This window comes from Marmota flaviventris, chromosome 10, assembly GCF_047511675.1.
Source record: "Marmota flaviventris isolate mMarFla1 chromosome 10, mMarFla1.hap1, whole genome shotgun sequence".
Taxonomy (NCBI): Eukaryota; Metazoa; Chordata; class Mammalia; order Rodentia; family Sciuridae; genus Marmota; species Marmota flaviventris.
In genome coordinates this window covers 85,208,439-85,352,617 of record NC_092507.1, presented here as the reverse complement: position 1 = coordinate 85,352,617, position 144,179 = coordinate 85,208,439, and the positions used below count along the sequence as shown (strand labels likewise).

General features: G+C 37.2%; 2 protein-coding genes and 1 non-coding gene across 3 annotated transcripts; 2 read left to right on the top strand and 1 right to left on the bottom strand.

The window, feature by feature from the left end:
• Window positions 1–2,919: 2,919 nt before the first annotated feature.
• Window positions 2,920–3,056, top strand: LOC114092699 (small nucleolar RNA SNORA70). Its single transcript, XR_003582779.1, has one exon. It is a non-coding gene; the product is annotated as a small nucleolar RNA SNORA70 (small nucleolar RNA).
• A 43,120-nt stretch (window positions 3,057–46,176) lies between these two features.
• On the top strand, window positions 46,177–79,788 carry Frrs1 (ferric chelate reductase 1). Its single transcript, XM_027935225.3, has 15 exons — window positions 46,177–46,372; window positions 47,384–47,520; window positions 48,534–48,628; window positions 51,232–51,379; window positions 53,691–53,873; window positions 60,369–60,467; window positions 61,447–61,594; window positions 66,433–66,546; window positions 67,649–67,764; window positions 69,311–69,397; window positions 72,871–72,968; window positions 73,224–73,282; window positions 74,095–74,238; window positions 75,430–75,491; window positions 75,569–79,788. The coding sequence occupies exons 1-15, from the start codon at window positions 46,177–46,179 to the stop codon at window positions 75,659–75,661; spliced, it is 1,779 nt and encodes a 592-aa protein (XP_027791026.1). The 3' UTR covers window positions 75,662–79,788.
• Window positions 79,789–89,149: 9,361 nt separating this feature from the next.
• Window positions 89,150–135,307, bottom strand: Palmd (palmdelphin). Its single transcript, XM_027935224.3, has 8 exons — window positions 134,459–135,307; window positions 120,040–120,120; window positions 114,191–114,315; window positions 96,627–96,741; window positions 96,453–96,486; window positions 96,214–96,327; window positions 93,598–94,692; window positions 89,150–89,513 (listed from the first exon to the last, which is right to left on the bottom strand). Exons 1-8 carry the CDS (start codon window positions 134,501–134,503, stop codon window positions 89,470–89,472), a joined length of 1,653 nt encoding a protein of 550 aa, XP_027791025.3. The 5' UTR covers window positions 134,504–135,307; the 3' UTR covers window positions 89,150–89,469.
• Between the last annotated feature and the right edge of the window lie 8,872 nt (window positions 135,308–144,179).

Below are 144,179 nucleotides of genomic sequence, written 5' to 3'. Positions count from 1 at the left end.
TCGAGTTTGTTCTATCAATCAGTGAAGGGGTCAGTTTTAGTGCTTAGGAATTTGGGGTCTGTTTTACGCAGTGAAATGGGAGGGAGTATAGGGTCAGTGATCAGTTTCTGGGATTTATCTTATTGGACCTGATGGAGGGCCTGGGGTCAGTGGTTGGTATCTGGAAAGGATTTGTTTACAGAAGGATTAATGCTTTGGCCTCTTCCCAGAGACTACCTTTCCAGGTTTGATGGACACCTCTTCCCCAGGGTTTGTTTTATCATCGGGAAAGAATATATTGGGAAAGGATCAATGCTCTCAATGTATGGCTTTCCTTCTCACTCCCCCTTTCCCCAGGACTCACTACTTTTGGGGTTTGTCATTTTCCATATCTAATAAGTCCCATTTCCAAAACACAGCCTTAACTGCATCTCTATCCACTGTTCTATTTTCCTTCTTTTACCATAGAGGTATAACTATTTCTCTTAAGGCCAAATATTCCTCTTTTATTTTTCCTGCTTCCGCCTTCTCAGCAATCTTAAATTATAGATGGTCTTTTCTCTAATCTGAATGCTCAAACTCTTTTTCAATTAGAGCTTTTAAAAACAGGCTCAAATTTTCCCCAATTAAGACAAAGAACTGGAAAGAGAAAGAAAATTCTCATTTGAGTCCCTCATTCCTTTCTAGCTACTGTCCTACTTCTTCCTCTTTTCAGAGAAAAAAAAATTCAAAGGTGTGTCTGTATATCTACTGTTTCTATTTCTCCCCCTAGTCATTTCTTTTTTTAAAAAAATGATTTAAAATTTTTATTTTTATTTTTTTTTCCTTTTTAACTCTTCCCCCCACATCTTTTTTTGGTGTATTATAGTTATACATAATGGAGGGATTTGTCCCCCTACGAGTTTCTGAACCTCTCTAATCTAACCTCTGCCTTCATGGCTCTGTCTCTACCTTTGATTTTTTTACCTGCTGCACTATTGGCATTTTAGGTTAGCTAAATAAATTAGTTAACTTAAAATGCCAACAGTGCAATGTAAGCACTATGTAAGTAGCTAGTATAATACACACACACGTGTGTGTGTGTGTGTATTTTTTTTCTTTTTGAGTGAGGACTATATTGTGCTTTAGGATACTTAGATGCCAGTAGAAGTCTACTGCTCCAGTAGCCTATCCCTGCCCTTCTGACATTGCCAAATGATCATTGTGGGGCAAAATCTCCCCCCAATTGAAAACCACTGCTCTGTCTCCACAGCTTCTGCTGAGGTCACTGGTGATTTCCACAGCGTTAAATCCCATTTTCCATCTTACTTTGTGTCTCCTGTCATCTGACATTGCTAACCTCTCCCTTCTTGTCTCCAATTGACTTATTGTTCTCTTAAGTTTCCTCTTCTTGGATAGTTTTCTTTCTCTCTTAAAAATCTCCTTTGCAGGTTCATCCTCTGCCAATTGACATTGAAATGTTGGAATTCTCTTCTAATTATTCTTTTTCTGATAAGGCTTTAGCTTTCATCTTGATACTTCTGCTTCCAAACATGATGAACTGGCTCCAAAATGGTGAACAGACAAACTCTTCCCAACAATAGCAACAAAGAAAAATAAAAACAATAGTTTATACATATCTTGTGAGCCTTTATATCCATTTCATAACCTTACTCTTCTCTCTCTCTCTCTCTCTCTCTGTAGTGATGGTGGTGCTGGGGATGAAACCCAGGGCCTCATTCATGCTAGGCAAGTACTCTACTATTGAACTACTAAGCTATAACACCAACTCAACCTTCTCTTTTAGAAAGAGAGAGAGAAAAAATGTGTGGCTAATCTACATTTTAAAGTGGAAAATTAATTATTAATCAGAAAAATACAGATTAAAACAATATTTCTTAAACTGTCTTTAGAAGGGAGGACCTGAATGATCTTCCTCAGCCCTCCTCTGTCTACCCTCCACAGGCTCACTCATCAACTCTACCATCCTCCTGCTCCTGGCAGCTAGCATTGGTCCAAGCTTTAGTCCACCATGCTCCACCACAAACCTTCTCTACCTATTGGCCCCTCCTAAGAATGCTCCTCTCACCCTTGCCTACCTAACTCATCCTTCAGCTACCCATTCAGGGAGGATTTCTTTGACCTTTTCCTATTGTGGAGGTGTAAAGGCTTGGTACAGCTCCTTAATGCTATGTGGCACAGTAGTGGTTTTATTTGTGTGAATCATGAGGTGGTGAAGCAGAGTGGATTGATTAAGTTCAGGGATTTGGAGCCAAGGTTGCTTGGCTTAGACTCCTGGCTCTTAACTTCTTGATGCTTCAATTTCCTCATCTTTAAAATGGGGCTTGTATTTTCTCTGATATAAGATGACTGACTCATAGTGGGGTAGGGAGGGGGAGCATGGGAGGAACAGAGGAACTCTAGATAGGGCAGATGGGTGGGAGGGGAAGGGAGGGGGTTAGCAATGATGGTGGAATGTGATGGACATCATTATCCAAAGTACATGTATGCAAACATAAATTGGTGTGAACATACTTTATATACAGAGATATGAAAAATTGTGATTTATATGTGTAAAAAGAATTGTAGTGCATTCTGCTATCACGTATCTAAAAATAAAATCAATTTAAAAAATAAAATGGGGGTTGTAGTAGGACAGTCTACCTTAAAGGGCTGTTTGTTGGGTTTGTTGCAAGTCTTACATGATTGAGTATATACGCAATGCTTAGAACAGTGCCTGGAGCATGGTAAGCACTGTGTAAGTGCCAGATATATTTTAAGAGCAAGCACAGTAAGCACTATGTGAGTAACTCACTCAGGTGGGCGAGAAAGTGGGGCAGAAAGAACCTGCCAGAACTAGCTGAGGTGTTACGGTAGAAGTCTTGCCAATCAAAGGGCTGGAGGTGCCAAGCGCTTACCCCAGCAAGAGTCATTTCCTAAGTGCTAAGAAACTGGGAAAATCTGTAGTTAATTAAGCTGACTGACTGGATTCCTTTACTAATGGTAACCCACTGTGTAAGGCTGCAAACAGCACTATCTTTAGTATATATGTGGCCTGTTGCTTGAATGGGTTGCCCTAAGGGACCTTGGAGACAGTGCTTTCCAGTGGGATGTTTGTGTCTCTGGTCTCATGCTGTCCCCAATCTAGGCTCCATACAGGTGTGTGGGGTGCCTTTGGGGAATCCCAGGGCATGGTGGCCAGGGTTCACATTAGCTAAGTCATCATGTACATCCACACCAAGTTGCAGAACAAGGAACATATATACGAGACCCTATGGGGCCAAGTTCAAGTTCCACAGCCACCAGAAGATCCACATTCTCAAATAAGTGGGACTTTACCAAATTTAATGCTGATGAATTTGAAGGCATGTTGGCTGAGAAGCGGCTTATTCCTGATGGCTGTGGGGTCAAATATAAACCCATTTGTGGTCCCATCGACAAGTGGTAGACCCTGCAGTCATGAGGGCTTCCATAGTATTTTCCCCTCCTTAACCACACTCACCAATAAATCCTGTATTATATCCAAACACACACACACACACAGAAGAAATGACAGACTTACCCAGTAATTACCAATAATAATGAAAAAACAGAAAGCTTTTCTAAATGAGCAATAGTAAAAAGAAAATGTATCATCCATGCTGAAGAAAAATTCCTATTTTCTTAAAATTTTTCTAGTAGAGAATTATGTAAAAAGACATTGTCATTTGAAGAGATGATTTAAAATACTAAGACAAAAACTGTAGAAAAAGTATTATAGAAATTTTTATACTATTGCTTCATCATATTTTTTTGAGTTATATGATGTTTGAGGAAATTATTATCCTTTTAAAATTGAAGTTGTTGAGATTTTTGTGCTCATATTAAATATTTACTTTCATGTCTATAATTTTTTATTCATAATGTTGTATTCATTTAAAAAAAGTTTTATCTCAAGTTACACATGCTTCAGGTTGAACAAAACTTGAATAAATCCCTGGGCTTAGTATTTTCTCCTTCTTTCTCTTTGTTTTTCTGCTTTTATCATAATTTCTTTTCATGGGCTGGTGTTGTAGCTCAGAAGCAAATCGCTTGCCTTGCACATGTAAGGTACTGGGTTTGATCCTCAGCACCACATAAAAATAAATAAACAAAATAAAGATAGTGTGTCCATCTATAACTAAGAAATTTTTTTTAAAATAATTTTTTTCATGATCTTAAAAATGGGACATACATTAATATGCCTGGGACATAAAGCAAAATATTGAACAAATATATGATTCAGTGTCTTAAACTTTAGAAAACAGCCTTATTAGGATTAATCCCTCCCTCCAGAAGTTATTATGCTGTTTTAGTTAGTAGATGCAACATATATTATCATTTTAAATCATAGTAAGAAAATTGGAGTCTGTCCATATAATTCTCAGTTGCTGGTACTATTCATATTGCCCATGATTCTTTTTAAAAACACTTCATTATGACCTAAAATTAGAATTTCTCCAAAACATGCAGTCCATTTTTGGTCAAGAGGAAAAATACAAAAATCTACAATTTCTAATTCAGTAGATTATTTTTGTACTAATTTCACCTATTTTATGCTACCATGAGATTTTTCTAAAAGAGAAACAATCAAGTCAATAGACATTTGGTTAGTATAAATAAAACCTTTCTAGTATATTTCACAGAAACTCTGAAAATGAGAGGTTTGAGTGATGGAGTAATAAACACTTGTAAGTCAAGTGGTTTCTAATTCATTGCTTTTATTGAAATTTAAGTTGGAGCTAAGTAGTTTATCATCCAAGTGGATCATTAAAAATAATTTTTTAATTGATTAATATGTGATCATTGACATTTAATTTAGGGGGTTGAAAGAAATCTATGATATTCTGACAAAAATTCTCTTCTGTGTATATACATACAAGCAAGAACAAAGTGTTTTAGTATTAAAAATGTAAATGGGAAAGTAGGAATAGCTAAATCCTGATTCATTCTAAAAATAAAGTAATATTAACCCATGGACAAACTTTTCTACCATCTGAAGCTATTTTAAAAATTAAAAGGCCGGCTTTGAAAGTTTATAAAGGATACAAGCAAGAATATTTGGAGACAACTAATCTAGACAAGTAACTGTGGAAGGCTTCATAAATCAATTATGTAAACCCTTAGAGGAGAGTGGCCATCTATTTTTAACTGTCCTGTTGGCCGACTTAGGGAGACAGCTGTGTCAGAGGGATGGACGCTGCCTGTGGGGTGTGGAAGAACACTGTGTTGGCTCAGTTATTTTTAGTGGTGAAATTTTTTTTTTCAATCCCTAATATTTACAAAAACATACCTGGGGTGAAGCCTGGGGTTTAATCCCCAGCACCAAAAATAGAATAAAATAAAATTAAAAGTTTATGGCTTGGGGTAGAAGTAGCTCCCATGAATGCTCCAGAATACAGAACATATATATTGACAGCAAGTCTAGTCTGTTTCCCTCAAAGCTGTCTTTTTGTTTGTTCAGGAATCTTTGTGCATTTATTGTCAGTAATTTGGAGCCACGGAGAGTGACAGTGTTGGATTCAGATTGCCTTGATACTGCGTTATGGAAAAGTCACCCTGCCAAGGGTGCGGGCCCACCAGCAGGAACTGAACTTGAGGATGGATAGCCAATCTCACCTCCCAGGTAGCTTCTGGTGAAAAGATGTCTGTACAAGCTCCAGCCTCATTGTTTCATTTCCAGTCCCCAATCACTTTCCCAGGGTTTGAATCTACTGGATCTCTCCAGAGGAGCAGGTTCAGTTTAGATTTTGGAGTCCAGTACTTTCTATTGCAGGAGTTCTGGATCCCTAAAGAGTACTCTTCAGTAACGAAATCTCTGAATTAATATGCAGCAACTTCTCCAGAATGGGTGTTTGCCCCCCAGGTGGGCTGGAATGGGGTGGATCCCATCAAACACTGCCTTTTAGATACAAAAAATATCAGTTTTCTTCCTCTCTGCCCAGTTTTGGGGCTCAGTGCTGGACTTATGATTTTGAGATGACTTTATTTCAGCAAGTTCATTGACTTTCATTGTGACTCCTTAAATTCATACAATCTAAGTTTTCTAACTCCAAATCTCGGAACATTTCCTTCACAGTTCTCAAGTTTCCTTAAGCAAAATTTCCCTTCCTAAGAGGCTGACTTTGTTAAGATAATGATGAATTTTCAACTGTTCTTCAAAGTCAAGGCTGTGTTAATCTTATCAAAGCATAACTAAGAAGTGCTTTTCTATTGAATTTGCACAGACAAAAATTAAGACTATATTTTATTTTCTTTTACTTGGAGAACACAGGAAAACCAAAATAATGCTTATAGGAATAAAATTAAACTGTGTCAGGGCACTGCTTTATCCAAGTAAAACTAGAGCCACTGTGAGATGGGACTAAGGGACCTGAGTTCTGTCTGTGTATTTCACATTCCCCGTTTTTTATCTCCCCTTCCCCACACCATCATGTCCAACTTATGGCAAAGTTCCTTTTGAAATATCTGTAGAGTCATTTAAAAATATATCATATTTCCCAGCCCTCTTCCTGAAACAATCTTCATTGTATTCAGCAAACAACCTTGTGTGTGTGTGTGTGTGTGTGTGTGTGTGTGTGTGTGTGTTACTGGTGATTGACCTCAGGGTGTCACATACTAGGCCAGACCTTCTTGCAAATCTTATTTTGAGACCATGTCTTGCTATGTTTCTCAGGCTGACCTCAAACTTGTGCCCTCCTGCCTCAACCTCCTAAGTCACATGCACCACTGTACCTGGCTCAAACTTATCCGTAAGTAATTATAGCGTCTTTCCTGTCACCAGTTTGTTCCCAGAGACCGCTCTTCTAGAACCCTCTTTTTGCTGCTATACCGAGAACTGATTACTCTCTAGGCTGCTCCAGGGTTGGCATGGGGAATTTCAACCTGGTTGGTTCCCCTGGGATAAATTCATGGAGCCCAGTTTGCAGATGTAATAGGATGGTAAATGAGATTTTCCTTCTAGCTCCAGAATTAGGAGATAAAGTACACGTGTGAGGTTCAGGGACACTTGGTTCTCCGTATTCTAAAGACAGCCACTAATTAGGCCTCATATCTATTTCCAGCAGTTGGGGGAGATTAGAAGTGTGGGATTTTTTTTTTTCCAGAGACAAAATTAATGAGGAGTGTAAACTGCCTTGGGAAGAGTGCAGAACTGTCTTAAGCATGTTCACGTGTGTGTGGTTATACATACACTCACACCTATAAAGATGTCCTTGCTCCAAGAGAGCTGCTATAAGGGACCCTCAAGCCTGCAAGGAGGAGAGGACATCATATTTCTCAGATGGAGGCCCATTCTGCAGGTATGGTGATGGAAGTTTGTGAAGATTTATCTTGTGCTAAATATGAGTATAGAAACTAGGGCCTATTTATAGTCCAGAGACTTCTGAGAGAGTCCCTCTGGTTTAGCCCAAGCCTATGGGGCTTATGGAGACCCACATGGCGACGCATTTTTAACATCTACTGAAAGGTACTTTCCCTCATGAAGCCACCTCATGAAGGGAAAAGCTATTCCATCCCACCCTGTCCTTGCTCTTCAAAGTGCTCTACTTCAACTTGTAGTAAATACTTCCAGCTTTGTTTTCTAATTGTTTCCTATTATTTTTGGCCTCTTACTTTAATATCATAGAAGGCAGAAACCATTTCTTTTTGTCATTCTCCCACAAGGATGAGTGACAGGCTTGTCGTAATTGATCACTGAATAGTTATTATACCCAATATACACTTAGAGCTCAGGGTGAATATGGGATACCCATGGTGGTGAGAAGGGGTGGGGGCTGGGGGGTGGGGGGTGGGAGGAGACAGGTAGTCAGCATAGATAGTCAATGTTAGGGTAGGGAAGATGGGAGCTGATTATCAAAGAAAAGGAAATAGATTGCTAACACATCAGATCCCACTTCCAGCACAAGTGATTACCCCCTGGGCTGCTCCTTCCTGCCCTTAAGCATGCAGCGAAGAAAGAGAGGTGGAAAAGGAGAGGAAACCTGGAATCTATAAGAGAGACAAGACCACCCCTCCCGCAGGTACCCAGCTCTGGGTCCTGACTTCTCTCTGGAGAAGCCTGCTACCTCTATTCTCTTTCTTAAATAAAACATGGTTTCTACGTTTGCCTCATCATTTCTCAGGTGTTTAACCTTCAAAACTGGGGGAATGAGGACCTGATCCCAGTTTTCAAGACCAGTATCCGTGGCAGTGATTTTAGTATATTCATTTATAACTACATAACCTGAAGGAAATTATGACTACCACTTGAAAACAAAACAAAACAAACAAAAAACAAAAACAAAACTCCCCCAAGGAATATTTTTTTACTTAGTTAAATAAATTAATACCAGATGCCTTTACTCAATATATTATAATTATTATAGGAAAATACTCTGAATTTTTTATTTTATAAGGCAGAAATTCTAACCTTATTCATATTAGTTATAACCATTTAGAGGAAACTGGATGGTATTAGGATTATCATATAAAAGCCAAACACAGCAAGCTCAAGAAACACTTGACTGAATATTGTTTCTCTCTGCTTCTTCCTTAACAACTCCAATTCAACAAGTCATCAAGTTCTGCTGATTCTATGTCTAAAATGACTTGCAACAGTCTGGGCATCTCACGTTTGACTTGTCTGAAACCAAACCTTGACACGCTCCCTAACATGATCTACTCCCCCCACATCTCCTTTGTCTCAGTCTGATCAGGCTATTAAAACAAAATGCCATAAACTAGGTGGCTTATAAACAACAGAAACTTACTTCTTATAGTTCTGGAAGCTGGGAAGTTGGAGATCAAGGGACCAGAAGATTTAGTGTCTGGTGAAGGCTCATTCCTGGTTCATAGATGGTGGATTTTCTCTGAGTCCTTATGTGGTGAAAAGGGCAAAGCAGTTCTCTGGGGCTTCTTTTGTAGGCACTTATCCTCTTTGGGATAAATGATTCTTTTCCCTCGCGTTTTCCTCAGTGGTGTCAACTCTGAATCGGACTGGTTTTATACCAGACCAAATATGACATTGTTTTAGTTAGCGTAGCTCTGAAATGTTTGTCAGTTAGTACTTGATAGAGGAAGTCTTCCTAAGTACCTATTTCATAAGGCCTTGTTCCCTCCCCTTCCCAGGACCCTTAGTTATATTGTAGGAATATGGGAGGAGTACAGGACTATTGTGGGTAATACTTTAGAGGCAATAGGTAGGTGGAAAGATACTAGATACCTCCCTCTCCTTCCAAGGATCTAAGGAAAACATGGGTTGCCATGTAAGGAAGTAAACTTTCTCTTCGGTATCTTCAGTTGTGCAAAACAATTGAAATTTCCTTGTGTCTGCTGCCACCACGTGGACATTTACAGTTATTGAATTCAAATTTGTTTTTTCCTTATAATGATGGTCCAGAGCCAAAATACAAAGAAGTTAAAGTTTGTTTCTGTGTCCTTCAGCCTCAGATTGTCCCCTAAGTTCCTCTAGGTTTCCTGTGCTCTAAGACTTATAAGATTTCACTATTAAATACTTTACTCTTATGGTGTCACGTCCTAAAGTAGTACCAATGCCACACTGTGGATATCCCAGGAATAGAGTTGTTTTTGTTTTGTTTTTTTTTTAAGAGAGATTAATTTTTTTTTAATAGTTTTCAGCGGACACAACATCTTTGTTTTGTATGTGGTGCTGAGGATGGAACCTGGGCCGCACGCACGCCAGGCGAGCACCCTACCACTAGAGCCACATCCCCAGCCCCAGGAATAGAGTTTTTAATAAGCCAGTTTGAAGCAAAAAAATCCAAAATGGTTCCCAATTATCTTGTCTTCTGGTATTTGTATGTTTCAAAATCCCACCCACACTCAATGCAATAGGCTTCTAACCAACAGAGTATGCCAGAGGTGATCAGTTCCATAATTACGTTGCATAGTATTTGTGACATCAGTATCACTGGTAGACTCTTAATTATCTTCTGAGCTCTCATGCATGAAGCTAGTAATCATGCTGTGGAGCACCAGAGAAAAGAAACTGAGGGGGCTACTGGCTGTCAGCCAGCAGGAAACAGAGAACCTTAGTCTAACAGGACACAGAGACTTGTATCTTGTTAACCACCACATGAACTTGGAAGCAGTTGAATTTTTGACAAGATCCCAACCTGTACTAACACCTTGACTACAGCTTCATGAGAGACGCTTAAGCAGTGCTGTCTGTTAAACCATGCCCAGAATCTGTGAGATATTAAATGTATGATGTTTTCAATAGGTAAAATGTGAGGTAATTTGTTATGCAGCAACAGATAATTAATATACTGTTCTTTGGTTTTATTTATATCATTTCCTTAATCACAGGGCTGCAATGTAAGTCACTGGAGTCTGTTCTTGGAAATAAATATTATTGACAAATATCACTTTGTTTGGAACTGTTTCTCCTCTCCCACCAAAACTCTGGTACTGAATCAGCTTGCTGTGCACAATTATGTTAGGATAAGTTTTGTCAAGAGCAATGCTGTGGAGAACATGAATACATTTGGAACTTGGAATTGCTCAACAAGCATGGTTTGTCAATGGACTGCTCGCTTAGTAGTAATACCCAGCTAACTTTCTAAATTGAGACTTCTGGACCCTCTTCAGACCTCAGATTTCCTAGGGCCCCATAAATCAGCACTTAGACAAGCACAAGGTAATTCTCATGAACCTGAGAGCTGCTTTCTTTGAGTCTTTGTCCATAAGATCATACTGGTCTTCTCTCTAGACTGGAGGATGTTAAATTTCCATTTGCATTAGCATCACCTGGTGGACTCCACAAACATAGATTACTAGATAAGAGTTTCTGACTCAGGAAGACGAGGGTGAGTCTGGAAAATTTCATTTTTAAATTCCCGGAGAGCTGATGCTACTGGTTGGTGGACTACAGTTTGAGAACCACTTTGCCAAACATTTTGAAATTGGCCCCTAAAAGTAGAGTAAAACTGTCTTTGATGAAGAAATAGAGCCTCTCATAAAGAAAAATAAAATTATGTCATTTGCAGGAAATGGATGGAACTAGAGACCATTATGATAACAAGGTCAAAGTTCATATATTTTCTCTCAGATGTGGAAGCTAGAGAAGAAAAAGGAAAAGAAAGGTGGGAGTGGGCAGGGATCTCATGAAAATCAAAGGGAGATCAGTAGAGGAAAGAGATGAATGTGGGAGGTGGGGAAGGAGGAAGGAAGTCCTGGGAGTAATATTGGCCAAATTATATTGTTATATTATGTGCATGTATGGATATGTAAAAACAAGCCCCAACATTATGTCCAACTATAATGCACCAATAAAAATATTGAAAAAAGAAATGCAGCCTCTTCTTTGGCTGAAAAGCTGTAGCCTAATATGCTCCACAGAGAACCATGATCTGTTTCAAAGTTTATTTTTCCCTCTGGATTCATCAACTTTTCTTGTCAGTCAGGGTTGAGAGAAACAGCTTGGGTTGTTGCTTCCTTTGCCCTCCGAGGAGTCAAATTATTGGTAGTTCAGATTGAGAATCTGTCCAGTGCTGTGTTTTCAGTCTTGTGTCAAGATGTTAAAAGCTCAAAGAGGGGCACTTGAGCCACTGGGCTGTTATGCTCGAATTCGGGACCCCCAAAAGACCACCAGAGACCAAGATGGATGTAAGCAGCAAAGAGGTGTTTATTGCGAGCTAGCTCAGTCCTCTGTGTGCACACAGCAACTGGTGACGCTGAGAGGCCCCGAGCCCAGGGTTTGCTGCAGTTTTATACACTCTTTGGTGAAGGCAGGGACTTCACATACATCATGGCATCTCTTAGCAAATCATCACACACCTCGGGAAAAATCATAAAACAACTCTAAAACATGATTAGCATATTCACTGGTGGGACAAGTTGGGTAGGGGTGATTGGTTAGTACAAGAGGGGGGATTCGTTTGAACTGATTGGTTTAAGCCATGAGGGGTGTTCGTGCTGAACTACATGGTTTCCCAACACCATAAACTACTGGGAAGGTCATCAGGCATCCCAGGTATTTCCCTGTCTCATGCTGATTGGTGGCTGCTAGGGGATTGCTATGGGTCCCCACCTAGCCTGACTGAGTCAGGGACACCTGGCACCACAGATCTCTCCTGTTATTTGTAGATAAACAATTTAGCAGGGTGGGAATGTGCCTAGGAGTGCTCTGTGGGTCTTTCCAAGGACAAAGGTCATGCTCCTTCTTTGGACAGGCTTTGCTCTGAGGTAGAGGCTGGTTTTTCAGGGCCAGCAGAAAACAGTCCATCAGCTGTTCACCCTGAGAGATGACAGTCAGGAGTGACTGGCTCTGAAGCAATGATCCCAAGCACCCAGGTAACTGTTGTGGTCCTTCTCAGTTCTACTCTTGGCTGATAGGAGGTAAGAGCCTGGAGAAAGAGTGTCAGATAAGTGATGAAAGAAGGAGAGAAAAGACTGGGCCAAGAACAGAGCATGGGAGGAAAGGACCACAGATTCTGGCATGCAGAAACCAAAGGAGATTTGGCAAATTAGAATGTAGATTTGTCGTGAAATAGGAAAATCAGATCATTAGGAGTCCAAGGCAAAACCAGGCAAAGTAAAACAGCAAGTACAAACTGTGAGGCTCCTAAGGAAACATTCTGCCCTTAAGTTACATGATCATGTGTGCTCATGTGGTTGGGCACTGTGTCATAGTCTTGTGACACTCAGTGATTCTGTTAGGAGTATACCATCCCATCTTCAGGCAGACTGGCAGATCTGATTCCTGTGAAGTCACTCCCTTGTTTCTGCTTCCTCTTTTCCCTCACCCAAGTGCTCTTTATTATGCTTCCAAAGTTGGGGCCTGGATAGGTGGAGGTGGGAAACATGCAGTTCACAGAGGTCAAGTGCAATTTCTCCTTCCCTTTTATTGTGTGTGTGTGTGTGTGTGTGTGTGTGTGTGTGTGTGTGTGGTTTTGGTAAAGAATATCTTTCTGTTTTATCATTCATTCATTCATTCATACATACATGCCTGCAACAGGTATTAAAATGCCTATTATGTCCTGAATGTTGCTGTCAATACAAAAAGTAAATGAAGGCCATATAAAATCATATAAAACCTTCTAACTTTTAGAGAATAATGGGAAAATAGAGCTAAAACAATAAGTGCAGTAAAGAGTCACAGATAATAGAAGAGAGGGTGCACAGAATGTAGTGGGAGACGATAGAAGGTAGGGCAGATTCTACTGGGTGTGTCATGAAAGGCTTCACAGAAGAGCTAACTTTTGAATTGGATCCTGACTCATGGGATCAGTGGCATTTAGTGTAGGCAGGCCATTGCAAGAGCTTCATATGGGGAACTGTAAGCAGTTTAATGTGACTGGTGTTTAGGTTACCCAAGGGTGGAGAGAGAAGTGGACCAAACCACTACAGATCATGGCAAGACACATGCAAGACACAGACCTTGGACTGAAGTTGGGACACTCTTTCTTTTGGAACTAGAAGTAGATTTAAATAACTTTGTAGGTGTGGAGGTAGATGGTTGAAGGGGATGACCCCTGATGACATTAGTTTTATGTAATTTGCTTAGAGGAGGAGATCAGGTGTGAGTCTGTGAATATGGATGTGTGTCGTGGCTGGGTGTGTGTGGTTAGGGTGGATGGAGTAAGGGCCATGGATTCATAAAGACTTCTCTACATTTGCCTCCAGTTTTCCTTCTTTATTTTTTTCTGGTAAGTTTGATCACCTCTGATCTCAGAATCTTTTTGTTTTGGAGCCTCCTAGCGGATGCCATAGGATCTGACAGAGTAAAAGAGAGAACAAGAAAGGAGTTGAGACCTACTGCCAAAAGTGCAAGGGAGATGGAGGAAAAATGAGTAATGAATGGATGAAGAGAAGAGGGAAGTGTGAGCCTGAAAACCTGGCTGAAATGAGTCCCTTTTATGTGGATGGAGCAGAGCAGAATCATAGAGCATCTCAAATCCTGAGGCTGAGAGAAGAGGGAAGCAGATGGGTGCAATGATTCATACACATCTTGGTTGTGCCAGGGAGACTGCTTATAAAACTATGAGTTAAAAACACAAGAATGTAGTTGGCCTTGATGCTAAAGCAATGGGTGAGCACTCAGATGGGTTTTGATGAGACAACAGGTATGTTTATCCATGAATACCTTGCCATGTTGGAAAGTGTTGAAGGCATCACTGTTAAAAAGAAAACAATATTGGTAGTGGCCACTGTTGAGTAGTGCAGAGATGGGTGGAGAGTGCTTTTTCTTTCCTGTATACGGTTCCTATAGACCTCACAGACCCCACCTCAGATGGGCATCTTTGGGTTCTCACTCTCTCTGGTCTCCTCTCCTCATTTTCTTCTGCTTCTCTCTACTTCCTTCCCCAGCCCTAGACCCATGCTTCCCCTCTGGGTGCTGATGACACCCTGGTGATGCTCTGCAGGATGAGCTTGAGAACACTGTTCTTGACATTGGGTCCTTCCAGTTCTCCTAGCCATGGACTGAGGTTTTCCTGATTACTCAAATATTCTTTCATAGAAAAACATCTTTGCTTTACTATGAGGAAAGATTCCCACCAGGGAAAGGGAGTGGGAGGAATAGAAGGAGTGAGAGACCAGAAGCTTTGTACAGTCATATGGATTTCTGGAAAGAACTTAGCAAAGGTAGGTCACTATTTTACAATTCACTTGGGCTCTTTCACTGCCAGAGATGGATGGGCAAAGGTTTGTGAAATCCAGGCAAGGGGGATTTAAGAGTGTTAATGGGGCATGAAGTATTAGGCAGAGGCTGGGAAAAGATGAGGTTGCTGAGGTGGACGAGGCCAGTCCTTGGAGGACTTGGTCATTTTGATAAATTTGAATTTGTGCAGTAAGCCATCAGGAACACTAAAAAAATTAAGCTAAGGAGTAGCATGGTCCTATCTGACTTTCTAAATAGATATGACAGGTGGGTAAAATATGGACTTGAAAAGAAAAAAATCTGGGTCAGAAAAGTTAACTAGGAACATTATTTTTTTTAGGTAAAAGATGATGAAAGCCTAACTAAGAAAAGATTGAAGAAATATTTAGGAGTAAAATAGGTATGTGGACATATTAGTAGCTAATGGGGCTGCTTTAGTGAGTTGGGTTGCTATAACAAAATATCATAACTGGGTGGCTTAAGTAAATGTTTGTTTCCCACAATTCTGGAGACCAAGAATTCTAAAATCAAGATACTGGCAAATTCAGTGTCTGGTAAGGACCTGTTCCCTGGCTGCTTTCTGGTTATGTTATCACCTGGCCAAGAGAAAGAAAGCTCTAGTAGCTTAAAAAGAATCTATTCCCATCATGGGGGCTCTGCCCTCAACAACCGATCCAAACACAAGAAGCCATGATGGTTGGTGTGGAGCGAGGAATCACGGATTGCCTCATGCTTTCTGATCTTGGTGGTCCAGGGTGTTAGGGGATTTGGAGAAATTCTGACCTGAGTTATGGTGCAGAAGTGGGTGTCAGAGTAGGGGCAGGGATGGGGTGTTTGGTCAATGGAAGGACAGAGCAGCCATGGCACGGAAATAGCTGCTTCTGTCTGTGTGCTCCACAAGGACATGGAAGGTTTTCTGGAGCAGCCCCAAACTATTGGAACTGATTTCTCCATTGACCTCGGCCATCCTGCTCAATGTCTGACTTTCCAGACCAGCCTCTTAGCTAGCTGCTAGTGAAATTATTTACCACAAAAGGTTCACTAGTCCCAGACTGGTTAGAGTTGTATTTTTCTCTCCCCTTTCCTTATATGTTCTGTTTTTAATCCCTTGATAGTCTGATGTCTACCTATCTCCTGTAAATAATAAACAACAAGCAACATTACTAAATAAAGATCGCTGAGATGTTTTTGACAACACTATGTCACTACATGATAAAAATTGAGAATATGCAGAGAATGATACTATTCATGTTATAGAACCCAAGCCATATATTTTTGTAAGTACATCAAACTATATAAAAATGTAGAAGGAAACATGATAAAATAATAACATAAATTGCTTTTTGGAAAGAAAGTGGGGTTGGATGGCATTAAGTTGAATTTTAACTCTACGGTTTCGATTTTTTGCAATGGAAACATGTAGATAAAGTACCTGCAATTAAAAATAATTAAGAGGAAACTAGAAGCTGGGTGTGGTGAAGCACACCTGTAATCCCAGAGACTTAGGAGTGTGAGGAAGGAAGATTTGCATTCATGGCCAGCTTGGGCATCTTAGTGAGACCCTGTGTCAAAAAAAAAAGAAAAATGAAAAGTGGCTGGGTTGTAGCTTGATGGTAAAGTGACCCTGGGTTCAATCCCCTATACTGTGCAAAGAAAAAGACAAAAAAGAAAGAAACAAGAGACAAAAGGAAGAGTCAAAAGAAGGAAGGAAGGAAGGAAGGAAGGAAGAAAAAAGGCAACTATTGAACATTTTGAGTCATTAACTAGAGAATCTGAGGGACCTAGGTAACCTCCAGCAGAGGAGACAGGAACATACCTACCCTATCATGCCCCAGAGTTGAAGGCAAAAGAAAAAGCCTTTACCTGAAAGCTTTTGGTTGTGTGAAACCTAACAGCAAACACCAAATGTGATATCCTGACAGGGCAACAATATCAAAACAAGGAAAGCAAATATATGCACATTCATTAATTAAAGCAACTAGCCAGGAAGTGTGTGCAGAAATAAGAGGCCAAATTTAGGAAGCCTGAGAACCTAGAATACAGGAGTGAGGGTGATGGAATGGGGTCAGAAGGGGTGATCCGGGTACCTGAAATGCCATAGAAGCCTTCAGTGACTCTTTGCAATGGTGGCTGACATAAACCAGTCAGGGCTTTCTCATGGATGAGAATGGAATGGATACCACCATGAGAGGAAATGGTAGTGTAGTGGCACCCCCTTTCTCCACAGAAAATCTTAACTGGGTTTCTCCAGAAATCTTCACCATGGCTGATTTTAGGACTGTCAGCAAAAGAGTCTCTACAAAAGAGTTCAATATAGTCAAACTTCCTATTTTCGTGTTGCCCTATTTGACTTGGCCACTAGCCTGAAAGAAATTAGCACTCCAGGTGCTGGACACCCCCTTACTAGTTTTTCACGAACATTTATCCAGTATAGTAGTTTGTAGAAATGTGTAAACAAGGCCTCTGGCCTTGAGCTGGGCTTCACAGAGATGTCTACATTTCTAAGAGAAGTTACCAATCGGGCTCCATGGTAACAGCTGGCAGGGGGAGGAAAGAAAGGGGAGAAGAAGCTCTCCCCTTCTCAGGTGTTGTCCTTGAAGGGTTAACTTGCCAAGAACAGTGAAAGAAAAAGCTGATTTTATGCGAACTTCTGCAGACTGTGAACTTCTGAGCCCCTCCCCTTACATGCTGGGTATAAAACTCTAAAACTACCTGAACTTGGGGTTCAGGGGATTGATTGATTACAGCAAAAGCTGTGCCTGCAGAACCCAGCTGCAGCCAAATAAAATTATTTCCTGCTATCTTCGGAGCCTTGCCTCATCTGTCCCTAAAACAGTAGAAGTCTTTGATCATGACCACCAAGACTTTTGCCTCTATTTTTATCTCTATAGGTCATCAACAAAGATGTTATTGTCTATTTGGTAGAGTTAAATCAACCCTTGAATATTTTCTTTTGATCAGTGGTGGCATCTCTGTGGTATGTAATTACAAAACATGAATATTCTCTTGCACTGAATTAAAAGGTCTCAAAAGAAAATTATGTAATTTAAGAGGATAAAACATGTTTGCCATCCTTTCATTATAGCAATAAATCTTGCCTTAAAAGGAACTGAAATTCAAATCTAACTTGAAGAGGGGTAAAACAAAAAGAGAGGGCTTTATTGGGAGCGATAGCCAGTGTCTCATTGGGGGGTTCTTCTTCTTGCCCAGGAGAATGTAAGTCACCCTCAAACTTAAAGTCTCAAAAATTAGTGAATAACAAAACACAAATATTCAGAAATATATTTCCAAATGCAAAGCCCCTGATAGATCTAGTCCACATGGGCTCTGGAACTAGATAAAAAAAAAAAAAAAAAAAGATGGCTGGTGGTTTATTTATGGGGTATATCAAAGGCAGGGTAAGATTTCCAGGGCAGAGTCTTGCTTCCTAATGTCAGGAGGTTGATTGACATCTTGGCAGGTCACACCCATCTCAGGCGCTGTGTAGGATCTTTGGCAGAGCTTGAGGAGGAAGTTCACCTGTAGCAGGTGATCAATCCCTGTGGGGGTGCCATGGGAGGTTCCCAATGCCAGACTTATCCCCTCAGTAGGCTACTATGTGCAACATAGTCCCCACAGATGGCTCTTGACAGAGCTTTCTGTCTTTGTACTACTTAGTTAAGGCAGAACCATATTTTTTAAATTTTTATTTATTCTTTTTAGTTGTACATGACAGTAGAATGTATTTTGACATATTATACATGCATGGAGTTTAACTTGCCATTTTTGTGGTTGTACATGATGTAGAGGTACACTGGTCATGTATTCATACATGATATAGGGAAGTTATTTTCAATTCATTCTACCGTCTTTCCTGTTCCCATCCCCCTCCCTTCTCCCCATTCCACCCCATAGTCCATTTCAGTGAACCTCCACTTCCCCCACATCTATTGTGAGTCAGCATCTGCATATCAAAGGGAACATTCAGTTATTTTTTTTGTGGGGACTGGCTTATTTCATTTAGCATGAGTGTCTTCACTTCCATCTATTTACTGGCAAATGCCATAATTTCATTCTTCTTTAGGGCTGAATAATATTCCATTGTGTGTATGTACCACATTTTCTTTAACCATTCATCTGTTGAAGGGCATCTATGTCAGTTCTATACATAGCTATTGTGAATTGATCTCCTATGAACATTGATGTGGTTGTGTCACTATTATGGTGATTTTAAGCCCTTTGGGTATATGCTGACAAGTGAGATAACTGGATGGAATGGTGGTTCCAGTTCAAGTTTTCTGAGGAAACTCCATACTTCTTTCCAGAGTGGTTGCACCAATTTGCAATCCAACCAGCAACATATGAATGAACCTTTCTCTCCACATCCTCGCTTCTATATTCCCAGGAGCTGTGTGCCTAAGATCAAGGTCAAGGCTGAAAAGACTAGCACAGAGCCTCATGCAGGGCATTCCTATAGCAGCCAGGCATTCCATGTCTGCACAGAAGTTTTCCTAGCAGCCAGGCATTCTGTGCCTTTGCAAAGAAACTTCCTAGCCACTAAGCATGCCACAGTTATGAAGCCATCCAAGACCCCAAACCAAACACAGAACCCTTATTCTTGCCAACATTTATTTCTACTTGTATTCTTGATAATTGCCATTGTGACTGGAGTGAGATGAAATCTCAGTGTAGTTTTAATTTGCATTTCTCTATTTGCTAGTGATGTTGAACATTTTTTTCATTTTATTTGTTGACTGATCATATTTCTTCTTCTGGGAAATATCTGTTCAGTTCCTTTTTCTATTTATTGTTTGGGTTTTTTTTTTGGTTTTAAATTTTTTGAGTTCTTCCTGAAGATTAATGCTCTAGCTAAGGTGCAGGTGGTAAAATTTTTCTCCCATTCTGTAGGCTCTCTCTTCACGTTCTTGATTGTTTCCTTTGCTGTGAAGAAGCTTTTTGTTTGGATACCATCCCATTTATTGATTCTTGATTTTACTTCTTGTGCTTTAGGGATCTCGTTGAAAAATTCAATTCCTAAGCAACATGATGGAGAATTGGGCCTACATTTTCTTCTAATAGATGCAGGGTCTCTGGTCTAATGCCTAGGTCCTTGATCCACTTTGAGTTGAGTTTTATGCTGGGTGAGAGAAAGGGGTTTAATTTCACTTTGTTTCAAATGGATTTCCAGTTTTCCCAGAATAATTTGTTGAAGAGGCTCTCTTTTCTCTGATGTATATTTATGGCGCCTTTGTCTAGTATGAGATGACCATTCATGTGGATTTGTGTCTGTGAAAGACCTTATATTTAACATCTTTTTTTTTAATTCCTAAGAAGGGAAATCAAAAGAAATGACATAGTTCCTACCTCAGGGGTTGCTGGCAGTAGGTATAAGTTTTGACCCATGGGTATTGACTTCTTGTATAATATACTGAGAAGAGTTCTGGGGCCATGTCTGGGTTTACTTATACAGAGAAGGGCAAGTAATTGATGATGACTGTGTGACAGTTTATATAATGTATATTTTCTCACTCCGTGGGAATGACTTCAGAGTTGATGATCTTTTCACTTGGCCATGATATCATTTATTTTTTGTACTATTGGGGATTGACCCAGGGGTGCTTTCCCCCTGAATGACCTCCTCCCCTTCCCTTTGTTGTTTTTTATGTCAAGACAGGATCTCTCTAAGTTGTCAAGGCTGGCCTTGAACTTGCCAAGCCTGGCCTTAAACTGGATATCCTCCTGCCCAGTGTGCTGAGTAGCTAGGATTTCAGGCATGCACCACTGTGCTTGGCTATGAAATCTTCTTTTAATGAAGGAACTAATATTACTTTCAGTTGCCAGGAAACATTTATGGGCAGATGGGGACTCTTCCTAACCTTAAAGAATGTCCGGTGTTTAATGAATGGAAAGAAAGAAAGTAAGGGAACAGCATGAGCAAATGTAGGAAGACGGGACTCAGTCTTTGAGTAATGGATTGTTTAGTCAACAGTACTAGTTGGGAGAGCAATGTGAACACCACAGTGTAGCTTGGTGTCCGGGTGCCTTAAGTCCCAGGAAGAACAAGGATTTAACTCTATAAGAACCAGTAAATCAGAGCAAATTATTGGTACATACAATATTGTAAGAAGATTAAGCTGATGTTCAGCAATTGTGCACAACTGGATTGACGGGGAATGAGGGATGAAGTCAGAGTAGTCAGGCTACTGCTACAGTCCAAAGATTTGGAACACAGCGATTTATGACAAAGACCGTCTCATGGGCACCTTTTACATTCAGGCATTGAACTATGCATTTGACATCAGTAATCCGTTAATCCTAAAAACAATATGATGAAGATAGTATTACCATCCTCCTTTTTATGATGAAGAAACAGGTCATGAAGTTAGTGATGGTGTTGATCTTCAAGGCATAGGTGATCTGACACCAAAGTGCCACTTTCTCTTGCTTAAAAAAAGTAAGTGGGCGGAAAAAATCTGTGAGTATTGAGAAGGGGGGACTGGTAATTGATTTGGTAAGATATTGAAAGCAGTTTGTTTTAAGATTTTGAACAGCTTTCCATAGTCTGTTTCACTAACTATTCACACAAGCAATTTGAATAAACTAGTGAAACTGTTTACTTTTACCATAGATATTGTACTCTTCATGGTTTCTTTTTCATTCATTGAAATTTTTTGATAGTGACTCATTCAATTCTTATTTATTGTTTATTATTATTATTATTTGCAGCGCTGGGCATCCAACCCAGTCATCACACATACTAGACAAGTACTCTACCACTAAGCTACATCTCTAGCTTAGGTTTTTGTTTTTTTTAAATTAAGGTAAAATACACATGACATAAAGTTCATTTTCTTAACCATTTTTGAGTGTACAATTCAGTGGTATCAAACATATTCGTAAAGTTGTGCAACTATCACCACCATCCATCTCTACAACTCTTTCTGTTTTGTAAAACCCAATCTGTAGTCATTAAATAAATCCCTGTTTCCTCATCCTCTCAGCCCCTGGCAATCACCATTTTACGTTCTCTTGCTATGGTTTTGACCACTCTGCTTGATGTAAATAGAATCATACAGTATCTGTCTTTTTACAACTGGCTTATTTCACTTTTTAATCCATGATATAGCATGTACCAGAATTTTCTTCCTTTTTAAAGCTGAATAATATTCCATTATCTGCATAAACCACATCTTGTTTATCCACTTATCTTTTAGTGGACTTTGGATTGCTTCCTTCCTTTAGCTATTGTGAAGAATGCTCTTAGGAACATGGGTGTATACACATTTCTTTTAGACTCTGCTTTCAATTGTTTTGTGGAGGTCTACTGCAGATTTTATGATCCATTCATATAAATGGGTTGTGACACCAACCTTAAAAACTCTGAGCTACAAGATATGAACAAGACAAAAAGTAAACATCGTCTCTGATTTTTGGCTGGAGGATGAGTACCACTGATGCTTAGAGAAGAAGACCTTAGAAGGGGCTACCCTAACAAATTACTACAAACACCATGGTTAAGACAACAATAATTAAATTCTCACAGTTTTGGAGACCAGAAGTTCAGAGTCAGTATTACTGGGTGAATGTCAAGGTGTCAGCAGTGCCACATTTCCCCTAGGGACTCATGGCAGAATCTGTTTCTCACTTCTTCCACTTTCTGTTGGCTGCTGGAATTCCCTGGTTTGTGGCCAGTCTCTGCATTCATAGTCACTCACGTTTACCTTCTTCTCTTGTGTGTAATCTCCCTCTTTTAAGGACACTTGTGACCTTACTTAGAGGTTTTTTGGATAATCCAGAATTTCCCCATCTCAAGACCCTTAATTGAAGAACATCTGCAAAGATTTTTTTTTTTTTTTGGTTACTTAACATAGGTTCTAGGAATTAGGATTTGGATCTCTCTCCCTCTTTTTTTTTTCCCCCTGGGGTGAGGGGGTGTCATTATTCTACCTACTAGTGTTGGCAGAGGATGGAATTGAGTGAATTCAGATCTTGAACTGTCAGATATTCAGTTATCTTGAAAGCAATTAGGAAAACAGTGCTTGGATTTATTAATATATAAAAGATAAATGTTGTAATTATATATTGTGTTTCATTAACATCAAGGTAACAGTTGTAGTTGTGAGCAGATACATGCTCATGCAAGCACCGACTGGACTCATCTTCATAAAATGTCCAGGGCTGGGTATTGGGCAAAGAGTACGCTCATGTCAGACTTTTTTGGAGAGCAATAAGGATCACATTTCTATAAGCATACAGGTGTATCAGATAACATGCATCTCTCTATCTACCGTGAGCCACCTAAGGAATCACAGTATATTAGTGCAGGTGTAGACCCACTTTGTTCAAGCATGATTAAATACCTCGCACAGGATCTGCCATATATAGGTGCTTAACAAAATATTTGTTAAATGATTATATAATTTTATATTTAAAAGTGATCTCTCATTATAAAAATCTGGTATTTTTCTGCCTTATTATCTCTTTTCTTGTCTACCAGAAACCTGCATTCAGAAATCAACATTTAAAGAAAAGAAAAAAAAATTAAAATAAATGGAGGGGTGGGGCTATGGAGATGGCAAGGATGGTAGAATGAGACAGACATTATTTCCCTATATACATGAATGATTGCACTACTGGAGTGACTCTGCACCATGTACAGCCAGAGAAATGCCATGCATAGGACAGTCATTTGAAAAAAATTAATAGAAGGCAATGTCCACTATCTTCTATGACACTGGAGTGGACTTGTCTGACTTCAGATCCTCTCCAAGTGGTTTTACAATGAAAAAAAAAATAGTGAAAATAAAGTATTTTGAAGAGATTAATTTTTTTCTAAATAATTAAAGCTGGGTTTCAATAAATAATGTTAATTACCTTTCCAAAGATATAGCTTTAGCCAGGATAGGGGGACACAGTTGTAGATATTTTTTAGGTTCTGTTACTACGGGTAAGTCACATTATGCTGAATAAGGATTAGTCTGTGTTCAGAAGCACAAAAAGTGAAGTGACCTTGAACTGATAGGTAAGAAAAATATGAGGAAGAATGTTGCAAGACATTTCCTCCTACCCCAGGAGAGAGAGAGAGAGAGAGAGAGAGAGAGAGAGAGAGAGAGAGAGAGAGAGAGAGAGACAGAGAGAGAGAGAGACAGAGAGAGAGATAGAGATCCAAAATCCTAATTCCTAGAACCTATGTTAAGTAACCCCCCCCAAAAAATATTGCAAGACTGTAGAATGAATCCGATATAACTTTTCTATGTTCACACATGAATACACAACCAGAGTAAGTCCACATCATGTACAACCACAAGAATGGTAAAATATAGTCCCTGTATGTATGACAAGTCAAAATTCTACTGTCATATATAACTAAAAAGAACAAATAAAAAAAGAAGAATGTTGCTATCAGTGATCTAATGCTGAAAATGACTTCATGTCATCAGAGAACATGTAAAATACAGATTTAATGAGCAAAATGTGACCAAAAATTCATGGATAATTTTGGAACAATTTTTTATTTTATAGTACTGGGAAGCACTTATAAAATCACCCACAAAACTTAAAAAAAATTACAATTTACTTTTTACTACAAAACTTACCAATCACTGTGTTTTATAGAGATTATTTCATTTGATCATCTGCTTATGGAATTTGGACATTTATTCATTTGTTAATAAGTCATAGGTAAGTAGAGATTTTTTGAATAGTAGAATATATGTATGAGTTATGCTTTAAAAGAGTATGAGGGTCTGTTAATAGGTTAATGAGGAAATGGAGGCACTTAGTAGATAAAGAAAATTGAAAAACAGAATAATGGCATTCGAAATGGAAATGAGAGGATGAATTTGGCTATTTTAATGAAATGGACATGATTAAAGGTCAAGTGAGAATTAGTTCATTTTAGATGGTGGAGTTTGAATTTGTTGAATTGTGGCAGGGTCTAATCAGTTGGAAACATTCTAATTGAACATGATCTTTTATGGAATGCTGAGCATAACATGAAAGGAAGTTTGTAAGTTTGGTCCATTCGTCCTCACTTAAACTTGGCATTGGGGCCCAATAGAGTTAGATCATAAGAATCCTGATTGCCACTTTTCTCTGTCTAATCTTGGGCAATTTACTTAGCTACACAGATCCTTAGCATTCTTGGCTTACTATACAATGTCCATAATAACACCTTTAACGTGGAATCATTGTGCATCTTATATAGGGTAAATTGTGTGCCTTGGTAAAAATGAGTGCTCAATATATGGTAATTATTGATCTTGCCATACTTTATTTGCTTTATTCAACCTCATTCTCTCAAGAACGTACACTGGAATTTTCCAGTGGCTATCTGATGATATGATATCACAACAGATTGAATGAAGAATCAGGCATGAGAATCCTGCCTTCTGTTAAGTCAGGAATTAAAGAGATTTGCAAAAATTTAAACAATAATACTGTTAGATTAAAAACTACAAGGGCTGTTATTTTGGGATAGATTCCTCCACAGACCAGGCTAAAAATCAAAATGGAGTCATTCATGCTAAAGTTCCATGTCACCAAACTGTAACTAAACTGTTTATCTGATCTTCAGAGAAATCAGTATTAGAGAGATAGTAGCCAAATTTCTCAACAGGTCAGTTTCAATTGGCATGATGAGGAAATTCCCTCTGTTTTAATACTTACACATAAAGGTAACCTGAAGTAACATGATGTTAACCTATCAGGTCTGTCTTCCTGCCCCAGGATCATAAGGAAAATAACTGAAATGAACTATCCTTTTTTTCAACTTTGTCTGTCTATAAAAAAAAAATCATCATGCTTTTCTGGGATCATTGGAACACTTATTCTATTTTATAGAATGAAGTGTTGCCCAATTCTAGGAACAAGAATAAAGTCAATTAAGATCTCTAAGTGAATTAGCCAATCCCAAAAAAACAAATTCCCAGTGATTTCTCTGATTTAAGAATGCTGATTCATAATATGCTGGGGTGGATGGGAGGATTAAATGAACTATCTAGAGATAGGGCAAAGGGGAAAGGGGAGGAGTAGGAAGAGGAATAGGGGTAGGAAAGACAGTGGAATGTAATGATCATCATTACCCTAAGTATATGTATGAAGAAACAAATGGTGTGACTCTACTTTGTATACAACTAGAGACATGAAAATTGTGCTTTATATGTGTAATATGAATTGTAATTCATTCTGTTGTCATATATAACAAATTAAAATTTAAAAAATATAAAAAAGAATAAAATACTACGTAAATGATTCTGCATCTTTTCCAAGGTTATATCATAAAAAGTGATGCAATGTCTGCCTGTCTCTTCCTTGAAACCCATACACAGTGCTGCGAGAAAGATAAGCAGTCACTTGGAAAAGTCCATGTGTGCATGTTCTGCCCATCACTCAGCCAACATGTAGACCATTATGAACTGCATAAGAGACTAGATCATCAGATAATTCCAATTCCCCTGCTTCTCAGCTGCCCCATCCAGTACTGACTGGAGTAGAGACAAGTTTCCCACACCTCTTTTCAGATTATAACTGCATGAAAAAAATAAATGTCAATATTTTATACCAAAAAAAAAAAAATCTCTAAATTGTCATTTTGTTCTTTAACCATGCTCTTTTCACTAAATTTTTATTTTTAAAAAAGTCATAAAAGTAATAGTAAATGTATTACATTAACATGTAATAAATTTATTATTGTCAGTTAAACATAAATATCTAAATATTTGCATTGACAGATATCCACAGAAACAAAAATTTCTTTGGGGCCTACAAATTCCGAGTTGTGAAGGGGTTCTGACAGCTGATTGAGAGTTGTGGCAAGTGGGATCCAGTAGGGCAGCTTCCACAGTCTAGAGCATATCTCTGAACGTTTTAATAGATTTGGTTTCCTTTGTGACAACTGAGAAGTAGCTGATGAGGAAAGCCTGGGAGAGGTGAACTTCTGGTAGAGAGTGATAAGAGGAAATGACAGCTGAGGACTCAGAGGGAAATGATAGGCCTGGAAGGGTGGTTTTCAAGAGAGCTAGTCTCTCCATTTAGTTCACTCCCCAAGGGTGCTTTAGGATGTGAGATGATGACCATGCATTCTAAGAATTATTTGTTTTATTGATTTATAACATACTTTTGGCATGTAAAATGTACAGTGGGGACTATTTCTGGAAAGGGTCTAATTATTACTTCAGAAAGCCATGTCAGCACCTGAGGCTTTGAATTGAAGGACCGAAGATCCCTTGACAGGTTAAAACCACTCATATCCCAAGCAGTTTGTGAATAGAAAACCATCTCTGGGTCATCCTTACTTAAAACCACTTTTTTAAAAATCTATATAGAGGGGCTTTGTTAATTGTGATTAGTTTTATAAAGAAAGACTGAACCCATGATAAATGTTCTTTCAACTCTTTCCTCTCTTTAAAGAATGAGTTAAGTGATTTTACTAGATTAATAACAAGTGATCACAGGTCATGGTGTGTGTCATAATCTATTTTTCCAGTCTGCACATGTTAGTCATAGTCTGAGGTGGAGTGTTTCATGTTTTCAGATACCTTGTCTTTTCCTAGTCCCGAAAGTTCTCTTTTGCAAAAGAATACTGTGAAACATAAAAAAGGAAAAGCAAGTAAAACTCCTAGATTTCAAGGTATGCCTTGCAAAATAAAATAACTCTTTTGCATAATATCATTCATGCAACCTGATCCTTGTAAGCCTTTTGTAGTTAGCTGAATTAGTTTGTGGAGTAGTATTGGTGGATAAAATAAACACAAGACTATTCCTGTAAAATTTCCAGGGTAAATTTAAGATTTAGATAAACAATCAATTTTATCTGTTTTTTTTTTTTTTTTTTTTGTAGTGTAAGTATGTCTCAAATATCGTGTAGGATAATATTTAGACTGCAAAATTATATTTCAGTTTTACTGGGTACCCTATTAATTTACCTCACCTAGCTGAATGCCTGTGATATGTCTTTACTTAAACAATTTAGGCCATTGCATATAAAATGTAGGGATTTTTTAAAATACTTTTTAATACGAATACAAAAATATAATTTTGCCAGTTGAAACAATTACACAATTACTAGTTAGCAATATATATATTTGCATTGACAGATATCTATCTATCTATATCTATATATATATGTATATATATAGATCTATATATCTATATATATATGTATATATATAGATCTATATATCTATATCTATATCTATATATCTATATATATATATATCTATATCTATATATATATATATATATATCTATATATATATATATATATATATATATATATATATATATATTTGGTGTGTGTGTGTGTGTGTGTGTGTGTGTGTGTAAAACAAAAGTCTTGATTTTCAGAAATGGAATCCTAAAACTAGTACCGTGCTGATCTTGCAAATCAAGTTCTGCAGCTTCCCTTGGCAGACATTCCCTCTAGTTAAGGGTAAACTGGCTCCACCCAGCTGCTGAAACGTGATACAAGTTGTAACAAAACCGGAAGTTGGTTAGGCTGCCTTCTCTGCTCAAGGTAAGTGTCTCCTGTTTTCTCTGTCAAAGCTCTTTGCAAAGTGCTTAAAAATTGAAGCTAGCTGGGCGAGAGAAGTGAGAGCAGGCATCGTTGCTGGTGCGGGCTGTAGGGTGGCAGGAGGGATGCTTTACTTGCAAACTTGGTTCTGGAGTTTGTATTGGGTGTTCGCGACGGAGTTAGGTTAATAATATGCCCCGTGACTTTGCCTAAGGAGTTTTAATCCCAAGAAAAAGATAGTTATTTGTTAAGATGTGTCTGGGATTCTGAAAAGTATCACTTTATTCCTGCACCAGTTTTTTTTTTTTTTAATTCGAACCGTGGGAACTCCCTTTAATATTTAAATCGAATAACATAATTACCCATGCAAAGGTTACTTAGAGCCTTGCAGTCCCTGCTCCTCAACCCCCATTATGCTGTCTAAGGTCAAAGGGGAATTATCAACTAGTAAATGTGTTATCTGGAGTGTTTCTTAACAAAACTAAACTTTCCAGTTCAGCTATTTTCTTTTTCCTCTGAATAACAAACAAACAAACAAAACCTGGAAACATTCTAGCCTTGTACTTGGATAGTGCAGGGGGGTGGAATGCTTAAGAGAAGATAATGCTAAGTGAAGTTAGCCAGTCCCAAAAATCCAAATGCCAATTTTTTTCTTTGATATAAGGAGGCTGATTCATAGTCCGATGGGGAGGGGGAGCATGGGAGGAATAGAGGAACTCTAGATAGGGCAGAAGGGTGGGAGGGGAAAGGAGGGGGCATGGGGATAGAAATGATGGTGGAATGTGGTGGACATTATTATCCAAAGTACCAGTATGAGGACACGAATTGGTGTGAATATACTGTGTATACAACCAGAAATATGAAAAATTGTGCTGCATATGTGTAATAAGATTTGTAATGGATTCTGCTGTCATACGATTTGGTTCCTGTTGGTGTATTGATACAAAGCTGGGATTTTTAAAGAAAGGAGTTCTAATTAGTCATTTAAGCTAATGTGTTGATTTGTTTGGATGACTGCACCTTCTTTTCTGCATCTTTCTATTTATTTAATGCCAGTTTCTTTTTAAATTCAATTTATACAAGCATTGTAGGAGTAGTTTTCAAAGTTATTTGCTAGTGAGAATCAAAGGAGATTTATGAGTAGGACATCTTTGCTGCCACTCAGAAGTGTACCATAAGACAAATCACCAATTGTGGTAGGAAAAAAAGTGATAAATTTTTTATGAGCTGTTACCAAAGCTTATGGAGTTTCCAAGAAAAGAGCAGATATATCAGGTTGGCAGAATTAGGCAAGATTCCAAGGAAGGAAAATGATTTTATTGGAAAAACTTATTACAGTGCACATTGTCCTAATGTTTCATATGTTATTTTATATAACCCTCACAAAAGCCCTTGTTATTGGTGACATTGTCCCTAACAAGTGGGAAGACTCACTGAGTTTAAATAATTTGCTCAGGGTCATTACAGTGGTGACAGCTGGATGACATTCAGTAAATGAACCAATTCAAACCTGAGTCTATGAGAGTTCGAAGTCCATAGTGTCACTGTGTCATAGGGTATAGTAGTTGTTGTCATTGTAAATGAAGGTTCAAGGGAGCAGGGTAGAGGTTTCCTTTATTAAAACAAAAGCAAAAAAAAAAAAAATAGTAAAAGTAACATAGGATGCTTGAAATGGAAAAAAAGAAATAAAAATCTAACTAAAATCGGTTTAGTATATTTTCATACATTCTTTATGTAATGTATAATTTTAGTGTTTTTTGAATTCTAGAATACTACATGCTTTAAAGTATATTTTATATATTATATAAAGGGGTATTAAAGAGAGGAAGTTCTTTCACTTCCCATTTTGAAATTTCCTAAGGGGTAACCACTGTGGAGAACAGTCAGAAGCATGTTCAAAAGTTTTTTTTGTTTTTTTTTTGCTTTTCTTCTTCTAAGTAATATACATTTTGTGTGCTTCATATCATTTTGCAATATGTTGGCTTTCATTTCTTGGTGTGGCATGAACTTGCTTCCACGTAAATACATGCAGAATCATGTTTTATGGTTTTTGTGAAATGAATTAATACTTGCCAAACACTTAAAAAATATGTTTAGCTCCTAGAAATAAGCTAATAATTATTAGCTGTTATTTTTGTCATTATCTACTCTATTTCATTCTTTTTAATAGTAAAAGGATTCTATAGTTTGGATACAGAACAGTACTATTATTTTTATAATTTAAATTATGTTAATTTTTTGGTATTATAAATAATCTTGGATATTTTTGTGGGGTTTTCTGTAAGATAAATTTCTAGAATTGAAGTTCCTTGATCTGAAGTTAAACATATTTTTAGTTTAATAGGATACTGTCAATTTTCCTCCAAAAATATTGTGGTAATTTACCATCATCATTGTATACAGGAGTGCTCAATACTTCGTTTTTTTGCTTATGTTGAATTTTATCCTTCTTGCCTTTTACATGAAATGATGGGCAGTGTACATTTTATTTATTTATTTATTTATTTATTTATTTATTTATTTTTAAGGAGACAGAGAGAGAGAGAGAGGGAGAGAATTTTAATATTTATTTTTTTAGTTTTCGGCAGACACAACATCTTTGTTTGTATGTGGTGCTGAGGATCGAACCCAGGCCGCACAAACGCCAGGCGAGCGCGCTACTGCTTGAGCCACATCCCCAGCCCAGCAGTGTACATTTTAAAACATAGTTTAAGTATTGTGTACAGAGATTTTTGTCTTATTTTTTCCACTGAAACTATTATGCAAGGATTATTTGTAAAAGAAAAAAAAATTTAAGATAATTTCAGTGATCACAAAAATAAAATATTCCATATCCAAACTATAGAATGCTGTGTATTAATTAAAAGAATAAAATAGTGTCAAAGATGACAGCTAATAATTATTAACTACTTTCTAGTAACTAGGAATATTTTTCCTTGCAAAAATATATTTATTTATTTTTTTAGTTTTTCGGTAGACACAACATCTTTGTCTGTATGTGGTGCTGAGGATTGAACCAGGGCTGCACGCATGCCAGGCGAGTGCACTACCGCTTGAGCCACATCCCCAGCCCCTGCAAAAATATATGTACATACATTTTTACACGAGTAGGAGTTTGACAGATGGAAAATGGAGGTCTCTGAAGGCAGAACATGAGTAGAAAAAAGCAGTTTAAAGTGGACATGTTGGTGCATGCTCATAATCCCAGTGACCCTGGAGGTTGAGGCAGGAGGATTGAAAGTTTGAATCCAGCCTCAGCAATTTAGGCCATAAATAATTTAGCGATATCCTGTCTCAAAATAAAAAATAAAAAGGGCTGAGGATGTGGACCAGTGCTAAGTTTAGCACTTGGGTTTCAATCCCTGGTATTAAAAAAAAAAACAAAAAACTCCAAACAACCCACCCCCACTTACCATTCTAGAATAGCACATGGAGTATTGCTGTTATAGCAGCATAACAAAATTCTCAAAATTTGAGTTAGACTGAAGGGTACAAAATATTAAATATCTAATACTTTGTTCCTGAATTTGATAATTCCTGGAAAGCTGATGGATGATTTTTGGGGAGATGAGATTGATGGGAACTGTGCTTTAGGAAAATGATTTGGTTGTGTTAAGTAAGATTAGAATGGAGATACAGACATAGGGTGCCCTAGAGTGTTTCATTAATCTGCGTGACAGGTGAGGAGGACTTTGTGCTGGGAGGTGCTGACAGAATGGACAACAGTGGCCCTATGTAATGGAGGAAGGAAATGCAAAAGAGAAGAAAGGTGGAAGGAGTAGGTAGGGGCACAGAAGGGTGGAGGTGGAATCTGTAGAGCTTGTGTGGAATCCTGGATCCAAAAGAATCTTTGGAATCAAATTTTGAGATTGTAGGATTTTGAATGTTGCTGATTAGAAATAATATTGACAGGCCGCTGTCACATTGGATGCTCAGACACAAGAACTAGACTAGAGGAAAAGAGATGAATTTCATTTCAGAAAAATTGAACACAGTTTCCAAATAGAAACACACGCCTGCACACACACAAACACACAGAAATTTATACATAGTTGGACGCTTGAGTCACAGCCTTGTGGATATGGGGCAGGGACAACTGGGAGATTTTTGAAAGGTTATCCTAGAGGAAGTAATGAAGGCCATGGAAATGAGGAGCCTGCAGGGATGGGAAGTGGCAAGATGAGGACAAGGGAAAAGTCTTGGGGATGGATAGCTTCATGTAAAAGGGCAGAAAGAAAACCACACTTAATTTTTTTTTCCAGTGGATGTTTTTCTCTTTCTTTAATTTTTTTTTAGTTGTAGATGGACACAATATCTTTATTTATTTCTATGTGGTGCTGAGGATAGAACCCAGAATCTCACATGTGTGAGGCAAGTGCTCTACCACTGAGCCCCAGCTCCAGCCCCTCCAGTAGCTGTTTCTAACATTTGACCTTGTTTCTAGTTAGATTGTCCTTCACTCTCCCTAAAAATGCATTTTCACTTTTTTCTTTTTGCCTCTGGTTCTCTTGTGCCATTCAAGTCCTGCTCATTCTGAATCCTCTTTCCTCCATATGCTTTATTTACTGTCCATGTCCACATTAATGGTCTGATCTGAAGCTGGAGGTAGATTTAGTGGTTAAAACTCAGAAACTAGGGCTGGGGATGTGGCTCAAGCGGTAGCGCGCTCGCCTGGCATGCGGGCGGTCCGGGTTTGATCCTCAGCACCACATACAAACAAAGATGTTGTGTCCACCGAAAACTAAAAAATAAACATTAAAAAAAATCTCTCTAAAAAAAAATTAAAAAAAAAAAAAAAAACTCAGAAACTAGACAGAGACCATACTTTTCACCTCATATTTGCTGTGACTTTGGCAAGTGGTTAAATCAGTGCCTTATTTTCATATTGGGAACAATAAGACCTCTCCAGCCTCCTTGGTTATTGGGAGGAATGCATACTTAGTCCTTGACATAGTGTCTAATTATTATTATTATTTTGTGCAGTACTAAGGATTGACACCAGCGCCTCAAAAAAACTAGACAAGTATTCTACTACTGAGCTACAAACCCAGTCCGTAGCCTTTAGTAATTGTTAGCATAGCTACTATTTTTCCTATACATCTAAATTAATACAATAAAATGCATTTTTTTCCAATTCTGTTTCTTTGTAATTTTATGCAGTTTTTAAAAATGACCTCTGTGAGCTTCTATATCCATGTCAATAATAATAATAATAATGAAAGCTTTGTATGTTTCTTCCAATGATTAGAATTCTTACATGTAAAGCACTAACCATGATGACTGGAATAGAACTGGCATTCAATAAATAGTTATATCATTACATTACAGATTAATAGTGTTTATTTTGTTTCATCTCTTAGTTTTGTGTCTTTAGAGAAGGGGCCTTTTCACTTGGCACCTAATTTTGCTTTGAGGACAAGATTATTATGAGGATCATGAAATGATCCAGACAAAACTTTCTATTGCATATTAATAAGATATTTGCTTCCAATAATTTTTCCACATACAATGAATAAAGAAAATTCCTTGTTGATGATGCTGTGGTTAGGGAAACCAGATTGGGTTCTAGAGTTTCAAGTTGCTTTTTTTCCATTTTTTTTTCCTACTTCCCCCTTACTTTATCTTGCTTTCACTCAAACTCTGAAATCTTTTTCAGAAATCCTTCCAATCATCTTAAATTATTAGATCTGACAGATCTCAAAGAGGTATGCAATGTGGCATTTTTATGCTCTTTGTTTTTTTTATGCTTTTTGTTTTCTCTGAAAATGTCATAACTCTAATTGTTAATCTAAAAAATTTTATCTGTGCTTTCTGCTGTGAAAATGGAGTCTAAAACATTTTTATCTGGGCAAGTGAAAATACTTGACCTATTTTTCAATTTCCCTATAACTTGAGATTCAGCTATCAAAGTCAATTTAATTCTTGATGTGGAAGTTTTCTATAAAGGTGAGGTTACCAGAAAGAAGTAAATTTTCTAAAATATTTTAGAAGACTTGAACAAATTAAATGCAGATCCAAGAAATATGTGAAATCTTAGTTGTCTGTTCTCAGTAGTGTTCAGAAGTTAGCACATACTGGTGATATGGTGGATATTGTGTTTTTTGTTTTTGTTTTTTGTTTTGGTACCAGGGATTGATCTCAGGGGCACTCAACCACTGGGCCACATCCCTAGCCCTATTTTATATTTTATTTAGAGACAGGGTCTTACTGAGTTGTTTAGTGTCTCCACTGTTGCTGAGGCTGGTTTTGAACTCCTGATCCTCCTGTGTCAGCCTTCTGAGCTGCTGGGATTACAGGCATGCACCACCATGCCTGGCTACATACTGGTGATATGGAATGTTAATAGTGATAACAAATAATGGCAGTTACCATTTGTTAGCATTCTTCTTATTATTATTGTTTTTTTACACATTGAATTAATCATTTTTATATCCATTCTTTCTGAAGCTTTAGTTCTGTGAAAGAAATCTCTACATTACTACTCAGATTATAAAGTAGACTCAACATTCTGAATTAGGTAGGACGATTTAGATTTCATCATTTATATTACAATATGCCCACTATTCACATTGTTCATTGTGAAATTTGGGTTCCTGATTACTTTCCTTCTTCTCTCTCCAAGTAGGGAACAATGATACAGACATTAAACAAGGATATTAGTTTGTTATTTTCCAATTCTAAAAGTTGGGTGACTTGAGGTGTAGTTTCCTCATCTTTATTATGAAGATAAGATCTGCTTGTTGTAAAGATTGCATCAGGTTTAACTGCCAGATTCTCACCAGAATTTGTTTCTTTTCCTCTTTCTGTATGTACTCTTCCCTTTTTTCAAAGGTAAAACTATAATCCAATTTTAAAAATTTGTTCTTTTTAGATAAACATAACAGTTGAGTGTATTTTGACATTTTATACATACGTGAACTGTAAACTTATTCTAATTAGGATTTCATCCTTGAGGTTGTACTGAGAAACTGATGTGACTCCATTTTTGAGAAACCAGCCTCTACCTGTCCAAGGGCGGGGGTCGGGTGGATGGCCCTTGTCCTTGGACAGCCTGTCCAAGGGTGGGGGTGGGATGGGGGCGTGGCCTTGGAAAAACCCACAGAGTGCTCCTAGGCACATAACCACTCTGCTGAGTTGTTTGTCTGTGAATAATAGGAGAGATTTGCAGGGCCAGGTGTCCCTGACTTCAGTTATGCTAGTTCCTGAAAAGGCCAAAGAATGTTTGTGGCCTAAAGACTGACTCTGAAGATCCATAGCAACCCCCTAGCAACCACCAATCAGCATGAGACAGGGAAAATACCTGGAATACCAGGTGACCCTCCCAGTAGTGATTGATAACATGTTAGGAAACCTTGTAGTTTAGCACATACACCCCTCACAGCTTAAATCATTCAGTTCAAATGTATCCACCTCTTGAACTCACCAACTTGTTCCCACCAGCGAAAGTGCTAATCAATGTTAAGAGTTGTTTAATTTTCCTACAGTATGAAATGATTTACTGTGTGATGTTATATCCCCCAAAACCTATAAAATCTCACTGAACAAAGGACTGGGACTTACTCCTCATTACCGCTGCGTCAGAAATGGTTGTGAGTCCAGGCTTGAGCTTGCAATACAGACTCTTGTGTGATTGCATTGGATTCGGCTCCTGGAGGAGTACAGGACTGGCATAACAGTACATGATGTGGAGTTTCACTGATTGTGTATTCATATATGAACATAGGAAATTTATGTCCAATTCATTCTACTGTCTTTCCTGTTGAAGCCATATTTAAAGTTAGGTAGTCAGTGTAGTTAGGTAAATCGGGTCTAATATCTAGTAAGATCCAAAATGGAGGCTATGTTGAGAATGAATTCCAGGAAAAGCAGAACAACTCTTGGAATGTTGATGAAGTCTGGGAAAAGCCCAAGGCCCAGAGCCCATCCCAAAGAAGTGTTAATGAAACAGCTCCCAGCAAACTTGAAGATGCTGACTCAGAAGTCCTTCCTGCCCAGATTACTTCTTTGGCCCATCTGTGCCCCACCCTTCGGGCCTTCCCACCTACATTCCATCACTGAAAGATAACCGGACAGGAATGGAGGGGGGACCAGATGTAGGCCTTAACTAAAAAAAAAAAAAATATATGGTATATATACACAGTGGCTGGGTAATAGTCCACTGTGTATATATACCATATTTTTTTTTTTATCCATTCATCTGTTGAAGGGCACCTAGGTTTGTTTCCACAGCTTAGCTATTGCGAATTGAGCTGCTATAAACATTGATGTGGCTGCATCTCTATAGTATACTGATATTAAGTTTTTTGTATATACTGAGGAGTGGGATAATTGGGTACAATGGTGGTTCCATTCCAAGATTTCTGAGGAATCTCCATACTGCTTTCAAGAGTGGTTGCACCAATTTGCAGTCCCACCAGCAATTATAAGTGTACCTTTTCCCCCACATCCTCCCCAACGTTTATTGTTACTTTTATTCTTAGTAATTGCCATTCTGACTGGAGTGAGATGAAATCTCAGTGTAGGTTTAATTTGCATTTCTCTAATGGCTAGAGAAATTGAAATTGAACATTTTTTCATATATTTGTTGACTATTCATATTTCATCTTCTGTGAAGTGCCTGTTCAATTCCTTTGCCCATTTATTGATCAGTTTTTTTTTTTTTAATGTTAAGTTTTTTGAGATTTTTTTTTTATATATCCCGGAGTTAATGCTGTATCTGAGGTACAAGTGGCAGAGATTTTCTTCCATCTGTTTGCCCTCTCTTCACATTTTTTATTGTTTTCTTTGCTGTGAAGTAGGTTTTAGGTTTGATGCATCCCATTTATCGATTCTTGATTTTACTTCTTGCATTTTAGGAGTCTGGTTGAGGATCCTATTCATTTTCTGTCTTAAAAAAATTTGATTGCTTTACAAATAATCTTATACTTAGTCTTAGCTTTTCTAATTTCATCTATCTCCTTATCCTTCTACCTGTTTTTCCAAAACTATTTCCACCATTGCCATTCTGACTGGTTTAAGATGGAGTCTCTGTGTAGTTTTAAATTGCATTTCTCTAATTGCTGCTCATCAGGTGAACACATATTCCCATCTCTGTTCTTGTTATGCTCAAATTCGGGACCCTAAAAGACCACCAGAGACCAAGATCAATGTAAGCAGCAAAGAGGTGTTTATTGCGAGCTAGCTCGGTCCTCCATGTGCACATAGCAACTGGTGACAATGAGAGGCCCGAGCCCAGGGTTTGCAGCAGTTTTATATACTCTTTGGGGAAGGCAGGGACTTCACATACATCATAGCATCTCTTAGCAAATCATCACACACCGTGGGAAAATCATAAAACAACTCTAAAACATGATTAGCACATTCACTGGTGGGAACAAGTTGGGTAGGGATGATTGGTTAGTATAAGAGGGGGATTCAATTGAACTGATTGGTTTAAACCTCAAGGTGTGTATGTGCTGAACTATATGGTTTCCCAACACGTTATCAACCACCATAAACTACTGGGAGGGTCATCTGGCATCCCAGGTATTTTCCCTGTCTCATGCTGATTGGTGGTTGCTAGAGGGTTGCTATGGGTCCTCACTAGCCTGACTGAGTCAGGGACACCTGGCACAGCAGATCTCTCCTGTTATTTGTAGATAAACAACTCATCAGGGTGGGTATATGCCTAGTAGTGCTTTGTGGGTCTTTCCAAGAACAAGGGTCACGCCCCCTTCCTTGGACAGGCTTTGCTCTGAGGTAGAGGCTGGTTTCTCATTCTTATCCCTCTAGGGTTTGGTCACAGTTCAAAGCCTACCAGGTTTGCCCCAGATCTTAGATGAAATGCTGATCTTACAAGTGTGTTTGTCCCTAAGTTATTTTCTAATTCAACTTGGAATTTCAATTCCATTTTCTCACGAAAGGGACATTATAAATGGTGGTTCTGTTTTTAGGCCAAAAGCCCAGGAAAAAAAGCATATTCAACTCTTAAATTAATTGTAACACTTTGTACTTATGTAACAAGGACTTAGATTCTTCACTTTTCAGCAAATGTCCAATGGATTAAAGACATCTTTGTCTCTATTTTACATCCATCATCTTTACTCTGAGTCACCTTGGATTCCAGGAGTAGTCTGACAGTAAACATCTTGTGATGAATGGAAACTGCCCTCCGGTGGAGTAGCCCCTTTCTTATCACTCAGGCCCAGCCTGACCAATTCTGAGATAATGTGGAAGGACTGCATCTGACCAAGATCACTTGATATGGCAGTGTGGGAAAAGCCTCTGTCTTTCTCCCTCATTCCCCTTTCTATAAAAACTCAGGGTCATCTTTAGCCCTTCCAAGACGGAGCTAAGGACATGGGTCCCCTGTCTTCCCAGTGTAACTATACTGATTTAAGCTCTTTTCATGTATCTTCCCATTACCTTTTCTGTTTGGGTTTTGGCACCAAGTAACTGGATCTGATTGGTTGGATCCCCAGAGTTAGGCCTCTGGCGTAAGACTCAGGTAACACTTGTACAAAAAATAATAATAATAATAATAATAACAATGTCACTGTAAGTTTTGTAACATGCTAAAATAAAAGCACGTGGACGTGGTAGGAAGTAACTATTTACTTGAACATTGTAGAATGTAAATGGAAATTTTGAAAGGAGCTTTCACATACTTTAAGAACAACTATTTTATTTTTTTTTATATTCAAATGTGTTTTATTAGTTTTGATCATGTTCTGAGATTCAAACTAGTTCAATAGTTTTACTAGTTCAAAAGGTTTGATTTAAGAAATAGAGAAGGCACCCTTAATTAACATGTACTGTTGTGGAATTGATTTCATCTCTGTTATTTGAACACATTCCATTTTCTTTTTTTATTGATTTTTTTAAAAATAAATTACAGCAGAATGCATTTCAATTCTTGTTACACTTAGAGCACATTTTTTCATATCTCTGGTGCAACTTATTTTTAAAATGGACTTGTTTCTTTCTCTTCCTCCCTCCCTACTCCTCCCTAATCTCTCCCGCCTCCCTAATCTCAGGGGAAACAGGATTACCTTTCTTTCTCATGCTGGGCAAGTTACCTGTCCCTGAGCGAGCACACACCCACTTTGGGAATGAAGTAATTCAGACTTTGGGGATGGTACTAGAAGATCTCAGAAATGACTATCTCCCAAATTAACAAGTGAATTACAACTCCAATTGAGAACACTTGGAAAGTAGCCTTAGAATCACCTTGTTAAAAGCCCCCTGTTCCTGTTGATAGGCAGAATCACAGCCTTTGGAATAGGAGTCCCCTGTGTTTCTCCTTTGCTAGCTAAGCAACAGACCTTCTTTTTCCTTTTTCTCAAAACCATGTCCTCATTACTGGATTGGCATCAAGGACAAGGACCGAGCTTTCAGCAACAGAAATACTAATTTATTAGCCATATATATAGTTTTTGTTTAGGTTCATGAATGGAGTCTTTCCTTTTTTACTGAAATTCTTGATACTGAGAAACTGATGTGACTCCATTTTTGAAAAACCAGCTTGTACCTCAGAGCAAGGCCTGTCCAAAGGTAGGGGGTAATGAAGCACATAGCTACCCTGCTGAGTCATTTGTCCATACCAGATGTCCTTGACTCAGCAAGTGTAAGTTCCTGAAAGGACCAAAAGAATGCCTGAGGCCTAATTTTGGACCAAAGCAACAAGCAATCAGAGTGAGACAGGGAAGATACCTGAAATACCAAGTGGCCCTCCCAGTAGTTTTGGTGATTGATAACCTGATTAGGGAACCCTGCAAGTTTAGCATATACACTCTTACAACCCCTTGCGGCCTAAACCAATCAGTTCAAAGGTATCCACCACTTGAACTAACCAATCACCTTTACCTGACTTGTTCTGGCCAATGAATGTGCTAATCAATGTTAAGAGTTATTGTTTGACTTTCACATGGTGTGAAATGATTTGCTGTGTGATGTTGTGATGCATAGAGTATTCCCCCAAAACCTATAAATCCTCACTGAACTAAGGACCGGGACTCACTCCTCGGGACAGCTTCTAAACCGTTGTGAGTCCAGGCTCCAGCTTGCAGTAAAGACTTATGTGATTGCATTGGATTTGGCTCCTGGAGGTCTATTGGTGTCCCACAAATCTGGCATTACAATATTTCTAATTTTAGAATTTGATTCAAAGTTGAAACTTAATGGTTTATGTACCCCACATTGTTTTTTTAAAACTGCAGGTTAATATTCCATTGGTGGGTTATGAAATAAGAATTTAGTAGGATAGAGCCAGTACCAAAAAAAAAAAAAAGGAAGGAATAGAAAAATAATATATGAATTCATAATATGATAAAGGTAAATCTCTTGAAGTGTTTGTTGTGTTATAAGGTTTCTTACTTTGGATGTGGTAAAAAGAACATCTCAGTGCATACTTCAAACAAAACAAAACAAAAAAACCGAAATAAAACAATAAATCTCCAAATTCCTAAACTATTTACATAATTTATAGTGATGCATTTTGCTTATTTTTGCATCTATGAAGCTCATTCTTTATATGTACTCACCCATCAATCACCACCATGCTACACTCATATGAAGAAGAGTGGGTGGTTACTGGGCTGAATTCCCGCAATTTTTTGTCTGAATGTAAACTTTTGAACTCCTTTAATTTCTTAATTTAAAATAATGACTAGTAATAAGAGCTAGAACTGGAATGTAATATAAATGACTTGATTAGTTATTTGCTAACTTAATTGTCTTGCATGGAATTAATTTGATACTGGAGATTGAACCCAGGGGCATTAACCATTGAGCCACGTCACCAGCCCTTTTTACCTTTTTGTGTTTTATTTTGAGACAGGGACTTGCTAAATTGTTTAGGGCCTTGCTGAGTTGCTAAGGCTGGCTTTGAACTTGTGATCCTCCTACCTCAGCTTCCCCAGCCACTGGGATTACAGGTGCATATCATTGTGCCTTGCTGGAATTTTTTAATTTAAAAAAATTTAAAAATTTTGCAATGTTGGGGATTAAAATGAGGGCCTCACACGTTAGACAAGTGCTCTAACCACAGAGTAACGCCCCACAGCCCTGATATGGTTTTAAAAAACATGTTTTCCCCGTTTTATCTTATTCTTCTATATGCTTAGAGTCACATAATAAAAATACACTTCATTAGCAATTAATTAAAAAGAATAGGGCTGTGATTGTGGCTCAGTGGTAGAGCACTTGCTAGCATGGGCGGGACCCAGTTCGATCCTCAGCACCACATAAAAATAAAAGCATTGTGTTGTGTCCATCTACACCTAAAAAAATTAAAAAGAATAATAAAACTTCAGTTAACACATCTTCCTTTAATAACTTTCTTACATGTAGACATTTTCTATTAGATTCTTCTTTTTTATTTTAATTTTACTTTGTTGTAATAAAAATGTTTTCTTGATTAATATCACTTGCCTCTGTGGGCCAAGATCACAATAAGAATTACATTTTCATTTAAGTATAAGAGTTTTGTATTTACATCATTTGTTTTGAGGAATTATCCATATGTGAAATGTTTGTAGAATAAGGTATGAACAGCTATTTCATCCTTTTATTAAGTGCCTTTTAGACAAGAAAGAAAACTGTAAAATCTTATCAGTTTGGGGAATATTTCAGTTAGAGAATCAAAGTAACCTCTCTTTTAATCTTTAAAACTAATAGGTCTATCATTGCCCTCGACTGATAAGAATAATTTATAAGTTTTAATATATGCAGTAGAATGTGAATATTAATAATTTAAAAAAATTTCCACATAACTGTGCTTGAAGGATATTCTCATAATAGTTTATTATCAACATTCCATAATTTTAGCTTAAATGTTTCTGAATGACTCCCATTCCTTTTCCTGTCATAATTATGATATTGTTGATAGAGGTTGTCTAATAAGTTTAAAATTTAAACCATTAAGTGTTGGTATTTCTTAATGAATGGAAAGCCATCATTAGCCATTATTAAGAAAATTGAACTTGATCTGGAACAGTGAGCATTTAACAAAGAACAAAGAAGCTAATGTTGTCCTGTTCTTCCTTTGCATTTCTATGTTGTGTTGGTATTTCTTTTTTTTGGTACAGAGGTATTGAACTCAGTGGTACTCAACTACTGAACCACAACCCTATCTGTATTTTGTATTTTATTTAGAGACAGGGTTTCACTGAGTTGCTTAGCAACTCGCTTTTGCTGAGGCTGGCTTTGAACTCCTGGTCCTCCTGTCTCAGCTTCCCCAGTTGTTGGGATTACAGGCCTGTGCACCTTGTCTGGTAGTGTTGGTATTTCTTAATGAATGCAGTTGGCTTTGTTTTACCTACTTCCCTTATCCTTCTTGTACTTCTTATTTAAATTATTCTCAATATGTTTTTATGATTTGCTTTCAAATTGTAACATTTGTTGAGGGTGGCTTTGAATTCTTTTAGTTGGTTGGCTATATTTTGCAAATGGTGAATGAAATGGAAACTTAGTGACTTGCTTCATGTTATTTATCTGCTTTAGTACATAGAAGAGAATAGACAACAAGTCTGGTTTCCACTTTCATAGAAGGTCAGTGCCAAATAAATATTTCCTAAACTGAGTTAACTTTTCCCATTGTACCATTTTTTAGCTTAAATGGCACATGACGATATTTAATCTCTATAATAACTTGGCCACAACTGTGTGGTTTGGACTGTGACTATGATCTTCTGTGCATATTGCTAGGTCCTAAAATCAGGTCCACCTCTAACAACAGATCATTCCCTGTCAAAAGGACATGGAAACCAAGGTTTTCACCCAAAACTCTCCTAATACTCCGCTTTTTAGCAGTAATTTTCTTAAATATTCTGTTTCCTATAGTAATCAACCATTTTATTTTATTTTTTTGGTACCAGAGATTGAACCCAGGGGAGCTTACCCAATGAGCCATACCTCAAGCCCTTTTTATTTATTTATTTATTTATTTTTTAATTTTGAGACAGTGCTTATTTAAGTTGTGTAGGTCTTACTTAGTTGCTGAGGCTGGCCTCCAACTTGTAATGTTCCTGCCTCAGCCTCTGGAGCTGCTGGGATTACAGTCATTGTGCCATCATGCCTGGCTAGTCATCAACCATTTAAAAAGTTATTCTTTTCTTCTAAATCTACGGAGAAATATTGTGCTTTTCTTCTCGTAAAGATTTTTTTTTTTTTCCTGAACCTCTTGATTGGTTCATTTGTTCCTTTGCTTATCTTTAGACAAGTAGAATTCTCTTTAACTTTGATGTTAGATAAAAGAGGTACACAGTACTATCAGACCTTATGCTGTCTATTTGGTAGATCCTGATACAGGGTGCAAAACTGGTTTATGTGTGTAATTCCCTAGCACAGTTTCTGGGGTTTAGCAGGACTTTCTGTATTTTAGTTTTGATCCAACATAGGGTTTATTTACAAAACGATAAATGCAGTCAGTTCAAAAGTTTCACCTCTAGCACTACTTTTGCTGCACCCCACAAATTTTAATAAGTTCTATTTTCATCACTTAATTCAAATTTTTAATTTCTCTTGAGAATTCTTTGACCCTATGTTATTTAGAAGCATTTTGTTTAGTTTCCAGCATTTGGAGATTTTTTCCAGTGGTCTTTTTGTTACTGGTTTCTAGTTTAATTCCATTTATGATCTGAGAGCCAAACATTTTGTCATTTCTGTTCTTTTAAACTTGTTAAGTTGTGTTTTATGGCACAGAAAGTGGTCTATCTTGGTTAATATTTCATGTCAGCTTGGGAGGAATGTGTATTCTTCCATCATTGGGTGAAATATCTATAAACATCTGTTAGCTCCTATTGACTGATGATTTTGTTAAGTTAAGCTAGGTCCTTACTGTTGGATCTGTCAGTTTCTGATGGGGGAGGGGTGATTGTTGAAATTTCCTTCTAAAATAGTGGTTTTTATCTATTTCTGCTTGTGGTTCTACTGGGTTTGCCTTGTATATTTTGATGCTCTTGTTCTTAGGTGCATATATATTCAGGATTGTTGTATCTTTATGAATAATCAACTACTTTATTATTATGTATATTTCTGTTTATCCCTGATAACTTTCCTTGGTTTCCAAGCCTGAAACTGGGCAGTTGCAGGGTAGGGAGGATTACAGTTATATTTCCTGGAGTCTGAAGAGCTGAGAACCAGGAGTACTGATATCCCATGGCAGAAAAAGATGAATATCCCAACTCAAGAAAAGAAAGGGAATTCACCCTTCCTCTTCCTTTTGTATACCATATGATTTGACAATGCCCACCAACATTGGTGAGGAGATCTTCATTATTCAGTCTGAAATATTGATCTCTTCCAGAAATACTCTCACATACCCCAGAATAATATTTTATCAGTTACCATGGCATCTCTAGCCCAATCAAGTTGACATATAAACTAGCTGTCACATATGCCACAAACGCACTTTAAAAAAACTTTATCCCTCTTGGTGTTTTCTAAGATTTCTGGATCTGTTGTTTGGTGTCTGATATTAATATGGGGTAGATTATCAGTCATTATTGTTTCAAGTATTTCTTAGGTTTCTTTTTTTTCCTTTGGAAATGTGTATTAGTCCTTTAGCAGTAGTCCCATGGTACTTATTGCACTATCTTCAAGTCCAGAGATTCTTTCTTCAAATGTGTCCAGTTTACCAATAAACCCATCAAAGACATTTTTAAAAATTTTTGTTACCATGTTTTGGGTTGCAAGCATTTCCCTTGGGTTGTTAGGATGTCCCTCTCAGCTCACCTTGCTTATCTGTTTTTGCATGCTGTTTATTTTATCCACTAGAACCCTTAGCATCTCAACCATAATTGTTTATATTCCCAGCGATAATCCCAACATTCTTGCTATATCCAAGTCTGGTTCTGATATTTGTTCTGTCTTTTCAAATTATGTTTTGCTGTTTAATTTGCCTTGTAATTTTTTTTTAATAGCTGGTTGTGATGCACTGAATAAAAGAAACTGCTGTAAATAGAGCTTTTATAATGTGGAGGTAGAGAGTAGGGGGGAGCTGTGAGTAGGTTCAGAGAGTCTTTCAGTGCCCCTGTGCCCCTTGGCTGTGACTATTAACACCTCCTTCTTAGTCATCCCACCCCTAACCCGTGGGATGGTTCTAGTGGGCTGGAGTTGGGCTTTCCTTTCTCCAAGTCAGTTAAACACTAATAAAACCCCACCAGATGAGGCTCTAATTAACTTGTTTTTCTTTATTTACATAATTATAAAATGGTAATTTGTTCCAGGGACTCTAAAGGTGCTTTGTCTATGATTAGATATATAATCTAGAAAATTCCACTTCTGTGGAGAATGAACTGCTTCTTGAGCCCTTCAGTTTGCGGCCTATCCACAGTCTTAACTCTCTGAACTTGTCCTTGCCCAGCTCCTCCAGGCTTGCTGAATGCTGTGGTTTTCAGGTTCAGAGTGTCTTCCTGAGCTGCAGTGTCTGATCTGGGCTGGAAAAGGGTGGAACTGGCATAAAGCAGCTGGTTTTCTAGGACACAGCTGGTCAGAGGAAGATGGTGTGGGCTGACCATTGTGTTTCTTAATTTAGCAATATCTGGAACCATAGGTCCTAGAAATATTGTCTCTGGAACTTGGTTGTCTGCTTTGTTTAGTTTTCAGTATTGAAAATTAATAATCCATCTTTTCATCATGATTAGTTTAATGGGAAGTTGAGAGAAGTCATACCAGAGATTTTTTTCAAGTGGTGATGTTTAGGTCCAGAAGAGAGAGATCTTTTAGCTTTCTAAGATGAAGTGAAATAAAACCTTTGTTTTTATTGGACCAGTTTATTATCCTCATCATACTAATGAAAGCTATCATTTGCTATCTTGTGAGACTTTAGGCTGTATCTTCATTTTATTTGAACAACTTTGAAAAGAGGGTCTTAGTTTCCTCATTTTTCAGGTAAGGAAGTCGAGGCTTAAATGATCGGCCCAAAGTCTCAGCTGTTATATGGTAGCACTGAGATTCAAATCCAGGTCACATTTCACGAAACACATCCCTTGTAGTACATATTTTGAGAATAGGGATAGTGAACATGGAAGGTTAAGTGGTTATCTAGAATTACTGTCCTGTGTTGTAAAAGCTTTTAGATTTTAATTATATCTGAAAATGATTTGCTTGTAATCTTCTTTTCAAGATGGCAGCTCCTGGATTTACTCCTGGTGCCTTCGTATTTCTATTGTGCATTAATTCTGTGGCTAATTATCCCAGTGGAAAAGTGACACAGTCGTGCCATGGAATGATTCCTGAACATGGTCACAGGCCACAGGCTGACCCTGTTCACCACATCACAGTCAGTCAGGTGACGTTCAGACCAGGAGATCAGGTCGAAGGTACTGTGCTGGGAATGATTATTTACACTTGGGTTTCACTCTGTTTTTACTGTCCTATGCATCTTGATTATTATTGGGTTTGAATTATTCTTTTAAATCTCTTCAGTCACTTGGTTAGAAGATACTCTCGTCTTCCCATTTTTTGTTTATTCCAGATGACCCTATGACTTAGGTGGTATATCTATTCCCTATTCTGAAGAAGTTTTAAATCATTACTTAATGTATTTATTTATTAATAATACTATTAACTCAGTAGAAGAAGAAAACAGAGTTTTTAAAAATAGTTTTAGTTGTCAGTGGACCTTTATTTTATTTATTTATATGTGGTGCTGAGAATCCAACCCAGGGCCTCACATGTGCTAAGCAAGCACCCTACCACTGAGCCACAATCCCAGCCCTAGAGTTTGTTTTTATCTTGTTTAAAATATAATGAACATTTTTCTGTCTTGAAGACAGAAATCTTATGATTCCTCAGTCCCTCGGGCAAAATGTGGGCTAACTGTTGAAGATATATCGATTATAGCATTTTGCAAACTATTTTCTGCAACTATAAACATGCAAAGTTATTAATATGTGCTCTTTAACAACAAGGGTATATGGAGAAAAAATTATTGATTGATTTTTATTTATTTAATATCTGTGTATTAGATATAATATATCTCCCAAGAATCTCCTGTCATAGTAGAATATTAAAGACTCCAAGGGGTTTGTAATAAAGAAAGACATTTTTACTTTTATCTAGCTTTTTCCATACTCACTTAGCCCTATCGACTGCCTTGTGACTGTCACCTGCTTTTCCCACTTGAGGAAAAATGGCTGTTGGTATCTCACAAAGTGAGTGCCCTGCATTGCATAGTTTAGACACTCTTTATCTGCAGGGCCATTTCTACTGTTTTCTCTTCAGGAGCTGTTTTGTACATGTGTACCTGATTCTAACTGGTTGCACTTTCTCTAAACATTCCTTTTTGGGGTCTTACTAAATCTTACTAAATCTTTTAATCTGTTTCTTAGTTACTTTGTCAGGACCACCATTTAAAGGCTTCCTCCTAGAAGCTCGCAATGCTGAGGATTTGAGTGGTGTTCCTGTTGGCTCTTTCACGTTGATTGACAGTCAAGTGTCACAGCTTCTGACTTGTGAAGATATCCAGGTTCATGTTGTTTTCCATCCCTCTCCTTGGGGTCTTTTCATGATGGGGTGGTGGTTGCATGATGACCTTAGCCATGTATTGCAGACATTTATGTAGATTCACAATGATCAGACTTCCCCCCGTTTAACTTGTGATATATACTTACACATCAGCATCCTAGAAAAGATACAGCAACAGCTTGAAGAGCTTACAGTTTGTGATATTTTATATCATATTTTATATTGATGTTTGAAAGCTTTCAGTATTGAAGATAGAATTTTAGGGTAGAATTTAGAATTTTTTTCATTCATTTAATAAACATTTGTTGCACCAGGAACTTGCAAGGGATAAAGTGATGAATAAGAGACTTCTAATTTTTCCTTGAAGAACCCACACCCTTACACATCAGTAGAACCAATGGACACAGGAGATAAGACACAAAAGGAGAGCATGTGGACATAGGACAGATGTCTAAGTAAGATAGTGTGGTAGAGTTTATCCAGGGTGATGGCAGGCATGCCAGAGGGGCCACCTACAGACTGGAGGGAATTTATATGGAGCTTCTTGGAGGAGCTGATCTCTAAGCTAGGCTTTAAAAGTAGGAGTAGGGGTTTGCTAGGTGGAAAAAAAAAAGTAGGAAACAAGATTGTTTAAGAGAAAGAAATTACTAAATTATCATGCTATGTATTTGGAGGCAGGGAGTTTTCTTTTGAGTAATCTGCATTTTATTTATGGAAGGAATGAATTTATAATGTAAATGAAATAATGAGCAAGCTTTATAAAGCATTAACACACCCAATATTTGTGACACCATTCAGTTTTCTTAAATTTCGGATGATTATTTTATTTACAGAGCTAATTTCTAATATAACCAATCCACATTCGTTTATTGTGTACCTTAGTGCTTGTTCTAATTAAAATCATCTTCACCATAATGCCTTGGTCATACAGTGATAGATTACTTTGAAATAGGATAGCATTTCCAGCTATGCTGAGGTATTCATTGAATGATAGTTCTTTCCACTTTATTTCAGGGATCAGCTGTGAGTCACACAAGCTCATCCAAAAAAACAGAAATTAAAGTCTACTGGAATGCTCCAAGCAGTGCTCCGAATCACATACAATTTTTGTGAGTAGAAGAGTTTCCATCTCTTTTAGCCAATATAATTGAGTAATTATATTTTGTGTTATTTTTTATGCTATTGGACCTTCACCTTTATAGGAGAGTTTTGGTATAGTAATGATACCATCTTACTGATGCAATGGTTTGTTTTCTTCTTTGTTGTTTCATTTCACCTGTATATACCTAGCATCTAGTCTAAGACATGGTAGACATTTGTTGAGTGATTGACATATTGCACTACTTTAGTACTCATATGAGCCATCAGTTAATACTTGAGTGTACATGATATAAGGAGTAACACTTTCTAAAATATGTATGCTCCTGCTGGGTACAGTGGCACATGCCTGTAATCCCAGTGGTTTGGGAGGCTGAGGCAGGAGGATCACAAGTTCAAAGCCAGCCTCAGCAATTTAGTAATGCCCTGAGCAACTTAGTAAGACTTTGTCTCAGAATAAAAAATGAAAAGGACTGGGGATATAGTTCAGTGGTTAAGCACCCCAGAGTTCAATCCCTGGTACCAAAAAGCAAAGTACCTTTTTGCAGCAATACCACTTGTAGTTTAGATAGTTAGAAAAGTAAACCCCTGCATTGCTTCTCAGAATTATAAAAATATCTATTTTCTTACTTCTGTGTACAAGTGGAAATGGAATGTCATAGAGTTATGTAAAGAATGGTGTCACACAAAGGCGCCAAAAACATGCATTGGAGAAAAGATAGCCTCTTCAACAAATGGTTCTGGGAAAACTGTAAATCCATATGCAACAAAATGAAATTAAACCAACAAAATGCACAAAACTAAATTAAATGCAACAAAATGCACAAAACTAAACTCAAAGAGGAACAAGGACCTAGGAATTAAACTAGAAATCATGGATCTAATAGAAGAAAAAGTAGACCCTAATTTCCATTATGTCGTATTAGACCCAACTTTCTTAATAAGACTCCTATAGTGCAAGAATTAAAATCAAGAATCAATAAATGGGATGGATTCAAACTAAAAAGCTTCTTCTCAGCAAAAGAAAAAATCAGTGAGGTGAATAGAGGGCCTACAGCTTGGGAACAAATTTTTACCACTCACACATCAGATAGAGCACTAATCTCCAGGGTATATAAAGAACTCAAAAATCTAAACACCAAAAAACCAAATAACCCAATCAACAAATGGGCCAAGGAACTGAACAGACACTTCTCAGAAGAGAATATACAATCAGTCAACAAATACATGAAAAAATATTCAATATCTCTAGCAATTAGAGAAATGCAAATCAAAACTACTCTAAATTTCACTACAAACAGAATGGCAGCTATTAAGAATACAAACAATAAGTGTAGGTGAGGATGTGGGGGAAAAGGCACACTCACATACTGCTGGTGGGGCTGCCAATTGGTGCAGCCAATATGGAAAGCAGTATGGAGATTTCTTGGAAAACTGGGAATGGAACCACCATTTGATCCAGCTATCCCTCTCCTTGGTCTATACCCAAAGGACTTAAAAACAGAATCCTACAGGGACGCAGCCACATCAGTGTTTATAACAGCACAATTCACAATAGCTAAATTGTGGAACCAACCCAGATGCCCTTCAGTAGATGAATGGATTAAAAAAATGCGGTGTATATATACAAATATTACTCAGCAATAAAAGAGAATAAAATTATGGCATTTGAAGGTAAATGGATGAAGTTGGAGAAGATAATGCTAAGTGAAGTTAGCCCATCCCAAAAAAACAAATGCCGAATATTTTCTCTGATATAAGGAAGCTGACTCATAGTGGGGTTAAGAGCGGGAGCATGGGAGGATTAGACAAACTCTAGATAGGGCAGAGGGGTGGGAAAGGAAAGGAGGGGGCATGGGGTTAGAAATGATGGTGGAATGATGGACATCATTATATAAAGTACATGTATGAAGACACGAGTGGTGTGAATATACTTTGTATATAAACAGAGATATAAAGAATTGTGCTTTATAGGTGTAACATGAATTGTAATGCATTCCACTGTCATATATAACAAATTAAAATTAAAAAAATTATTTTAAAAAAACAAAAAACAAACAAGAAGAATGGTGTCGCATATGCATATTTCAAGGGAAAGATTGCTCACCTGACATGTCTCTGTTTTCTGCTCAACTTTGTCCACAGACCCCCCAGCACACAGTAACAAAGCTTTGCACCTGTGTGTTAGGTGAATGTGAGAACAGGAGTGTGACCCTGGTGAGAGTTGGTGGTTGCTTTTGCAGCCTCTGTAGTAGCTGTCTGCCGCTCTTCATGCCCTTTGGAAGCATGTGAGCGATACACTGTGAAATGAGTAGTACTTTGTTCTTTATTTATCAAGGAGCAGAAATCTGTGCAGGTTAGTCCTTGAGTGTGACACTCATGAGTGCTGTTAGCATGTCCACAGAACAGATAAGCAAGAACAGAGAAGAGTGGAGGAAACAGTAATTCAAGTTCATCTAGTGATGGAGTGGAAGAGAGTCAGAAATTTGCCTCCGATGAGTTGTATGTTCCAGTTCACCCCCCCACCACCACCTTTTCTTCCTTTAAAGCTTTGATTTGATTATGATGGACCATAATCAGTGTTTTATCTAATCTCACTGGTACTGCATTTCAGAGTCACGGTTGTTGAGAAGTATAAAATCTACTGGGTGAAGATTCCTAGTCAGATAATTTCACAACCAGATGCGCTTCCTTTTACAACACTTAAAGCCACAGTATCACCTTTGTCAACACCAACTCCAGTTTCCCGTTTAACCAAACTAGTAAGTAACATTTTTGTATCTTCACCAAATGCAATTAAAAATACAATAGAAAAAAAATTTTTCTTGGAAATTGTGGTTCTATTTTTGGCAAAATGCCCAGAGAAATAGCTGGTCTGGGTTGTGGCAGCAAGTTTTTGGAATCTCTGTAGAAATCTGAAGGAAGTTTCGTGGCAACATTATGATTTATAGGTTGGAATAAAGGAAATGCAAGACACCCTGCATGATGAAAGTGTGGTTATAATATTCACAAGTACTCTATACTAACAAGTGAATATATTTTCATTAAAAAAATAAAAAATAAATATTTAAAAAAACAAATAAACACACACAATCAATCAATCAATAAATAAATAAATAAATTTGAGGAAGTTCCTTCCTTCCTTCCTTCCTTCCTTCCTACCTTCTTACCTTCCTTCTTTCTTTCCTTCCTTGTGGTCCAGAGTCAAACACAGAGAGGAATCTTAAACTAAATTTAGACAAGATTTGAGGGAGATTCTTGAAGTGGTAGTATAACTCATATCCTATTTCATAATGAGTACTGAGGACTTCTATATGCCAAACCCCAGAAAGTTTCTTGCAACTCATCAGTTAGAATTTCATCTAGACCCTCTGATTCAAAAGAATTATGATTGAGAAAACATCTTAGAAAGGGTATGTGAAATATTAGGAAGAAGTGTTCTACTGAAGGAAATTCTGATAAATTAGACTGCTTACTTCAGAAGTGGATATAATGAGAGTGATTTGAGGCAGGTTGTTACAGTTGAGAAAATAAGCTTGGGGCCTGAACCCTGACTTTCCTAGTTTTTGTGGATATTTCAAGGGATTACTCAATTTTTTCTCGGTTTCTTCGCTTATAGGATCAGAAACAATAATATCTCTCTTTTAATACACTGCAAGAATTGAACAAAATAGTGAATATAGGTTTCCCAACTGTGCCTGGCACTTAATAGATATTCAGTAAACATTAGTCCCTTTTCTCTTTCTGTCCTTCTTTTGTCTTTATTTCTTTGTTCACGTAGTCACGACTAAGTAAATACTCCTATGTAAGATTAGTCTTATTTTGTTTTTCTTCTCTTCTGCATTTTAAAATATGTGTATGACATTATGTTTGATGATGTTATCATGCAAGTGGCACTTTTTTGATTGTAAACAGTTATGTCTGTTATTTGTAGAGCTCTCACTGTGCTCTTAATGCTTACTTGAAAGCTGCTATAAGGGAATGAAGAGTTTATACTTGAGCTTCTAGTAGGAATTTGCTGACAATATTCTTGTTTTTCCATGGACTCATAAAAGGCATTAGCTCTTGTAGGAGCTTTTACTGTTTCTTTGTGCTAAGCATGTTGTCTCTAATTATAGGGAGGTTCTTTAAGAATTGTTAGAATTCTAGCATTTTTAGTGCTAGAAGAAGCCTCTGGTTCTGTTTCATTTAGATTTTTTAGTTTTCCTCTTGTGCAGTTGAAGGTAAAGGGCATCAATCCTTTGGCTACTGTGATGGAGTGAAGGAGGGAATAGAGATCAAAGTCATGTTTCTTAGTTCCTAGTGGCTTGGTCTCTTCATTTCGTTGTGATCAGTTTTAGCCTACTTATCTAAAGTTAATATTTAGCTTGCTTCTGAAATATACTCACAGCCATTCTATCAGGGTCAACTTATTTGGTCTGTCAAACTATAGAATTGACTTTTTTTTAGACCCTTCCTTTTATATAGCATACCAAGCAGCTCTGGGTTAAATCATTGTAGATCTTTGTTTTTTCCTTTCCCCACTAAATTATTAATATTTGAATGGTGCTACATATCAGGGTAACTTATTTTCTTCTATTACTTTACAGTTTTACAAATTTAGTATCTTATTTGAATCTGAATTTTGAAAGCAGTATTCAAGATCTAACTATAAAAACTTGCCAAGATTTGTCTGCTTTTAAAAATGCTGTTTCTGAGGATATTTGTTAGACAAGATTGCTAACATGGACATATTCCTTAAGAAGTTTCAAATTTTACCAGAAATGTTGCTCTAGAACATACTTATGTGAAATATTTTGTGTATTGAAGAAACTTTAATGTTCTTGTATCATTACAGGCAAACTAGTATAAAGTTTTTCCAATCTTAATTAAAATTAAGTTTAAAAGTTCAAAGTCTAATTACTGTTTCAGTCATTTCAATTTGTGATGTGTCTTCTATTCCCTTGTTTGAATTCTTATTATGAAAATTTTTTCTCATTAAAACCCATACTTTAAGGTAGCATCTGCTCTGTGATTGGTAATGAACTGCTTATTTAATAATTAAGATTTTTTTCCCTCCTGTCATTTTTCTAGTTCAGTGCCTCAGACTGTGGGAACAAGAAGTTCTGTATTAGAAGTCCTTTGAGCTGTGACCCAGAGAAGGAGCAGGCCTGTGTCTTCTTGTCCTTCACAAAACATGACCATTCGGTGATGGTTGAAATGAGTGGTCCCGGAGAAGGCTATTTATCCTTTGCATTTTCTCATGACCGATGGATGGTTAGTTCCTCTCACTTACATAAGTGGTAATGAAAGGAGAATCACTGGAGTGAGCTTTAATCAGCAGTAGATTAGCTCTTTTTTCCAGAGTCAAATGATCATACTTATGGGTGGAGTGGGAAAGGAGAAACTAATTTGGACATTTCCAAGTTAAATGTATCATGATTTTAACATTTGGGCAATTATGCCTTCAAGAACAGGCTGTCTTAAGAATAGTTGGAAAGATCATTTTATTTCCAGTAGATTTGCTGCTTGATGTCTGTCTCTTTGTGATAAAGCAGGAAGATGGTTAAAAACTGTGCCTAAAATGTCATGTTGGTAATGCTTTCCAAACCATAGTGTTACTCAAGTGTCCAGAACTAAAGTGTGTGTTCCTGCTCTCAGTGTTCCTGTTTTAGTAGTCGTCAATGTATTTCACACACACAGAATTAAATCTGTGTATGCAGGCAAAATGGACTGATCACCAGTGGGCTCCTTTGTCAGATATACAGAAAGCAGCATTTGTTCCAGCTGATTCTTGCTCCCCCTGGGTGGTGCTGAATGGATTAAATGATTCTGTAGGTGGCAGCCTTGTGCTTTGGTGTGGAAGAGCAACGTGATGCATAAGCATCCTGATTTCCCATGGAGAAGGAAGAAGAGCCTTCTGCCAGGACAAGTCCTGTTCAAGCAGAGTTGGCAGTGGGGGATCTGGATGACCACCAGTGGAGAAAGCTCCTGATTGCCACATTAGCAAAGGCAAAGAGTCTTTTGAGAGTTTTCTTCCTGTCAGGATATAAAATTAGCACCACTTCTTTGGAGACTCAAATTTAAAAAAAAGAAAGAAAGAAAAGGAACTCTGACATGGCTCTAATAGAAGAACTAATGTTGTCTCTAAAAGTGTACTTTAATCATATTGGTCCTGGTGTACCTGCCTCAATTATCACAAGAAGTCAAGTGTGACATTTCTTAGGTAGTGACATTTCAGTATATGTATATGATTCCAACAGTTTACTGTTTGGCTTTAGAATGAACATGCTACCCTCTTGCATGAACAATAGGCTATATCTTAAATCTGTGTTACACAAAGTATGTCATGTGCTTAAATTTTTTTTAAAGAAATTTTGAATCTTTACCATTTAAAGTTGCTTTTGTGGGAAGCTTTATATATTTTTATGGAAAATAATGCTGCAATTGTTCAAAATAGTTTTTCTTCTTCCATTTGTAATTACTATCAGAACTGTAGCCTGTTCTTTTGGGTGTTCTCAGTGCAGGCAGGAACAATCAAGTTTTGTGCATAAGAGGAATAATAAAATGGGGTTAAAAATCAAATAAGTATAAAGCTAAAACAAAGGGTAATTAATGCTTGTGTAAGTGCGCTATAACTGGCTATGAAGGAAATTCTGAGGATGAGTCAAAAAGGATCCAAAGGCCTTGTTGAATAAATTTATAATTTCATTAGGGTTCATCTCTGAGATATAGTACTCATTTAGATAAATACTCTAGTCACTTTAAAAAACAACTCATTTCAGTCACTTTATAGCTCAAATTGATGTGTTCATATACCAACACATTTCTTTTTACTGGTCACATAAAGCCTGCAAGGAGGAGGGAAGGACATTATCATTGTGTTGAATCTGGTAATAGATAGACAACAGGTAGTCTGGTTATTTCTGTACCAAATTGTAGGCACCAATGGCATAAAAGCTTTATCTCTAATTCAAGATGTGTTTATCTTATTAGAAATCTTATCTCTTTCTAGTGTAGTGCTCATCAAAAATGTTTATAAAAAAGATTTAATTATGCAGGTGCAGTTGATTTACAGAGCAATCCTATTTAATGAGTAAAATCATTTGTACACCTGTTTGCTTAAATTGGCGGAAATGAATCGTCTTCAAAATATATTTTAAAGTGGTTATTTCTATTTTGGGTTGTTATTTTTAAATTTTTTGGTATATTTTTATGACCTGCTATTTTTTGAGTATATAATATACATTTAAATGCTGAAGGTATCTGATGTTATGAATACAGATTAGTAACCTAAATCATACCTTTTTAAAATTTGGTTTGTAAATTAATGATAGCAATTGTTTTAGTATTGAACATCATCACTAATTGATGAACAGTCTAATTTTCCGTATTTTTGCTAATGATGACTTGCTAATCTCTGAATTTTAACTGAACTTCCTAGTATTTAAATCTTCCCCATCTGAGATATTTTGTAAATAACATAAAGTCTATACAAATCTGTGTGTGTGTATATATATATATATATATATATATATATATATATATATATATATACATAGTAAATGATATCTGTATACATTCTGTAAATAATATCAAGTCTATACATTATTAGCTTCTATTTTTCTCCTTCCCTTGCTGAGTAGAAAAAAACCTCAGACTCAGTTTACCCCACTATATATTCACAACATTAATCACTTCTCTGACCCCAAAGATGTGGGGATTTTCCCCCACAAAACAAGTAACCTGTTAGTTATGTAGTGGATATCAGCTGGGTGTCCTCTAATTCAATTCTGTTCTGACACCATATACCGGGAGATAGTGCCAGACTCTACAGCTTGACACAGTCCCCAAGACTACCCATCCTCTTGCTTAAGACGCCAATCACAAGACCTGTTTTTTGTTGTTGTTTATGAAGTGCTGAGGATAGAACCCATGGCCACACATGCTAGACAAGAACTCTATAGAGCTACATCCCAGCCTGACCTGGATTGTTTTACATGTACTTCTGACTCCATGGGCTTCCCTGTGCAACCTCCTTGGGTTGAATTAATCTCTTAGAGCTATTCATGGAACTCAGTGAAGCACTTGTATTTACTGGTTTATTATAAATGACATCGCAAAAAGTATGGATAGAGAAGCATATATGAGGATGTATGGAAGAAGGGGTATGGAGGGCATGTCAGCCTCCAGGAATCTCCATATGTTTAGCTATCCACTAGCTCCCTGTGCTTCTGGGGCTTTATGGAGGCTTCCTAATGTAGGCATAACTGATTAAATTATTAACCATTAGTGATCACCTTAACTTTTAGCCCCTTTCTCCTCCTTAGAGGTTGGAAGATGGGGTTCAAAGCTCCAGCTGTCTAACACTGTAGCTACCTAGGGGCTGTCAGAGTACCAAGAGAAAATCATTTGGAGATTCCAAGGATTTTTATAGTTGTATGCCAGGAGACGGTAAAGAATATCACATATATATTTTTGCAACATTACACTTGTCCTGCATCAACTTGCTGCATACATAATCTCTCAATGGTCAGATTCTAGGATATTTCTAGTTCTGATCTCTCTTGGACTGCAGATTGTGGGTTCCAGTTGCTGTTTGGTCTCATAGAGATGAGTGTTCTTGGATAACATAAGTCAACATCTTTAAAACTGAACTTATTACTATCTCCCGTCTTTAATTCTTTTTATTGCATTGTCACTATCTCTGCCCTTTTCTTATACCTTCATTATCTGCTCTTGCATTGATATAGGACCTCTCACTATCCTTCCTGCCCCCACAATTATCCCTCTGCATTTTTTTTTTTTTTTTGTAGTGGGGATTTGAACCCAGGGATGCTTTACTAATGAGCTACAACCTCAGTCTTTTTTATTTTTTCTTTTGAGACACGGATCTCACTAAATTGCTTAGGACCTTGCTAAATTGGCTGAGCCTGGCCTCAAATTTACAATCTTCCTGCCTCAGCCTCCTGAGTTGCTGAGACTACAGGCATGCACCACCACTCCCAGCAGCATTTCATTCTTCACACAGCTGGAATTCTCTTCCCAAGACAACTGAGATCATGTCAAATATATCCCCCAAACTTTTGATGAATGTTTAGTAATAATAAGAAAATTGTTTTTCTTTAACATGGCTCCCAATACTCTTCAAAGCCTTGGAAAATACCCGTTGGAATTTTTAGTCTTAGAGCTCTCTCCCCTCTTTATATATTTTAGCTAACAAAACTATTTCCTAAAATTTTCAGGTTTTTTTATACCTGTTGTCTTAAAAATTTCTGAGATTGGAAAACCTTGCCTTTAATCTGAGCTCTACTTTGTCCTCATTTAAATATGCGTATTCTCTAAGGTCTGGTTAATTACTGTCTTTTTGGATAAGCTTTTTCCAATTATCTGGCCATTTATAATTTGTCTTTTCAGAGCACTTTTCCTAAATTTCTATTTTGTCATATTTCCTGTACTGTTGTAACTGTCTTCTCCACTGAGGAGACAGCCATATTGGCGCCTCCTCAGCCATATTGGAGCCATTTTTATTTCTCCCTTAGTATCCATCACCGAATTTTCTCAGAGTGTTTTCTCATAGGATTTTAAATGTTTGAATCGAGAGGGTCAAACTTGGGGAAGAGCTTCAGTTCATCCTAGGGATTTGGTGGAACTTTTTGTTGTTGACAAGGTGTCTTGCCATGCTGGTCTTGAACTCCTGGGCTCAAGCATTTCTCCCATCTCAGTCTCCCAGGTAGCTGGAACTACTGGCTTGTGCCACCACACATGAAACTGGTGGGACATATGATGTGTGGTTCCAAGCTGCACACTTGGAATTTCTGGAACTGCATGGAGCTTAAGATTGTGGTAACATCTTTTCTTAACTTTTCATTTGAAGTAATGAGGACTGAGTTACCCATTCTCTGTCTTCCTCTTACCCAATATTTGGGGAGACTCCTTGTAAGTGACTTCTTATCAGTCTGCCTCAAAAGCAACTGTTTTATTGTATTATTAAAAAAAAAAAAAAAGAATTCCTATGTCTCATTCATGGTAGATATTCTAGAAAACACACATTATTTAAGATCAGAGTTCAGCAAGCTTTTTCTTTGAAGGACAATACAATTATTTTAGAGTTTGTTGGCCATGTGTTCTCTGTCACAATTACTCAGTCCCATTGTAGAAATGTAAAAGCAGCCATAAGATATACGTAGTGGATCAGTGTGGCTGTGTTTCCGTAAAACGTTTATGGACACTGAATTTGAATTTAAGATATTCTCATTCAAAAAATAGTCTTTTTTAAATTTATTAAGCCATTTAAGTTTGTAGATACTATTCTTAGCCCATGAGCTGTATTAAACAAGCTTCAGGTTGAATTTGATCTACAGGCTTTAGTTTGTCAATGCTTGGTTTAAATCATTTCTGTTCTAAATTTCTTTAGTAATTCTGATTTAACTCTAAAGTCATGTAACAGAGAATAATTGCTTGGCTAAGATTATGTCCTTGGGAGTCTTTAATTAAAAAGTGGAACATGTTAAAATACATTTGAGTCTGAAAGTAGAGAAATATGTTGGAATTTCACAGTAGAATTTATAGCAAAATCATTTTAATCTGATAGTCTTGGATCTTATTTAAGAAGTTAGTTAGTGATGAGAGCTGGGTGTGGTGGGGCACGGCTGTCTTTCCAGCTACTCAGGAGGATGGCTGGAGTACTGCTTTAGCCCAGGAGTTCAGGGTCAGCTGGGCCTTATAGAGAGACTATCTCTTAAAAAAAGGAGAAGGTAAAGTGGAGGGGGGAACTGACTGAAGCACATGAAGGACCTAATGAGATAACTTATGGTCTACAGATGATAACTTAAAATGAAGATTATTTTTTGTACATTACTTAAAGGTACTTTGAAGTTGCAACCTGCCCTCTAATAGTCACTTACAAGAATAAGATCTAACTTTCTGAGTTAAGGTATATTAGAAACTAAAGGATAGACAAGAGTTATAGTGGCAAAAAAAAAAAAAAATCTTCTTGAGATCAGATATTTTTGTCTCAATTTTATAACGTATAATCTATTCACTGTATGCATTATGTAGCAATATGTCTTCCATCTTAAAAATTACCAAAAATATCCTATATGATGCGGTGTATTCCTAGCTATTAAACTATGTAGTACATAGATATTTATCCACAGGTAAATATCTGGAAGAATGTTCATGGTAAGTTAAGTGAAAAAGAGGTAACAAATCTGATTAAGGAAAAAATAGGTATAAATACAAATAAGTTTGAATATACACAGACACCAATAGTGGCATCAATTAGTGGTGGGTTTATAGACATATAAACATGTTAGATGCTTAATTTTTATTTATTTATTTTTGTGATGTTTGGAGCTAATTCCAGGGCCTTACACATGGTAGGCAAGCACTCTACCACAGAGTAACATTCCCAGCTCCAATACCTCTATTTTTTTTAAATATTTGTTTTTAGTTGTCAATGAACCTTTGTTTTATTTATTTTTATGTGGTACTGAGAATTGAACTCGGTGCCTCACACATGTTAAGCAAGCGCTCTGCCACTGAGCTATAACCCCAGCCCTGCAAAACATTTATTTTGATCTCGTTTCACACTGAAATTTGAGTGCTTCTATATTCTAAGAAATTTTAAGTAATAATTGGACAGTTAGTTCTCTACAATTCATGATTTATGTTTGAGTTGGCAAAGTATGTCTAAAAGCATCAAATAATATTTGATTAGGGATTCTTAAAAATACCTTTAAACTTTTATCACTTGCAATTGTTTTTCAGGGTAATGATGATGCTTATTTGTGTATCAATGAAGGTCAGACTGTTCATGTACAGCCTGCACATTTTTCAGGGCGAAGTCACCCTGTAATGGACTCTAGGGTGAGTGTGAACATTCTGGGAACCTCTGCCTGGCTGTGTACCTTCCTGCTATCTGGCTGTCACTGGCATGGCTGTGCAAACATAGTCTTTGACCCCCACAGTCATCAGCTTAACCCAGCAAGGGCCTGGCAGCAGCTTTTCTCTCTCATAGTGATCTCTGAGAAACTTCTCTGCACTTTAGAAAGCATAAGTTTCTCTTATAGGAAAAGATGAAGTCTTGCTTATGTCACTTAAATGCTTGTTGCATCTTATAAAAAGGTATTTTATGGTTTGTTAACATGGTCAGAGGTTTTGCCCCTTTTCAAAAGTTTGCAGACAGGTATTTTAAAGAAGAGACTTATGTTAGTGACAGCAGTTATTTCTTGACTGGTGAGAAAGAGGAACATGTATGGTAAAGAATGGTGCCTTGGGCAATGTCATTGTGTGCCCATTGTGGCATCTATGCCATTTCTGTTGAGGAGTTTCTCTTTCACAGGGCAATTGACCAACAAATGGCTCTGAAGAGCAGTAGCTATTACTCAGTGACATAGCAAATGGGGTCTGACTAAGAAGTAGCTATCACGTAATGACATCACTGTGCATAGCTTTCCCATGGGCTTAGACTCCCTCAGGTGGCTTGGAACTTCTCCCCACCTACAGGTTGCATGAGGCCACTAGGGTGTTACCTGTTAGCTTCTCAAGTATTTTTGACTGTGTGCTAGTGCCAGATGGAATTAGCACATCTGCAAAAATTTCTAACCTGGGTAGAGGGACTGTGGGTTTCTGGCTCAAAGTAAAAATTATATTTCTGCCAAGTGGGATAAAGACAAACTGGGAGAAAATGCTTCTTGTACTCTTCAAAGAGGAAGTGCAAAAACAATAACATTGCAGATGAAACATGCACCTATGATCTTAAAGAAGGAAATGAACAGGATTTTGAACATATTATATTTGCACATCTTTGGGAAGTGCTGAGAAGACCCATTGTGTGTGTTTGTAGGATCCTCTTGAGGCTGTGGCTTGGAGGTTGGCGGATGGTGTTATGCAGTGTTCTTTCAGAAGAAACATTACCCTTCCTGGGGTTAAGAATAGATTTGATCTAAACACAAGCTACTACATATTTCTAGCAGATGGTACAGCTAATGATGGTAAGTACATGGATAAAAACTATTTTTGCAAGTTCTTTTCTCTTCTTCCCTTTCCTCTTTTTTTTTCCCCCAATGACTTTGTAATTGCTCATTTTTAGGTACACACTTGTGAATAAGGAGTTTTAACCCTTCTCCATTTTGCCTGAAAATCTGACTTTTGGTTAACATAGCTTTGTTTGAGAACTACAGAGTGTCAGCTGGGTACAAGGCAACATGGCTTATGATCAGAATGTTCTCTGGTTGCTAAAATGCATTTGATTTGCATTTCTCTGACTGCTAGAGATGGTGAGCATTTTTTCATGTACTTGTTGATTGACTGTATGTCCTCCTCTGAGAAGTGTCTGTTCAGGTCCTTGGCCCATTTGTTGATTGGGTTGTTTGTTCTCTTATTGTCTAATTTTTTGAGCTCTTTGTATACTCTGGATATTAGGGCTCTATCTGAAGTGTGAGGAGTAAAGATTTGTTCCCAGGATGTAGGCTCTCTATTTACCTCTCTTATTGTATCTTTTGCTGAGAAAAAACTTTTTAGTTTGAGTAAGTCCCATTTGTTGATTCTAGTTATTAACTTTTGTGCTATGGGTGTCCTATTGAGGAATTTGGAGCCCGACCCCACCGACTGTAGATCGTAGCCAACTTTTTCTTCTATCAGACGGCGCGTCTCTGATTTGATATCAAGCTCCTTGATCCATTTTGAATTAACTTTTGTGCATGGCGAGAGAAAGGGATTCAGTTTCATTTTGTTGCATATGGATTTCCAGTTTTCCCAGCACCATTTGTTGAAGATGCTATCCTTCCTCCATTGCATGCTTTTAGACCCTTTATCAAATATAAGATAGTTGTAGTTTTGTGGATTGGTTTCTGTGTCCTCTATTCTGTACCATTGGTCCACCCGCCTGTTTTGGTACCAGTACCATGCTGTTTTTGTTACTATTGCTCTGTAATATAGTTTGAAGTCTGGTATCGCTATACCGCCTGATTCACACTTCCTGCTTAGCATTGTTTTTGCTATTCTGGGTCTTTTATTTTTCCATATGAATTTCATGATTGCTTTCTCTATTTCTACAAGAAATGCCGTTGGGATTTTGATTGGCATTGCATTAAACCTATAGAGAACTTTTGGTAATATCGCCATTTTGATGATGTTAGTTCTGCCTATCCATGAACAGGGTATATTTTTCCATCTTCTAAGATCTTCTTCTATTTCTCTCTTTAGTGATTCTGCAATCTGTATATGGGGTAAAAATGGGAGCTCATAACCCACTTGAATCAAATTGTGAAATATGATATATCAAGAACTATGTAATGTTTTGAACAGCCAACAATAAAAAATAAAAAAAAAAAATAAAATGCATTTGGACCAGAAGAACTTTAAATACCTTGAAAAAACAAAACAAAACATATCTTTAGGTTTTCCTAAGTACAGTGAAATGAGCATGTCTTGGTGGGGATCCTAGAAACAGTGCCTTTGAAATTGTAATAAAGGTTGACTCTTATGGGAAAACCTGCCCAATATCAGTCTCATCTCCTTAGACCTGAATTTTGTCCTGGAGTTGGGGAGGAGGTAAAGAGAAGGCTCCTGGACAGCTGAATGAGCGGTTTGAAGACTTCCCATGGAGAAGGATGCCTGGTACTGCCTTGCTGGTGTGGTGTATTTCCTGCCCTTCATCTTTTCTCGTAACTCTGATGCACCTTTAGATATTTGAATGCTTACTTATCTTTAAAAACTCATATGAATAGAACAGTTAGATTTTGTTTAAGATCTTGGCAAATGATACTTTGAGGACATGCAGGAAATACCAGGGTAGTATTTAGTCACTCATCTTTAGAGAGATACAATTGCTCTCAAGCTTAGAGAATGTAGCCTCTTTGAAAATGATGAAGTGGGCATATAGAATAGAAAGTCAGGGATCAGGTAGAAGAAAAGGAGGAGCAGGAAAGGCAGAGCAGGCAGAATTGTGAAAAGCCTTGAATTTTTATTATGTGGTTTAGATTTTCTACAATTGGTAAAGTGGAGCTTCAAAAAGTTTGAGGCAGGATAAAGTATCTTTTCAGTATTAGAGAAAATTTAGGAACATTTGTAGATTAATTGTGGGTGACATATAGTTATATTAGTTAAATAATGTAATCTTATTTGCACCAGCAGCAACAGTTTTGGTTTGAAAATAATTTCTTTGTTAAATGATAATATGGATAAAATTACTCAGTGTTTATAGAGTGTCAGTCAGTGTCTAAGAATTTTACATAGAGTATTTTCACATTCATAAAAAACAAACTAGATATGTACTATTATTATTATTCCCCTTCTCCTTCTTTCTTCTTCTTCTTTTTTTCTTTTTCTTTTTTAAAGTGATGGGGTTTTGTTATGTTGCCCAGGCTGACCTTGAACTCCTGGACTCGTGATTCTACCTCAGTCTCCCAAGTAACTGATACAACAGATGTGGGACATTATGCCTGGCTGTTAGTCTTTTTTGTCAAAGGTTCTTGCCTCTTTGTTGTTCATCTGTTCTAGATGAACTTTAGAAATGATTTGTCAAATTTAATGAAAAATTTATTGGTTTTGATAGAAATTGAAATGAAATTTTAGATTAATTTGGAGAATAATGACTTCATAATAATAACTTCCTATCTGAACATATTAGGATATCCTTCTTATCTAGATTCTGTAAAGTAGGGATATTTCAGTGAAGTGTTATGGTTTTATTCATGTATTCATATAGGGCTTATGTATTTTTTGTTACTTTTATCCTAAGTAATAGTTTTTTTCTAAAACAAACTATTATGAATGAGATTGTTTTTCATCCATTTTCTAGTTTGTTGGCTTTTAGGAAAGTTACCAATTTTTGAGTATTCATCTTGAATTTAGCCACCTACTCTTTTAGTTTATTTTCTTAGGTTTTCTGGATATATGTGATATATGAAAACTGCAATAGGTTAATAGCCTGTTTTCTTTCTTGTCTTATTGCATTGTCTCATTTTCTCAGAACAAATTATCCCAGAATAATCCTCACATTCCTGGGATAAGTCTTACTTGGTCATGTTTTATTCTTTTAATATATAATTTTAGTTCACTAATATTTAGTTTAAGCTTTTTCCATCTATATTAATAAGTGATTTTGGTCTATGGTTGGTGAATTGTGTGTGCGTTGTGTGCTTATGTGAATTCACACATACTAGTTTGGGTATCAGTGTACTGCAAATTTTATAAAATGAACTCTAAAAGAGTTTAAATTAAAAAAAATTAAAGTTATAAAAATTATTTTAATGGTAAGTGGAACCCATATATGTAACAGTCTGAGTGTGGATGAAAATACTTGGCTTACTATAAAAAAAATTCTACTATTATTCTGCAGAGTTACTACTTCTTTGTTTAATTTTTGTAATTCTCTGTTTTCCCAGAAATTTATCATTTTCATTTAGAGTTGGAATTATTTTTGACTGATTTAAAATTGTGTGTAGTTATATATACTATAAGTATATATTGGTAGCTATATCACCTTGTTAATTTCTAACATTTTGATATTTTCTTTTATCTGATGGTTAGAGTTGCCATAAACTCAATGGATTTTATTGACCTTTATGGATTCATAGGTTACATTTTGTTGTTTTAAATGCATCTCAAATTAAATGATGGCTTTAATACTTTGTCTTTACCTTGATTATATCTATGCGTTTTGATATGACATATTTTCATTGTTATACATCTCTAAGAAGACTTGAGATTTTAGTTTTATTTCCTATTTAACCAGAGAGTTATTAGAAAGAATAGTTTATATACATTTATCTAGGTGAATCATTTTTCCTCTAGACTTTTGTTAAATTTTTTAGTTTTGCATTTTGGTCAGATGATATAACATGTAGCTTATATAATTTTTTGGAAACTATTAAATAGTCTGTGGCCTAATATATATCAGGCCACAAAATATTTATTTTGTTTGTAACAGAGGTTACTGTGTACGTGTTAATCAAATTTCTTAAATTATTTCTGCACTTATATAGTATTCTAAAAATATGTATGTTCCATAATTTATTTACTCATTCTCCTAGTGATGAACATTTTTTTAGTTTGTTTACAATAATCACAGCATAAAAAAGTTGCTGTGAATATTCTTATTAATCTTTGGTTTAAAAAAAAGGTCTTTCTATAGGATAGATTCCTAGAATGAAAACACACACACACACACACACACACACACACTGAATAATTCTATACATTCCCACATTTAATTTTATATATAATAAGTACAAATAAAAACACTAATAATGTGTCCTCAATTTGTTTATGTCACAGTCATTTCGGATTTTGATTTGTGAGTCAAACTCACTCTGAATTGACCGTATGCCAAAATACCTTATCACCAAGTTGCTTTTGCTTTGTCTCTCCACCCTCTTCTCCCAGGTTCAATTTTTGTTAGTTTATTCTAGGATTTTAGATGTAGGTTAATAATTTGTAGATTTTTAAAAAATATGTATTCTCTTTCAAGAATTATATTTGACATTTTCAGGGTTTGTGACCATGATAGTATTGTTTTGACTTTTTGCTTAAGTCATTTCTTGCACAACAGCAGATCTTTTATCATAAATTTTCCATTTCTAGCTCTTGTTTAGATTCATCTCTCTTGGTGGATTGAATTATCTCTAATATTTTTTTCAGAAGGAGAGTGTGCTCTTGCATATATCTTTTATGTTGCTTTCACAGATGAATGACCTCTCTGTAGATATTTAATTATTTTTTTATTACCTTTAGAAAGATTCTTTCTCCTCTATATCCATCCCTCAAGTCCTTCTCTCCTGAGAAACTAATTCTTTATTATCTTAAAAGTTTAAATTTTTTTTTTCAGGTCAAATTTATAAGCACTCTCAGCAACCTTTGATTACATATGAAAAACATAATGTGACAGATTATCCTAAGAACATAGGGGGATCCCGATCTTCACTCCTTTTGAAGGTTCATGGTGAGATTCTTGTGTGGAATTATTAATACTTTATGGAATAAACTTACTGATGACTAAATGGTAGCAGGCATAATTTAGCAAATTTTCAAAAATATTTTATGTTTAATAAACATTTTCAGGTAGATTAATGATCTTAATGCTTGCTGATTTTGATTAAAAAGTAGAAAGTAGGGCTAAAAAAAGTATTCTAGTTGCTTCTAACTGCAGCCAGGGTTGAGTATCACTGAGTTAGTTAAATTAACTTTTATGAGACCATGATTTTTGGCATTTATTTAGGTAAATGCTAATGAAAGAATGGTCTTTGGTTTTGTTTGGTTATGACAGTAGTTTGGCTTCACAAGCGCAGATTTATTGATGAAGAACTGATCAAGGTGTAAGTATATGATGATGATAGGGAAATGGTACAGTGCATAGCCCCCATGCTCTTGATTGAGGAAAAGCACCAGGGAGGAAAGCAACAGCCTGGACACCAGGCTCTCTATCCTCTGGTTCTAGATTGGAACTTGATTCCTTTTGAAAAGTAGCCTGTCTTATTGTTGTAAAGATGGGGTTTTAACATAGGGAAATTGTATAGTGTAAGCATGCTCTTAGAAAACACGAGTGCCTCGGGGAATTTTCCTTCTTTGGTATTCTCCCTTTATATGCTTCAGAGTTATCTACAAATGTCACCACAATTAAGCTTAAGGGGATGAGATGTGAGAAGATTTTGAAATGACTGTATACAGGCATAGTGTAATGCTGAAGAACACAGTTGCTGAAGCCAGTTTGGGTTAGAATCCTGATTTTGTACACTTGAACATGCTATTTAATCTCTCTGTACCTTAGTTTTCCCATTCAGAAAAATAAAACTGGAATAATAATTGCAAAATACCTCAGAGGATTGTTGTGAGGGTCATTTTGATTAATATGTGGAAAACACTTAGCTTTCTGGGATCATAGTAGGGCCAATGAAAGGTTAGCAGTGGTGGTAAGTGCTGGTACATAGGCTCTTTTTAGGTCGTATATGTTTTGCTGGCTGTTTATACTTTCTGAGCATTTGGGTTGGTCATTTAAGAAACAGCTTAGTTTGTGATGTCAACCATTGTATTTTTCTCACCTGTAGGTGCCTTAATGTTTGTGGCATGGATGACTACTGTTAGCATAGGGGTTCTAATTGCCCGGTTCTTCAGATCTGTTTGGTCAAAAGCTTTCTTCCTTGGAGAAGCAGCTTGGTTTCAGGTAGGTGAGGAAAAAAGTATTTAATGTAATTTAAATATTATGTGAACATTACAACATGAAGTGTGTGTGTTTTGTTCTTTTTTTTTTTTTTAATTTTAGCTATTTTGTGGGCTTAGGATCTTATTTTTTCCCTTTGGCTTCCTAACAATTGAGATCAGACAAGATGCTTGATGATTAAAAGACAGCTTTGTGGAAAGGCAGGCTGGATTGTTTGTCCTTTTGTAACATAGCCATTGGGATCCAGGTGACATTATACCTCTGTTTGTGAGGGGAGATGCTAGAGGAGCATTCACCCACTGTCTGAAGAAAGACAAGTCAAGGGAAGCTGGAGAGCGAAGAAAGAAATAGTGATATTTGCTGCATAGCAGAGCAGGGGTCTGCCTTTGGTTTATGGGCAAATGTTGGGCTATTCCTGACTTACCAAATTATCCCTGTGTGGGTGGGAAGAGAAACTGAAGGTGTTCCTTTCATGCTGTCCTTCCCAAAGGATGTGGAGTTAGTCTTCTATTGGGAACATAAGCAGGAGTCAGTTAAGTGCCCTTCACAGCCAAGCAAAACAACCTTGTCTTTCATGGGTCATGGATGACAGATTAGCACATATAGTGGAAGATCAGTGAGTGTGTTTTGAGTTAGAATGAAGATGCTTGCTTGTAGAAAAAAATACTGCTAATGGAATAGTTTTGACTTTATTAGAGGGTAGCCTTCATAGTCATATACATTTGTTGTCTAACCTCATTCCTCCTTACTGGTTGGCAGGGCTGTTTTATCTGTTCTCCCTTGCTGCAACGTGCCTGGCTGCTGCTCTCTGTCTGCCTGTTTTTGTGGTTATGCTCTTTCTCACTTGTATTTACTTGTTCTCCCTCTATTCTCCAATTTGCTCATGTGGATATTCCTAAATGGAAGAGTCTGTGCCTCCTGATTTTCAATTCAAATTAAAGTATGGTGTGTATGTGTGTGTGTGTGTTTTATAATGACATATATAGATACATTGAAGGTGAGTGTACTATCTCCTTTCTCTGGAATAGTTTTGATTCACATCAGTTATCCATAGTTCATTAACAGAGCCTATTTTCACTCTTAATATTCTCTTGAGTTGTACAGTGAATTGTACATTTCATATATTTTTTATGTAGCTACTCACTGATATCCCCAACTCGTCAGGAGACAGTATTTTCTGTTTCTTTACTGCCTCATGGCACCTGGTCTAGCACTGTGCCTCGTGGTGGAGCTTAATAAATGTCTTTGGGAGGAAATGAAGGACTTGGCAAGGAAGTGTGCTCCATGTGTGAAATTTGCATTCCTGCTGCTCTGTGTGTGTGAAGTCTTAGTAAATACTTTTGAATGCCGAGAATGGCAGCTTAGAGTTTTCTTTAAAGTTTAATGGTATATTAAAATTTTATTCTTATTGACCACAAGCTGTGCTTAGATGTCAGTCAGGTGCAAGCCTTCTGTGAATCCTACCCTGTGATCCTATTCCACCATCGCACTGACTCCTTCTCTTACACGTTTAGCTGCCTTTTTCTCACTTTGTCATCTCACCTTGCAGGTGCATAGATTGCTCATGCTTACCACATCTGTGCTCACCTGCATTGCTTTCATCATGCCTTTTATATACAGAGGAGGCTGGAGTTGGGTAAGTACATCTTAAACAGGATTTTTTTACATAAATCCATTTTGATGCCAAAGCAGGTTTCTGTTTCATTGGTGAATTATGGGTAAAAAGACATTCTTTGTGCATCCTTCTTAATTTTCTTTTTGGGTCATCTGATGACTGTCTTCAGTGCTTGAGCGTTGGGTTGGGTGAGGATGTCAGCACAGATTACCTGGTAATGAAATGTATTTTTAGGCTTCATCAGATGTACATCTATAGCTTAAGTGAGTTTTTCATTATAGAGTGGTGAAAATTCAAAGTGTGATGTTTATGGATCATGAACAACGTAAGTGGTTTCCTCGGACTGTGATTACTACCAAGCTGTATGTTACATCAGTGCTATGTGGCCATCTATGCTAAGTGCTTTCCTTGTGTTTTCAAATTTAAATGCCAGATGAAGTAGGTATTATGAAATAATGCCATATTATAAACGTAGAAACTAAGGCTTATTCCAAATGGTTTAACTCCAGCTCAGACCTTTGCCTTGGCTCACAAATCTATTTTAAGTATAGCTCATGTTCTCTACTGGCATGTTTAGGACATCTCAACTGAACATGTCCAGAATGGATTTCTTGGTCTTTTCTCCCCTTCCTGTTCCACCTGCTCCATTCCCATGTTAGCTGTTAGAGTTCCATCTTTAGACCAAATCTTGGAATTAGTAAGTGTGCTCTCCTGCACATCTCATATCTAATCCATCAGAAAACCCTATTAGCTGTATATTTAAAATACATCCATAAAGCAACACTCATAATTACCATCCCTGATTCTACTGTGTGGATTTGAGCCATCACCACCGTTTGCCTGAACTTTGACAGTAGTCACCTGTCTTGTCACTTCAATCCTTGCTCATATACAGTCTGCTTTTCTTAAAGAAGGCAGAGTGAATTTTTTTAAAAGAATATAAATTAGATCATGCCATTCCTTTGCCCTGAACTGGTTTCTCTGATGTTTCTCAGTTGTACTGCATCAAAGCCCATGTCCTTCCATTGACCTCCATAGCTTGGCTCCCAGTTATTCTCCTCCTCCTCTCCATTGGCCTCCTTGTTCAATGGCAGACAGGCCAGGCATGCTTTGTAAAGTCTCGTTTTCTGATCTTTGCAAAGATTCTTCCTTAGCTTTCCTCATACCCTCACCTTCTTGAAGTCTTTGCTCAAATAACAGCTTCTCAGAGAGCCCTGTACTCCATTTTTTTAAATATTATTTCATAAAATTTACTTATCTATCAGGCTTTTTTCCTTATGTGCTGTCCACATGCTAGTATGCAAGCTCTGTGAGAGCTGGAACATTTACTGATCTATCCCTGGTTTATCCCAGGCATCCAGAGTAGATTCTGGTACATAATGGTACTTGGTATATATTTAGAAAATCAATGAGTAGGCTTATTGAGAATAGTGACAAGTCTGAGTTCAGAGCCTGTGCTTCCATTGCACTCTTCCAGTTTTAAGACAGAATTTGATTTCACAATTTAATATTTCAGAGTTTACGTTGGTACTGCAGGGTTAATAAGTGTGGATCCTGGATCATAGATAGTACTAGAAAACCTCCCTTCTGCCTTTTAGGTAGTTTATGGATCAGTCAACCTGGTTTTTTTTTTTTTTTTTAAACCAATAAAGTTTGTCTGATATGAATTGAGACATCAGAACTCTATTTTACCAGGTATTTGCAACAGGGTGTTTTAGGCAGCTTTCTCACCACTATGACCAAAAAGACCTGACAAGAACAACATTGAGGAGGAAAAGTTTATTTGGGGCTCACAATTTCATAGGTCTCAGTCTGTCCCAGTCTGCAGATGGCAGACTCCATTCCTCAGGGCCTGAGTCAAGGCAGAGCTTCAGGACAGAAATGTGTGGTGGAGGAAAACAGCTCAGAACATCACACCAGAAGAGAGAGAGAGAGAGAGAGAGAGAGAGAGAGAGAGAGAGAGAGAGAGAGAGAACACAGATTAATGCACTGCTTGGGTTAAGGCTGTCATAATCCAATCATTTCACCTATAAACATTCTTGAATTGTCTTATATACGAGTTTTTTCTTTGGGGGGGGATACTTCATATCTAAACCATAACAAAGGGTAACACTTGTTTTGTAATAGTCTTTGCATTTTATGAATAAAATAGTATAGTTGTTCTTCAGTATCCAGAAAGGATTAGTTTCAGGACTCCTTGGGGTACCAAAGTCTGCAGATGCTCAAGTCTCTTATGTAAAATACATATTACCTACAGACATCTTCCTGTATGCTTTAAATCATCTGTAGATTACTTATAATACTTAATGCAGTATAAATGCCATGCAAATACTTGTATTGTTTAGGGAATAACAAGAAAAAAGTCTGTACATATTTAGTACAGATGTAATTATTTTCTCAAATATTTTCCATTGGTGGTTGGTTGACTCTACAAATGTGGATCCCACAGATACAGAAGACTGACTGTGTGAAGGTTAAGGGCTCTATTCATTAGCCAAATTTCTTGGGTTCAAATCCTGGCATCATCATGTATCTCCTGGGACACCTTTGGGCAAATTACTTAACTTCTCTATCCTTTTGTTTACTTATCTATGAAATAGCGATGGCATAGTATCCATCCATAGTTTTTCTGTGTGGACTGGGAGTTGATTAACTGAAAACACTTTGGATAATCCCCAGAACATTCTAAATCCACATAAAAAATTTTGTTGTTGTGGCTGTTATTTCTTAAATTAAAGGTTCTTTAACCTCCATCATTGTGGTTGTACTTTTATTTGTGTATAATTGAGTCCAAGATCTGAACATGTTTTTATATTGTTCTTTTATCATCCTTTAGTTCACCTATTTACAAAGATTCCAGCATAGTTTGCACACTACCTAGTTTAGCTGTTCCTCGTCACAACTCTATTGCCCATTGGAGGATGGGAGTCAGTGACCCCAGACCATAGCATCTCTCCAACTAATTATGTTATATGCTGGAGCATCTTCTCAGCCCTTTTCTCAAATGTTTATGTGAAGTCATTGTTCAGAGCAGTCTAATCCAATTACTTGCTATTTGGAGGAGCATACAGCATCACTAAGGAAGGAATATCATAGAAATTGTTGAGATTCAATGTTGATATTTTCCTTAAGTTAAACCATCTGAACAGAGGAGATAAGCTTTTAGTACAGTGACAAACCTGGATGTTCATTTATTCAACAGATGCTTATTGAGTGACTAAGACTCTACTAAGCTCCAGAGTTGTAGTACCTGCAACTTAGGGAAACACAGAGGTTCACACAAATCATTATGACATGTTGAGATGACAGCTCTTGACATATTGATACCATCTAGTTCTACCTTGTTGCCTTTTATTTTTAGCATCATCATCATCATCATTGAATGTTTAGAGCCATGGAAAAACACTAAGGACACATTTGTATTTATTATTTTTAACTTGAGGATTTAAACTGATGAGATATTGAGACTATTAATATGTCGTGACTTTGTTCAGCATGCAGGTTACCACCCATATCTTGGCTGTATAGTGACGGCATTAGCAGTTCTTCAGCCTCTTCTGGCAGCCTTCAGGCCACCTTTGCATGACCCAAGGTACTGATAGCTTTTCTGCGTAAATGCTCTTACTGTGGATATTCTTAGTTGGCAAACAAATTCCTTTTTGAGTGGAAACATTTTTCATCTTACAAAACCTAGTGATAAATTTTATTTACTTTAAAGAGACTCTAAAATGTATTTCAGATATCTAATTCTCAGGCAATAAGCAAAATTACATGCTTTTTATTCTCTTGGGAACTCATTGTCATTCTGTCACTTCTAAGAAAACGGACTGGTTCTTTATTTTGGCAGAAGGCAAATGTTTAACTGGACTCATTGGAGTGTGGGAACAGCTGCTAGAATAATAGCAGGTAAGTAATTGTGATGCCACTTATCCATATATAATTGCTGGCTGTGTATATTGTGAGTTGTAATTTGGCTTAAAAGATTTTTAGATGCATTAGTAATTGGAGTAATTGGTTGTTGAGGAGAAATCAGCCTTAAACATCGAAATCCAGAAAGTAATTTCAAGGGGTAACAATTTAAGTCATTATTTCAGTTTAAAGTTTTAAAAGTGACTTTAAAACTCACCTTTTAACACTTTCTTTTTCTTTTTATTAGTGTTTACCTTTACCAGTAGAATAAGCTATGCTGACAGGCAAACATTTGAGCAGTTCAAGTTGAGGGTCATTTGTGAGTTGGGTTGAGGAGGGGCTGTTGGTCCAAGCCCTCAGTCTCCAGGTCACTTCCATAGGTTGGTACCTCCCAGGGGAAATGGCTTTCAGAAGGCAGGTATGGTTACCCAGTACATATTGATGCCTTATATAGCAGACCTGCATGCAGACACCTCCTCCCTTAACATTTCTGTGGTCTATAGGATTTAGCCTGGAAGAGGGAGTACAATTGGCAGTGGTGTCCATAGTTTTTCCCCTTCTTACACTGGAGACTTAAAACTTTCTGGAAAGTTTGAATGCCTCTTTCTAAAAGGCAGCTCATAATTTCCTATCTTGCCTGTGTAGTCTTACAGTTAAAAAAAAAAAGAATTAATTACTCTTTGGTCTTCAATATTCTTCTTATTCCTCTCACCAATTTTAGTATGTTTTAGTTGATATAATGCTCACACACAATTTTATCTTTTGGTGGGGACCATAATTGAATATAACATTTTTTCTTTTACACTCAGTGGCAGCAATGTTCCTGGGAATGGACTTACCAGGATTGAATCTTCCCCATCCATGGAAAACCTATGCAATGATTGGATTTGTAACTTGGCATATCGGGACTGAGATTGTTCTGGAGATACATGCTTACCGACTCTCTCGAAAAGGTAAAACTGCTCTAAAAGCTGTTCTGTGTAGAATCACTTTTATACAAACTATTGGAATTTCATTAGCTTCTTGGTACTAAATGCTTGACTGTTACTTGGTACCTCTAACACTTTCTGCTCACAATTCAGCCAGTGGTAGCAGTTGTGGAAATTTTATGCCTTGGTGGCTCTATTTTATTTATTTATTTATTTATTTTTGTATATGTTGGTATTAGAATTTGTGAGTAAAAATATAAAGGAGAGATTTCAAGTTTTAAGGAAGAAGTCCTCTTCATAACTACTTTCACTGTGCATGTTGATCTGACCTGAGCCAGTGCCCATGAGAATTTGGAGTGCCTGGAGTTGAGGGAACTCTGAGAGGAAGGAAGAAGAGATCCAGAGTCGACACAGGGCAGAGCTGCAGACGGATTTTATCTATTTGATAAACTTACTAAGTGCTGTGGCTTAGGTTGGCATGTACATAAATATATAGCTGGGAGGACCTACTTTTCTTATGCTTTCAGTGGAAAGCTCTGTTTGGTCTTAGTGACAAGGAGGGTCAAGATGCCTATAGCCACCATAGGCTTAAGTGTCCTCTCACTTTCAGGCAAGTGATCTTCTAAAAACAAAAACTCTTTGTTGTCTAGAGTACATGTTGTGAATCTAGAAGGCTGGGCAGCTTTTAGGAGCCAAATAGTGTATCCCTCCTGCCACTTTTGGCTTTTGTCAGGGTTATGTACATGGGATCGCTGAGGACCACTAAATTATGGCTTACTGTTTAAAATACATACATTCTTAAAACTTGGATTGCTATCATATGTTAATTAGCTTGATTTAGCAATTCCACAATGTATACATATATCGAAACATCATGTGATACTCTATAAATATATATATATATATATATATACAATTTTAATTTGTTAATTAAAAAAGTAAAATTAGAATGATTTAGATTTTTAAGCTTTTGGTGTGTTTATTGAGTAGGAGAGCTTATTTTAGGTCCTTTGACAGATGTGTGCTGTATTCTAGTATGTCTCAATTTGTGAGAGTCATAAATGTTCAGGAAGTTTGTAAGATTTAGTAACTTGAAACTGGAGAACTTACACCCTGGAAATTGGTGCACACAAAGAATTGGGTTTTATTTTATATTTCTGAGAGTTAGTTTGCCTGCTTAACACTGGACTTATAAACATATGTTGTTCTTGACAGTTGAAATATTGGATGATGATAGAATTCAGATCCTTCAGTCACTTACTGTAGCTGAAGCAGAGGTAAGCCCTTCTTTTCATGTTTATTGACATAAACCTTAATGATGGTACATTATTTTATATCTCAATTTTTCTTTCAGGGCCATGCTTTTAAAAAGATGGTGTTGGCAATTTATGTCTGTGGGAATGTGACTTTCCTCATCATATTCTTATCTGCAATCAACCATGTGTGAGCAAGGAAAGACCTCACTTTTTGTGGGCCGGGTAATAATTATCATCAAACCAAAGAAACATGAATCCCGTACTGACTGTGGGAGCATACTCTTGGATTCTTATTTAGAAGAGTAGGATCATGTCTAGAAAGGGATTCTGAAGTTCAATTTCTACAGAGCAAGTTCAGGAAGGTCAAATGGGGTATAAACTGATGTCAGACCCTGATGTGTACTTCTGTGACTTAAAGGCAGCATTATACATGGAGAAATAACTCTCTTATATTCCAAGACTTTTAAGAAACTTAGAATTTAAGAAAACACAAGAACAATTTGGAAAAACAAAATATCATGCCATTAGGATAAAAGGGACATTTTATTAAGGTAAAGATATTTTGGCCTACAAAGCTGCTGTGGTACCTTACAGAAAACATTTTCACTAGATGGTAATCTAGATGGTCTTTGAATTTGTGTTTTGTTTGTTTTGGTACCTGGGATTGAACCCAGGGGCAGTTAACCACTGAGCCACATCCCCAGCCCTTTTTATATTTTATTTAGAGACAGGGTCTTGCTGAATTGCTTAGGGCCATGTTAAGTTGCTGAGGCTGGCCTCAAACTAGTGATCTTCCTGCTTCAGCCTCCCTAGCTGCTGGGATTACAGGTGTGTGCCACTGTGCCCAGTTGGACTTTTTATTAGAAACTGTGTTTTTCAATCTAGTTTTCAGGACATTTTATTTCCTCCCTGTATTTTAATGCTTTTCAGGTCAAAGGTGGAAGTGTGATAGACTCCATTGAGGGTTTCATTAACAATTATATTATTAGACTTATAATTTCTTTGTTAGCAATGAAATGCAAGTATACATATTTTGCCTAAATATATTATTTATTTATCGGCAGAGCTGAAATGATAATTTATATGTTATTTTGAGTATAAGTCCTTACAGCATTTGGAGATTGTATTTCAAAACTACCAAAATTCATCCTTTTGGACATATTTAAAAATTATTTTCTTTACTTGTGAAAATAAAATAATATGGGTGGTTTTGTTTTGTAAGAAGCTCCTGCTGTTGTAATGGATTAGTACAGTCAACCCATTCCAATTATGGCCAGGTGTCATACTTGCTATGAGGACTTGTAACCAGCGGGTGGTGCTCTAGTACAAAATACTCATTTGTTTCTCTTGTGCTGTGATTCATTTTAGTACTTAAAACATTATGGGGTGGCATTTTCCTACATATTATCAGCTCTTCTTAATATTCCTTTGAAAAATTCCTGCATTTTTTGTTGGTTTAGGGCAGTGGTTGTAGAAACTTGAATTAGGGGCTGGTGTTATTATTTTCTAGTTTCATTTCTGTTTTCTAATTGTGGATATTTATAAGAGTTGTTGGATATTTCCTCTAGCAAATGTATACAATCACCATAGTCAAGGGAAACAAGCAAAATGTACGTTTTTAAGATAAAAAAGCATAGGGGTCATCCTTAATTTTTTAGGTATTCTTTATTTCTTTGGGTATTGTGTTATAGTTTCTGCTTGGTCCAAGAGCCTGATTTCTTTCTGTAAATAATGGCTTAGCTGTCTACCACACATCTTTTGCTGGATGAAGTGATATGGAAGTTTTCTTCATGTTGCTTATATAGGTGTTCAGCATAAGTAGCTTAGGGCATAGTGCCATGTTACTTATAATCTAAGCATTCCTTGTGAATGTCTATTAAAAATTAATATAGCAAAGTAAATGTGCACTAAAATATTTCAGTTTTTTTAATAAGGGGATTAAAAGCAAGACATTTCTCTTAATATGTTATATTTTATATCTGGGAAAGAAAAATTCTTTCAGGGAAAGGTGAGCCTTATTATGTTTGAGTTTTAAGTGGGCTTGCTGGGTTTCAACTGCTGAGGCCGATATCACAACTTTTTGTTTTTCACTGATTCATATGTTGGTGCTATTCTGATACTTCTTCAACTGACATATAGAACTGTACAAAGAAATATTTGTCACTTAATCTTAGTAGACCAGATCTTTTCACTAGGACCAAATTATGATTCTTTTACTGATGAATGATTGGTATCCATAAATTACAAACACTTATTCTTTGCTCTTCCCAGGTTTGATTCCTGTTTCTAGGTAGTTAAAAAAAATTCTTTTGATCTGTGTGATTGTTAAGCTTAAATCCTTTATACTTGGTCAGTGTTGCCAAAAACAGTGTGCAAAATCACAATTTTTTTTTTTTTATTTTTTGTTTAAGAAAGTTGCTCTATAAAATAAAGTAAGTTTTTTTTGGAAAAATATGAAACAAGTTCTAGAAAATTGTGGTTAAGGTAGCATTCATGACTGAGGCTACTTTTTATTTTTATTTTTTTATAGTCTGTGGAAATTAATTTTAAGTGTGCATAGGTAGTCTATAGCATGAGCTACTGAATAAGTGAAGCAAATTCACTTTAGTAGTTAGTTGGATTTATCAGGATTTCTGGCTCACTTTAATATGTGTTAAGTGATACCTCATCCCCTCCACATCTGGCCTCAGTCCAGGATGCCATGGGAAAAAGACAAATATAACAGATGCCAACTAGGAAGCTCCAGGGGAACATGTAACTGTTGGCTGAAATTCTGTTTATCTATATACTCTGGAAAAGCAGTGGGAAGAAAAGAACAAAGGTCTTTGTTTAAGAAAATGCTTTATAGGTGGGAATGAAAGAAAAGATTCTTCTAAGTTCTTTTCAAACCAGATTAGGATACTCACTGTTCCTATCCATATCCTGCTGCTTTCTTTCTTGCCTAGTTCCTACCAAGTTCAACTGTACCAGGGTCACTGAGGTTACCCACCTCGAATGGTCTTTCTCTTCCCAGCAAAAGCTAGTTTTTCAAGTTTGGTTCAAGTTCTTACTTCTCTTTGGAGTCTTCTCTGACTCTATCCAACGTGGGTCTCATTTGTCCTGACCAACAGGATGGTGTGGAATGGGAGGAAGCTCACTCTATAAGTTTAAAAAGGAGTGGGAGGGCTGGGGCTATAGCTCAGTAGTAGAGCACTTGCCTAGCATGTGTGAGGCACTTGGTTCAATCCTTAGCACCATGTAAAAATAAATAAATAAAGGCATTCTGTCCATTTACAAGTACAAAAAAAAAAAAGGATGGGAACAGAAGACCTGAGTATCCAGGTTTGCCTGTAGACTAACAAGCTGCATTATCTGCTGTGAGTCCCATTTATTCTGAAAAACCCGTGAACCCGTGTCACTGAACATTTGTGAGAACTGAGTGAAATGTGCCAGCCAGAGGTGCTTGCTATCTCACTGCCATTTATGCCATCTATGCTGTTTGATTACAGTATTAAACTTTAATAGTTTTTTGTCTATAAAATGTGTGCTTTGTGTTATGTAAAATACTTGATGTTTTTCTTGAAGCATTATGTTAAATTAAATGATACAAAAAGACAACCATTAAATGATTCCATTTATATTGGCACTTACAGTGGTCAAAAATTTGTGGAGAGAGAAGGTAGAATGGTGGTTATTGGGGTCAGGGGTGGGCAGTAATAAAGGGAATGGGAGTTTTTTAATGGGTTTTTGTGTTTGGGATGATGAAATGTTCTGGAGATGAATAGTGTTGATGGTTGTACAACGTTGTGAATGTATTTAATGTGCTGAACTCTACACTTCACCATGGTTAAAATGGAAAACAAAAATAAGTTATGAATAAATAATAAAAAAAGGTAGAAAAAAGTGTTTATAGCAGCACTATTCACAATGGCCAAATGATGGAAATGACCTATATGTCCCATCAATGGATGAATGGATTGTAGTGTGTACATACAGTGGAGTATTATTCAAACATAAAATGGAATGAAACACTACTACATACTATAATATGGACCTCACAATATTATACTAAATGAAAAAAATGAGACACAAAGGTCACATATTTATATGTAATATCCAGAATAGGTAAGTCCATAGAGACTGAAAGCAGATTAATAGGAAAACAGAGGATTGATGGCTGGGGTAACTGCAGTCCTTAGGGGTGGGATGGAGAGTTCCTGGAAGAAAACTTTAGAGATATACGTAAAGTCTGAAGAAAGGCATCTGTGGAAAACCTACAGTTTACATCATCATCAATGGTGAATGATGGGACACATTCCCCATTAGCAGGTTCAAGACAAAAGTCTTCTCTCAGGTTTGCATCAAAATTGTCTTGGAGGTGCTAGCAAGGGTAATTAAGAAAAGAAATGAAAGGCATCCAGATTGGAAATAAAGAAACAAAATTTATGACTTTTCATATACAACATAATCTATATGGGAAATCCTAAGGTATCCATCAAGCAACTACTAGAAGTAGTAAATGAGCTCAGCAGAGTTGCAGGATTAAAAAGTCAACATTTCCATCTTCAACATCTCTAGCAATTAAAGAAATGCAAATTAAAACTACACTGAGATTTCATATCACTCTAGTCAGAATGACAATTATTAAGAATACAAGCAACCATAAATGTTGGTGAGGATGTGGGGAAAAAGGTATGCTCATACATTGCTGGTGGAACTGCAAATTGGTGCACCCATTATGGAAAGCAGTATGAAGATTCCTCAGAAAACTTGGGATGGAACCAACATTTGACCTAGCTATCCTACTCGGATTATTCCCAAAGGATTTAAAATCAGCATACTACAGTGACACAGCCACATCAATGTTTATAGCAACTCAACTCACAATAGCTAAACTATGGAACCAACCTAAGTATCCTTCAATAGATGAATAAAGAAAATGTAGTGTATATATATATAAGGGATTACTACCCAGAAACTAGAGAATATCATGCTAAGTGAAATAAACCAATTCCCCAAAACCAAAGGCCAAATGTTTTCTCTAATATGTGGATGCTAATTCACAATAATGTGGAGGAGGGGCTATGGAAGAATAGAGTTACTTTGGATTAGGCGGAAGGGAGAGGAGGGAGTTGGGGGTAGGAAAGGTAGTAGAATGAATCAGATTATTACCCTATTTGCATATATGAATACATGACGGGTGTGATTCTACATCATATACAACCAGAAGAATGAGAAGTTATGCTCCGTTTATGTATGATGTGTCATAATGCATCATGTATAACTAATTAGAACAAATCAACATTTCCAAGTCAAAGAACAGTCTTAAAGTGAAATTAGGAAAATAAAATTCCATTTATAACAGCATGAAAAAAATTAAGTTTAACAAAAGATATGCAAGACTTATACACCAAAAACTACAAAATGTTGAAAGAAAGTAAAGAAAAGCTGATGAAGTGGAAATAAATCTCACATTCAGGGATCAGAAGACATGTTGTTAATATTGCCCTACTTCCCAGCTGATCTACAGATTTAACAAAACCAGAGTACAAACCCAGCTAGCCCTTCTTGAAGAAATTGAAATGCTGACCCTGAACTTTCCACAGAAATGCAAAGGACTTAGAATAGCCAGAACAAAATTAAAAAGGGACATAGCTGAAGAACATTCTTCCCAGCCTCATAACCTACAAAGCAAGGCAGCCTGCAATAAGCCAATCCCAAAAAACCAAAAGCCAAATGTTTTCTCTGATAAGAGGATGCTGATCCATAGTGGGGCTGGGGGATAGGGAAGAATGAAGGGACACTGGTTTATGTACAGGGGAGTCAGGGGAGTGGGGGGGAGCTGTGGGGATGGGAAGGACATTATAATGAGACAGACATTATTACCCTGTATACATGTATGATTACACTAGTGGAGTGACACTGAACCATGTACAGCCAGAGTAATGACAAATTGTGCTCCATTTGTGTACAATGTCAAAATGCATTCTACTGTAAAATAAATAAATAGACCTTAAATGGAAATATAAGACTAAGCTTTTCCTGACTTTGGATTATACATCAGTTTCTTAGAACACCAAAATATGATTTAAACCCCCTTCTGATATATTAAGCCTTATCATAATTAAATGTTTGTTTTTTTTTTTTTCTTCAAATGACACTCTCAAGAATGTGAAGACAACCCACTTACTGGGAGAATATATTTTCAAATCATATAAGAGACTACTTTTTGGAATATATAAGGAATTTTTATAACTTAGTGAGAGGTAGACCCATTATAACTAAAGTAGAACAAATTGTTCGAATAAACATTTTTTTATAAAAATTTACAAGTGGGCAATGAACTCATGAAAATATGCTCAACATTGTGAACACATTAGAGATATGCAAATTAAAACCACAGTGAGACACTAGTATATATCCCACTAGAATGGCTATAATAATAATTTTTAAAAAGGCAGGTAAACAGATGCAGGCAAGGATGTGAAGAATTCAGAACCCTCATTTATTGTGAACTTAAAATGGTGCCACCATTTGGAAAATATTTTAGCAGTTTCTCAAAATGTTGAGCAGAGAGTTTCTACATGACCCAGCGATCTTATTCTTAGTTATGAACACAACAGAATGAGAACATATGCACAAAAAATTGACTATAGGAATATACATAGCAGCATTACTCATAATAAAAAAAAAAAGTAGGAGGAACTAAATGTCTTGTCTGGGATAAAAGTATAAACAAAATGTTTATATTCTCACACTGACATACTGTCTGGCAGTTAAAAGGAATGAAGTACTGATACATGCTGCAATCAGGGTGGGTGAATCTTGAAAAACTTTATGCTGAGAGAAGCCAGCCACAAAAGGTCGCATGTATGATGGATTCTCACTTCTGTAAGTATGCAGAGACTATTGAACTCTATCGTATGTATATTCAATAATGACTTTTTAAAAATTTGAGGGAGGGCTGGGGATATAGCTCAGTTGGTAGAGTACTTACCTTGCATTTACAAGGGCCTGGGTTCAATCCCCAGCAACACACACACACACACACACACACACACACACAGAAAAATAAAATTAAAATGTAAGGGAAGAGTAGACATTTTGCTACAATCATATTTGGCAGATTTCAATATTCTTCTCTATGCAATTGATAGAACTAAAGAAGCATCAACATAGATGTAAAAATTTGATTAGCAGTTATCAGCCACTGTGCCTGACATTTACATAATGACTATAGACTATACATTCTTTCCAAGTGCTTAGCATGGTGTATTCACCAGATAGATTATATATTGTGCCCTTGAAGTCTTGATGTATTTAAAAAGATAAAATTGTAGAATGTGTTTTGTGATAAATATTAAATTGAAAATAAATATCCAGAAGATAACCTTGGAATTTCTCAAATATTTAGAAATTAAATAACATGTAAGAGCAATTAGAAAATAGATTGAGCTGAATTAAAATGGAAATAAAGAATCAAAATGTGTGATTATTAAATTAACTCAGTGTTTGGAACTGTACTGTTAGACATATGTAGTTATATAGATTTAAAGATGAATTTAAGATTCTGTTTCTTAGATTCAAGTGCTCAATAGCCACATGTGGGTAGTAGCACAAAATAATTTCCATTGTCACTGGAAGTCCTCTTGGACTATGCTCGAATAGAAGGAAATATAAAGCCTTGCCAGGTGTTGTGTTGCACGCCTGTAATCCCAGCAACTCCTGAGGCTGAGGCAGGAGGATCTCCAGTTCAAGATCAGCCTCAGCAATTTAGTGAGTCCCTAAGCAATTTAGAAAAGCAAGGGTGGGGGGTTGCTAGGGATGTGGCTCAGTGGTAAATGCCCGTGGGTTCATTTCCTGGTTAAAAAAAAGGAAATGTAATGTCCTAAATGTTTACATTAATAGAAAAGAAAGATTCATAATCCATAATCTTAAGTTTTTTTCAGAGAGAAGAAAGAAGGAATTAAACACAAGGTAAGTAGAAAGAAAAAAGGTAAGTATAAAGATAAAAACAGAAATCATCAAATATAAAATAGATAAGTAACAGAAAAATTACTGAAACAAATCTGATTTGTAATAGAAATTCATGCAATTGGTAAACTTGGCTAGATGATCATGAGAAAAAGAAGATGCAAATTTCAGGAATAAAAGAGGACAATGCTGGGCTGGGGCTGTAGCTCAGTGACACAGCACTTGCTTTGCAGGTGTGAGGCCCTGGGTTTGGTTCTCAGCACCACATAAAAACAAACAAACAAACAAACAAACAAATAAAAAGACGACAATGCATTATTGATCCTGCAAACATTAAAAAGATGATTAGATGGGCACAGCAGCACACATGTGTAATCCCAGCAGCTCAGGAGGTGGAGGCAGGAGCATCTCTAGTTCAAAGCCAGTCTCAGCAAAAGCAAGGTGCTAAGCAACTCAGTGAGATCCTGTTTCTAAATAAAATACAAAATAGGGCTGGGAATGTGGCTCAGTAGTTGAGTGCTCCTGAGTTCAATCCCCAGTACCAGGAAAAAATAAATAAATAAATAAATAAAAATAAATTCCATCCTCCAAAAAAACCACAAAGCACTTTTGTACATCAAAGGAAAATAGTGGGAAAGCAACATATAGAATGGTAAGAAATATTTGCAAGTCATATATGGTGTTATTATCTAGAATATATAAAGAACTCCTATAATTCAACAACAACAGCAAAACCAAATAGCCCAATTAAAAATGCACAGGAGTTGGGGATATAGCAGGCTTAACATGTGTGAGACCCTGGGTTTAAATCCCAGAACCAATGGGAACAAAAAAGGGCAAAAGACTTGAATTGACATTTCTCCGAAGAAGATAAACATATGTCCAACAAGCCTAGGGAAAGACACTCAACATCACTGATAATCAAAGAAATGAAAATCAGAACAAGGTATCATCTCACATTCATTAAGTTAGCCACTAGTTTTTAAGAAAGAAAAATTGTAAGTGTTGGTGAGGACGTGGAGAAATTGGAAATCTTGTGCCATGCTAGTGGGAATGTAAAATGGTGCAGCTGTTAGGAAAACAATCTGGAGGGTCCTCAAGAAAATTAATTACTCCATGAACCAGCAATGCCGACTCTGGGTATCTATCTACCAAAATTGAAAGTAGATTCTCTGATAGATATTTGAACCCCATACCTATTGCAACATTATTCACAACATGCAATAGATGAATGAAGGAATAAATAAAATGTCGTGTATTCATATAATTGTAAATGGGAGAGAACAGACAAATCACCTGTGCAGAAGCTTTCTAAATAATTTGAAAATTCTCTGCCCTTAGGAGAGGGAGCCTAATTCTCTACTCCTGAAAGATGGGCTATACAGTCTTTCAGAGAATACAGTACTTGGCAAACCGTCCCTCAGCCAGGAAAGGGGATCTTTTGTCCATGTTGACAGTGGCAAACATGATGAAAGTATGTGCCCCTGACACAAGGTGATAGAAATGGCATTTCAATGGGGAGATCTTCTTCCCCCAAATGCCCAACCCTCCTCTAACATGAGAAAAACAAAGTATATGACAGAAAGACATCCTGCAGCACACTTGACCAGTAACTTCAAAACTGTCAATGTCATCAAAAATGAGGAAAGCCCGAAAAGCTGTCACAATTAAAAAGAGGCTAAGAAGACATGATGGTTAAAATAATGTAGTTTTCTAGGTGGGATCCTGGAACATAAAAAGGACATTAGGAGAAAACTACAGAAATATGAACAAACTGTGGGACTTGGGTTACTAATGGTGTGTTATAGCTGGTTCATTACCTGTAACAAATGTACTATATCAGTGTAAGAAGTTAATAGAATTGGGTGTGGGGTATGTGGTCACTCTGTACTATCTTCTTGTTTTTTTTTCTTTTAATTTCAAACTAGTTATAAAATATATATATTTTAAAAAAACAAGATACAGTGGATGACTCACTCCAACTTGATTCCCATGCTTATTATAAAGTTCCATTGTTATAGGTAAAATGTGGTATTGATATGCAATATATATACAGAAGAATGAAACCGAATGGAGAATCCATATGTAAGCCCACACTTACAGGCAAACTGACTTTTAGCAAAGGTGCCAAGGTAGCTGAACATGGAAAATAATCTTTCAAGGTGTAGGGCTGGAACAATTTAATAACTCTGGAAAAATTACCTTCATTCTTACTTCACTGACTTTTCCTAAGCTTTCCTTCACTTACTTTTCTTATTCTGTTTAACTCAAAATGGACCATTGACCTAAACATAAGCATGAGACACACAAAACTTCAAGATATGGGATGATAAAGGATGTAATGGTGTCAGCTTTAATGTATGACATCTCAGCCAATTTGATGATGGATAGGGAACCAGGTACCTTCCATTCACTGGTAAGTAGAATTCTCAGATACCTCTTTGAGGCATGCGGCATTTATATCATTTTACAGATGAGGAAACATGCTCAGTTAAGTTTGTTGTCCAGGATTATACAGCTAGTATGGCAGACACAGTTGGTGCCCATGTCCTAGCTCCTTGGTCACTTTCTGCAGTGCCATAGCTGAGTTGGGTTCTGAGTTGGGTCACACTTTTGTGGGCATCATACTCCAGAAGCATTTTGTGTGTGTGTATTTTTTTTTTTCCTTTTTCATTCTGCGCTGTCTCCAGGATTGCAGGAATCTGTGTGATATCCATGTAAGTGCAAACTAGAAGTGTGTGTGTGTGGGCGGATTATTTCCACAGGGGCACCAGAGCTGCTGGATAAGAGCTCCAGTGTCCTATCCTTCAGACATACAATTTTAGGTTCTTCCTGTACACTCTTCTGAGATCATGGTGGAAGAGAGTACCTGTTGCCTCGAGCATTAACCTTGACTGTGGACCATTGATTGATTGCATTGACCATTCTTTCCTTTACCTTTCTTCCTGTCCCTCGGATCATTTCTCAAATAAACCACTTGTACCCACGTTCTAATTTCAGGCTCTGCTCCCTGTTAAAACCAAGAATGGCTCTCAATGGCAGACACTTAGCATGGGACTGTGGAACTGGACCGTCCATTGTTTGGTCAGGTAGCAAATAGGACCATATAAGTAGATAGTGACAACTTTCGACAGGCTGTACTATTAAAATTTCTAAGACACACTTTTTTTTTTTTTTTGCATTGAGATGATGTACAGGTGAAAAGGAAGAGTTGGGTTTTACCATAGCTTTGAACTTGACCGATACAAGGAAAGATATTGTTGTGTACTGACTTGTACCATGAAGTTGGCTGCTTTTTGATAATTGCAGTAGAAGCCTTGAAGAAAACGGTTAGGATTACATCAGCCTACTGTTGACCTAGGGCATGCCAGAAAGCCAGACAGTCTCCATAGCATGTTTAAAGAGAGCCATGTCTCCTGGAGCCAAAGGACGGACTGCTCTTAAAATTAAACCCATGCTGCAGATCTAAGGGTGGCAGAGCTACAGAGGGACATGCAGGTTTGACAGGTTGCTTATGACAAAGCTGGAACTGTGAAAGGGAAGGAGTCTCTTGGACCGAGAATAGGGGTATTTATTGAAAGTGTCTCAGAAACTTAAACCTGCAGATTCCTGGACAGCAGAAGGAATTCTCTTTGGCTACAGAACAGCTGCCCCTTGCCAGACAATTCAACTGAGGCAGGTGTTCACAGGTTAGTGCTTCTTTGTGGGATCTGCTTCTTTTACCTCTCATTGCCTCCAGGATTTAGAGTCTTAGCAGTCCCAGCAGGGAAATTCCATTTCTGACCTGGGAGGAAACAGACTATTTATGGGAAGATTTGGAGAAACTGGATAGTACATACTGGTATGACACAGGGGGATTTGGGAATGGGTTTTGAGGGTGTTGGATGATGGATGGTATAATGAGGGTCAGAGAGGATTTATTGGGATGGGCTTATTCTTCAAATCAGGATTTAACATACTGGCAAGAATATTTAGGAATGGCATGCTATATATATTCATATTAGTTTTAATATCAAAATTCCAACTAGTTCTCAAGAATAAGTCAAATTAAACCCAGATTTGTTCTCTTTGTGAGCATTGGAAATTCTTTATCCAGCACCCTTAGGTTATAATCAGTCATTGCAACATAGAGTTCACATTGACCTGAGTGGAAATAATGATAGTTTAAGAAGAATGAATGTGCCAGTTATCTGTAAATTCATGTGCACTGTCAAGACAATCAAAACTTTCAAAATATGAGGCTAATTCAAAAGACAAGGCTGGGGATATAGTTCAGTTGGAAGAGTGCTTGCCTCTCACGCACAAGGCCATGGTTCAATCCCCAGCACCACACAGACACACAAAAAGATTAAGAATGGAACCAATATATGACCCAGCTAAACCACTCCTTGGCATTCATCCCAAAGTATTCGTGTCAGCATACTATAGCAATACACAATACTATGCTTATAACAGTTAATTCTTAATAGCCAAATTATGGAAGCAGCCTAGGTGTTTATGAACAGATGAGTGGATAAAGAAAATGTGATGCTACAGGGACACAGCCACATTAATGTTTATAGCAGCACAATTCACAATAGCTAAACTGTGGAACCAACCTAGATGTCCTTCAGTAGATAATGGATTAAAAAATGTGGCATATATACACAATAGAATATTACTCAGCAATAAAAGAAAATAAAATCATGGCATTTGCAGGTAAATGGATGAAGTTAAGAGAAGATAATGCTAAGTGAAGTTAGCCAATCCCAAAAAAACCAAGTGCTGAAGTTTTCTCTGATATAAGGTGACTGACTCATAGTGGACTAGGGAGAGGGAGCATGGGAGAAAAAAACTCTAGATAGGGCAGAGGGGTGAGAGGGGAAGGGAGAGGGCAGGGGGTTAGCAAGGATGGTGGAATGTGATGGACATCATTATCCAAAGTACATGTATGAAGACACAAATTGGTGTGAACATCCTTCATATACAACCAGAGATATGAAAAACTGTGCTCTATCTGTGTAATAAGAATTATAATACATTCCGCTTTCATTTATTTAAAAAAATCAATAAAAAAGAAAATGTGATATAAATACATAATTGAGTTTTATTCACTCATAAAGAAGAACAAAATTATGTCATTTGTAGGAAAATGGATGGAACTTAAGAACATTGTGTTAAGCTAAATAAGACAGATTCAGAAAGTCAGGGTCATGTTTTTTCTCAAAAGTGTAAGTTAGAGATAAAAGTGGGGGAAAAAATGGACATAGAAGGGTAAACAGTAGAGCAGTGGAAGAGGCCTGAGAGAAAAGAAGGAGGAGAATTGGGGAATGAAATTGACGAGTTATGGTTATGCATGTATAAATATGTCACCACAAATCCCACTATTTTACCATAATTATGCACCAATACAAAATTGGTGGTGTTATTTCTTTCTATGTTTGGAATAATTATTCAATGAAAAAAATATAAGGATAATTATTGCAGGCATCTTTTGAATGTGTGCAAGGCTCTGAAATCTTATTAATTAATCTTATAAATTAATGCCATAAGACAATTGCATGCTCCTGCTGAGGACCAAACAAATTGAGTTGGTCCTCAGCAGGAGCATGCAATTGTCTTATGGCATTAATGACTTGGGATGACAGGTTTACTTGTCAAAATATAAGATGAATATTTCTGTGATGAGGTGCAAAGGCATCCTATGATTTTTCAATACCTGTATTAGCAAAGTTAGAATACCAGGATACTTTAAATAACTTTATTCTTACATTTAACAAGCTCTTATTAGAAATGCTTTGGTGTCAATACAATAAAAATATGCTGGTTTTAGCCCCCTTCCCACTGAATCATGTCAAATTACTGGAAAAGTTAAGCAGTTGTTCTCCGCAGCTGTTTTGGAATTTTTTCACAGATAATAACTACTACTTATTCACATGGTTTAATATGGATATAATTATATATTTTTTGGGGATTCCAGGAAAATGAAACAAAATATCCTGAAGAGAAATTTGCAGACATTTCTTAATTTCTTCTCCAGAGGTTGCTCACATAGGTGATATAGCCGTCAGATCACTTTTTTCCCCAGCTTTGCCATTCTGATCCTTAAAGCTGTAAATTAAAGAAACAACAAGAGTTCTAAAAAAAAGCCTTAATTTATATTCTAAATGACCATTTCATAGAATGCAGGAAAGTTTAGAACATACCTCAGATGGTTTTATCCAACAATGTGAGCATTGTTTTAGTAGCACAAAAAGATAGTAGAAATGATAAGCTATGGTTAACTTAGGGCAGAAGCAGATTCAGAACTAGAAGGAACCTAATTCTATAAAGATTATAAAAATTAGTAGAGCAAACACAGTACAAGTTGAATAAACATAAGATTAGTGCACATTTTCACAATTTGCCATAGATACATGTTCTTAGAGGTCAATTGTGTATTTCTGAGCTATGTACTACTGAAAAAAATGGTAATTAATGCTTAAAATATATTTCATGGTTGGGTTATATTTTAGCTCATTAAACTTGGTTGTTCAAAGGAGTTCTGGCCTTTGGATATACAATGATAAAACCGAATTTTTTTATGTATATATGAAACAATGTGAACTAGCAGTTGAGTTGGATTGATTATTAATTATCTCTGTTAAGATATAAATATGCCTTCAAATAGCAAATGTATCTTTTTTGAGTGTGTTCTACTATTAATGATATGTGGATGTAGAAAGCATTTTTTAAAATGTAGGTTTAGAATTTAGAACAGTCCTTTGGTATTCTGGTATCATGCCTTAATGTTTAGGACTTCAGAGTGTAGCTGCCTCAGTCATGTTTTAAAGGTTGAGAGCTGTTTCCAAGGCACTAACCTACTGATTATATTAAGGATGTGGTATTACATTTATGTGTAAAATGGATCAAGGACTAGTTACTAAGCTAATTGCACAATTTTGTTTAATGAAAACCAAAAGGGAAGACATGATCTCTCATTTCAGTACCATATATGAAAAGGGATTGGATCTGCTACTGTTAACAAGATCATGGTCATTTTTACTCTCAGTCTAATCTACCTATAGGAATTTTTTTTTGTTTCAATGAAGTTAAAAATATTATTTCCCTTGACATTTGAATAATCATTTATAGTTGCAGGAACAAGAACCTTCCTTTTAGTTTGGGACAGCTGAGAAAATTTTCCCCGCCCTATCTTAGGCAGGTGGTCTCTGGCTAGGCATTGTTGGGTAGTGAGCCCCGAGGAGGGGTCTGTAGTTCTACAATATGAGGTAAGCACAGGCAAAAGGCAAGATGTCATGAAGTTTCTACCTTGGATTTTATGAACCTCTACCTTGCCAATGCTAAAAGAGAGCAGGGGTAAGTGACTTTTTAATGGTCTAAGGCAGGCTGAAATTCTCTTCCCTACAGTTACTCCTCATCTTGAGATTCTGTCAATCAGGCAGGCTCTGTGCACCACGACTTCCACTGCAGTTGGTTAGAGTCTGCTTTCCTCCTTCTCGCTTCAAGCCTATGGTGGGTATAGATGGTAAGAATTACAGATAGTTGTGTGGAGACAGAGCATGCTGGCAATGGAAGTCCCCTAGGTGTAGCAGGTTCAACACCTGGGTGTCAGTTCTCCTTTTTTTCTTCTCTGATTCCTTTTTCCTCTCCTGGTAGCAATTTGGACACAGTTATAGCTGCCTAAACTTGGTGGGAGAGATCTTCTCTCCTTCCTTTCAGTATCCCTTGGCCCCTACTAGCTGCCACAGGTTGGCAAGAGTTCTAAAAAAAAGCCTTATAACACCACCAATAACACCAGCACCAATAACATGTGAATTCCCCAGAGCAGAGGTTCCCCACCTGTCAACCTGAAATACTACTGATATCCGTAAGAGGGCAGAATTGAGCTAAAACTACAAGAATGGGTTTGTGAAACTACCCAGGAAAGCCAGCTGTCTCTTGTGGGAGTGTAAGAGTAAAATCCCAGGAAAAGCTTGCTGGGACCACATATTAAAGGTATAGCATTGAGCTACACCTTAGTACATGACCATGTTATATTACATTAGCAGATGGACATAATATTGCCTAAAATTTCCTATCATATTTATTACCCTGTTTATAATTTTGACAAAAATATTTTGTCTTTAAACTATCTAGGCTCTGGCTTTTCTCATTTCTACCTCTTTCTGTTTTCCAATTAAAAGTTGCTTTTTAGATAAGGCTTTGATAACCATATTTATATCAATAGAAAAAGAGACTAGCCATTCATAACTATTAAATCTACAAGGACTATTTGTATTTAAAGGGGACCTATAGCAGAAATAAAGGAATCGATTTAAGTGGTAGATTTTTAAATACAATCATTTTTGGGGAGCTGTGATGAGAAGCTCAATCTACTTCATGTTCATGAAATTAAAATATGTAGGTGGTTATGTATTCTATACATATGGATGGTCACTGAGAGATATATATGACAATATGATTAACTTATTTTAAAAACTCATTTAAACAAATACAGCTCTTCATCCCCGTGATGAATGGGAAAACAGGGCTGTAAAATAATATCATGATGGAAGGCAAGGAATTTGGAGCATTCTGTTTATAAGATCCAGGATTGATAGTACAGAACTTTGTATTGTTACTTTGTCTAGAATAGCTTTTCCTGTTTTCATTATTGTAGTTCAGGGGCAATGATTAGTGTTGTCTGGAAACATTAGTCACTTCCTGTCATTTTTCTTGGGGTAAATGTGTGGACATGCTTAGGGGAGAAGGAATAGGGTGTTTGGAAGGAGCTGGCTAACATCCAGGTTCAGAAAAGGGAGGTCTTACAGTGGGTAATGTCACTGCTGTTGACCATAAGCAGCACATTCCTTTTTCCAAGTCCTCTGTGTTGTTTTACAAATGCATTTGAAATCTGAAGTTTGATCAGCAAACAAAGTTCATTCTCAAAAGAGAAAAGAATGTAGCCTTTACAGGTTTTCACTGTGGGGGTACCTGACTCAACTCCTATTGAGTACGATATGTACTGGACACTTCTTAAGGGCTTAGAAATTCTTCAGATGATTAAATTTACAATTGGTACCCTAATTTAACTACTTAAAAGAATGGAAAAAGGTCCATTTCATTGTATTATTAGCAGCCCAAGATTGGGTTAAGGTTTGCTGAGGAAGAAATATCCAGAACTGGGCAGGTACCACACTTCTATAGAATTAGGTTCTATTTGCTGAATTGGCTGGTACTTAGTGTCTTTTGCTTTTTAATGATAGTTCTTCATTTAGAGACATAAAATATTAGTATCCCTTTCAAACACCCAGAATGTGTATGTTTGGGTCATTTGACTTATACCTCTAAACAAGGGATATTTTTAGCACAGCTATTCTAATTGAGTCTGTCAGGCAATTTATTATTTCTTTTATAAAAGGTAACTAGAATATGACGTTTAAGTGATAAAAAAGAATTTAAAATTGAGGAGCTATCACTTTGGTAGAAAAAAAGTGTTAAAGTTCTTTTTCATTCAATACTAAAATAATTAGGTGGCTCTAAAGCTATAAAAACTTCATAGAGAATGAGAAAGGCAAATATATACAAATAGAAAAATAAATATGCTAAGTTGGAGAAGACTATGCAAAGTTAAATATCACAGATGATGTTAAGATAAACTGACATTCTATTTTTAAAAATGTAGAAATATTAAGGAAATAAAATTAATAAAACTATAAAAAAGTATAGAGAAACAAGATATAGCAAAATAACAAAATACTGTGAAAATAATATTCGTTTCTTGTATTTTTTTTTCCCTTGCAAAATTAAGGGAATTTGTTAACTTATGTGGAAAGTTGAAATCATAGCCAGGCACAAACAAAAAAAAAAAAAGTAGTTGTCATCAGATTCTGGTGGGAAATTTGTTATCAATGATCCCACATATTAGTGTCCCAAATACATTCACACCATGACAGAAGACAAATATCAAGCTACTAAAGTCAATCAATTTACTATCCAAATAAGGTAACAATTTATTTTCACTTCTTAGCTTTTAAAGTGACTTAATCACTTTACTCTGGTGATAATAATTGGATCAGCCTTAAGAAAAACTCTGAATGTGTATTAGTTTGTGAGATGTCAAAGAAGCCGAAAAAACAAGAGGGTTTGTTAACACAGAGAGAAAGTTGTCACATGACTAAACAGCAGTGGCATGCCTTGTCACTTTTATTACCTGTTAAGGATGGATCCTCAGTCCCATCTCCAGCTGTCGGAACATCAAGTGGAGAATGGCGGCCAGGGTTGCCTAAGCTTTCTTCTTGCTCTTTCAGAGATATAGAATTTTTGTGGGGAGACTTATGGTTTGTGTTTTCCTGAGGACTAACTTCGGATCTCTTTCTAGGAAGTGGTGTTGGTTTGGTTGGCTGGTAAACCTGACTGCAGGGAGCTATAGGATGGTAGGATGGCTTCTCCACTTCTCCTTCCTCCTCCTCCCCCTCATCATCAATTACCACCAGCTCAGCATGGATGATCCCATCATACCCTGTCAGCAGCTTTCTTTCTTCTTCATTATCTTCTGCCTGCTGATACCCCATGAAAATCATTGTTACAGGTTCTGTATTATCCATGTCAGAAGGCAATGAATGAACAATATTGTATCTAACATCCTCCTCCTCCTGGAGAGTGGGTGAAGAACCATGGGGTTCAGACTTCCCAACTGTTGCTTTGCTGGGGCTCAGTCTGGCCTTCGGAGAGGGCACATATTTGTCCTGAATGATATTCGATTCTTCCCAAGGAGGCATTACCCTCTTCTGAGGGGTGTGGAACGTCTCTTCTGCTTGGTGAGTCATTGATCGGGGAGGAGGTGTTGGCCGGATGGGACTGATATGATTGAAGTCATCGCTCCTTTCTTCTAAAATTCCATTGTCCATATTGTACATGGATTCATTTACATCATTGTCCAGTCCATTGGCTTTCATCTTTATCCTTTCTTGAAAGTTTGGTCCAGGGATGACCTTTTCTCTCTGTGGGGTCACTGGCCTGCAAAATGGATTGGCATATACAGGCTCATGATACTCCGTTGGTGATTGAGAGTTTCTCTCAGAGGCTTGTCTTAAAATCTCCTCCACCTCTACTGGGGCCAGGTCATGGGTGCCATTGTGTGCTGCATTAGGATTAGAGCTGACCGCATAGACTGACTTCTGTCCATCCTCATAAACTTTTATCCCTGTACCTTTAAAGTCATCTGATGGGAGAGGTATTGAGGACAGAACTGTACTTTCTCCAGTCTTCAAGTCTTTTTCAACTTTAATTTCCATGGCATACAAAGCTGTTAAGAGACAAATTGGATCTTTGATTTAGTTAACTCTCTCTTTTATAAACTAGCCTGCTTTCATAGGATTTATTTTTGTACACTTTGATGTTCTTTTATGTAAGATGTTGTTTATTTTTTAAGTTTCTAATTTTATTCATTAGTTATATAATGACCAACCTGGTAACAATATGGGTTTTTAGGTATGGGTGTGTGGAATTTTGGAAAAAAAAAACTGAAGGATTAAAGAAGTGAAGCTGATTGGAGAAGAGAAACTGATAGATCCAAATGGTAAGAATTTTCACTGGGGAACCAAAGATGTCCCCTTTCCAGTTAAGAAACCAACAAGGCAGATTTGTGCTTTTTTGTATTGCTCAGTGGGAGGAGTTAATCTCTCCTTTAATGAGGAAGAATATGTTACATTGTGCATTGCAAGAGGAGAAATGCCTAGCACACCACATTTTATTGAGTTACATCCTTGTGCACAGGCCTGATGCCTTGAAATTATAGAGGAGTGTTCTAAAGTTTCCACAGCATGGGGGTTGTTTTGGTAAGGACAAGGGAAGGAGAAGTCTAGATCATAGGCTTCTCTATTTCACACTAATTTTCAAGTAGAAGAAGCTCTAAAGACCCCAATATCAGCTGTTGAAACACTTGAACTGGAGGTAATTGGTTGGGTTGGAGAAAATTGAGATCTGTTTAATGACCCAGATAAGAACCCTGTGGCTGGAAAGTTAACAGGATGGGTAGAGCTAATAGGAATCTGTGAAAAACTGCAATGTGGCAATGTTGACTTTTGTCACATCCTCCCTCTATCCCTTAACTCATCTTGCATTTCATGCCTCCTCTATTGTCTCATGGTTCTGGCTACCCAACCATCCCTTATCCACACCCTCCCTGTCTCACATTTCTACTTTATTCTGCATTTCACTCCCTAATGTGATATGTTTAGTGAATATCTACTATGTGCCTAACTAAGCTTGGTACATATTAGGTATTCACTGAATACTTGTGGAGTGGATAGATATGTCTACCTGCAGAAAGAGAGTAGCTTTTCCTTCCATTATAAAATTCAAAGGTCTCCTCTCTTCCCTAACACAAATATTCCTTTTTTTCCTGAGGCTCTGAAGTATATTATTTTTAGGAAAATTGTTCCCCTCCGAGAGTAAATAATGCTTACTTCCCAATAGACTGCTTTCATTTTCAAAAGCATTTCAGTAACTCAAGAGGGTCTACTGAATGAAATACGTTGGGAGAGAGATTTTTGGTCAGGGAAGCTTAGCTTTTCAGAGTTTCTAGTTTCCTTCAAAAGCCTTTATTTTATCCGTTCATGACTAATTTTGTAGGGAATAAAGTGCATGGAATAAATATTGCAACGTCATTATCCCTATCTGTATAAGTGACTGACATACCTCGTGGAAGTTTGTAAAATGGACCATTTCTTAACCTGGGAGCATAAGATGCCACAGCAAGTTGTAAATTATGATGCTGTAAATCTGAAATTGAAGACATGCCATAGAACACAGATTTTTTACATACCTTTTCTGTTTTGTTCATCATCTTCTATTCCTTCATTTATTTCCTTCCTTAATCTGGAAGGTATATAGGATTTTGGAAGGTCAGGGATATTAGCATAGATATCCTCAATTGATTCTGTAAAATTGGTACAAATTAAAATGTGCTTAGGATATATTTATGATAATGTGAAAAAAAAATCTCACTGGGCTTGTCAAAAAAAATATCTTATATGACATGAAATAGGCTGCTGAACAACATACCTCCCAATGTTTCTTCCTTTTCCACTTTCACAGACTATAAGAAAAAAAGAATTTGCCATGATTAATTCAGTTTAAAAAATAAAATCTAAATGTGGAAACACTTTGAAAAATTACAAGAGTATTTGTTGACTCATTTGGGAGGGAATCATAGTTTTATGATTAGTTGATACGCACTTTTATTATATCTTCTGTTGTCCTCTCAATTGATTTTAGTTTCTTTAAAATTGCTTCTTCATTGGTTGAGATTTGCAGTTCAGCCTTTTCAAGATCTTGGATATCTTTCTCAAGTCTGACAACAAAAATGATATATTTTTTATTGATTAATACAGTATATATGTAGGGTTGCCAAGTATGTCTTCCTCTTGTATGGACTTTCCTGGGAATACTGCACGTAAGTAGCCAGAAACCTTCTAAGAACAGTGTCACACACAACATCACACCAAGTGTCATGCTTGATACTCCGAAGACACTTAACACCTGATTTTGAATGATTTTAGATTAAAAATTTAAAAAGATTTATTTATTCATTTTTGAACATAAGCACTTCTTAGGTAAAATACTGGACCTTTGTCATATGTTCCTCAGTGCAATTACTAAGGTTACTTCCAAATGAAGTAAACCAACTTCTTTTATAAAAAGACGTAAGGTTAGAATTGAACTAAAATGAATGGTACATTTTGTAATTATGTAGTTCAATTTTTTTCTTGCTCAAGACTCCATCTAAATTATTTGAAGAAATAATTATAATTATTAAACTTTATTTAACAATTACAGCTATTTAAGACATAAAAACCCAGTCTATACTAACACTGAAAATGACACTGTTTTATGTTACCTAAGAGTTGTGGTATGTTCTAGTGAGTAAGGCGAACAGATGGGGAAATGGGCACAATCTAGTACAATGTTCTCACTTGCTGTTGTTTATAGAGACTATATTTTTGTGAAAAATGTGCATACATGGTTGGACAAAGTATAAGAAAACTATAAAGCAAAGAGACACATTTGAAGTTGGACTGTTGTAAACATTCTGAGCTGGTATTTTGACCAGCATACAGTAGGCTGTCAGAATCAAATGAACTCCAGGGGGCATCATCATGACCTCTAATCTATAAAAACAGCCAGTGGCAGTCACACAATTACTAAGCCTGGCCCTTGGCAGCCATGAAGCACACATAGTGTCTCGGCCAAATAGTCTAAGCCCCAACGTCAGCTGCCCCAGAGGATAGCTGATTAGAGACAGCAGCTGTCCAGGAGATGACAGCTGTGCATGTTTGTGTTAGTTAACGTAACTGTCATTTTTCTTGGCTTCCTCTTGAAGATGGTCATGGGCCTGGCAGCTCCAAAATCCTGTGCTATTGTTACACCAATAAAAGTCCAAGACATGATCTACTTGGCTCTTCTCCTACTCATTGCTTCAGTTTCAAGGTTCTGACTTTGATGCTGCCTTTGCCATTAGTAGGTGGACATTTATAGCTGAGGGGGTTTTCTTGCATATTACAGAAATTCAAGTGAAATGTAGTAGCCCTGATTTCTTAGCAGTTACTAACGTGTGACCACAATTTTTATTAAAATTTCTTTATGTTTCCAGTAGCATATTGGCCAACAGAAGAGTTGTGGGATACATGTTGGTCCACTTTGGTACAGCAGAAAGCTCTGTAGGCAAAGTGATAGACCTGAATTCTGTTGTCTCTGCCTCTCACTATTTAATGACAGCTAACTCCCTTAATCTCCCTGAAACACAGCTTTAAAATATGTACAGTAAGAATAATACTTGTCTTACTAATAAGCATTGTTGTTTATGAAAACAAATTGGATATGGTTGATATCAGATGTCAGTTTATCATGGAATCATTCTTCAAGGTTTCCTGCAGAGACACCGTGCCTGCATCTCATCTCTTTTCATCCTGTCTCACAGGATCCTTTCCTAATGTGCATATTAGAGGCAGTTTACAATGAGGAAACTTTGGGTGGAAATTAAGGGGGTTATAGTCATTGCTGCAAATAGTTTTTGGACCTTAGGACCCAGATGTGGGATCAGGGGAACTTGGGTTTAAATCCTGGTTCATCTACCAACTTTCTTTGTGACTCTAAACGACTCATTGACTTCACCAAGACTCAATGTCTCATTCCTTCATTCATCCATTTAAAATCTTTATTTAGCATCAAATTTGCACCAGAAACTATTTTATGTGCTAGGGTATGACAGTGCACTAAACACAGTCCCTGCCCTCCAGGGGTTTATATTCTAGAGGAGAAAATATACTAATACAGCCTCTGGCAAGCTTTTTCTGCAAAAGGTCAGATGCAAAATATTTTAGGCTTTGCAGTCTAGTCCACATATAGTTTCTATTGTATATTCATTCATTCTTTCCCCTTTTTCCTTTTGTTTTACAACCTTTTAGTAATAATTTAAAAAAAAACATTTTTAGCTTGTATCTGTAAAAATACAGGACAGAGTTAGAATTGGTCCTAGATCATAGTTTGCCAACCCTTGTATTAATAAACAAATGGATATATAGAAATGTGTGTGTACATATGCAATAATAAACAAATGTGTGTATATACACACATTTGTTTCAAAGAACACATTTTTTTTTTAAAGCAGGATAAGATCTATGAACACCAGGATAAGGGGTACATAACATGGTCAGGGAAGGTCTCTCTAACAGTTACTTGAGGAAATAAATGAGGGTGGGACACAAGAGAATTTCAGTGTGCTCCAAAGAGAGCAAAAAGCAACTATAAGCTTGAAGTAAGAGCAGAGAAAGTAAGGAGGCAAGTGACAAGAAGTGAAGAGGTATGGCAGGTAGCTAGATGGCACAGGGTCTTGTGTATGGAAGGCCTTTGGGAAACCATTGGGAGTGTTGGAATTTACAGAGTTAGATGGGCTGCTGTGGTGAGAACAGGCTCAAGAGGCAAACACGGAGGTTAGTTGTAATAGTTCAGGTGAGGACAGCTTAACCTGGGGTAGTTGCTGGTAGAAGGATGAGAAATGGTTGGATTTTGGAAACATCTAGAAATGTTTACATGGGTGAGAGAGAAAGACAGCTGAGAAGGGTGGCTCCAGTGTTTGTGACCTGAATAATTGGGAAGATACAAATTAAATAGCTGAACTGACACCAGGGAGAGGGAAGGCAGGAGATTAGGGCTGGGGGGACAAGTTCAATTTAAGATAGTCAAGTGTGATATAGAGGAGACAGTTGGATATAAACACCTGGAGCTCAGAGGAGTATGGGTTTGAAGATATAAGTTGGAAAGTTGGTATCTGAAGCCACATTAATGGGTAAGATTTTCTAGAAAATAAGGGAGGTAGTTAAAAATTCCAGGGACTGAGCCTGGGGCAATTCCACAGTTAAAGGTCTGGCCCATTCTAATTTAGGGCTTACTTTAAAAAAACAAAAGAGATTCAGCAAATGCTACTTTCTTCCTGTACCTGTCCCTTCTATTCCTGAGCTCTTGGTCTGCCTGGTCCATGACATCTCAGGGGATTCTGAAATGCTCTGGTATTTGTTTCCCTTTGAAGAAAAGGCCATGGGTAACACCATATGATTCTCATGATTATTTTTAGACTAAAATGGTAAGAATATCAGACTGGAAGCTTGCTGACCTCATCAAAGTATCTGCTAATGAATACTTCTGAAGGTTTTCAAGTCTCAGGTGAAAGCTGCTTTGATTCGGTCTCATGACACATCATGACATGTTTATGAAAACTAAACAAAAACAAACACACACTTCCTTCCCATTCTCTATCACAGTTTCAGCCAACTCTCAGTTAAAAGAGATGATAAGGAAACATCTTGGCGCTAATTAGAATCACAAGCCTGTGACAGGAGATGGTTACTCATGTAGAACATTTCTTAAAATGTCCACTTAATGCAAAACAGTTTATGATTGCATCTTGATTTGCCACTTTTGTGTATTATTAATGGATAATATAAATATCATTAAGAGATAAACATCAGAGATTTGTTGCTCTAAAAAAACTGTCTAAAAGAGCAGAGTGCAAGTGTTAGTGATGGAAACTTAGAGAATAGTAATTGAGAGTAAGGAACTGGATGCTTCCAGACCTCCCTTCCCCCTCTTAGTCAGAACTCAGAGGGAGCCCCACCATGGAAGAGTGAGTCTGACAATTTTCACAGTCCATAATTCACCAAAATTTTGAGAACCAAGGAGCATAAAACAAAAATTACAACCAGAAGGTGGGGACTACCTTTGTATATCTAGCTCGGTGGTTCTCAGCTGGGGGTTATCTTGCTTCCTGAGACTACTGGCAATGTCTGGTGACATTTTTGGTTTCCGTGACTGGGCAGCGCTGTGAGTAGAGGTCAAGGGATGCTGTTAAATATCCTGCAGTGCACAGAATGGTTCTCTCATAACAAAGAATTATCTGGCCCCAAATGTCATTAGTGTTGAGGTTGGGAAACCCTAGACACCTAAGTGGATGACTGGTATGGTATGGGTTCTTGATACCTCCTTTATAAGAGGTTTGTTTATCTTCATCTCTCTAAAATTTAAAAATTTTCTTCATTACTTCTTTCTCTTCCAGTTTTATTCATTTCTAACTTACGTATGTGTGTATCTAGATTTTCCCTACCCTGTTTCAGTGTTTATTGATAGTTAAGAGAGTACTCAATTCTGATTTAAAGCCAAAACCATGCAGGACTTAAATTTGGGACTCATACCCAATCCTTTTCTAAAGGTAGTTTGGGAGAGAGAAAACATTTAACAAGTATAAGAAGTATTGGAAAATATATATGTATGTATATTGTTATGGTTTACATGTGTTATCCCCCAAAAGCTCATGTGTGAAACAATGCAAGAAGGTTTGGAAGAGATATGATTAGGTCATAGCCTTAATCTAATCCGTGAGTTAATCCTGATGAGATTAACAGAGTGGTAACTGGATTCTTTTACATGTGTGTAACTGGATTATTTTACATGTATGTAACTGGATTCTTTTACATGTGTGGCTGGAAGAAATGGTTCACTGGGGACATGGCTATGGGATATATATTTTGTATCTGGAGAGTAGAGTCAGTCTGTTTCTCTGCCTACTGATCACCATGTGAGCTACTTCCCTCTGCCATACTCTATACCCATGATGTTCTGCATCACCTCCAGGCCCAAGGAATGGAACCTGCTATCTATGGATTGAGACCTCTGAATCTGTGAGCCCTCAAATAAACCTCTCCTCCCCTACAATTGTTCTGGTCAAATCCTTTAGTCACAGCTGTGAAAAAAAATTACTAAAACATGTGTATACACACACACACACACACACACACACGCTCACAGAACCTACATCTGTATGTAAATATGTACACACATGTTTATGTGTGAATATGTGTATGTATAATTTTAAAAATTCTTTTTACAAGGAAAGCTTTTGGGGAGGTTTCAGGGTGATAACTCTTTAACCTTCACCTGCCTATTTTCCAGCTGATGGCTTCGAATTTCCATAAGTACTGCCATCCCCATCTTTAGAAGGTATTACCTTTCCGAATGGGAATTGAGCTCCTTGAAATGCTGATTCAGTTTGGCTGAGAAGCAGGCAACAGAGAAAGAGAAATATCCTTTTTGGTGCCTCCTGGACTGTTAGGTGGGGCTTGATGGATGAGTTAGTACCTCTCACAATTTCTGAGAGGTGGTGGGCAGGCATCATATGCCAATTTAGATAAGCAGAGTACATGAAAAAGGATTTGTAATGCGATCCATTATTGGAATCTTTCTTCTCCTTGCTATTTGCTGGAGAAAAAGAGGGTTATTTTCAAGAGCTCCCTAGGTGAGAGCAGGTAGTTTTCATTTCATGCTCTGTGGTAGTAATAACCTCCCTTAATCATCACAAGATCATATCCCCAATCCAATTCCAACATGCAGTTTTTTGGTCTTAGAAAAAAAGGGACAGCACATAAATGCTGGATGTGTCAAGAAGGAGTTATTTCACAAGGCAATTTTTCTGCAGCTGAGGGTTCATTTATCTCTTTCAGTTTTTGGTGGAGTTAACAAGGACTAACAACCTGATGGAGTTTGCCATTAGGGGCCAAACAGACCACAACTCAAGGTGAAAAAAAAAAATAGTCACAATCCCAGTCCAAAAGTTCATACCCTACTTCCTGTACTTGACTTGTTAGCAATTATAACAACACTGAACACATATCGCATATGGACATTGTACCAGGCACTGGCCTAATTGGTCCTCACAACAACCCATGAGCTCTGTTATTAGTTCCACTTGAAAGATGAGCAAGCTGGGTGCCTAGCAAGGCCACTGGCCTGGAGACTCATGGGCAACCTGAGGCAGGATGAATTTGGAAGCAGATCTCTGCGTACATAGCCTGAGCTGTTAATTCCTCTCCAATTAGTCATTGTGGAAACAAGACTTAATTCTTAAAATTGATTCTTATAAACTTAGACACAGCATTCATTTTTCTCAGCAGTATAAAAAGACTTCTTACTTTTCATGATAATAATGAAAGCAAGGATGACTTGGCTGGGCCTCGTCAACATGTAAAAGTTCTGATCCAGTACACAGAAAGGTAATATTTCTGTCCTAATCTTTGTTGTATTATTTTGTCGCATTATAATTTTTGTTTGTTTGGTTGTTTTTTTTTTTTTTTTTTGGTTATTTGTCTACTTCAAAGAGCCTAGGGTTTTCTAAGATAATGCCACTTTATAGGAGGATTTTTTCTTTCTTTTTGCTTGAACATAAGACTTGTTCAAAGAAGGAAATGAAGCTGTGTGTCTTAAATATACAGTTATACACAGTTGTCTAATGCAATTTGATTATAACATTGCAGTTTGGATATAAGCACCAATGCTATGTTTGAAATTAAGTTTATGACTAGCTTTTAGCTATGTTATATTTTCAAAGGATTGATTGGTTACTTGCATCTCAGTGGCCCAAGTGCTCTTGTTAAAAGCTAGTATTAGGGCTGGGGCTGGGGCCCAGTGGCAGAGTGCTTGCCCAGCACGTGTGAGGCACTAGGTTCAATCCTTAGCACCACATAAAAATAAACAAATAAAATTTCTGAAACATCAAAAACAAAACAAAACAAAAAGACCTAGTATTACACCCAAAGAGAGGTTCCAATCACTATTCTCTGACATAGCCTGAGTCAGCAGGTATTAGACCCAGGCTGTGCTACTACAGTACCTCTGAGGCTAGCTGATGGAAGTGCTAGAACCTCCCACCCCCTTGCTTCCCGACCTTCCCTAAGCTAATCAAAAAAGGATCCAATTTCTTCTGAGATTCACAGGCTCTCAGAATGTCTTGAGCCTGTGTTGAGTTCTGCTTCAAGTGGCGAGCAATTTTAACTCCTCTGATTTCTCCTTGGGCCTAGAGATTCTCTCCTTTTCATCCTAAATCTTGGGAGAATGGGAGGTAGCTAGTGGTTTAACCATATTTTGTGAGTTTTTGTGCGAAGGCCCGCTTTTTTAGGGGAAGAAAAGACTCCTTCCAGCTCTACCCAAGGAAATAGAAAATGAGTCCATATGGCTAACACGCTTGAATTAATCATTTGCCCCTCCAACTTTAGATTTCTCATTTGGAGAAAAATAATAGTATTCCTTAAGCATTGTTGTAAGGAGGTAATTGAGATAGTGATTGTTGCACAGGACTTGATATAGAAGAGCTCCTTAAATAAGTTTAGTTTTCCTTTTCCTCAGTCTACTTGGGAAAGGAGACCATCTTTGGGTACCTGTGGGTGAGAAAATCTGCTGACTCAGGGATTTGATCTTTGACGTTAATGGAATGATTTTAGAGCAAGCATGGTCCTAATGCAGCTACAGACATGCAACCTGTTCTTGAAAATAATTTTCTATTTAGAAAACCTCAACATTGTTCCAACATTGTCAGAATTGTCATAATATTTACAATAGTATCTATTTAATAAATGTTGGCAGAAAGAATATTCTAGTCTATCTTGATGACCTGCTGTTTCTCCCTGCACCCCACTCCATTCCCCTTTTCTTTTTAGTAATAGAACTCCCTGGTTTGTGTGTGTGTGTGTGTGTGTGTGTGTGTGTGTGTCTAGGGGTATATGAGTGTGTCTTCCTCATTATCTTTCTATAGACTACATTTTCAACTCTGCTTTGCATTTAGATGGTGTGTGTAACTAAATTCTGACTGATAGTAGACTTATGCAAATTTCAGGTCATAGCTTTAAAACGGAGCTGTTTGCCCTGTATTTATCTTCTCTTTCTTAAACTGGATATAGATGTGGTGATAAACTGGCTTTGGCTACACTGCCAAGAGCATCCCTTAGAGAGTAGCAAAGCAGCAGGACAGGAAGGAAAAGGATCTTTCTACAATCCTTATAACATTGTTGCTGTCTTCCACTTCAGTGTTTACCAGTTAGGATTTTTATGTGTGTGAGAGAAATGAGCCCATCCCATTTAAACTGCTGCTCTTAATCAATCTTTTAAGCCAACAAAACCAGTATATAAACGATTGCATAACTTTATGTGGGATGAAGCATAGTTTGACAGATTTTATGAGATTTTTCGTTAATTTTCAGAATTACTTGTATCTTTCATTTCTGATCATTAACTAGTGAAAACAGAACAATGAATCCACCTTTGCTCTTAGGAGTTCCAAGAATTTATGATTCTACATGACAGGTAAAATCTAATACAGTTTATAATGATAGGTAATATTTTGGGCACTTTTAACATTTTTAAAAATTTTTAACAGATAACTAATTTCAATAGCTAAAATTTGCAACAAAAAAAGAAAGGTCTATTTATTTTTTTGCTAAATAATAGTTCATCTAACTGAATGTTTTTGGAAACCCAATGGATATTATTGGGAACACATGGTTGATAACTTTAGTCAGGTAATTTTGAGTATACTATAGTAGTCATATGTAACAGGCAGATAAGTTATTACTAATGGGTCAGAGTTTAAAGGTACTGTAGTGCCAAACTATACTTTCTCAATAAAAATGAGGGTATGTAATCTCATAGAAGGTAGAATTTTAAAATTTTATTTTAACACTTTGGGGTCTGGTAAATTTTGTTGAACATTTAGTGAAACTTTATTAAGAGCCGATTGCATGTCAGACATTTTCTTCACTTAACTGAAATAAAAGCATGTCAAAAAAGATGAAGAACATTTCTATGCACAGACATGTAGAAAGAACAAGAGCTGCCTGGGAATCAGCCATTGTCAAAGGGCATGTGTATAATTAGGAAGATCTAACCTACCAGAGTAAACAGTCACATGCTAAGGACAAGCATGCCAGAGAATTAAAGGGCATTTGGCAGACAGCAAGCACAGTTTGCTGTGAGCCAGATCTGTTGCCTCTAATCCTGAGCCTTTAAGAACAGGACAGCCAATACGACGCCACAGCTTTAAGATAAGTAGAAGCAGAGAGCCAACACAATAGGGGCACTGAAATAAGTGTGTTTGTTCTGATGATTGGAAGCAGCAGATTCTTAGAAAGTCGAATAATTTGTAATTACATGTGAACTGCTAGTGCATGGGTGAATCTTATATTTATATATCTGTAAATATTAATAATTTTCTGATGGGCAGATAATACTATCATGCTTTGAAACTGCTGTGTATGGTGATTACATTAGAAAAAAATGACTTAGAAAAGCTAACCCTCTCAATCAGAATAATATTTTGTAAATGAATAGTTTCATTTTCCATAGAAAATATGAAACAATCCCAACTATTCAGGAGGCTAGGCAGGAAGATCACAAGTTCAAGGCCAACCTGGGCAGTTAGCAAGATCTTGCCTCAAAATAAAATTTTGAGAGAGGTCTGGTGATGTAGCTCAGTGGTAGAGCACTTCCATAGCATGTGCAAGACCCTGGGTTCAATCGCAGCACCTCCCATAGGAAACCAAATGTGAATAAGCCACTATAATATGAAAGTTGTAAATATAGTGTGTGTGTGCGTGTTTGTGTGTGTGTGTGTGTTGTGTGTGTGTGGGGGGGAGATAGTAGAGACTGAACCTGGGGACACCCTTTCACTGCTCTTTATCCCCATCTCTTTTTATTTTTTATTTTGAGACATGGTCTCACTAAGTTGCCTAGGCTGGCCTTGAACTTGAATTCCTCCTACCTCAGTCTCTGGAGTCACTGGAATTACAGGTGTGCATCATTGTGCCTGGCACAAATGTAATATTCAAATGAATGTCAATAAACACATTCTTTGAATGTTGGTGTGGCATCGGGATTTTGTTAGTTAGTTTTGAGCTTCTCAAATGCTCTGGCAGAACAGAAGCTGAGTATGTGCGGTTTTTAATTAGGGCACGCAGAGAATTGTGTAGTACATGTCAAACATTTAATAAGAGCCAAATAATTGTAATAATAATTCAATTTGACCTCTAGTCAGTTGTCATCAGTTTCTCAAATGACTTTTAAGTACTGTTGTAGCCAGAACATGGGAAGTTCACTCATGTGCTCACGCATGATTCTGGTAGGCATTTTTTGTTATTTGAAAAATTTGTGAACAAAAATATTTCTAGTGAATAAACCATTTGTAACCATATAATGAGTGGAAAAACATATTCAGTGATGTAGACAGCCACTGACTTCCTCTATTCATAAATAATCACTGGCTTTGAGCCTTGTAACCCTTAACATTTATCTCTAATCATAGAGCCGTCACTATATTTCCTATGTTCCATTCACTTCATTTTTGCTTTGCTTCTTAGTGTTAATTGTTCATATTTGAAACCAAGAACAGAATTTTGTTATTTGAAGACTGACAAATATAAATTCCAATCCTAATATAACAGAACAACCAACAATGACCAGTTAACTTTGGGTGGTCTAAATGCACTTAATGACATTTGCCTTATTGCAGACAAAGAATGCATTGAACATGTGGGTGTAGATGTTTTCTGAGCTGGTGGAGTTAGTCACAGGGACTTCTGGGGAATGGAGAAACCTAGGCCCTATGGCAGCACAAATTCTCTCTGATGCAATGTTTGGTTTTGAACATTTTTTATTCTGTTACCAAAACTTGGAGGATGGATTACTGCAAATAATTCAGCCCCCACTTTCTGGATTGCTCAGTTGTGCCTTTGTTCTTTCTTTACTCATGTCCACATGGCCAGAGATCTATGACATCTCAGCTAATGGTCTTAAATTTGTGTTTTAGAGCACTGAGTATCATTTTGAATGAGAAAAATAAATGTAAAAGCACTTTGGAAAGTTAAAGGATCTGAAAAGAGATAAACACAAATGTAAATTTGCTTTGAAGAGCTTGCGATTCTGGAATTGCCTCTAGAAGATCAGAAGACTTACATATGGCAGGTTTGCAATAATGAATTTAACCAATTATAGGAGGGATGAGGGGAAGAATTTGGAGTCAGAAAGAACTACATGTGACTCATGGTATGGCTATTACTGGATTTTTAGCTTTATATGCTTTAGCATCTTCATAAAATTAGTCTAACTAAACTTCCAATAGCAAATTGTCATTATTAGAATAATGTTAATACCCTAAGATAAGCTCCATGAAGGGTAGCTGCTACTGAATTGAAGTGGGGTGCAGGAAGGGCCCTCAGAGGTTATTCTAATCTACTTTTCAGCCCACCAAGAAGGTGGTTCTGTGTTTATTCTGGCTATTATTATTATTATTATTATTATTAGGTGCTAGAGATTGAATCCAGGGCCTTGAGTATGCAAGGCAAGTACTTCTACTAACATACAGATGGGATCCTTAGGTATGAACAAGAGAGCATGCTAGGAGGTGGGGATAGAACATAAAAGGGTATTTGAAGAGGAGAGAAAGTGAACAAAGTCATGATGGAATGTTAAAACATGCCATCAACAGTTGCCTCCAGCCCCAGGGCACCACTATACATAGCTTTGCCCTTGACACAAACAGAGTTGGATGTTGCTTCTTCTTCTTCTTCTTCTTCGAGGGGGGGGGGTGCTGGGAATTGAACCCAGGGCCTTGTGTACACTAGATTATTCTTTACTTTTTAAAGATATTCAGGGCTTTCTTTTTGTTTATTAGAGTTTGAGTCATTGTTTAGGCTTTTTCCTGGTCCTCTTAAAGAGATATTATTTTTAAGTTCATCTGTCGCCCATCCATTCATTCTCAATTTTCTCATTCATTCATGTATCAAGCTATGTATTCACAGGTATTCCAGCCATGGGCTAGGCTTTGTACTAGGGGCTTCTGTGTGTGTGCATGTATGTTTTAGTGGGGTGGAGTGAGTAGATGCCTTCCTTTATTTTTGCTGGAAGTTTGGTTTACTTAGCTTCTTTTGTTAAAATCAAAATGAAACTCCTGTATTAAAAATAACCAGACTAGCTGGGAAATTAAAAACAACAACAGATGAACTATCACAAATCTGGTAAACCAATTAGTCAAATATGGAGAGTGAAAAACATGCTTGAAATGATTTTGACTCATATAATTACCTCAGAATAATTTCTTAAGTGTTTCTAGGCAACAGCAAATTTAATAAGAAACAAATGGTGGATTTTTTTTCCCTTCTCCTTTTTCCCGTTTCTCTTCTCTTTCATGTTGTCATGGAGAGCAATCAGCCTGTCTATCTTCCTGCTATATAGTATTAGATATGGTTAGCTGGGTTGGAGTGGGGAGGCAGAAACACCTAGAATGTGGTATTATTCATGCAGACCTCCCACTTGTGTTTGATGAGACATTAGTTCCATTAAGATGCACTTGGCCTGCATAGGTAGTTAAATCATTTGGTATGGATTAAACTTGCATAGGGATCATAATGAACTAAACTTTGATAGACATTACCAGTAACAAAAACATCTGACCTATTTCTACATCGATATTTTGAATTCCCTTTTGAAATGGAGTCTTTTGAGTTAACTGATTATTGCTTTAGATGATGCTGAGCAAAATTCTTTTTCTTGTATTCCATCTCCATTTGTGGAGGAATTTTCCTTGTTATGTGGGATGTGGCTCCAGCTGCCCTGACAGCTCAGTTTTTCTCATGACACACGGTCACTTAGAAATCCAAAGCTTCACATGCAAACTTTGCCCTTTCATACTACATGTAGAAACCAGTTTCTAACTATTTGGGGACAAATAAAAGTTTATTAAAAGAAGGCAGAAGGTCAGAAGGGTATTTTGGAATATAAAAAAAAATAACCTTACTGGAGAACATTTAATCATAAGTAGCTTAGGGAATGCAGTGAAATTGCATCATTCTCCTTGAGAGTTAACCTTTTACATTTTATGCTTATGACATTTCTGTCAGGCACTCTGTGTGCTTCAATTAAAGTCAAAGGTCTCTGGACACAGTTCAAGAAGTAGAAAATGTCTGGAGGGGAGCTTGATGCAGTTTGGCAGAGGGAGGTAGGTCATGAGAGTTGCAGGGCAGCTGGAGAGAAGAACCCAGCATGTGAACACAAGGTTCCTTTGGTGACTTCTTGGGGATGCCTGGGGTATCATTCTGGGTGTGGGGTGTTGGACAGAGGTCAGCAATGGAGAGTCAGTACAGGATTTGTCCACATGGATGTTTGGAGGGAGAAGTTGGTGCACCTGTGCCTGCCATCAGAAAGTACATGGTTTAGTGGTCCCAGGAAGAACAGGGCTCATTTGGGAGGCAAATTGAAATCTATTTAAGAAAAGTGATTCAGAATGATATGTTCCATACAGATTTCTTCTGGGAACATTGCCTCCTAAGATATTTGTCAAGGCATAAGGCAAAATACTCAACAGTATTGTTCCATGGCTTAGAATGTGACCCAAAGAGAAAAACAGTGGAAATCCACTTATTTTGTGAAATGTTTCTGCTCTTCAGAAGAGAAGATTAGAGGATGTATAAGAAGATGTGCTTGAATTAAGGTTATGTGTGAGTCAGGGAATCTGTTGTGTGTTTTTCACATGTTAAATATTTAGGTGAATGTCTTTATGAGGTGATGCATTTAAGTGTGAAATCATATCATGGCCTGGAAATAAAAAATGCTATAAAAATGGATTGTACAGGATTTAGCTTTTTGTGTGTATGTGGTACTGGGAATTGAACTCAGGAGTGCTTTACCACTGAGATATATCTCCAGCCCTTTCTATTTTATTTTGAGACAGTGTCTCAGTAAGTTGCCAGGTTGACCTTGAATTTGGGATCCTCCTGACTCAGCCCCCAAGATCCTGAGATTAAAGTCAGGCACTATCATACCTGGTAGAATTTAAATTTTGTAAAAATTTTCTGTGGATCTAAGGCTGTTTTACTTCTCAATTAGGAATTGTAACTAGGATTGAAATTGTGGCTCTTAACTTTTTAACTATGTAACAGAGTCAGTTGGACTCTATAAATTTTCCTCATGTTAAATGTTACTTACCTTAAAGAGTGATTGTGAGAATTCAACGAAATAATAAGTATGAGTAATGCTTGGTCCACAGCAAATGTTCTATAAAAATTAAGCCCTATTAGCATTTTAGATTTTGAGCCATAAAGAAGAATTCATCAATTATTTCCTATTGGAAAGAATTCTAGTTAGGTGGTATTCTCAGTTTTTACAAAGAAAAATATTCTTTGCATTCAAGAGAAAGATCTTGGCTGATAAATAAGAAACATCTAAATAAAGTTCTGAGTAATATTCTAATTTTAATTATTTTTATTTTTAATAAGGAAGAGCATGGGATATTTTTTAACACCTACCATGTAATAGGCAGGGTGGCATTGCTTTATGCACAGTGCTTCTGTGAGCTGGCTACATTTGACTCACTATTACAGGGAAGGAAACTGAGGCTCACCAAGGTGAAAGAACAAGGCCAAGCTTTCGTATTATGGTTAGCAAAACAGAGATTTGAATGCCAAAGGCTGTGCTCTTTCAGCCCATGACACATAAGTATGGACAAAGAAGGAATGAAAACTTCATGTGCAAAATCCAAGGTGATTACAGTGTTTCTGTTTTGATTCAACTCTTATTCTCTAGCTGAGGAGCTAGGTAGAAAGGCCAATAGCAGAAAGGCCAAATTCACCCCTGAGCAGGCACCTAAGTGAAAGGGTAAATCACATGCAGGGTTTGGGTTACTTTCCATGCTTAGGCAATGAGACAGTTCTGCTTAGTTCAACTTCATCAGGTGGCTTGATTGCTATTCAGAACTAGCAGGAAATTGCTCTGGTTTAGTTGGTAATAAAAGCTTCTTAGGCACTGTGAGTAGTTGTTTAGGCAAAGATTGAATTTAAAAAAAAATGCACCTGATTATTTCGTAGCTTTAGAAATATCGGAGACAAAAATGTTCAATTATCAGGTAAAGCTGCTCAGGCAGTGTGATTTCTATAATGAGGGGCAGTTGTGGAGGCTGCTTAATGTAGACAAGGCACACATATTTCTTGTCTTCCTATGTTGCTTTGGAACATTCTGTTCCTTCCACATATTTCACCAGATAAACATGCCTCCGTGAACCACAAGGAATGCAAATTCTTTACTAATTCTTTGCAAATACATTTCTTTCGGACTGTTCCTTAACCAAAGCAGTTTGCTGATTATAAGTGATAACACTTGTCCATGATCAGGTGTCTTACTATTTCCTGAACATTTACATCTACATCTCTCACTTCATTTTCTAGCTGAGGAGCACTGACCTTCCCTTGCATTAGACTAAAGGCTACTCATAACTGACCCTGTGGTCTTAATTCAGTCTTTACCTTCTCTAAGTCTATTTTCTCACCTATCAAATGAAGGTATTGATGCTTTTAAATTTTTATTTATTTGTTTTAGAATTGCCATGAGTATTTAGTGACAATGTAAATGCATGTGTTTTGTAAACTGTACAAAGCCCTTCAGAATGAACCATTATTGTTATTATTCATATTGGTGGACTAAAATAATTTGGTGTTTATTTAGGACTAGTGATGTGTTAATAGCATCCTGAAGACCTAAAATGAAGTTGTATTGCGATGCCAGAAATTGTACCAAATAACAGGTAGTTATTTGGTACTTTAAGAGAGTAGAGGGACATGGAAGAAGATCCCCCAATGTGATAGGAGGTTTTGGAGAAAGGAGAATAAAGGGACAGATCATGCTTCCAAGACTTATCATAAGAGGTAACACTTTTTGTGTTCACAGAGGTTGCTGCGTGATGTTGTTTGATAGGCAGTGTAGGGTAGTCAGATGAAATAGTTCTGATCTGCCTCTTTCTAGTTGTGTGACTTCCTTAATCTTTCTTCAAGAAATGAAGTTCAACCCTTGGTAATTTGCAGTACATTTGTTTTGGTATAAAACAATAAAAAATCTGTACAACTCAAAAAAAAATGAAGTTCATACCTACCTCACAGGGTTATGAAGATTAAATGGGATAATATATGTAAAGTGCTGGGAGCATAATATACATCATTTAAATACCTCTCCTCCTTATCCTCTTCTAGTTTTGGTCAGACAGGAGCTGTCACTAGACAGGCCTCTGTCAGTACTGGTAGAAGCTTATGTGCTTCTGAGAGCATTCAGGCAAGGTCCAAAAGCAATCAGAAGAGTCTTAGCAAGTACTTGGGATTACTCAGAATGCTGCCCAAACCCGTTCATGGAGCTTGAGCATATGTAGCCACTTCAATTATCATCAGGTACAGAGAAAGTTGTAGGTGTTCAGTAGGTGGAAAGACTGAAAAGAAGCTGTGAGGGAAAGCAAGGAGGTGTCTGTGCAGCGGGAAGGGCTTACAGGGATTAACTCTGGACTCCTTGGGAGATAAGGATTCCATGCTGAGGAAGAAGGGAAGTGATCATCAGCTGAAGCCAGACTTGGTAAGAAGCTCTTGCTAAGAGAATGGAGTTTTCCAAACTGTAGGGCTGATTTATTTATTTATTTATTTATTTTTAAAGCATTTATTGTCTACTGTTTGGAAGCACTCCACGTCTTTGAGCAAATAACTGAGGGGTTTATAAAAATAGATGTTTAAATTATATAACTTCTTAAGAATTGTGAATTTCAGAAAAACAGCTAAATAGGGATAAGCAATGATTTTAGCTATTAAAAACACAACGGGTAATTAAGCTAATAAGATGGAAATAATTTTTTATAAAGGAAGGTTTTTTCCCCATGTTGTCCATTTTGGAAAATGACTTTTGCCTTTCCAATATCTGATTCTTCATGCTATCTTTTTGTGGGGGGGGGGGGGATAGTACTAGTAATCTCACCTTATATATTTGAGCTTTCTGTTTTTTGTTTTTTTTTTCAAGCCCATTATCTCTTTTTAAGGTATGGTAATCTGATGACTGTACTTGTTCCACCAGGAGTTGCTGACTGTGCGTGATGGGAAGGAAAGGAAATGGAGAAATGAGATGAACACCTGTGGCCACATGGTCACAGAAGTAGAAAAGGGCCCCTGTATCTGATATCTTCTCTTCCAAAATAGAGTGGGGTTGGTGGGGGAGAGATCTGATGGAGAGACAATGCAAACACACCAGTAGACCTGTCACTTGTTTTCAGGTGAGAGTGGGGGCTGGCCCTGGGAAGAAGCACAGTTTTTGATGCATCTGCCATATGCCAAGTAGATGCATAAATATTTTAGAATCTGCTCAACAACCCTGAAGATAGGTAATTACAGGACATAGACTCAGAGAGGCATGGGTAACTCACCAATATATGTTTAAAAATAGCGTTGAGATATTCAGGAGACATTTAAAGTAACATTTCTATTTCTGCCTGCTGGTGTGTTTCCCTAGTCATTTTTGGAAATAAAAATGGAAGGTGTGATTCTGCCCCTTAAACTGAAAATAGCTTGCTACACAAACACATGATACAAAGACAAAGGAGAAGGCAATCGTGGGGTATCTCAATGAGGTCCTACCTGAGGATACTTTGTTCTAGAACCTGGATCTGGTACTGGTCTTGCTGATTTTGCTTCTTCATCTCTTCCTGTTCTTTCCCACTGGTGATTCCATCGAGAAGCCATTTCTCCCTCAAGGCCTTTTTCTGGTGTCAGGAAACACACACACATATTCTCATATTAGTCAATAACTTAAATAAAAATCTCTTCTTTCAAATCTTATGAATTTCAATAGTGGACATGTTAAAGAAGAATTATTTTCTCCCATTGCCTTGCCCGAAAAAAAATCTGTCATTTCCCTTTTCATAACCTTCTTGATCCCCTTCCAAAGCCATGTTTTCTGTATCTAAATCCTATTTACCTTTCGAGGCTTAGTGTCAGACTCCTTCAGCTCATGAAGACCCCAGCCCCCTCCCTCCCTGGCAGCCCCATCCTCACCCTCTAGAATCATGCTGTGCTGTATGTTTATCACAGTCCTGTAGAGACCTCACAATGTGATGTCTTTACTGTTATTTCTTTGGTTGATGGTTGTATGTCTTGTGTTCTTAACAAAGTTCAAAATTCCATGAAGTCATTTTGATGTTCACACCATGACCTCACATAATAACCTTTTCTGGGACTAATTGAAATGGTGGGCAAAACAGAAGGCTGCTATTGTATCTTGGGCTGCAGAACAAGGTAAAATTAGTTTAAGATACAATAGCAACAACACTCAGCACTCCTTCTCTCTTCTGGGAATCTCCCTGGTTCTAGACATTCTTAAATCCAGCTTCCTACGTGTTCCCATAATATGATGCACAAAATTCATGGCTATACCTAAACATTGATGAGTTGATTTTTTTTGTCAACTTTAACAACACAAAAAAGATATGTTTCATCATATGTAAAAAAATCTTTTGAATTTACTTGAAAGAATCAAACTGATGAGCCTAAGAAAACTTAAAACAATGAAAGAGATCTAGAAACTTTGGAGGGGCTTTAGCTAGCATCCAGCCCATGTCTCAAGTGGAAACTGTATGATATATAATTCTATTATTATCAAAGAGTTGGAGCTTCTTCCCTTCTTCCTGATTAAAAAAGGGCTTCACGTGTATTCATATGTATCTAATCTACCTTTCTACATTGTTTGCTCAGTTATTCAATTATTCTTTGGGGAATCACTATGCCTATAATGATGAGGAGATTGTAGGAACTTTATTTTCTGGGACTTCTTTCTCTTATATTACAATTAAAATGAGAGCAAGTAAGGAAAATGTTTTTTTCTCTTTCTAAAGGATGATAGAATTAATACCACTGAAATAGAGATATATTTGAGTTGAAAAAAGTTAATTAGCCTTGGTTATGCTTGATAATTACAAAGGTTATCTTAAGAAAGACAATGTTTTTCAAACAATTATTTAAAATCCAACAGTACACTAATTGCAAATAAACATCATATGGAATGGTAGTTTGAATAACGAATAAAATTCAGATGGCTTTAGTTAAAGCAGTGAGGTACATGGAAGTTTACAGGTACACAGGACACTACTTGAAAGCCACAGGACCCAAGTGACAAAGAACCTCAGCCCAGATCATCACATTTGTGTTGACCTTGTCAGAGTTTGCAGCAATTACATGTGGACCACACACTCCAGAAGAGCAATGTTACTGCATTCTGCCATAGGAAGATTCTTTCCCCCAGTGTTAACTTGACCTCTGGTTAGTTGTTTGCAAAAATGTTTCTCATAGACCTAGTAAATGTTACTAATAGAGGTCAAGATTTGGCTCCTGAGGTTAAAGATGTCAAGAAAATCTAAATATATCAGCATTTTAAGAATTCATTTTGATTTTAACTTATTTTTGTTGATGGCATTTGAAGATAGCTAATGTATAATAAAGAAGACAGATAATGCCTATCAAAGTAAGTTACAGGGCTTAAGAACTATCCATGAGGATAGTTCAGTCAGTTGCATGCTTAGATCTATAACAAGCACTAGGATGGCACGGTTTATGATGTTGAATTGCAGACAGAGGTGAATGAACTGGTAACATGATTAGCTGAACTTTGGGCTACATTCTTGATTCTTAGTCTGGTTAAGAACAAGAAAAATTTTAATCGAAGATTTACAAAACTTTGTCTATACTTCACAAACTGTCATTTATCCCTGCTTTAATTTAAATATCAAATATACAATTTGAATGTGCACTCAAAATGACCTGGTAAATCACATATTGGAGTGCACAAAACAGTTATTTTACTTTTATGCCATAGTTTAGACTTTAATCTTTGTATGTGAAGCTAATGAATACAAGAAAATCTATTTCACTATAATAAAACGGAGAATTAAAAACCATATGAACTGAATGAAAGTATAAGTTACCTGCAGGTGATAGAAAAATCTTTGGCAGTTTTTAAGGAAAAGGTTTTCCTGAAGCAATTCTACCCAGCAATTTCAGTAAGCTTTTGGGATAAATTGATTTTTTCATACTGTGAATGAATGGATTTACAGGAAAGGACAATTCTCTGGACAGTATATTTTGTGTTTCTTGGTGGTGTGAGATTGTGATGCTATTACTAGGCAAAAAGATCCCTAGTGTGCAAATCCCAGAGTTGTTTGAATATTGGAATGAGAACGTCCCTGGAAGTTCCCTGTGTAGTGGTCCTGGGTATGATCATCAGGATCAGAAGCCAGATCATAGTGAGTTACTGCAACTATTTTGAAATGGTTGTATGCTGATGCAGGAGGAACACTTTGCAAGTGCTTATGCTTATGTTGTTAACTGTGCCACTAAAGTGTAATAAAAAGTTTGCATCGGGAAGTGGTAAGGACAGTCACAGCAACGAGAACAAATGGATAGAGAAGAAAACCAGAAACTGGTGTTAACTATAGAGGCCACTAGAACTTTCTCGACTTGGTGAACATATTGTAGAATTAATTTTTAAAATACTTTTGCACATTTTTGAATGCTGATTTGGATTTATGCCTGGTTGCTGTTTGGCATAGCAAACTATTTCTGCAAACTTGGAAAAATATCCTCTATTCAAATAGCCACTCTTTCCTCTGTGTTTTTATGACTTCTACAGTGTGCTCATCATAGGATGTCATATGAGTTTCTGTGTCAGTTATCATTTTTAGGGCACAGGTCAAATTTTATTTATTTTAAATTCTTAGTGTCCAATTTAGTACCTTGCACATAATGAGTGTTTAATAAATGTTCATGTACTTCAAGGCCCTCTGTACAACCGTATATATTCTACTTACTGGTTAAGACCCAGCTTAAATTTCACATCATTTAAAAAAAGTTTTTTTTTTTTTTTTTTTTTTTTAGTTATACATGGACTTAATATCTTTATTTTGTTTTTTTATTTTTTGATGTGGTACTGAGGATTGAACCCAGTGCCTCACACATGCAAGACAAGTGCTCTGCCACTGAGCCACAACCCCAGCCCCAAATTTCACATCTTTCACAAAACTTTGACCACCTCAGATTAAGAAATTTATTTTTATACTTCAATTTAAATTAAGCATCATCATTTAACTTATTTTGCTTATTTAATCTTGAATTTTCCAAATTAGGAAAATATATCATTTCCTCCTCCCCCTCACCTCCATTCCTTTGGGTCAAGCACAGCTTTGGAAGTTGGATATCAACTTTGTGTGAAAAAAATGGAAACCTCTTGCTCCTGGCACAAGCAGACATGGGCCAGAGTAAACAGTTGGCAAGGAAGTGTGGGCAGGATTTCAGCACCTCCATTTGTACTTTTGCAGTACACAATCTGCACAACTGTGTTTGGCTGTCCAAAGCATGATAAATGTTTTGACTGGATTAGGTTAGGAGAGGTCTTCTGGTTCCAGAAGGAAACCGATAAGGAAGATCATATATTACTTTCTGGTCTGTTTTTGACAAGTACTAAAATGAAGTGCCACCTCAAAAATGGACCTATCAGTAAGTCAGGCTTTTCCTATGTGAAACTTACTTCCAAAATGAACTGAGGCCATATTTAAACCTTTATTTTACTGTGAGCTCTGCTTTTATTTGCTACCCATTCTGCAAGAATCGCAATTGCCATATGCTGGAGAGCTATCAGTTTACTCAGACACAGGAAGCTGTTCTCTGCCAGAACCAAATTGTATAAAAATGTGTGTGTGTGTGTGTGTGTGTGAGAGAGAGAGAGAGAGAGAGAGAGAGAGAACGAGCGCACACAAATTCTCAAATTGTTTGGGTTTAGAAATGATCTATTTCAAATATTGTTCTAGATTTGACATATTTCATTTGAATTACATTAAGATAACTTGGTATAATCTGTTTTCATTTCATCAATTTTCTAGGAATATACATTACATTTCTTTTGTGTTTACTACTCATGTATATCTATGTGTGTGTATATATATATATATATATATATATATATATATGTGTGTGTTTATATATATATGCGTGTGTGTGTTTATATATATATAGTGTGTGTGTGTGTGTGTGTGTGTTACCAGGGATTGAACTCAGGGGCACTCGAACAGTGAGTCACATCCCCAGCCCTATTTTGTATTTTATTTAGAGACAGGGCCTCACTGAGTTGCTTAGCATGTTGCAGTTGCTGAGGCTGGCTTTGAACTCATGATCCTCCTGCCTCAGCCTCCTGAGCTGCAGGGATTACAGGTGTGTGCCACCACACCTGGCTCATGTATATTCTTTGTGACATATTGAAAGGACAGCAGTAGGTTAACTATGATTTGCAATTATCCATCAAACAATAGCAATGTCAGCTGGTATAGGAGCAAAAAAGCCAACTGAATCTGAAGAACTGAGGTTAATCAGAGTTTTAGTTTCTTTTCAGAGGTGGTTACTTATTCCATTGGAAAAAAATGGATTTAGGCCAGACTTGGTGGAACGTGCCTGTATTTTCAGCACCTCTAGAGGCTGAGGCAGGAGGATGGTAAGTTTGAGGACCAGCCTCAGCAACAATGAGACCCTGTCTCAAAATAAAAAATTAAAAGGATGGGGTCATGTAGCTCAGTGGTAAAGTTCCTTGGGTCAATCCCCAGTACCAAAAAAAAAAAAAAAAATAGGACTTAGCTGAATTTGGCAATTTTAACTTCATTTTTGAGACCCCCATGAGCATGTAGCATTGTTTCATTGAGGGGATTCATTAAATTTATTGGTAGCAGGCCTGCCAGATAAGTAGTTTCCTGCTTGGGCCTGTTCACAAGGAGCTCCTGTTTGTCATTTGCTTACATCCTGTGACTAAGCTACGTAATAAAATATTGAAACTCAATGTGCTTTAATTACAAAATGACCACACCCAGTGAAAGATGTAAAGTCTGATTTTTGAAAGATGTAAAGTCTGATTTTTAAAAATGGAGACTTATTTATGGTTATGATCTCATGTTCTATCAAAACAAAATAAAACAGAAACCCAACCAGAGCCATTCTCAAACAACATTGGATTCATCACATTGAGCTTTTAAACATAAGCATCCTTGACCAGGCTGGACACTGTCTGTTCTGCATCCCCTGGGGAATGGCTGGCCTTTCACTGATTTCAAAGGGAACTTCCTAGCTGGATCCCCTCCCCAGGGATGTTAAAAAAGACTGTATCAGGGCCAAATTCTCAAGGCTGAATTCTCAAGGCTACTGAGGAAAATTAGGAAATTCAGTGCTAAAGGACAGAAGTAATCAAACCATGTTTTCAGCTTCCCATGAGTTTGACAGAAGGTATTCATCTCATATGCAAATATTGCTAGCTTGTTGGCTTCTTCTAGGGCTATTAGAATGTTGAGAGCTATGCTGGGAATTTTCTGTCTCTGAAAGCATCATTTCTATTGAAATTTGAATGCCATTAGGTTATTTGAATACAAAATCATTGAAATACAATTAAAGTCATATGTTACCTTCAAATGCTGGTGTTTTAGTTTTTCTTCCTCTATTTTCAGACGCTTCTGAGAGATTTCTTCCTGTATTTTTCTCTTATCCTGAAATTTAAAAAGTTCCAGCATAATTAATTAAAAAAAATTTGCTTACACATGTTTTCTTGAGCTTGTCATTATTTGAATAATGAATGACTGGTCAGCCACATGGCCTTGGCATTGGTCTGAAGCTGCTTTCGAAACCTATAGTTCAAAGCAAAGGAGCCAAGGAGAGAAAAGGGAAAGAGAGACAGGGCAGGGGTTGGAGGAAGCAGAGCATTCTGTTTATGGAAAATTACATGTAAAGGTGTTTTAGCAAGAGAACTTAAAAAAATCCTAATGCCTTTCCTTTCTACTATTCTCTTCTTTCCTTTCCTTCAATCCAGTGAGACTGACCTGCTGAATGATACAATGGAAGAATCCAGTTTTTAGAGGGAGTTTTGAAACAGGCCTGAGGAGGCACTATAGAAGGGAGGCCTCTGGCTCAAGGGTAAAGAGGCTGCTGGGTGAAAGGCCAGCACCTGTTCTAGCCCAGGATTGCCTCTGGGTAGTTAGAAAGCCAGGCAGCCAGAAGGTGGGACTGCTTCCTCCTTGGAAAGAGATAACAGAGAGACAGAGTTCAGATACCGCTCCATAACAGTAGCTGAGGTAAACAAGCAGACAAACAAAAAACATGGAGAGACACACTATCATTCACCAAGTTTAAATGATAGTATCTTGAAAGAATCAACAACAAAACCCAACAGAAAGCAAAATCATTAACACGCACAGGTTGTACTTTCTAGAAAATATAGCATATATACCAAGTGGAGAGTCTGGGTTTGATATCTGGCTCCTCGACTTAAGGGTCTGTCTTTAGACAAAATCCTTAACTTCTCTGCATTTCAATTACCTCACCTATGAAATGGGGAAAATGAGTACAGACCTCAGATGATATGAACACTAAATGAGCAAATATATGTGAAGGTTCCTGTAACGTAACCTGTTATTCACTCACAAAACAACACATTAATTATGACCATGCCTCTACTGGCCTGAAATATTTAAAGAGTCCATATCTGAAATAAAGGCACCTGAATAGCCATGTAAAGAAGTCCTTATTTCCTCGCTTTTGATTAGAGGTGACATTGTCCTCCATTTTGTTCATAAGAGTTGGTTTTAAATTTGCTTTCAAGATGGAAAATTCCCAAAGGATAAAATTTTGTTGCCAATGAAGATATCTAAAAGAATTTGAAGCAGATTCAGAAGGTAATTTAGAAGGAAGAGTTCCAAAAATATTTGGCAGCATTATTGAAATAAGTGCATGGCTTCCTGATGTGATTCCTTTGAAGATTAAAACTCCTTTTTGATGTGTAAGTGCAGGTACATTTGTTGAAGAAAAACAACACATTGTTCTCCAACTTTACTCCTGTTTCTCTTTGTGTATAGGAGAGACATCTGACTTCATCAGCACTACTTCTTAAATTTTAGAAACAGTTCTTTTGGGAAAAATTAGGCAAAAAACATGGACCTTTAGAATTGCTGCTGTCTTTTGGATGAAATTTAGTCATTTGTCACAAAGACTCTTGAAAACCTCTGTGAGCCAATTCTCCATAAGAGATTTATTGAGCAAATATTAGTAGCATTTTGGTAAGTGTTTCACAGGTGCTATTTTATTTAATTCTTATAATAACAAAGAGATAATGTAATGATTTTCATTTTATATGATGGGAAATGGAAGTTTAGGGCACACTAACTCATCTAAGTTTGCATAAATAAGACATGGCAGAGCCATGTTCCAATCCCAGGCAATTTAGCCAAGTCCCTGCACCACTTCCTCAAGCAGGAAGTTAGTTAAGCTAGTCACAACCTCCTTTATCGTCATCTGCATTACCAAGCCCCAAGGCCTGAAGGCAGCTTCAGGACAGGGAGCAACAGTGGGACCTCTTATTAGAAGGGAGAGCATTTTCAGCTCTCTACACATGATGCTGTATCTATCTGGCTTCACAAATAGCCCAGAAAAAAGAGTACAGTATGGTTGGGGAGAGTGACTATGAAACTCAGCAATACTTTCCTACCCTGTTGGTTGCCTGTTTGGGCTGGTTTCATCCTAGGGCTAGTAATCAGGTAATGAAAGCTGTGGTTAAAAGCAGAGCCTTCGGGTTGTTTTGGCAACACAAGGCTTATGCAAGGGTTGCTAAGGAATACCAGTGTTTTGTCACTTAGAGGTAACATGATGCCTCTTTTCTATTGGTCTAGGTAAGTGGGAAGATAATTTCATAATGTTATAGACATAATCCTATTTTAAGATAGGAATACTTTTCCCTCATAAGATATCCATCAGCAATAAGTTATTATCCTTTGCCAAATTTGATAGGCATCTATAAGTATTATTGAAAAATATTATCACAATAATTTATTTTCAATACGGCAGTACAAACTAAGTTTTATATCTAGCTCTATTGCCAGCGTACCAGAAGTTATCAAAATCAGCTAATTCCTTCTCAAATGATCATGAAACACAGGTGAAATGCCATCTGCTTCCCCAAATTTCCCCAGAATGTAGAGCACCTCTGTAGATAGCTGTTGTGACCTAGCACATCAGATATTTATTAATGTAACAATTTTGAATAATTTATATTGTTGTTTACTTCTTCAGTGATCAATTACCATAAAACAATCAATTACTTAAACATTTACTTGTCTGTCACTCTATTTTAGCAGTTGATAACCACAAATTCCAATTCTGTGAAAAGCTTCCTCTTATTTGGAAAATTAATTTATGCATCTTGTACAACTATAAAGTTATTGCCATCATCTAGAATCCAAAGATATTACCTTGATCACAATACTTAGAAATTATTAATAACTTAGGAAGTATTATTGATTTTAGTATTGAACATGCCTGATTCAGTCAAGAGGGCAGGATTTATTCCGTGTTACTTTGTTATTAATTTATCCAATAATTAGGTACAACTCTATATTTATGGCAACATTAAGAGTTTTACAGTGCTTAGCCCAGTAAGATGGCACATGCCTGTAATCCCAGCAGTTCAGGAGGTCGAGGCCGGAGGATCACGAGTTCAAAGCCAACCTCAGCAAAAGCAAGGTACTAAACAACTCAGTGAGACCCTGGTTTTAAATAAAATATAACATAGGGCTGGGGATGTGGCTCAGGGATCGAGTGCCCCAGAGTTCAATCTTGGTACCAAAAAAAAAAAAAAAAAAAGACTTCTACAGTGTTTAAAAATTATTCAGAAAGAGAAGCTTCCCTCAAAGAGATCTGGTCTCAAGAAGAAAGAAAATTACTTGTGCAATTGACTGTGGTCAGAGAAATATAGTGATAGCTGTCATTCATTGTTAAGGTACAAGAAAGGTGCTATGAGGGTTGAGGGGAGACAGGGAGAAGTTGCTTCCAGCTGATGTGGTTAGGAGAAGCTTTGGAATGGCATATGAGTGGGCATCCTGGGTAGTTGCTAAGGCTGGGAGTGGGGAGAAAGGGCATTCAGGTCAAGGGCCTGGAACTAGAACATTGGGATACTATTTGGAACAGCAAGTCTGGAATCTAAATTGCCATACAGGGAATAGCAGGAAATAACTAAGAATAACAGGATGGGGATAGATTCTTAATAGAGAGTACTGAATAGCATGACAGGGGTTTGGAACTTATTTATGTATTAGATAGGGAGGAGCAATGAGCCATTTTCAGGGATAAAAGAATAATAGGCTTATCACCATGTTTTAAGATGTGAAATACAGCCTCACTGCCTAGTAGGTATTAAAGAGTGAGAACCTGAAGGGGTGATCAGTTAGACTACTTGACAAAGCAGAATTCATGAGTACTTGGAAAGAAGATGCAGAGGACATGAATGTCCAAGAGTGCAAGGCATTAAAATTGTCAGGACTTGGCCACTGAGGACATGTGGATAAGCGAGAGGGAAAGTCCAAAGGGAACACAGGGCTTCCATGTTGATGTAACTGACAGGAAGACAGAATCTCTTGATAGATATAGGAATTTGAGAGGAGGAGGAACCAGTTGAGGATGTATGATGATGGATCCAAAATAAGTTTGAGGTGTCTCTGGGACAAAATGGTGGAGCTTTCTGGTTGGATGGAGATGTTGGATGGAGAGAGATGAAGAGTCAGAGCTAGAGCTAAAGGGGGGTAGGTGTTGAAAGGAATAGATGAGACCATGATAAGAGACACTTTTATGAAAAGAAAAGGAGGGGCTAATGTCAGATATCCTATGACACAGTCACGTTTAAGGAGTAAGGGAGGAAGGAGGCCCACATGGAAGCTTATTTCAGGGTCAGATATTATTTATAATAGGCCACAAGACTGAAATGAACAATGGAAAGGCACGTGCTTTCCTCACAGGGATTTAGACACAGTCGTGGTGCTCTGGTATTACAAATTGTCAAGAGTTTCAGTTTTCACATGTCCACATACTTCATTTTACACCTAAGAGTTTAAGGCACTGAGAGATGAAGTGATTTGCTTAGTAGGGTGTTTAGTAGCAGAGCCTTAATTTCCAGTCTCAGGTCTCTTTTTGGTTCTCCTGTTTCCACAAAGGAAAGGCAAAGCCGGTTGTGGGCATTTAGAAAAAAGTAAAGAAAAACAGAAGCCTGCTACTGTTACACTAGATATCACCCAACCAGAAAGCGGGTACAGGCACGCTTTCCTAGATGGATTAAAAAAATTTTTAAAAGCCAGTTAGAGCAATCATGAAAGAATTCAACCAGCCAAAATTCTTTTAAAAAATTCTTGAAGAAGAAACAAATATTTCTAGAGGGAAGATAAATTATGAGTCATGGGCCATTTACAAATGAAACCACAGATACACAATTAAAAATGAGCTGGGTACGGTGGTACATGCCTGTAATCCCAACAGGCTGAAGCTGTAATCTCAGGAGGTTGAGGCTGGAGGATCATGAGTTCAAAGCCAGCCTCAGCAATTTAGCGGGGCACTTAGCAACTCAGTGAGACCGTGTCTCTAAACAAAATGTAAAAATGGGCTGGGGATGTGGCTCAGTGGTTGAGCAGCCCTGGGTTCAATCCTCGTACAAAAACAAAACAAAACAAAACAAAAACTCAGATTAAAAAAAAGGAAGGTACCATTAAAAAAACCAAGCCACATAGTTTAAATCTAACTGGGACCTTCTCAATGAGCTCATGTAACTTAGACTTAAGATAAGAGGGTTGCACCTATTCTTAATGCTGTAAATAAAGTAAATATCCAGAGTGAAGAGAAGATGGTACATGAAAAGCACTAATGTCACAAAAGCATGGTGGTGGTGGTGGGGGTGGGGTGGGGGTGAGGGTGGGGGGGTGAGGGTGGTGGTGTGTATGTGTGAGAGAGATGCTTATAGCAGAATGTTTAAAGCAGTAAAACTATTGCTGAGATGAATAGTGCAATGCAATACTAAAATAACAGAAGCAAAATAGAACTATTCCACTTCTATTTTGTTCCTACAGTTTTGATTAAGGAGAGTAATCTTGATCCTGGGAAGGATGGAACCAACACACTTAAAGGGAAATTAACACCCAAGAGGAAGTAAACTCTCTGAGACAGAGCTGCTCTTCGGTCTCCGATGAGCTTTGTTCCAGGGAGAAGAAAAATTTATAGACATGGCAGAAGAATATTGTTGTGTAATTTCTTTGGAATCTCGGATAGAGCAAAAAGATAGAAGATTGAAAGGGACAAATGCCCCAATTTCTGGAAGAGGGTAAAAATGAATTACAAAAGACTGGTGGGATTTGTGGGTTAATCCCTGGCAAAGTTATAGAATGAATTGTATTTATAATGTTGTATTTAGAGAGGCATGTCTAGGAGGTAGGGTTTGATTATTAAAAACAAAGATTTAGGGCTAGGATGTAGTTAAGTGGTAAAGTACTTGCCTACCATGCTTAAGAACCTTAGTTGAATCCTTAGCACCACCAAAACAATAACAGAAAGTAAAAAACAAAGACTTGAAATTTTGTTCTTGAATCTTAATTATTTCAAGATTTGCAGATGATGAAGATTTTGATGTTTGTAATAATGGCTAATATTGATTGAGTACTTCTTCTTTAGCACCAGGGATTGAACCCAGTGGTGCTTAACCACTGAGCCACATCCCCAGCCCTTTTTTATTTTTTATTTTGTGACAGGATTTCACTAAGTTACCTAGGGCCTCACTAAGTTTCTGAGGCTGGCCTTGAACTTGTGATGCTACTGCTTCAGCCTTCTGAGCCACTGGGATTGCAGGTGTGTGCCATTGTGCCCAGCCTTAATCGAGAGCTTTTAATGTTTTAGGAACCACTTCAAATGCATAAATGTATCAATTTATTTAATTGTCCCTAAATATCAGTGAGGTAAATCTAGGTCACAGGAAAGCAGTGTGCCTTGGTTCTGCATGGCTTTTGAAAAAGTTTTTATGCCATACAAATTTGTGAAAATGTGAGCAGAAAAGAATATTTATTTGAAGGTGAGTGTTTTTAATGCTTTTTTATACCAGTGGCCTGTAGGAAGATAGAGTTGGGCAAGTATTCTTTTATTGTTCTTATAAGAAACTCTTGATTAACAATAATAATTTATTTTTCCAAATGAACATTGGATTTATTTTATTTGATTCTAATAGAAACCAAACTGAAAATCCAACCAATTCCTTATCTCTCCTCACTCTCCACCAAATTTAAAACAACAACAACAAAAGAAATTCCAGCTAACCAACCAAATAAACCAAGAAAACTACACACCTTGATAGAATTATTATGAACATCTTAGGATGTCCATGTCTGTGTACATCTTTTATTTGTCTTTGGCATAAGTTCCTTGTAATGAAATTCTGCATCAAAGTATAAAAAAGTTTTTTTGATTTCTTATATCATTTGCCAAATTGTCCTGTTTTTAGGGATTTTGGCTTTAACCAGAAGTGAATAAGAATGCTTTTTTAGAAATTTTGATTAAAATTTCATTAAACTTAGAATAAATTTGGAAGTCTATGACAACTTTTCTGAATTCAAACTACCTGTCCAGGAACAGTTGCCTTTCTGGTCACATATATTATTCTGCTTAGCAAAGTTTGATTATAAATATCCTCAGAAGATGTAAAAGTATAAAAATATCTTCAAGTAAACCTGGCATATTTCCTTACTAGTATTATTTTTAAGTTTTAACATTTAAAAAAAATTATAGCTACTGAAAATGGGATATTTTCACATTATATTTCTGAGTAATTATTGCTTTTAAGAAAACTATTGATTTTTGTATATTCATTGTGCATATGACAGCTGAACTTAATTGATTCTTATTCTTAACTTCAGAGACCCTGAAGCTGAGGACTAGAGTGTTTAATTTTCTTAAGTCATACATTTGACCCAGTGGTGGAACTTGAGTTAAGCCTAATTTTCTGTAGCTTCACCGGTGATAATTTTTATGCACCTTATTGCTTACCAAATATATCAACAGAAATACAATTTCCAAAATAAGGGACTCTGTCCTGGTAAGGGTCCTGTTCAACTCTCAGCACCAACTTTTAACAGTGATACTGACATTTTAGAGAGTGTTTAGAATGTGCCTATGATCAAATGATCAGAATCCAGAAAATGAAGTTATATAAGCACCAGTAGTTGGAGCCATGATAGTTGGGTGAAAGGTGAAGGAAACCAGATTCTAGCACATCCTGTCAGAAATCTTAACCCAGAATGCTGTTCTCAAATGGAATAGGGTGTGGATCTCCCTGGTATTGGAAGCATTCCAGGAGAAGCTGAGTGCATAGGTCCTAAGCATGGAGTGAAGAACATAGGAATATAAACAGAGACTTTCTGTTTTCTCTTGGTCATATGGTATTTTGTGAATCTAACTTTAAAATACCCTATTTCTTAAGTAGCCATGGAAATTGGGCATGGTGGTTATCACAATAAGTCAAAAAACAAAAACTTTCTAAATCTCATTTCATTCTGTACTTTTAGTCTTCTTTCCCGACCTTACAATAAATTCTAAGAGAGCTCCAAATGAAGTCCAGTTTGTGTTCTACTCTTTTATTATCTTTTCTCATTTATTTTAATGAATAGTGACAAAATAGAACAAGGATAAAAAACAAACACAAAACAAACCCTTCAGTTATTAAGGGGTGACAGTAAGCTTGACCTGATTTTTAGTGTAAAAGCGATCTGTTAGCAGGTCAATCATTAGTGTTTCCCCTTCTCAGCTTGACTGTAATTGTTCATTACTTCATTTGCCCATCCACATGATGATATTGGTGCCCCAGCTCAGCTAGTGCTGAGCTCATGGTTGGAGAACTGTGAGAGATGCTAAGAGGTCTTGGTATTAAGAAGTCCTGGCTGGAGGCTAGAGACTGTGCAATGGAGACAGATAGGGAGGATGTGACTAGGTCTTTCAATATTGCAAGATTTGAAAAATGACTTGGATTCCATCTCAGTCCTTTTAAGAAAAATAACAGACACTTCTGCAATGGCAACACATTCTCTTTTGCCCACTTCTACTCCTGGCAGGTTAAGGGAGGTGGGGGGGACTGCAGTGGAGGTCTGATTTGAGTTAGAAAATGTGATTAAGAGAAGCAGAACCTCTAAAGGTTCTTCTCCTTGCTCCACTTCAAACTCTATCCATAAAAGTAAGCCACAGAAATCAAAGGAAATTCTGAGTCGGGTGAGGGTTGCAGTTTTGATGTTTATAAGAGTTTATTGGGATGTTGTGGTCAGAAAATCTGACAAACGGAAGATGTTCTACCATTTAACTAATCATCCTTGGTCTTAGATTTTCCACATGTCCAATGGAGATGGCAACATTTGTTGTTGAAAATAGTCATAATAATCATAGGACTCTTTGGACACATGAGATAATAATTGTGAACATTTTTTTAAAGCCTAAATGCTGTGGAAGAATAGGTGTTGTTATTGTTGTCAATAATCTTAGAATTAGTAATCTTAGTAATCTTAGAATTCTTCTGCTTAAGAGATGCACTTTATATTCTAGGTTTGTTAGCACAGATCCATTAAGGAACAGCTGTCACAGCTCCTCTTACTGCACCGAATCACCCTGTCGATGACTGATGCAATGATACACTGAAAACATGCTGCTTAGGACAGAAGCCAGTTTTTATTTCCATTCAGAGCTTCAGAGGATAACCCAGTTCCATGTCTTAAATGGCCTGACTGACTCCTCTTAGTCCTTAGGATTTTACGGAAAAGCTAAGGACAGCTCTCACTCTCCGTCGACTTGGTGTTTTAGGAAAATGTTCATCCCACGCTGTTCTGGGTGAGGGAACTTCTTAATGCAGTCAATTTTCACAGAGTCTCTCCATGAAATGACATCACTGCAGTTTAAGTGATTTTAAATATTTTTATTTTTAAAAAGGCTAGATGGTTTGAGACTGGAAATTGGGAATTAGGAAGTCCTGTTTTAGGTGCTCCATTTGCTTAGACTTCAGTTAAACATTTAGACTTTAATTTGTTTTAACACAGTTTTCTAAAGAAGCAGATTATTTTTTGACCATTCTGTAATGTTCAGAAAGTTCATGGTGATCTTTTTCAGTGGAGTATCTAGTGAAGTAATATTATCATTCTGTAGCACACTGGAAAAACCTTCCCATGTTATCAAAGCAGTTTCCTTAATGAGCTATCAAAATTATTATACCTGGTCATATGGTCTCTTTTATGGGTGGGCTATTATGTTTGGCAAAGAAATGTGGCACAGCACATTTATTTGAAGAAATCTTTCCCTCTCTGGAAGAAACATGTAATCTTGGTACAGCACTGTGGAAATTTTGCCTAGCGTTATTGTTTGAATATTCTGGCATAGGGCTTCTTTATTGAGGAGATTGCTACATCTTCATTTACCATCTTCCTGTGGATGTCTTTGAATGCTCATGACAAATTAGAAGTTGTTTTTGTATCTTTGTCTTAACTATGAGACATGGTATGTAACAATGGTTCATTATGCACACTCTTAACCACTGGTAGTGCTTTAAGAAGTTCTTAGAACTCTACATAATACAATGGTCCAAGCAAAAGTAGTGGTCCAGGCTAGCTTGTTCTTGTTTCACTCTTTTGTTTGTGCAGGTAGAATGAATAGGAAGAAATACATATGGCTGGCCTAGAATACAGAGGCAGGGTTGGCTTCTTGGGCAAGTGACCTGCAAAATCACATGGGGCACCATGCTCAGATGGGCCCAGCTCTTAGTTTTAGGCTTTGGTGTCACCATCCTGAAATTTTGCATATTTTTTGAACAAATGTTGCTGCATTTTCACTGTGTACAGGCCCTGAGAATTCTGTAGCAGGTTCTGTCTTTGGGTCATAAGATGTTTTATTGACTTTAAGAAGATCTCAAATATTGACCAAAAGAGAAGGAGATGAGGTGAAGGGAACCCATGTTAGAATAATTAGAACCCATCTGCGTTTATGTTATTATTATAATATGGGTCTTTGAAAGGGAAGATTTCTGTTTTATGTCAAAAACTTCCTGCCTCCTAAATTCCTGTATTTACAAGTAAAAAAAAAAAAAAAACATTCTTTGGGAGTGGAAAGAAATAGGGTGTGGATCCAGGGAAATGTGAGTTTTTTTGTTGCTGCAATTGTTGTTTGTTTGTTTTTCTCTTGAGCAGCTTTGGTTGGCAAATGTTGCTCTATTGCTCAAATTCCAGGTTCAGGACTTTCTGTTGCTCCTTTCCAAAGGAAGGCAGTTGTAGGCAGGTGTTTCTACTTGTGATTTCTACTGTTGTCTAACTTTTGTCAGAGTGCCCCCTCCCTTATAGCTATGTTCATTTGTTACCCCATCTGTGAAGCACACCCTGACCACTCCTCTTAAAATTGCCACCCACTCCCACCTTCACTTGGGAGGTTCCCAAGGCTCTCTATTTCTCTTCTTTCATATAAATGCATAAGGCTCCACACATAGGAAGTGCTTAACAATGATTAATTGAGCAAAGCCCCCCCCCCAATGTCCTACGTCACATTTCTTTGCCAAACATAATAACCCACCCATAAAAGAATGAGTTGATAAACACATCCCTAATGGTTAAAGGTAGGCCTTGATGAGACTACAAATGGCAGCTATCTTGTTACCTGCCTGCTCAGTTGATTCTGTTCTCTGCAAATTGATTCTAATTCTCAGAATTCATCTCAGCTCAACCCTGGAACAGAACTGTTTCTGCAAGTCTGTGATTTCTAGATAGTTTCAGAACCAGGAGTTTTCCAGTTTGAACATTTCCATATTAGGAACAGTCTTTTCCAATGTCCCCATAGGAGGAGAGATAAGACAAGGTGTTCCTTGTGGAGGAGGATGTCAAGAGCACATAGAGTGGTCATCCTAAAAAGATCTCTCTGAGGGGAATCTACCCAGGCCTTTTTTACTATTCTTCATGCTTACTTCTACAGAATTCTTTAGAGATTCTGTGGGGACACATTCAAGCCTTCATCCCACTTCTTTCAAAATGCTGAAGACATTGATATCATTAGTTCTAACGACCTTACAAGTGAATTTCAAATTATGACTTCAATAGCTCTCCCTTTATATCAGAATCAGCTATTTATTAAAATATGTACTAACTTGAATATAGCCTCAGGAGACTTTTTAGGCATGAAAAATAATATTTAATCAGTTTGAAGCAGTCCTTTTTAAAAAATATAGGTGCAAACTGAACTCTTTGGCAAAGGGGTATTTTGACCACAAATTTGCTAAGGGAAGAGTCGGTGCATGGATGAAGTAATGAAGAAAGAAGATCAAAGTAAGTAATTAAGTAGAGTGTATATTTGGTACTCCTACACTGAAGTACTTTCTTTTAAACAATTGTTTCTGTGTAGTTTTATAATTTTTGCCTTCACTGTCTTTAAATCTTCAAGAAGACTTCTGACTAGTCTAAAGTTCACTTTACAAATACAAGAAATGAATGGCATCACTACAGTAATTTAATTTTCAATTAGAGAGCCCAAGTGCCATATTCCATGTACTTAATTTATTTTTATTTTTAGAGGAAGCTCGTCACTTGTTTCTGTCAAATTATAGACCTATACGTTTATTTTTTCAGTTCTTTGAAAAGTGGAAATCATGACTTTTAAGGCACTTGAAACCAGGTGGAATAAATAGATGAGCAGAGATTATAATTCAAACAGATCTTAGAGTTTTAAAGTTTTTTTTTTTTTTTCTTCCAAGGTGCAGTCTGTGAGTTGGTGTGTCTTGGTACATTAGGCAATTGCCTTCTGATTTTTTTTCTTGAAGTACATGGAAGTTATTTCAGTGTAGGAAAATGGTTAAGATGAGAGGATTGCCTCTGAGTGTTAGTCTAGGTCAGAGACTGTGAAGATTATAAGTACTTCCAAAAATGAAATAATCCTTGCAAGCTTCCTGGATACCATATATTTTCATTTTCCCAGGAAGAAAGGGAATAGTGAGGTGGTTTCCTGGGTAAGGCCAGGGTGGAGAAAGCTGGCACTTTCAGGGCCCCAGGAGGGAGGAGGTTGGTGTGTTGTTTCCATGGACACACTACTGCTCCATTTCCCCTCTAGGTGATGACCAATGTGACTGGATTTAGCCTGGTGAGGTGTAGGCGAATGGGAATTTGTTCCCATAAAGTTTTTCCATTTTTCCCTACAACTTTTATACAAGTATATTACTTCTAAGCTACAAGTACTTTGTGACCTTTGAAATTTTGCTTAATTCTTTCTACTGGGTGTGTTTAGGTTAATGGAATAATCCAAAAATTAGTTCTTTTTTTTTTTTTAATCATCAAAAAAATCCATGTGTCTGTATATTTAGGAACTTACTACCCCCTGGACTGCTTTTAACTTATTAGGATCCTGCTTGCATTTGGACCCTCAGTGAAAATTCCTAGTCTTCCTGGATAACTGCATGCAGCCATATCTTTGGAACATGTGCTACTTCAGTATGAGTTTTAAGGTGCACTGGAGGTAGTACAGGCTTAACCTAGGGTATGCCCCAAATCAAAAAGGAAAATACAGAAGCATCTATTTTTACATTTCATTGAGGACATGATTTCATTTCATTAAGAGACAGAAGCATTCTAAAGAGCTTGTGATCATACATCTCACATAGTCCAGTAAAGCAACCTTTAGACGACAGCTGTAATGTAAAAGATCCATGCCAAAAACAACAGAGGGGAGTTCCTGTCCTTTCAAGCAGGACAGCTGAAATGGTGGTGGGGTTTTAACAGCAAAACAAAACAAACAACAACCCAAGCCAACGATTTCTGAAGAAAGGAAATATAATGATTAGAAGTTAGACATGTAAAAAAAGTATTATCTTATGGAAGAGTGCCAGCCTTATCAATGGACTCCTGGTTCCTTACCACTGGCTAAGAAAACATTTTAACGTATTGAATCCTTCCTAGGTGGAACTAAGACACTGTATCTATTTCATAAAAATCTTAAATTAGTTATGCTATGAGAATTTGAATTATTAGTTTTGCTATGAGAATTTGAAGAGACAAGAAAAACATCCTCCTTACCCACACTGATTAAGTATCAGTTTTTTAAAAAGTACTCATTTCTTCCTGACAGCTAATTTCAGTGGCAAAAAAATATGAGAAATTAGGTGTTGATTTTCAAGGTTTTTTCCCCCGTAAAAAAAAGTGTATTAAAAGTTGCAACTAATGATAAATGATTGTGTTATGAATTTCCAGGTTACTGCCAAGTGCAGTGTTTAAAAAGTTTTTTTTTAAATAGCTGAATCATTTAAGAAAAGTAATCCATTTGTTTCTTTGACTCTTTCCCAGAACAAGCATAAAAAATGCACTATTTTTCTTCCCGGCATTAACGAAATATTTTCCAAATCCATTGCATGCACCACATTCCTCTATCAGGATCTTATTCAGTTTATGACTGTACTGGAAACTGATCTCTGAGAATTAATCTGATACATGCTTTTACCTACTTTTCTCTTGTTCAATGCTTAGCTTAAATATACCAACTTTCATTTTAATTGTTAGGCTTTCTGGAACATACTATGACACTACAAATAAAAAGTTTCAGATCATTTGTTTTAATTCTTTTTCTCCTCCCCTTTTAAAAAATCCAAACTTTTTGCTGCATTCATTGCTTTAAAAAGTTTCCAAGCTGGGGACCTGCTTTTTGATCTAATGCCTGTCAATTAGAAATTAAAGGAGAAACAGTATTTTTAAGGTGTACACAGAAGCCGAATGATAGTTAACCAGACTGCCTTAAAAGCTTTTGATTGTTGTTTAAAACATAGAAACTGTCTGTGAAAATCAGGAACATTTGCCCTGAACTCAGGTTCTAAAGCCCAAGAGTTATAAAGGGTCACAAGGGTTAAGAGAAGCAGAGATGCATTCATGAAGGCTGAGGGATCTGTTTATCCACTGAGGGGGGCTCAGCAACAGGGACAGCTAGCAACCAGTGCTGTTCCTCTAAGCAACCACCTTAATGAGTTATAACCATATGCAGACTTACTGTGATGGCCTGGAGTCTTCCCTTCACAAGCTCAGCTTCTTCCATTCTACAAGTCAAGAGCAGGCAGACGCTGAAGGAAGACCAAAGCTACCATAAATCAAAGAGCCTCCTTGGGGAGAGGCACGGAGGTGATAGAAGAGAAGCAGGGAGAAATCCACTCTTTGCACCAGGGAGAAATGGAGAAATTCCTGACTTGTCAGGAGCGTCTCTGAGCAGATGCACAGATCAGGCCAGACAGACACATGTAATGAGGGTGTGCTGGGGAGGCAGACGCTGAGGCTGCTGGCACGAGTTGACTGACAAGTTTGAACGGCAGCAGCACAAGCCCTTTTCCTTCAGGAGCTGCCAGCTCTTTGTTGTAATGTGCACAGTTAGCAAGGCACATTTTCTTATTAACTGTTCCTTACCCAATTCATTATTTTCCAGGATTGGCACAGGGAACCAATGCACTGTTTAATCAGACTGTTCTTCAGCAACACACAGCTGTCCCCGTATGCGTAGGTCTGTGTGTGTTTGCAGGAAGTTAGTTCACCTGCACTCTCACTCCAGGATTACAAGGAGAGAGAGAGTCTCACCTCAGTTGGACAGAAGTGCCAAGTCACTTATTTGTCTTTCTCCCTCTGTTTGGCTTTGAGCAATAATAGAAACTTCTATAGTTACTTTAGAACTTCACATAGTGGTAAATTTACATCAGGCTGTCCTCCTCTCCCACCTCCCCATTTGTAGCAGTTTGTTGGAGACTTTGGAATCTTAGGTCATGAAGAAATCAAAGGTGTTAAGGTGATGATATTAAAAAGCTGGCCCTCCAGGAGTGCTCAGTGCACTTTAAACAGCAAGTGCCATGCTCTGCTGGTGCCTGACTTGGATTTCTATGGAATGCAGTTCTTTCTTGGACCTCATTCAGAAATGGCACTCTGGGCTTCCATGAAGGTGCCCATTTTGACCTCACCAGTTACGCAAGAGAGAGGAGTGAGCCTTTGAAAGTGTGATGAGATGTTCTGTAACTGCTGGCAGCCCGACCCTGCGTGGACGTTCCCTTGCCCTTTAGAAAAAAGGAGTGAAACCCAGTGAAGCTCTTAGGTTGAAGCAGAGACCAGGAAACTTTGCAATTGACTTTGTTTTCTTTTCTGGGATAGTTCTTTAATTAAATTTGGATGCAGTCAACCCTAATTACCATCTACCTCATTATTACATGTTTGGATACTATCAAACACCTTCATATTAACAGCTGAAGAGTTTAAAAAGACAAACCAAACTTTAAACATAAGGTTTAATTTCCTTTGTTTCTGTTATTAATAATAGTAATGGCTAATATTTACTGAGCACTCTCTATGGGCAAATGAGTTACATCCTATTTATTGGACAAGGTGCTGAATAATAAATGTGTTATCCCTATTTAAAAATGAGGCAACAGGTTCAGGGAGGTAATTTTCCACATAGCTAATAAGTAGCAAAGTCAGGATTGGAACTTCAATTGTCTGGTCTTACAACAGCCCTTCATCAAGGTCTATCCAAGGGCACAGGCAAGGTAAGTCACAGGCTGATGCCTAAGTTAGTCTTATGAAGAAGGGTTGAACCTGCTTTCCTCCTCCATCCAGCTCCCAGAAAAATTACAGCTGGTGTAAAACCCTCCAACAGAACCCTGTGGGATTCTCCTTTGCAGAAATTTAGGGGCCCTAATGAAATAAGATTTTCGTGTGTGTGTGTGTGTGTATGTACATATATACACACATATATATGTGTGTGTGTGCATATATATATATATATATATATATATATATATATATATATATATATTTTTTTTTTTTTTTTTTTTAGCTTCCCAATCCCAGAGTCCAATCCCAAGATGAAGCTCAGCAGTTTCAAGAGTCTGAAATTATACTTGGGTGTAGTTTATCTTTGTTTTTACATCCTCAAAAGAGACACTTGGGGGGAATAGAGAGTACAAGAATTGTTTAGGCATGGGCCAAGTTTGCTACTATTGGATGGATATTTAAGCTTAAAAAAAAATCAAACCCTCAAAGCTTTCAATTTTGTTTATCTGCAGATCTTGGCTGAAATTAAAGACAAGAGAGTAGCAGTGGTAAATATCAGTCAGAACTGCATATCTGCTCCCCAGAACAGATGGGCAGTCCTCCAATTATTAATCTGGATCCTTTTCTAAAATCAAATTTTCCCTCAAATCTCATTTTTACTATAGGAAGTAAAAAGTTTTCTTTTCTTTTTTTTTTTTTTTTAGTGTAAGTAAGACTAGATAAAATAAGAGGATCAGGGAATTAAGAGAGGAGCAAAGTTGTGTCAAGTAATTGGTATTGTCATGTGTTTGTTCATTTGTCTAGTTGATGCTACAAACACTTGCTAATATTTTTAAAGCAGGTGTTGTTCATTCATTCTGCACATATTTATTAAACACTTGTCCAGCTCTATGTTAAGTGTTTGGAATATATAAGTGAACAAAATTCCTGCTCTTTTGGAATTCATCTTGTGGTAGGCAGTAAAAGATAAATGTAATGAATAAGTAGAACATAATAGGTGAGAAGATGATTATGTTATTCTGAATCTTCTGAGAAACAAATGCCAAGGTGGGCTAAATGTGCAAAATTTTATTAAAGGAAATAAATATATGAGAGAAAATGTGGAGGAAGGCGATAAAGGCTGGGGAGGTATGGGAAATCCAAGTGGGGGAAAGAGGGAGAAAAGTTGTGTGGAAACAGCTTAATCAGCAGGGCAGTCTAAGAGATATTGGTAAGGTCATTGAAGAGTCCTGGAGCCAAAGTCAGCTTACCAGAGTGGTCCTATGTGTCCCAGGAAGGCGCCTACCTTAGCATTCTTGCCATGTTCAATCATTGCCTAGGAGCAGCCCCTGGAAAACACAGCCTGGATGCAAATGCACAGCCTGGATTTCGGAGTACACCATATGAGACCCTTGTTCAATTTTACTTCTGTAGTTGGTTGTCTGAGAGGTACTTTCTCATGACAACCTCTGTGATAATGTTATGGAAAGAAAGAGTAAAGACTTCAATTTAGAATACAGTCATTAAGATAGGTTCAATGAGACAGGAGTCTTTGAATAAGGTCTTAAAGGAGAGGTAGGAATTAGGCTACCAGAGCAAGAGCATATCAGGAAGATCTTGTGCAAAAGCTTCAGGGTGGGCCATTATTAGCACATTGTAGGATCAAGACTGGGGTGATTAGTCAAGGGGGAGGGCAGGAGGGGTAACAGGAGATGCTGCTGAAAATTTCACAGGTTCCAATTGATGCACAATCTTCTAGGCCTTTGAAAGGACTCTAGATTTCACTGTGTGGAGTGAGAAGCCACTGAGATGTTCTGAATAGGGAAAAGTTTTGCAAGGATGGAAAAAGAGACTAGGCAGGATGTCATTGCAATCCATGTGAGAGATGATGGTCAATTTGGTCTAAGGTGGGAACAATGAGGACGGTGGGCATTGATTAAACTGTGGACAGTTCATCCATAGTTTAATACTCTTGATAGAACCAACAGGGTTTCCTGAAATTGGATATAGAGTTGAAGAAAAAGAGAAGATTTTGAATAATTCTAAGACTCCAGATCTGAGCAAATGCAAGTTGCCATTATTTGAGATAGGAAATTTGGTGAGATTTTTGTTTTTCTTTCTTTCTTTCTTTGGATGAGGATGAATACCAAGAACTCGGTTTTCAATAAGTCATTTTGTTATCCATATGGCAATGTTGAATAGGCAATTGGATATGGAATCTGGAGTCGAGGAACAAAATCTCAAAGTCTCTTATAAAATTTATTATATCTTTAGAAGTAAAATGGATCACAAAATATCTAGAATCATTTTTTTTTCACAAAATATCATATTCTACTGAGCTAGAATCCATTAAATGTTAACTATGTATTCATGGACAAATCCAGCCTTTGTAAAACAGATAGATATTCAATAGAGCTTTGCCTGTTCTTCATTATCTTACTAAGCTGGCTTTACTAAATATTTTATTCTTTGACAACCAGAGTAAATGATGATGGCAAGAGTTAAAAGTTATAATTCCTTAGCTGACCTCATATCAGGAGTTCAGGGGTACGAGAGATTCTGAAATAGTGCCTAATCTTACAATGCATTTACTGTCTGGTTGGAGAGGTAAGATACATATGTGAAGTAATTAAAGGAACAAATAGTGAACCAGATATTGTTATGCTCTGCTAAAACAAAGTGATGGCAATGGAGCTGCTTGAGGCTAGGATGGTGTGACATAGCAGTGGCATGTGGCACATAGAGTAAGTCCAAGAAAAATTAAACAAGGTAGAGGTTAATGTGAGTTGAAGGACAGCTACCACAGGGAAAACAGGATTTAAATACAGAAAAGACATTTGTAAGCATAAAAGGGAGGGAAACATGATGTGGTAGAGGTCCGTGAAGGAGACTGTCCTGCCTGAAGTGGAGAGAAGAATTAGAAAGATTGACAGAAACACACATCTGTATGTAGAACTTGATGCTAAGGAAGTGAATGAGGGGAATGGGAGAGAAAAGATAAGATTCACATTTCAGGAGAATAAAACTGTCAACTTTTCTCAGAACACACAAAAAGAGGGAAATATTAGGTAAGAAGATCTATTTGGAAGGTAGGAAATGTGAAGTGTGAGTGCCTGTGGAAAAAATAATTAAAAAATGCCATGTTCTATTAAAAGAAAAGGTCATCAGAATTCTTTACAACCTTCAGAAGATATGAACCCAGAGGCCCAAAGTGCCTAGTTATGGTTTGAATGTCATCTCCAAATCTCAATTGAAATGTAATCACCATCTGGACATGGTAATGCATGCTTGTAATCCCATAGACTAGGGAAGGAGAATTGGAGGCTGAGGCAGGAGAATTGCAAGTTCAAGTCCAGCCTCAGCAAATTATAGAGGCCCTAAGTAACTTAGTGAGATTCTGTCTTAAAATTAAAAAGAAAGAGAAAAAGAAAAAGAAATTCAATTACCATTGTAAAATATTAAGAGGTGGGACCTTCGAGAAGTGTTTAGGTTCAGGGGTACCACCCTCAACTATGGATTAAGTGGATCAGACAGAGATCTGTAAGTCTGGTGATCACACATTTGACTAGAGAGGAAGCTGCTTTACTTTCATCTGGGGTGCTCTATGTAGTCAGGATCATGATATTATCATTCCTTTGTTAGATAAATTTGAGCTTCATGGTTTAGAGGGTAAATGGGCTTCAAGATGGTCTACAGTGCAGACGCTTATCTTACGTGAATTATCCATGGCTTTGGGTACAGTTGATCCCTCCTTCTGTTTTTCTTTCTTTGACTCACTTCCTTTACTCCTGCCTCACTCACTCAGTGCTCAATTGCTCGTGATTCTTCTCTATTGCCATCTCTTATTCCCTAGAGATCTTAGGAAGTTTTGCTCTAATGCTATTTAGATACCAAGACTTCTGGATTTATTTTTCTAGCTTAGACTGGAAATTAGGATCTTGGACTGTCACCTTTACCTGGAACTTACTTCCTCCAGACACCTGTACAACTCATTTCCTCACCTTTTTCAGATCTTTGCCCAGATGCCCCTTCTCAATGAGGATTACCTTGACCACACTGTATAAAACCACAAACCCCTCTGCGATACCACCAATCCCCTTCACCTTGTTCTATTTTTCCCATAGCCCTTATGTTTTCTATTATACTGTCAATGTACTTCTGTTATTTATTGCTTGTCTTCTTTCACCAGAATACCATCTCCATACAGAGTTTGTATTCTAAGCCATTAGAAAAGTCCTGAAAGTTAATGGACACTCAACAAATAATGGTTAAAAGGATGACATCATGATCTGAGGTCTTTCAATATGTCGGGTGCTTTATAGGCTTACTTAATGGGTTGGGAAGGTTTTTTTTAATACTTTTATTTTTAGTTGACACCTACTAGTTGTACATATCTATGGGGCACAATGTGATATTTGTTTCAATACATGCATGTATTGCATAATGATCAAATCATGGTAATTAGCTTATTTATCACCTCAAACATCTACCATTTCTCTGGGGAGAGAAAATTAAGGATCTTCTTTTTTGTCTATCTTATAATATCTAATATAATATTATTAAATATAGTCACTCTGATGTGTAATAGAATATAGAAACTTATATGGCCCAGGAAATTGACATTCAAAAAGATTAACTAACCTACTAAAGGGTTATAGATACAGTAATCAATGAAACTAGGATTTAAATCTAGGACTGTCTGGTCCCAAATCTCCATGTCTGTATTCTAAACCATCCAACCTCCAATTTTCCTTAGTTGTAATGAGACATAGCACAAGATTTAATCACATATTATTATTAGATGCATAGAATAATGCATTATGCATTACATGCAAATGTGATCATTTTGTTGATTTTTCTATTGATTTTTAAGACTGGACACAGTCTATAACCATTTTTCCTTAGAGGTTTGTTCATGGATTAGACCATAACTTTTCTGAAAGTGAAATATTCCAAAGGTCTATCAATACAAAAAAAAAATCTAACAAATAGTAGGATAGTGTTTGTGGTTAAGCCGTTGCTTTCTCTTTGAACTTCTATATAATTCTTTCAGGCTGAATCTCTCAGAGGTCAACAAGTGCTCCATTTAGTGGAAAAGGATATTTAATTAAACCAATTGTTTGACTTTTAGAGATAAAAGATGCAACTGTTTTTTAACAGAGCCTCAGTTATCCAATACCATATCAAAACTTGGTACTGGGGATTAAACCCAGGGGTGCTTTACCACTGAGCCACATCACCAACCCTTTTATTTTTTTATTTTGAGACAGAGTCTTGCTAAGTTGCTCAGAGCCTCAGTAAGTTGCCAAGGCTGGCCTTGAACTTGCAATCCTCCTGCCTTGGCCTCCTGAATCACTGGAATTACAGGTGTGTGCCACTGAGCCCAGCAAGATTTATGTCAATATTTAACATATTTGTGACCTTGTATTTTAGTTCCCTCTTCCTCAGCTTACAAAGGAACATAAAAATAATAAGCATCATAGCAAACATGACTTTATCTCCGCTAGAGAAGGGGCTGGGAATGTAGCTCACTTTTCTAGCAGGTATGAGGCCCTGTGCCACAATCCCACCAAAAAATAAAAACAAAAGCAAACTACAGAAAAAGCTGGAGGTCAAGCAGTCCATAGTTATCATTCCATGAGGATCAAGTACACTGATGTTTCAGCACAATGCGTTTTCCTCTATAAATTTACTACGCATACGTGCAGATCTTGTGGCATTCACACCCCTGTACAATGCGCACTAGAGAGCAGGATAAAAGTGACCCGCTAGGTTTAGCTCTAATGCATTTGTTTAGAGTGAGAGCATTGCTGAGGACATTCGCCTTATTCACTTTCCTTCCTTTGTTAGCAGGGTAGGGTAGCCGCCCTTCCCTCAGCATTGTTTTTGGGTTTGGGTGTTTTCAAAAATGCTGTTCCATCTGATACCTTCGCTGGATACTTTTTTTTTAGCCAGTCAATTCAAAATGATATGTAAGGTATTTGAACCAAAAAATGTTCCTGAAACCAAAAGTATTCAGAATGGTACCCATGATATATGATACCACACACTAAACTGTATGTTTAAAATTATCCAGATCCTTCTGTGTGTGTACTCAGCTGCTTTTTGAACTTGAAAAATTCAATCTTTCTTTGCTTTTTGTTTTGCAAAGTTATTTCTACTTTTCCCCCATAAGTTTGTCATTTGAGTTTAAAGGGTAACTGATTTTAAGTTCTAGTATTTGAGTAGTTGGTAATTTTTGTCCTAGATTTGCAAAAAGAAAAATATTAAATGGGGTCCCTTTTCCTTATTGAAATTGTTACATTCCTTTTTCCCCTTTCTTCTTAAAGTCTAATCAGGTTTTGTTGGCATAGCAAAATAAATACTTGTATTTATGTTGGGATCATAAATACAAATAGAGAAATGAAACTGGTCATGGAGGAGCTATCTTTCCCATGAAGAAGTTGTTGATTCCACAGCTCTACTCGGCTCCCAAATTTGGGCATGGGGATTTCTGGTGCTAATATTTGGATCTCAAATACTTTTATTCCTCAAGAGTTTCAAAGAACACTTTGTTTATGCACAGGATTGCAATTCGGGTATTAGATATGGAATTGTAAAGGTGTGTCACCACTAAATGGAAGCCTGGCATTATGAGTCCTTATCATTTAATCTTTCATCTACCCATGCATCACACATTAGTTAAACATCTACTGACATGTAACCAGCATCATGCTATGTGCTGGAGACAAAGAGAAATAAGAAAATGTGCTCTTTTTATTAGAGAGGTGAGGAGGTAAACAGAAGACAAGTAAACTCTTGGAGAAAAGTGAAAGGTGTCCAAAGTTAGATTCTGGGCAGAGGGAAGACCAGCTTCCACTCACTCATGCTGGCTGAGAGGACCACTGAGCTGTGTTTTAGATGTGGACACATAGAAGCTAACTAATTAAGAGAATGAGTCAAAGGTGGAGGTAGTGAAGCAGAAGGGACATTGTACAGTCATAGCCCCTCATTTTCTATGTCGTCATAGACAAGGTGAATAAACTTTATAGGTATAGATTCTCTAGAAGATGACAGGTTGACATACTACCAAATTGTCACATAGAGGTTTATAAATTCCCAGTTTGTTTTATAAGGTACGTAGTATTTAAAGACCACACACACTCACACACACACAATCAATATATTTGTATCTCTGTATATTTATTAATGATCCTTAACTAGGTCATGGACATCAAATCTTTAATCTTTTCCATACATTAACAACTGTTGGTGATTTCCAGAATCAGAGACATGGGCTTATTCTTAAACTTTTCTATTTATAAGTGGAGTATACTGGGGAATATTGGTTGATATGTCAAAGAGTATTTCTTCAGGTGTAAACTGGTGGGAATAATGATTTCTTACAAATTTTTTACAGCAATATTAAATGAGTACTTAGTTTAACCTGGTCATGAAGCATAATAGCTACTTTCTTTGAAACTATATCAAATCTTACAGTCACATTGTTGTTTCTTTTGGTGTCTTCACATTTGCTGCATGAATCTTTTACACATATGACCTAATACTGTAATTGACTTATTCTAGAGAAAGACCAGCCTCTTCCTTCCCCATGACAAAGAAGCTATTGGATATCTTCATTTCCAACCTAGGAAAATTGAGGCAAGATGGCCAGACTTGGGCAGGGCACCGATTCATCAGATGGTAACACTCCCTGTCCAGCAGACTTTCCATTAGGCTGACTGTGGAAATCATGGAAAAACGTCGTCTGATTCTTTGTCATTATGGAAATAGTCTATAAGCTTATCCAATTAGAACAGCCTCTGGGCTGAGCCATCACTCTAAAAGCTAGGGTGTGATCTAGTTATGTTAAAGTGGATTTACATGGCAGAGCGAGCAAGGAGCCAGCTGTCAGTGTGTCTGCCCTTCAGCCCATTTCACTATTAAGAGTGAGGGCTCTGAGGCTTTGCTGACTGACAGATTGGGTTCCAGATAATTGTAATTCTAGCTTGAAGATTTTGGGAATTACATGTTTAGAAAGATGCCAACTAAAAGTTAACTTCCAAAATATTTAATGGGTCTCTCTCTGGAGACATGGATGCTTTGCCAGTGTTTATTGTATGTCATAAGTGAGCCTTTAAAAAGGAACATAAGAAATAATAAAAAAAAAAAAATCTTATGTTTAGAAGTTTTGCCTTATTTTAACATTAAAACAAAACTTGGATACT

What these genes read in the sequence shown, in the direction of transcription:
- Palmd (XM_027935224.3), bottom strand. Translation starts at nt 134,503, where the DNA reads ATGGAAGAAGCTGAGCTTGTGAAGGGAAGACTCCAGGCCATCACA. An exon ending in CAACAGAAGATATAATAAAA is followed by an intron (nt 96,487 to 96,626) that starts GTGCGTATCAAC and finishes TTTTTCTTATAG; the next exon opens with TCTGTGAAAGTGGAAAAGGA. An exon ending in TGATGAACAAAACAGAAAAG is followed by an intron (nt 94,693 to 96,213) that starts GTATGTAAAAAA and finishes GTCTCTTAACAG; the next exon opens with CTTTGTATGCCATGGAAATT.
- Frrs1 (XM_027935225.3), top strand. Translation starts at nt 46,177, where the DNA reads ATGGCAGCTCCTGGATTTACTCCTGGTGCCTTCGTATTTCTATTGTGC. An exon ending in ACCAGGAGATCAGGTCGAAG is followed by an intron (nt 46,373 to 47,383) that starts GTACTGTGCTGG and finishes TCTGTTTCTTAG; the next exon opens with TTACTTTGTCAGGACCACCA. An exon ending in GAGAAGCAGCTTGGTTTCAG is followed by an intron (nt 67,765 to 69,310) that starts GTAGGTGAGGAA and finishes CTCACCTTGCAG; the next exon opens with GTGCATAGATTGCTCATGCT.